Source organism: Hyposmocoma kahamanoa, unplaced genomic scaffold, assembly GCF_003589595.1.
Source record: "Hyposmocoma kahamanoa isolate Upper Pololo Valley unplaced genomic scaffold, ASM358959v1 99879, whole genome shotgun sequence".
NCBI classification, from domain to species: domain Eukaryota; kingdom Metazoa; phylum Arthropoda; class Insecta; order Lepidoptera; family Cosmopterigidae; genus Hyposmocoma; species Hyposmocoma kahamanoa.
In genome coordinates, this window is record NW_020656077.1 from 3,875,454 (window position 1) to 4,019,632 (window position 144,179).

At 35.4% G+C, this 144,179-nt stretch overlaps 2 protein-coding genes across 4 annotated transcripts; both read right to left on the reverse strand.

The window, feature by feature from the left end:
• Positions 1-2,382: 2,382 nt before the first annotated feature.
• LOC113239422 (putative mediator of RNA polymerase II transcription subunit 12) lies at positions 2,383-79,153 on the reverse strand. 2 transcript variants are annotated; one of them, XM_026476426.1, is made up of 6 exons: positions 78,973-79,153; positions 18,381-18,517; positions 5,578-5,630; positions 5,309-5,504; positions 4,154-4,429; positions 2,383-3,543 (listed from the first exon to the last, which is right to left on the reverse strand). In XM_026476426.1, the coding sequence occupies exons 1-6, from the start codon at positions 78,998-79,000 to the stop codon at positions 2,452-2,454; spliced, it is 1,782 nt and encodes a 593-aa protein (XP_026332211.1). In that variant the 5' UTR covers positions 79,001-79,153; the 3' UTR covers positions 2,383-2,451. The 2 variants fall into 2 exon arrangements, with proteins under 2 accessions (XP_026332211.1, XP_026332210.1); XM_026476425.1 differs by having other exon boundaries at positions 4,154-4,432.
• Positions 79,154-112,014: 32,861 nt separating this feature from the next.
• Positions 112,015-142,614, reverse strand: LOC113239506. 2 transcript variants are annotated; one of them, XM_026476542.1, is made up of 3 exons: positions 142,428-142,614; positions 123,624-123,819; positions 112,015-112,288 (listed from the first exon to the last, which is right to left on the reverse strand). In XM_026476542.1, exons 1-3 carry the CDS (start codon positions 142,612-142,614, stop codon positions 112,147-112,149), a joined length of 525 nt encoding a protein of 174 aa, XP_026332327.1. In that variant the 3' UTR covers positions 112,015-112,146. The 2 variants fall into 2 exon arrangements, with proteins under 2 accessions (XP_026332327.1, XP_026332328.1); XM_026476543.1 differs by lacking the exon at positions 142,428-142,614 and adding an exon at positions 139,450-139,739.
• Between the last annotated feature and the right edge of the window lie 1,565 nt (positions 142,615-144,179).

A 144,179-nucleotide genomic window follows, 5' to 3' on the forward strand; every position in this document is an offset into this window, starting at 1 on the left:
TCTTTTGATTGATTTTAACCACATCCACGGATCGAAACCAAGTAAATATTGGAATTATTTTTTTCTCAGGTTTTTGGCTGGGTTTAACTATATTTACGTATCGAAATCAAGTGAATGCTGTATTGTGATGAGCACCTATTTCGTCTTCTTCTGTCTGCTTGAACTTTTTATAATTGATTATGTAATGTATGCTTATTAGGATTAATTTGAAGTTTTAAATTGGAGAGGCGATATTCCCCTTCAATAGCACAGTCGGTCGGGGTTAGGTACATAGATTCAAGAGTCGGTGAACAATGCGTGTCGCATCGAGCAGGATCGCTTTCTACATTGCTATCCATAAGGATAGGCGTGTCGCTTACCACTAGGCGCACGACTTGTCTGTTCCGTCGTTTGCTATTCAAAAAAAAAAAAAAGAAAAAAATTGTGCAGGAAGCGACATACCACATAAATCCAACCGTCTCAAGTTGTTAGCAAGGCTGACTTGGAATGATTATTATTATTATAGTTTCTCTTTTTTCAGCCCTTTTGGCTGATTTTAACTTCATTGACAGACGGAAATCAAGTTAATACAGCCCAACTGTTACAGTCAAATTATTAATAGATTACATTACTTTGTAATATGTTATCATCGAGTATGTAACCAGAAAAAGAGACGAAATGCCATTTAATTTGTTTGAAACCTTGTGACGCGTCGCACTTCAACCCCCGTAAACCTACCCTTTAGCTCACCGCCGTCACTTGATTAGTTAGGGTAGTAACCCCTTGTGGTTCATGTAATTCTAATATACTTAAAAGGTGAATTTATCATTACTGTAAACCGATCAATAAATGATCAACGTTAAAACTTGGTGTTGGTTTCCTTCGTTAGTATTAGAACCTTGGATAAATTCCTGTAGGTAAATAACAGTGTGCTTGTCCCGATCGCACCCCGGGAATATGCTATATTACAACTTATTCTGCCAAATCATTACCGTGACAACTGTGCATCGATTGGCCCGAATTCGAAACAATGACGGGCGTCGTCAAAGTCAATTGTTTCACTACAAATCAACCAGCTTAACTTGAGCTTTGCTATAATAGACGAAAATTGCAAAATTACATATTTCATTACCGATGAAATCTGTTTGTTTGTTTTCTTGTTTTTCCCACACCACCGAATGGACCAGCACCCATTGTTAGAGATATTATCTTTATTACAATAAATACAGAATATTTTTGGAATATACGGAGACGTACACACAGGTCAGTTGTTGGCGCTGTACTATTTCAGCTTTCTAATTTGTGGTTTCAGCGCAAACGAGAGTTGATATTTAAATGTGATATAAGGTCCCTTTGCCTGATAAGTTGCCAGGGATTTAAGGCACATATTTCGGCTCTATTTCTGGCTATAGACTCGATGTATCTTATAAATAAGAAATAAGTGAATAATTAATAAAGAAGAAACACCCGTGAAAGGTTTAACTTTTCCAATAAAAATACGAGTAGTACAGAAAAATTATAGACAGAATTTCAATAAATTATATGACAACCAAAATAATTCACTTATGTAAATAAGAATATTACATTTTGTTGTTCTCGGTATTTTCTGTATTTTATTATAGTCTTATCGGTTCAAAAGACCATGCGGTTTGTGCCACTTTTTTTATCATATTGTTTATTTATAGGCTTTGATGATTATTGAACATGTCATTTCGCATTTTAAAAATTGGTGCAATAGTTTTTGACAGTATTGTAAAGGTTTGTATCGTTTGGCATTATTATGATGATATACGATAAATTTATGAATCACCATTTCCGGGCATTTTTCATAAATTATAATCTACACATTTTCCCGTCTATTCGTTTGGTAGGTGCTAGGCGCATTCAAAATGCGAGCTAAAATATTATTTTAAAAATGATCATAGACAATATGATATTTGAAAAGACTGCCGTACTTTTTTGTTTAAAACTATTGGTAAAAATGGCACAGACCTTTGGGCCAACCCATTATTTTTATTATACATACATGATTTCATTGATGATGAAGCTTATAGGATGGAAACCAAGAGATAGCTACTAAGTGTCTATTTTTTTTCAGGTGGAGGCAAAAATAAGGGAAAGTCAGTTTCACAATCCTGCCAGTATTTTTGGAATGAAAGCGGTTTGACAGATATTAATTAGTACACGTTACTCGAGAAATTGAAATTGCTAGCGCTCCTCAAACGTTTTTGAAACATATATTGTTTTATCCATTGTATGGTTTTATCAGACTATCTTATGTATCTTATTTTACACTCGTAGATAGTAATTATATCCTTTGAACAGTTTTCTGGTTATGCTAACTCGTTTTTTGATAACTTCCCAACAAAGACCACTGTGAAAAACTGAAAGTTATAAACGAAACACAGTTTTGTTTTATCACTATCTTTATTTTACAAATTTATTACTAAAATATGTACATGGTCCAGTTATTCAAGGCGCGTCGTCTCCTCTGAGTGGCAAGTAGGGATTGCGTCTGCTGTAGAGTGGTCGACGCTGTGGCGGCGCGGGCGCCGGCTCTACAGACGTTCTCGACTGGGCTACGGCTCCAAGAGGAGCTACTGGAATTGGAGTCACCGCATATCCAGCCGCCACTAAAGCAGCGAACTCTTCAGGCGTGTATGCCCTGTTATTTTTGGGTGGAGGCAACTGTGATCTCTGCTCGTCAAGGCTTTGGCCATGTTGCTCAATGTTGATTTGTTCAACACTGCTTGGCTGATCTGCTTTTCCTGACTGTTCTCTAGATTTATCAATTTTCACAGCTTGCTCTAATCGAGCGGGCTGCGGTCTAATGACCTTCTTGGGTGCTACTTTTTGGTTTACGTAAATAGACGAATGAGGCGATTTCGCAGATTCTACGGCACGAGGTTGCTCGGCTGTTCGGATTCCTAGGGGTGTAAGTTCGTATCTGCCACGCTGTTCGTTCGATCTGTATAGAGGTCGTAAGTAATACTGCTCTCCAATTAATTGCGTTGGCTGTTGAGGAACCAGTGCTTCCTGTGGTACAGGGTCGTATATTTTAACGGCTCGCATTTTCTCAGGCTCAGGGAAACGTTTTAAGAAAGTGACGGGACGTTCAATGCTGGACGCCGGTATTCTTTGTTGTTGAGCAGCTTGTGGTCTTGGGGCCTCTACGATTCGGTATTGCTTTGGAGCTGCTTCTTGTTGTTGGTACTGAGGTATGATTCTGTAGGCGAGAGCCGGTCGAGCTTGATGGAGATTTGGTGCCGCCACTACTTTAAGACCTTGAGCTTCTGGACGCTCATAAAGAGCTTGTTGAAGAAAAGCTTGCGCAGTAGGCATTTGCACGTAACGGAGAGCTTGAGTTGGACGCGGTTGCGACTGCGGCGCGGGGCGGTACTGCGGCACTTGCTGCGGCTGCTGTGGCACTTGCTGCTGGACATTCGTCGTTTCAATTAAGTATTGCTGCGGTGCTGCCAATGACTGGGGAGGTGACACGACAGAGTGAACTTTAGGGCGATGTTTGGAGGGTTTCTTGTTTGGTTTAGTAATATATCTGTCGACCTGGAAAAAGGACAGCATTATTGGTTTTATGCAACTACGATCACATGAACAAGCCCTATTTGTGAATGTGAATGATTGAATTGTGTAATATGCAATTTAATTGATAACAAATGTGATAAAATGAGCCAAGTATCTAGTACAAAAAAATCATCAAAATGAATAATTAATTCCGATCCTTCACACAAACTTTACAGTCTATATAAAACTGGTAGTAAAAGAGAAGTAAACGCTTAATAAGATGATGTACGTCTAGGAAGTAGTAACTAGTAATCAGACGCACTCAACGGGGACACATATACCTACGTTCCAATGTTGTAAGAATGTGGATATGGGCAAGACACGTTTTCTCATGATTGTATAGAATCTCTTCGCAAAAAAGAATTATATAGTCCGGCCGCCGATGGGCGAAAGGGTGACCTTCTTGGTGAGTAGGTAACACTTGTCGGAAGAAATTAGACGTGAAAAGTTCAAGATCACATATCACATCTTGTGATGTGAGGTACTGCTGAATACTTACAATCAGCATTGAGTAGCAACGGGTTGAAGAAGAGAAGTTGTGATAAAATAAAATGGGTTTGTCTCACAGATAGCATTAATGTATTAGTCTTACCTGTTGATACTGAGGCGCGACACTCTGTACTGATATTTGTTGATATTGAGGTGCAACGCTTTGTGTTGAGGCCTGAACTTGCTGCTGGTAGAGCTGAGGTGCTACTTGCTGACGAACAGGGGCTTGACCGAGCAACGCCAGTAGCTCTTGATCGAATGAGTCAGATGCGCCAACTCCTGTGTCGCTCACTGATAAGGCAGCGCCTACGGAGGCCTCGCCACCATTTGACGAGTAATGAGGACGCGCGATCACTGCATGCGATGGCTGTAGAGATACCTGCTAAAAGACCATCCATCAGAAATTGCACAATCTTATTTCTCCAGTCGGGAGCGCCTTAGCAATTATTCGTACAGTGTTTTCAAAGAAAGGCATGGAGCTCGAAATTGAAAGCAGATTTACGTTATTGGCATACTTGTACGTTTGTTAATTCCCATATTTAACAAATGCCTAAAATTGTTTGGCTAAATATTAATAAATTAATTTTCTACGTAGGTATATATTTTAATTTTAGTTGGTATTAGTAAATAGTAGTGTTATGCTTTGTCATGATTTTTGAGAGACTTAAGATTTAGTTCAAGTTAACTTGTCGTTAAATTTTATTAAGCGAAATATTTAACTAAAGCAAGGTACCTGGGCTGTGTTTGATGGCTTTTCTCTCTCAGAAATGAACGGACTGAATGGTTTAGGGTCTAACTTGGTGGTCTGTTGCAAATGTGGAGAATTATTGACACCCAGAGCTAGCGGTGGTGCTATTGCAACTGGTTCTAATGACGTTGTTGCCACTACCTTGGATGGCAATGTCACAGATGTAGGTGGTGCGGTCGTTGACACGGTTGGTGTGGTCTTCCAAGCTGGTACTATCTCAAATAATCCCTCAAGCCTGTCTAATGCCAAAGTTCCGTTTCTCGGTTTGATATAATATAACTGCTGTAACTGGTGGCGGATGTCAGCGTGGAGTTTGTGCAAAACTCGAATGGAATTGGGATCGGATTGTGCTGTTTTGTTAAGCTGCGGAATTTGGGACCGATTAAGCAGTGCATTTGGAGTGTTTGGCTGTGCAGTACTGTACATTTGGTGCGATTGAGCGTTATTGGTGGGCAGAGCATTATGTGCAGGTGAGGTTACTTGAACTACCCCACCGGGCATTTCTCCCACCTGTCGTGCTCCATGGGGTTCAAGGAAGTAGATCTGTTGCACGTTTTGACGAGAATCGGGCTGTGGGTTGCTGTAGAGTTGCTGGAGTTGGGATGTACTCGGCAGCGGAGCTTTCCTTTCCGGCTGAAGTTCCAATAGCTCTTGAGGGTTGAGAGAGAACACCTGTCCGGGCCGGTATTCTTCGTTATCGACACGGCTGTACAAACGAAAAAAATAAGATTAGAATAAGTAAAAAACTATAAAGGTTATTGTTGTTTCTTTTTGTGTACCTGACGGAATCTTTGTCGTCTTCTTGAGGTTCTTCTACTGGAGCAACTTGTTCCTTTAAAAAAAAAATATTTTTAAAACTACGTAGAAACACAAAACACAAAGAAACGTAGAATACAATAACTCCAGTGGTCAAGAAAAATTTAAGGAAGTGCCTGTCACTAGGTTAACACCCACTGACAGGCACTTCTGAGTGCACTACTGAGTGGCTTTTACATATGTAAGATATAAAAAACACTGAGGAAAGTAAGACCGGAAGACGAGTCCCACTCAAACGAACAAACAAAAAGGTTATTCCCACACAGAAATAAAAAAGTAACAATCCGCTTAGATGGTCTAGACAAATTAACGGTGTGACAACAGTGCATGTCATAACACATCGCAGTCCGCAATTATGTATTACATTAGATGCGCGTGCGCCGGTGAAAGTCGAGGAAAAACGAAACAATGCGACATGATTATCGGCCGTTTTCGAAACCGGGTGCTTGCGGTTACTTGCGAAATGGGGTTGTTCAATCATGCTCAAGTAGATAGGTAGTAGGTGCTTAAAAAATAGAAGAAAGCTGAATTATTGTGATTGAGTTTAGGCTGAAGTGATACTGAGATTTTTTATTGTAAATCTTAATAAGTAGATTTCGCTTATATAATTTAGTCTGAAGTAAGGTTTAACATATCATATCTTAATATCATGGCATGATACTAAGAGACGGGACGAACAAGTCGTGCACCTACCACTTTGAAGTTGCAATGCCCCTCCGTAAATGGCCAAGTCCCATGTGCCTGTAATTTCACCAGCACTCTTATCCTTCAACACCGGAACACAGTCATGTTCACAATACCGCTTGGCGGCAGAAATTGGTGTGGTGGCAGTATTTCCCCGGATGAACCCTTTCATAAGGAGCTCTGCAGCTACTAAAGTAGATGGTTCTAAAACTGAGCCTAGCACACTCAGTAAAAACTTTGTAGGCTGAGAGGTAACAGGTGATTAGTTAAATAAGTCTAATTATCATAGAACAATAAAGTGCAAATCATTTTGTAGTTCCATGACAATAAAACTTTTTTATGAGTAATAAATTTACAGTTCCATCAGAATAAAAACTTTGTTATGGGAACTAAACACCTTTGTCGGCTCTAAGCCAACAAAGTATTTTTATGAGTGCATAAACCATTTTTTTTATTATATTTCATAAGCCTCTTCTGTCCCACTTCTGGGCAAAAGTCTCCCTCTTTTTGGTTCATTGATCCTAGCCTTAGGCAACGTCTCGTCAGTTCTTTGTACAGGATTCACATTCCATCATCATCGCCGACGTGGCTTACCGCGTCTCCTATTTGAGTTGTGGGCTTCCACTCCGTTATTTCGGCCCACAACTCGCTTGGTATGCGGTAGACGTGACCAGCCCAGTCTCATCTTAACTTGGCCGCCTTCCGAGTTACATCGATAATTTGGGTTTTTGAGCGCAGCGTGGTGTTCCTGACACTATCTTATTGGTTTTACACCTAGTATGCGCTCCCTAGCTCGCTGACATACCCCGAGTTTGAGCTTCTGGGCTTCTGTCAAAGCAGAATTGTTATATACCAAAAATCTATCATACATTTGACGACCTATGTGGATCAACCGTTTTATACTGTGGGTGCTGGATGATGTCAGTGAACTGGTCCCGGGTTTTATTCTAAAACTAACGGGAACTGTTCTAAACTGGTTCTGGTCGGGGTGTTGCGCTGTATCGCGGGTGCCATGGAAGCACAAATAGGCAACCACAAATTGCACCCAAACTCACGAGAAAGATAAATGTAAGTAGAAATGTAAGCCATAGAAATATTTCTCTCGGCCCGAGAATCGAACCTGGGCAGACCAGCATGATAACCGATCGGTCACTGAGGCAGTTTGAGATCAGGCATTTGGTTGTCTAGAGCATAACATTGCTTTAAAATTTTTAAGTGACTGTTATATTACCTAAAAAATATATAATAAAAGATTGCACTTTGTATTATCATTATTACAAAACAAAACTGTTTCGAAAACGACATCATAAAATCCTGAAGCAACTGCTTATTAATTTCGTTGTATAAATCAGAAAATGAAAAGATTATGTTACCACATTATATACATATACGATACGTAAGTGCCTAGTAGTAATACGTTGTTGGGATATCTCGAGCACTAAGCTGACGGCCCTATTAATAAGTGTGTTTATTATGTCTCAAATTACATAAGATTATTTTAATAATTTGAGTGTTTTTTGTTACTGTTTATTGATTAATATAATAGAGTTCAGCTAGACTAATTGGAAATGGAGTTATGGTGAATTGGTAATCCATTGTCCGTGCAATATCAAAGCGCTCTCGGCAAAATTCAATAGTGCAAAATCTAATGACAATATTTCAGGAAGATTTACAAAATAGCGCTAATCTATTTCGAAACGACTAACGTTTGATCTTTATAATAAACAAAGATCTCAATCACAGTGTGCGGTACTTATTTTATAGGGACTAACTAATTGCCAATAAAAGTCTTATTTCAAGCAAATGCATTGGAAGAATCGAGTGTTTAGAAAGACGATATTTTAATAAAATAACGTCTTAGAAGAATTGAAATCATATTTTCTATTGATCCATGCCAACGCTCTTTTCAATTTTTCTATGTACTTGTTGCGGATCTTTGTTTTTAGTTTTTAACTACTTTTTTGCCGTAACGCCATCTGTGAGAAGTCTATTCTCATTTCTTCACACAGCCAAGTACCTTTACGTCTAATAGCGGCTGACTAGAGATGTCGCTTTAAGAACTGTAAAATTTTAGTTTAATTTCTTTACTTTATACTCTACTTACGCTTTTAATAATAATAACGCACACACTCATAGCCCTGCACTAGAGAAACCTTGTATCGCGGGTACCATGGACACACAGATAGACAACCACAAATTACACCCAAACTCACGAGAGAAATAAATCTAGGCCATACACATATTTCTCCCGGCCCGGGAATCGATCCCGGGACCTCTGCGTGGCAGTCAAGCATGGTAATCGTTCGGCCACAGAGGCAGTTTATAAGGACAAGCTTCTAAACTTTGGATTTTAGGATGACTTTGTATGGTCCACGGGCTTTTATAGTTATGATAGCTGTTTCGAGATGCAAATGTCGGAAAGAAAGGCTGTTTGTAAAGAATAAAGCAAAACAGACGAATTGACAGATTCGTTGAAAACAAATCCAAACTCAAGCGCAAATAATCTTAGGAGAAGCAAAGCTCCTTATGGAAGAGTTCGTTCAGGGAGACTCGTACTACAAGTCTGCACCAAATGCAAAGGGCCACTGACAGAAATCCAACGACAGCCGAACCACGAAGGTTGCCGAGAGATGTAAATAAATAGTTGTACTTGCAATTACGTTTAATGCACTATGTCAATTGTATAAGGTGTATAGTGAAGACCCAAGTCGTTTACATAAGAAATTCTATGAAATCCTTTGGCGGTGTTACTAAGTATGATGAGTCGTGTGTTATAGGCCTGTTAAGCAATACGGATAAAGATTGTATCGCAATTTTTGCAACTGTCATACCAGCCGACATGCTATTATTAGACGTTGCATTGCACCTGCATTGTACCATATTTAGTGTTGAAATGGTGATTAAAACTGTTACAAAAGTTCCTGTCTTGTAATTTAGAAAAGATTGTCGGCTAGCCCAAACCATTTGGTTATATAGGAATAGGCCCTTTCCGCTTCTATTCTCGGCATGAGTGTGAGTTTAAATCTTGAGTGGAATATGAACTGATAAATGGTTCTGTTATGTAGGAGCAGGGTTCTTGAAAGTAAATTGTTGCCGATTCCACAATTATCAGAACGTCGTTGTAGCACTGTAGCGGACTGTATCAATGGATGAAAGGTTGGGTGCTAACAACGAGTGAGCAAGGCCAAGACAATGTACTTACAGTTTATTAATAATTTAATAGAAAACACGTTGTCGTTATCAAAGCAAAAACTAAGCTAAAGTCAAAAGCAAACACATTTAAACTAAAACAAACTAAGCTTAAAAAAGACAGATACAAAGAGATTTGTAGCGATTCTCTACAAGCACGGTGAAACAACTGGTGCTCTTCACTCCCCGCATTCTTGAATTATAGTCCCTCTACAATTAGGTACACAACTACGCAATTTCCCTCTAGCGGCAGTATGGCTACTTAAAAGTCGATGTCGCACACGAAATTTCAAGTTTTTAAGTCGTTTCCTATTATTACGTTACTTTTCGAAATTTTTGCACTTACGTCATTGTCGTTCTATAGGTGCGAAAATGGTGTACAGTTGTGTGGGAAGACTCCTTGAAAGTTAAGAGTTGCCGGTTCCATTCTCAGCATGAGTGTGAATTTAAATCTAGAGTAGAATATGCTTCTTTGAATAACATCAAGTAATGGGACGTACAAGTTGTGCGCCTGATGGCAAGCTACACGCCTGACACGGGGCACGGCTACTGCGCCTGACACCCTGGGACCTAAGTTGACAAGTCCCATGTGCCTGTTATTTCACCAGCATCTTTATCCTTTCCAACCGAAACTGAATAATGATCACATTGCTACTTGGCGGCAGAAATAGGTAAGTGGCAGTACTTCCCTGGACGAACACTTAACGCTCTTCTGCTACTAACTACAACGAATATGAACTGATATCTTGTTTTAATGGTGATTGGAATGACACGGTGAAGGAAATTTTTTGAAAAATTTTCTGTAAGTGAAGACGCAATTATTATAACTTTTTTTACAAAAAAAATTTTTTCGCTGTGTTCGTTACCGTGGTCTCTTCAACGAGAACTGAAACGCATTATATGGAAGTCCTCGTCAAAACGAATAATACGAGCCCAAACAAATTGTAGCTGCTGCACTATGTTAATGTACATATGTGTTTAATTGTAAATTGAATAATAAATTTAAAAAAAAAACTGTTAAGGAGTAACTCTTACCTGCCTGCCATTTCCCTCATCGGATCAACTCTAGCTATAATATTTCACTTTCATTGAAATAATATCTATCTGCCAAGTTTCAATATTTCGTTATTCGCTCGATGTACAGCTGAGGTAAAAGTGTAGAAGAATAAGTATGGAACCGCTACTAAGGTACCCCCTTTCCAACAAAAAAAAAGAATCATCGAAATCAGTTGACAAATGTCTGATTATAAAAGTATAGTCGAATTAAGAACTTCCTCCTTTTTTGGTCGGTTAAAAATGGATTTGGTAACCAATACTACTTTATTTTGAAATCTCTGTGTGTTAAATATAACGAATTATATCAGTTGCTTAAGCTCATCGCTTTAGACGAATAAGATTACTGTGGAGTGTTAAGGCCAATACCATTCTGCCCTCAGGGGTCTATGCCACGACACAATTAATTGCAATACATTTCCATTTACAGCAACACAGCAATAAACCTACTAACTTATGATATAGCCGCGCAAGAATCGTATTCACGTAAGTGTTACGTACTCCGTTATAAGAATCCTAAACCTCTCACATAATATGGTCTCCTGGTATGAAAATAAACTATGATAAACATAAGAATTATATCCATCTGATTTTATAGTACAAATCATAGCCAGTTAGGTATACATAGAGTAGATAACACCTTCGTCAGAAATTCCGGAATGATTAAAAAAAAAAATCAAAACATGGCCGTTATATTTTTACTTACAACTACAAAACTTTTCTTCTATGTAATTACTGTTTAGCAAATCAAAAATATATAACAATTACATTATTTAAAAGAGAGGTTTTGTCAACTATATGTGTGCTATTTCCTTGAAGTTTTAGTAAATACATTCTGTATATTCTGAGCTCTGATCATGGGTGATCGTCTGCATGGAAAAACATATGGCTTTCGCATAGGAGAGTGAAAGTTTGAGTCCCTGGACGAATCCAGTTGTTCAAGTCTTGTGCAATTTAGTACGCCCAATTGCACAAATGTCCATTAACTGTAATGTTCCATGATTACTTTTTGTTTTAACCCGAATGTCGGAGCATGAAATTCAAATTCCTCTATGAAATTAAAATTATGTTTCGCCAATGAAATAAAGTCCCTGATTTTCTAAACATTTGCATGTTAATATAATAATAATAATGTGCCACATAAATTACCTGAGACTCAGGTTACGGGTATTGTAAGTACCAGAGATTTGAATTTAACCGGGGCACTACCTAAAACACAAATCAGAATCAATTTAGAAAAGATCGAAAGAGTCCTAGCGGGAATCGAACAAGAGAGTTCCCTGTGAAAGAATTCGTTCAGGTAAGATTTTTTTCATAACATCAAGCTACACGCCTGTCCATAACAGTTGCAGTGCCACTCAAAGCTTTAAATTTGGAAAAATCAGAGAGATCACTTTGAGACAAGTTGATAAGTCCCATGTGCCTGTAATTTCACCAGCACCCTTACCCTTCAAAACCGGAACGTGCAGTACAGTTCCCTGGACGAACTCTTTCACAAGGAGCATTGCTGTTACTACAGGTTGTTATTATAGTACTGTATTTGCGATTTAAAGCGGTACTGCAACTGTTATGGACAGGGATGTCGCATATCACGAGGCGTACGACTTGTTCGTCCCAGCACTTGGTTATACAACGCTAAGTGCTGAGTTATCGAGTTCATCGTGTTAACTTTCAATGTTATTATTTAAATATTAATTTCAGTAATATAGTAATATAGTAAGTAGTATTATTTTATTTTGCTTATTATGACAAACTTTCTGAAATTATTTTAAGAACAGGTACCATAATACAACACAAATATTCTTCAAGTTTACATGACTAGCAACATATTTTATTAAGTGTTTTATTGAATATTAGGATGTTTTACCAGCATGATATTCAATTATTTTTTGTGAAATTACTCCACTAGTTTGTTATAATTATTAATACAAAGATTTACGATACGAACACTTAGAAAAAAATCCTTTGATCCGGCCGAATTCAAACAGATGTATTCTAGCAAACCGTGGCAGACGCTATGCCAACTAAGCCACGGAACGAACCAACGGACCTCACGAATTTTTCTATGTCGGATCTTTGTATCTGGTTTTTAAAGACTTTTTAGCCGTAGACAAAAAGCACATAGAAAAATTCCGTGGCTTAGTTCGCATAGCGTCTGGCACGATTTGCTAGAAGACGGCACTTCGAATCCGGCCGGATCGAAGGAGTTCGAAGTATAAAATTGATTTGTTACACAGGAAAAAGCACAGATTGCATTTAATAAAAGGAAAACACGATCAAAAGGTACTTGTTTCTACAAGAAATATCTTACACAAATAAGATGAATAAGACTGATTGAAGAATTGACAAAATAACTAAAATAACGGGCTTACGTGCACAAAAAACAAAATTTACGTACAACTATAACTTATTTAGTACTCTGTAGTTCAGAATTGGAGCTTTGGTTGTTATAGTAATTTAAAACAACAACAACAAAAATTATTAGACAAAATAACGAAATACAATTACGAATTACCACGAATTATAATTAATTCTTAGAAGAGTTCAGATACTCCATCTACGGCATGTAAAATTAAAATTATTGCAATAATTTTGTTTCATTACTTCACTGCAAAAGGTTCACTAATTTACAAAGAGAATTAAACAAAGCAGGTACAGCCAGCATTATCATAGGTACACAAAAAAACAGAAATTTAAAATATTTTGAAAAATTGTTTCACAAATTTTTGTTAAATAAATTAGTAATTATTTCATTTAAGAACTTTTAACCATACTTAAGTGTCAATTTATTACCTTACGCGTGATTGAGACTCTTTTAGATACGAAGTTAAACTGTATATACACACATAAAAACCTGCAAACTTACTACTTGTCTATGCACACAAAGCCTTAATTGTTTTATCAACGATATCACCAGCAATTTTGAATTCTTTGTTATCCTAACATCATTTTTATCTAATTGTTCCTTATCCATACGATTATCAGTGAAATTATAGGCGGACCTTTCTGTTATACCCTGAATACAGGCATTTTTTATAGAGGCTTGATCTTTGTATAATTTAACTGTTTGAAAAAATACACACGTACGTCATGCATTAATTTTTAAATACAAACACAATTAATTAATATGTTAAGAATTTGTTACTATGAATTCAGCAAACAAAATTATTTCAAAACCTTTCTAAGTGTGTTCTAAGTTCTAGTACTGTGTACAATTCAATTATAATAAAAATCTGATAAAAAATACGTGGGCACACGCTTCGTTACCATCTTGGAATGATTCGAGGGAGATGGCTGCAGCCAGCAGTGCCAGAGTTTCTTGCGTTAACACACACACACACCAACACGCACGCGCACACATACTTTCCCAAGTACATAAACAGTCCCTCGCAATAAGTACCATCTTACTTACTATAATCATATAATTTTAAATCATTTTAAGTAAAATCAATTGTACTAGATATCTGTGTTGTAATATAGTAAAGTGGGACCTCTGGCACAAGTATATTATTTACTTAAAGGAGTTTCGAAACCTGAATTGTGAAGTAAATAAACATTTTTTATTTATTAATTTTATTGAGACAGTTTATGTATATTTGTTTATTTAAATAATCTGCTACCACCACGAGTTTATTTTTTCCGACTTCGTTTATTCTCAGTACGGTTCGATGTTTTTCATTAGTGCGCTGACTGTTTTCAGTATGAATTTGTAACAAAGAATCCGAATAACTACTACAAAAATAATTATAACACAGTCTGAACATTCGTTTTAACGAAATTACATTTTTAGATAAAATATTACATTATACCTAAGTAAATTAATCCAAACCTACAACCTCTGGGCCGGGGCAAACCTGGTTATAAAAAACGAAAGGTTTGGGAGAAACGAAATTCTGTAAATCGTGTTTCTAGCTTGTGATAGGTAACCAGTTATATATAGACATAACGTAAGATAAAGACCGTCAGGTCTAGTATTATTAACCAGAACAAAACCCCTGCAGCGGGGTGCTCCAAAAGCTGGCAGCATTCCCCCTACGAGTCACAACAGATCTCAAACACAGGATATCATTTTGTAAATACAAACAAAATATTTCCTTACGTATTTCTAGTTCAAATTCCATACTTGCGTGTAAATAAAGCAAAAAAAAGTTTTACGTCCATCCCCTGCACATTGCGTTGCAGCAGTGCACAATAAACATTTTACTTTCTACGAGATAATAACTACTTGCTATCTTTCTAATCTAGAAGAAATTCTAATTAAGCGAAGTGTGTCTGTTCACGTCTCGACTATCTACATATGTTGACGATGCAATGTGCGTTAACAAACATACATACACACAACAAAAATAATGATAACAATGTTCACATGAACCTCTGTACCAAAATGTTTTGTTTGAAAAAAATATTTTTCAATTGCCTTTAGAAATCGCTTAAGGCGAGGTATTTCAACGCGAGCCTAGATTTTAGGAGATGAGAAATTTGACAGAGATCCGAAGTCGACAAAAGCCCGATGGCGACTGAAGGGGCAGCAGGCGACGTGGCGTGACGTTAAGCCACTGGACAATTTGAAAATTTTTCAATAAGTGTGAATTTAATAACTATAGTACTTCGGTTGAAAAACGAAATTTGGCAGGTTCTCTGTGGTACTTAAAGAGAAACATCTACATATAAAAATTCGTTATAGACTTTTTTAGCCGTTAGCCTATTTCCAAGATTTTGTATGATCGGATCAACAAGTATATAACCAGATATAGAGACGAAATAAGGGCTTTCCATCCTTGGCAACTCATCAGGTAAATTTAAATAGCAACTCTCGTTTGCGCTGAAGTCACAAATTAGAAAGCTGAAAAAGTACAGCGCCTACAACTGACCTGTGTGTATGTCTCCGTATATTCCAAAAATATTCTATATTTATTGTATTAACGATAATATCTCTAACAATGAGGCGCTGTTCCATTCGGTGGTGTGGGAAAAACAGCAAAACATCGAATTGCAAAACAATCGGAATCACATTTCATCGGTTAATTAAATTTTAAACATGTAATTTTTCAATTTTCGTCCATTATAGCAACGCTCAAGTTAAACTGGTCGATTTGAAGTGAAACAATTGACAACACCCGTCAATTGTTCTGAATTCAGGCTGGCCAATCGGAGCGCAGTTGTCACCATAATGATATGGTAGAATAGTTTTCAAACAAATTAAATGACATTTCGTCTCTATTTCCGGTTATACTCGATGAATCAACTAACATACACCGTGTAAGAAATTAGTACATTGTTTAGACAATATTCTAAGGTACTATTGCTATTTTTTTGTAAGACTATTATTTAATAGTAAATACCTAAACCATTTGATCTAGCAATACAGTTTTCCTATTCCTCCTCCGCTGACGCCAATATTTTGTTGTTCGTATGAACGTTATTATCATAAATCAACCCTTTTATGCGTTCCTCTGAATAATATTTATTATTATTTATTTATACATTTTAGGTAAATTCACATACAAATCATATAATTGTAGTATACTGAAATATGAATAATCCAATGCCATTTACGAATTTCCACCAATATAAAAGAATATAAAGTGCTTAGTAAGCCAAATAGAGATTTTAAGAAAAAATAAATGTTACGTGAAAGATGTAGATAACTAAGTATGAAGTTATATCGAGTTCTTAGGTTTTCGCGATTGTTACACATAGGAAATGAAACTATTTTTTTCGGATCTAAATGGTTTGTTTGAAAAAACAAATATACACGGTTTAGATCCAAAAAAATAATTTCATTTCCTATATGAAAAGGCATAGAAAAACTTACCGGGAAAACGTGTGTGTTGAAATAGGATTAAATGCTGAATGGACTAGAATATTTATGAGTTTTGTTATCTTATAATTTCAGCGACACCAGTCCAAGTGATGCTAAAGCCATATTGTCTGTATGCTGTATTATAGCGACTGGCGTCAGCGCGGGAGAGTCGCCTAACCACAATAAATTTTAATTTACTAAGATTCGTAATACTGTGATATAAACACGAAAACACTGCCTGTGCTTGCTTTATTTATTTCAATCTTGATAATTATTTCTACCGATAGAGGATAAAGGATATTCATTTGAGATTAAAAGAATATGAACAGGTTCTGATATATTGTCCTTGGCAGTGACAGAGCAAATATTGTCATCGACCCATTTATGCCTCCCACTACTGGGCACATGTCTCCTCTCTGTCGAGGGCTAAGCCAAATATAAACACAACTCGCAGAAGCACACTTCCGCAACTTCTCTTTTACCTAACTGCACAAACAAATTTATTTAGTTTTATTTTTTTAGATTTGTTGTTTCCTTTTCTAAAATTGTATCGTAATTTATTTGAAAAAAAAAAATAAATATACGCGATTTTTCAATCCGGAAAAATAGTTTCATTTCCTAAGTAACTTAATTGTCATTCACGTCCTCTGTTTGAGAGGCGGTTGGTCACCACCACTAGGCTACCACGTCTTCGACAAAGCAAATAATAAAATTAAGCAAATAAAACAATTGCCTAACGATAATAAAATAACTAGCTCCATAGCCGAACCCGGGTTCGATTCCCGTGCCGGGATAAGTTTTTGTATGGCCTACATTTATTTCTCTCGAGAGTTTGGGTGTAATTTGTGGTTGTCTATGTATGTGTCCTTGATACCTGCGATACTGGATTTCCCTGGAGCGTGGATATGAGAGTTTAAAAAAAATCTGTTAGGGAGCCGCAGTTTTCTAGGTCATTTCATGTCATCATGTTGAGTGCAAATAGCCATGGGCGGTATGGTTAGGTGCAAATTATATAAAAAAGATACCTGATCCAATATACCTGTTGACCATTATGCTTAACTCGCTTGACTTTAACGAATTGCTCGATACTGTACGACGAATAAGCGCCCTAAACAAATCTGGGCCGCCTATTCATCGTGAAGAAACTGCGCCCCAGATAAATCTGGAGCGACTATTCATCAAGCAGTTTTAAATTAGGCCTCGTCACAGTAAGTAGGTTTCTAGGCAAGATCTGGATAAAACTGAACTGTTAGGAGTTGCGCTTTAGAGGAAGAAAATTGTATTTATCGCAAGTTTCAATGAATGAATGAAGTTATATGTATGCTCTATGGAAAATAGAGCAAAGTAGGTACGCCTTGTACCGGAAAATATAATATGCTGGAATGGTAATTAAGAGAAGAAACTACTAAACTATTTTGAATCAAGCAATTGAAACCAGTAATTTACATACATTTATAGAAATTGGTTGGATCACAATATATTGACGTACGTACGTGTTAGTACTATCGGCAAAATTCATGTATTCCCAGTGAACAGTTTTGTTTACTCTTTTTATGACCTAGCTCTTAATGCCATTTTTTTTAATAACGCACACTTTCATAGCCCGCACTAGGAAAACCCTGTATCGCGAGTGCCATGGACATACACATAGACAAACACAAATTACACCCAAACTCACGAGAGAAATAAACGTAGGCCACACCAATATTTCTCCCGGCCCGGGAATCGAACCCAGGACCTCTGCCTCCAGCGTGATAACCATTCGGCCATGGAGGTAGTAAACATTGGTTGACAAGAACGAGCAACCTGCGGGGTAACCGCACGCAAAAGGTATCCTTAAGGTGGCACGAGTTCACTTTGGTGACAGTATTTTAGATAATGTATATAGTACCTAAGCAGTGTCCAGTATGCAGATACGACTCGAGACTCCTCGTACAAATGAATATTCCAAGTATGCCCTTTCACTTACTGCCCCAGATTTCGTCACGAAGGTACTCTAAACGTTTTATATTGTATAGATAACTATGAATGTTGTACCTGTTTTCTCGTAGGTCTGTAAACGAAGTGTGAAGGTACGAAGCCATCTTGCGCCTGCCGTTTCTCCTTACTCTGCTCCGGTTCGGCTTCCTTTTCTTTCTCCTTAACTTCCGCAGCACATGCGCATAGTGAAACCGCTGCGAAATTAAAAATGTATTTCAGATGCGCTAGATCGCATATTTGCAGAATTTATTACACAAAAAGTACGTTTAGTTTGGGATTTCATTCGCATCGATGTTGCAAGACCGTTTCCATATTAAATGTGCTTTTAGATGAGTGTGTCTTAACCCTAAATCCGTTTAAAAATGTATAAGCGAAGCGTCCGACAGAATATTGCCTATAAGAAACTCCAAATGTATGTAGGTCGCCGCAGGCTGTAGTATAAATAATAATATATGTGCTTGTCCGTGGAATCCCAAAATTAGATTTTATTGTATTAGAACCGCTTGTTCCGGCAACTAGGTAATGGTTGTGTACATGAATATATTGGCATTTAGATACAACAAAAACAAAACCCCTCAAAACACACTATTTTACTTTTATCATCGCCTCAATGACTTAAAAAAGTAGTAGAATTAACACAACAAATGTCTTCAACATATAAAATGCTTCTAAAGATGTGATATAAGTCCCTTAAACTGCATAAGTTTCCTAAAGAAAACAAGGGACATTACAGGCACACACATTAGAACCGTGCCGATTGGTCACGGAGTAATAGTCGGACCCAGTCGTCCATTAACACCGATTCGCCTTTTCTCAAGCAAATTAGATGGCAATAGTACGCATGTAGGAGTGAAGTGTTCAGATACTCAATAGAAATAAAACAAAATAGAATCGGAATTATGGAGACAGGCCGTTTGTATGTGAAAACTTAAATGTTAATTAAACCGAAGAGGCATAAATCGGCTTATCTATAGATATTCATTCTAGAACACGTAAGTACAACGCATCGATCTCTTCGCTTGTCTTTCCCGTTAACTAACTTGGGTGTACGCCGGCCTTATTTTAGGGGATGTACACTTACAAGTCTGAGCTCTTTTGGGCGTCCTAGTCTCCACGTCTTAGTGCTCACTTCTTTCCTTTCTCAATCGTGACGATACGACATTAACCTCCCTAATACTACATAAATATCGTAGACGGTACCATAGACCAGTGGTCGGAGTAGTTAAAGCAATTTCGTATCAATGACCTCAAATATTAATTTAATATAGATGTGACATATGGCTCTGGTTTCCTGGATTTTGGAATAATGCTCGGTTTTGCCGGACCATTGCAAGAGAATGAAGTTCAATCACGCATTTTTTTAATGGAACAATGTGAATGACGGGAGTAAATAAATAAGTAGGTACTTGTCATTCACTTAAAAGTAAGTTTTATTTACACATGCGTTTCTTGCGGTGTTCGCTGTGTTATATTTGTGGAATTTTACTTTAGCTACTTTTTTTTGTTTGGTTTTATGGTATTTGAATCGTTGCGTTCTAACTGATGATATTTATATATAACATCATTCATTGTATGTGCGACGATTGTATGATGGACTTCTTATGTACGAATATTCAATATAACTAGAATGGTAGAGCGCGGTGAAGCCTTGTCTATGCACTGACAAACACACAGCAGTATAATATAAGTCTCGTATACCAAACCGGTGCGAAAAATAGCATTCAGAAATTTTGTAGCAGTTAGTGGAGCTCCTCGTAAAACAGTTCTTCCAGAGAAGTACTTTATCACCCATAAAAAAGTTTTATTGTCGTCGAACTACAAAATGATTTTTTGTTCTATGACAAAGCTTTTTAAGGTGAACTAACAATCACCTGTCAGCTCTCAGTCAACAAGTTTTTACTGAGTGTACTAGACTTACTTTTAAAGCCTCTTACTTTTAGTTTAGTAGCAATACTTATAAAAGGGTTCGTCCGGGGAAGTACTGCGACTTTACACATTTCTGCCGACAAATAGTAAAGTGTACTATTCTGCCGTCTACAAACTATAACGCAGCTAAGGAACAAATGGTCAAATAACCGTTTTAAATAGCAAAAGATAGAGCAAAAAATTCTTTTTTAAAAACAGTTGAAATTAGTTAACGCGTTCGACTTAACGGAACGACGCGTAGCTGAAATATCATTAAACAATTCCAATATTCTAAAATTGGGTTATGTTTTTTACGATATCTCAAAAAAATATTTTGTCACTTAACCGCGTTTTAGTTAAAGGACGGCAGTATTATTGCGTTCCGGTTTTGAAGGGTAAGGGTGTTGGTGAAATTACAGACACATGGGACTTGTCAACTTATGTCTCAATGCGAAGGGCGTAATGGTAGCGCCCCTCAGATCTCTGCGATTTAAAGCTCTCAGTGGCGTGTCGCTTATCACCACGCACGGAACAGGCACGACTTGTTCGTTCCGTCACTAGGTAAAGAAAAAAATCATTTTAATTCGTTATTTTGTTCAAGCGGTCGTGGAGAAGTCGGAACGACAAGCTACAACATGATCGATTAGTCAACGATTACCAGACAAGATAGTACTCAACGTGAAATAAAAATGAGAATTATTTAAAAATTGATTTATACATAAATATACAATTCAATCAACATGAATTAAAAAAGACACACTTTTTAATACACAATCTCGAAATATCTACCTATACAAATTATACAAATGAGAAATGTGCATTATACTATTAAATGTATAGTTTTAGTAGAAAATTACAAAGCGTCAGTGTGTGGATTATCTTTCGCCCACGAAAATATAACGGACTTTACTTGTGTTTTAATGGACAATCAAATGCGTATAATAAATCCACACAAACTTCGACCTAAAGATCCTCGCTTCTGTATTGTTAACGAGTCAAACAAATTCACAAATTCCAACGAGGTAACTGGAAAACCATTTAGTAATATCTGAGCAGGGATCGGAATTTACGCGTGTAGCTCTTAAATCTGGAGGCTCCCAAGAAGGCTCCTTAAATCGAGTCCAATGTCCTCACGCGTCCAAGGCCTTGCACTCTCACTTAAACTGACCAGTACTGACAGCAGAACAAAAGAAGCTACAGCAAAATAATTTTAGAACAGAAAATCTTATTGGTACATATTTATTTTTATTGAATATCATAATCACGACATTCAATAAAAATAAATATGTACAAGTACATAGTGATAACTGTGCTACCCCCTTATCGTAACTAAAGCAAACGACATTTTTGCGAAATTGAGTAATTTATAAATCTGGATCAGCAAAACGAGGTCTACAACACCTTAGGAGTGGTTTCTTGTATGTTATTTAGTTTTAATCTTATTATTAACCAAACTCAGCGTTAAACGACATTTTTACTGGAAAAAAAAACTTTCGTTTGCCAATACCTCCAAAGTTACCGTAATGCAAATACGTTAATTATAAGGAGGGCAGTGTGATATTTATCTATTTTTAGTGAAATATCCCACTAGCTTGTAATAATTATTAATACAAAGACCGAACAAAAACCAACAAAACCCCATCGATCCGACTTCACTCGAACCAGTGTCTGTTGCCTCGACGTGGCAAAAAACCTGGGTTAACACAATAGAAAAGTCCACATCACTCATAGAGAAATTTGTAAGATCTGCTGGCTCGATCCGTAGCTCAGGTTGATAAGAGCGGTAGCCACGTTGGGGCAACGAACACTGACTGGTTCGAGACCACTCCTATCGAAGGAATATTTATTTGTGTTTGTTCAATCTTTGTATAATAATAACAATCATGTTAGTTAAGTTTATATACTATAAATGAATTACATATTTAACATATTAGATAAGAGTTATCAATGTAATGGACTGTATGAACTTTTGTCTTTGGTATGAACTTAAGACCTTTGACAAATTGTAGTTATACGTTTTATTTTCACAAGTTCCACAATTAAATAATGCATGAAAACAATCGCAACAGCATAACAATAATAGAGTAACCAATTATGCAAAAAGAGCGCCAAAATCATTAATATATTTTCGTGATGTGTTCGACAACCACATTAATTACTTGTCTTTATGCTATAATATCAAGGTTTAGGTAACTAAAAGTAAACAAAGTTCAGCTGTCCCTTGATTAACCAGTCAAATACAATATTTAGTAGTGAGTTTCATACGTCGTATTACTGCTGTACTCTTTAATTTGGTCGCGTGTTATTAGCTAGCTATACGTTAAATCTGTTTAGAGGGTCCGTTTGTTGCAGGAAAGTTGATACACGTGTTAATAAATATCTTTATTTAAATATTATGTTTATATTATATATTGAGTACTATTTTAAACAGGTATTTCAAAATGTTGTCTATTACCTCAAAATATTATCATGCATTTAGAACCATTTTGCAATAAGTAAGTAACCAAGTAATCCCTCATTTAAAAATATCATTACGGTTTGTTTACATCTAGTAGTTTGTAGTTATCGGAAAGTCCCTGTACTTTGATTATTAAAAAATTCGGGGTTCTACCAAGAACACAGAGACCAAAAGTATGTTTACCAAACTCGTCCTACAGGAAATGGAACACGGAACCACGTCATCTAACGTCTATAGTATTAACCGCTTTGCCATTGAGGTCATAAACAAGTACATTTTGACTTTAGAATTTGTAACAAAAAGTGTAAAACTAATAAATTTTAGAACTTATTCAAATTTTTTTTTCCTCAAGTTCCCTCAACCAGTTCTCAGATCTGGAAACCATTACGAATTTTTATTGAACCGCGTAACAGTAGCGTTCATTATAAAATCATAATAAAAATTTAAAACTTCGGAAGTCTAAGTAGTTCGAAACAATCGAATAGCTGTAACAAAATTCGCATACACTTTCGTCGTTTCTCAGCAACGTAGATTGGTAGCAAATTGTTTTGTTGACGGTCCACTTTGACACGGCCTGGTTCCCACACTCAAGCATGCATAATGTCAACTGTAAGTAGTTTTAGTGGCTATGTAGAATAATAAACAGAGTATGTAACAAACATACTACGTTGAAGGCTAATGCTGATATATTTTAAGAATAAGATTGTCCAGCCCTATTTTTACTTTGCCTCTTTAGTGGTGAAGTGGTACTTGTGGTACCAGTTCATCCGTATCTAGAATTCAAAACTTAGAACGGAAGTAGAAATAGGTACGTGATTTATTTTATGCGGAGCTGAGACCCTACAGACAGCTGCATCATGAAAACTTTTGTAAATACTTTAATGGGCAAATTTTTAAAAAGGCCAAGTATCCACCGCCGTTTAAACTATTTATTAAAAACAAATTCTACATTTAAATATTCCGACGAAACGTTGTTAGGTACTATCCTCATAGTTAAATTGAGCGAATTTTTTTGCTCGATCTTGAGTGAGACTATTCCAGTTAAGTTATTGTAAAGATTACGACAGTAATGGCCACTAAACCACATACTATTACCACGTTTTCCTTCATACTCTAATTTTTCGCTGCATAAACACTTTAATAAATCTGTCTGGGTTATGCAATGTTTCCGTGATATTATCATTGACATCAGTACCGAAAGGGAAAGCTTATTTATTGTTGCTTGATATTTCTGGTGTAATACTGTAAAAGTACGAATAACAAGTAATGATCGCTTAGACTAGACTACGCATTGCGGGCGAGCTCCCTCTCCGCCAGGCATAGTAGCGCTTATGCTGATGGATCAACAGTCCCTTGAGGCAGTGGTCTCGTATTGTGAAGCGGCGATGCTCCAGAAGGAGGTCGCCGAGTAGGAGCGGACCTGTCTCGGTCCCGGCGGTGTGCCTTCGCGGCTGCGGTTGATCTGATCGGGAGCTCCGTTAGCCAGGAGAAGCTGCACTATCATTGATACTGACTTGAAGCTTGAGATATATTCTTTTTTCAACTGCACCAATCACTTGGTCACAAACTGGAAAATTCCCTAAACTAAAGCATCAAAATTAACTAAATGTCACTACCCAGAATACTCAGAATTAGACCAACTATTAAAGTTCTTATTACTAATACAAAGATCGAATACTTAGAAGAAATTCCTTCGATCCGGTCGGATTCGAATCGACGTCTTCTAGTTAACGGTGGCAGACACAATGCCAACTAAGCCACGGAACGAACCGCTTTACTTAATTACAATGAATAGCGACGACCGAATTTTTCTAAGTGTTCGATGTATTAATAATAATAACAAAGTAGTGGAGTCATTTCAGAAAAAGTAATAGAATATTATGGTGGTGAAAGATCCTGACATTCAATAACACTTGTGAAGTTCGTTTCCACAAATTAATCCTATCGGAAATCAAAACCGAATCATCCTTCGGAAAATATTATTGGGTTCCTGGTTTTCACGATTGCTATTGAAAATAAAATTACTTTTTCACGTACGTCGGTTTTTCGAATAAACCGGTTCGGTTTCACATCACAAGACTCAGGCAACCGTGACTTGCAAAGAGTCCATACCTTTGATAACTTCCGTAAAAAAACCGAAAAAAATAGTTTCGATTCCACAAATATTATTGTGAAAAATAGTCATTCAAAGGCAACCATAAAATGTCATGTCATGTCTATGTTACGACTGAAATTCTATATATTCTACGAAATATTATAATATGTGTTAAACCAACCTCCAATTGTCATAATTTATAAAAATAACTACTTGTATAGGATAAGGGTCCGGAGCAATTCACAGTTACATGGACGCAGAGCGTAAACAATAAGTCATTTGAAACATTAAAACTTGAGGTTATATTACTTTTATATAGAGTAGGCGTACCAAGCACAGATTTTTTAAAATTCAACCCATAAATGGGCGAAAAAGTGTAAACATGTTTTGAAATTACAAGATGACACTTTGCATAAATATTCTATAATCAAAATAAACAATAAACATCCAACTTAGCTCACAAAAAATATTTAAAATTGTGTCTATTATTTATTTTATTCTGAAGAAGACAATTCCAGCCATTCCTCTTTTGTCCTTAAGATGAATCGAATGATGAACAATCGCCAGTGTTTATAAATATCTCTTCTTGAGCTTCTATTAATTTGTCTTGCTCAATAAATTTGTCTTCAATTCCAAACAAATTGCGGCAGCATTTACTTAGGTACTAGTAAGTCTATTCACTCCTACTAACAGATTATGATATGGTTTATGGTTTATAGATTGTCACTCGGATGCATATCATATATGCAGTTCGTGTCTTATTTTACTGTAAATATTATAAATAATGTTTCTTGCTTGAGGTCGAAGCAGTTTTATCGAAATTATTGTAACAAAGTCGTTGCTTGTAAGTGAAAATAACAAGTCTACTCTCTCCCGTTTTGCTTATGGACGGTGCCCTTTCTAGGATATCGCCAGCGTCAAATATAGAAAAATAATGAATTAAATTATGGCGAATGTTGCCAATGTGAAGCTTTTTCTTTGTATCAGGAAAATAACTAAGACAGCCAATTTAAACAATTCAGATTTTGATTTGACAGGCGACTATCGTTCGCTTTTTTTGGCAAAACGTTATCTGAGGGCAAAAAAAAATGGACACGTTAACCATAGACTATGTTAATTTGAAATGCCATTACTGTAGAGACCAAATGTGATATTCCATTAATTTGCGCACCTACTTGTATTAAATGCACTATACACACATATCAGGTGGGATAAGAGGAAAATACATTTTTTTAGTCAAATGTTTTGAGCTCTAGGAAGAAAAGATAAAGTCTTAAAGAATTATGAAGTACATTGAAGTTGCCTTGGAATGAATGAATGAATGAATAAAATATTCTTTATTGCCATTGACTTACAAATAAATGGACGACGGGTCTAATATAAAAACCACGAAAAAAATGTCCCAAGTCAACCTATTTAAACGTGACATGTAAAGGAATATGAAAAAGCTAAAACGTTGAATTTAAATTGTAATTTCATCGCAGTACTGTTTAATTTTGCTTGCTTCGCTGTCAATCGAACAAACGAAGACTAAAGCGTGAATGACGCTCAGTATACGATTTTAACGCCCTATAAGTTCGGACACTTTTTAGCGCGGACCCGACGTCCATATAATTGTAAGTCAATGTTTATTGCACATAAAATTACAGTTAAAACATAATACAGTAACTTAAATATAATAGTAGTAACTTAATGTACAACAGGTGGCCTTATTGCTATCAGCGTTTACATTTTTATACAAACATTACTCTAAATTCAAAACTTACGTTGTGTTGCTGAAAACGTGCAAAAGATGTCAATAATTACAAAACTTGCAAGAGATGGAGTAATGTATAACCTCTCATTTTTAAGATTTCACAATTTTCAAATTTGTTTTTTCCGCCTTCTGGATTTGGAGCAAAATAGCCATATTACATTTAAAATTGTTTAAAGTGATTTATTTGCCTTTTTTATAGACCAAGAGACTATAATGCTAAACTCTAGGTTATGAGTTGAGGCTTCAAGTCCCTCTTCCCCCGGTTTCCTCACTAATTAAATTCTGTTCTATTACACATTTTGTTGCTTGAATCGATCTCATTACGTTAAGATAGTCACGTTCAGTGTTGAAACGTTAAGATGGACCTCCAATCGTTTTACAACTTACGATTTTTATAAATAAATACAAAAGTAAAATAATAAAGCAAACCCACTAGAACAACATCACCATTTTAGTAGCAGTAGAGCTCCTTATACGTTAAATAAATACTTTTGGAAAACAAAAAGACTGAGCTATGGCACATGAGGGATCGTCCGTGATTTAAACCCGGATTTCCAGCACAGTTGGCGAGTATCGTAGCCCCCAGATTAAGGAGCCGGTTACAGTGAACGGTGAAAGTAAGCCTTTCTAGACATTGATTTTTCCATGCGCCTTGGCCATTCCATGAATTTGACCGGCGTAAAATCAGTGTGACGAAAATTTGTTTCTTCTTGTAAGAGAAATACAGAAAATCAACAAACAAAGAAGATATAAACCTTCTTTGTTTGTTGATTTTCTGTATTTCCACACAATATTTCCGTTCAATTAAAATAAGTTAAGTTCTTTTTATATTAGGTTTCAATTAAGACTACCGGATTTTAAAACTATATTTATTAAGTGAAATAATGTCTACATGAAACAAAATATCTTGTCTATAATATCTAACGTACCTTCCCCCGTCCTCCGTGTCCCATAGCTATGAGGCGTCCTAGTAATGCATTTACATTCTGCTATCTAAATTATTCACTCTCGGCATTTGTGGTGATCTGTACAAATATGAATCGTACAGCGCAAATAGTAGTAGTAGAGCTTCTTATGAAAAAGTGCATCCACGGAAGTATTGCCGTCTCACCTATTTCTGATTTTGAAGGGTAAGCGAGCTGGTGAAATTCCACGTGGGACTTGTCAACACGTGTCTCAGGGTAACGAGCGCTGTGACAGTGCCCCTGAGATCTATGTGATTTAAAGCTCTGAGTGGCACTGCAACTGTTATGGACAGGCATGCCGCTTACCACTACTGGGCCTTGTTCGTCTCGTCAATTGGTATAACAAAACCACGGCTTTAGCCGGTCAGGAGAAACTTCTTCTTACAATAAGATTTAAAAAACCAATCAATAAGTAACTTCGGAAATAGTATTTATATTGCATATTATATTTTTAAAGTTTACTGCAAAAGACACCAAATTGGTGCACAGGTACAGCTTCCAAACAAGCATCCCATATAAGATAGGTAATAGCGTCGACGGCATCAAGAAAACGAAGACGTGTTTGGAGTAGATGACTTGCAGTACTCTCTTGGAATGTAGATAAATCAGCTTAATAAAATATTTAAATAAACAACGCTCTCACTCATAGCAATGTACTAGGGAAACCCTGTATTAATTTTGCCATCCACACACATAGACAATCATAAATTGCACCAATATTCACGAGTGAAATAAATAAAGAAAAAAAGAAAGAAACATTTATTCGGCTATTACAAATAAATATACAATAAATAGCAATAATATTAAATAATAAACAATTGAAAACTAAATAAATAAAAATAGCCGAAAAGGCTATCCAGCTCAGCTTAACGCTGGGCAGAGCTACATCGCTGATTATCAGTTGGAGCCTGAATAAATGTGCAATGTTTTATGGTGTTATTTATTCATTGATTTATTTTACCTTTGCTACATTTGATATCAATATATGATTTAATTAGGTACTACTTTGGTTTTACGTGTCAAGTAGATTCTTTGTTATATAAGACATAATAAAAGACTCTTTGTAAATAATACACTGGGCGGAATGTCGATTCTCAACCGAACAGTCTATCTTATTTGCCTTTTATTCATACTTTTTATTTTACTTTCATTTTTCACAGTTCTGTATATTTATTAACATGAATAAATAAACAAATATAATATAAATATCAGAAGTACGTTGTTCTGATCCCAAAGTGAGTAACTAAAGCTCTTGATCGGAAACAACGATGGTACCACAAACACCCAGAGACAATATAGAAAAGTTAATTTTTCGACCTCAGAGATGGCGACACTAAGAAAACGGGAATGCAAACCACTCGACCACAGAGGTCGTCTTAACATGAAAGTGACCTTTGACCACAATTATTTCAGGTCGAAATTCAACGTTTTTCAGAATTGTATTTGTTATGCTAGGTTTCAAATTTCGAGCAAATCATTTCAGAAACGGTTGAGTGTTAATTCCGTTCGCAATATTGTGCAATTTGAGTGGACGCCAAGAATACTTCTGCATCACTGTTAATACTTTACCTTCGTTTGCTTTAGATGCGAAAAGGAGAACTTTATTACATTAATATAATACCCTATTTCGAGGTCTTATAAGTGGTGTATTTAAGACTTTATATTCAAATATTTTACGCCGAGCTTTTCTGGTTCATAAGGTGTATAGATTCTCCAGACATGAGTAAAATTGTGGTGTATTTCTATGGTCTCACCAAAATATGCTTTGAGCTTAAATAAACTTTAATACGCTTGGTAAGGAGGAGAAGGCTTACAGCTTATATGCCGAGCGTCGAATACAACGCCAAAACTTGTGGAGCTTATTTTCAAGACGTACAACATACCATTTCATTGTACGCCTTTTGAGAAGACGCAATTATAAATTTTGCCTGTACATTCAGACAGAATTGGGTAAGTACCTGAGCAGCTTAATTTCACAGAGAAACAAATTTACTAAAACACGTTATGACTGCCTTGGGTTCTCGCATAAAGTGACAAAGGCATATGATGCGACTTAATTACGAACATAAACGAATCTTTAAACAGGGTGTAATCGCTAAGTGTGCCCAGGCGATTATTCCGTAAATACAAGAGATATCAAAAACCATTAAATGGATATCAAAATTACGGTACCAAACGAATAATAAGACAATAACTTTTTTTAAATAATACTAGAAATACTCAAAATTTTAACGTTAAACTCTGTGTTAATTTAATAAGGCATTCATAGAGAGATTTTAGTTTTTAATGTCGGTATGCTCATTAGGTAACATACTTCCGATATCAGTTTAAAGGTTTTTGATATATATTACATTTACGAAATAATCTGGCACACCTGGGCTCGCTTAATGATTACACCCTGTATAGGCATTTATTAAGCCGTTATTCTCCATTCGGTATAGTTCTGATTCCTATTTTATTACGACACGCGGTAGTTGTAAATGTCCTTGCTCGTAGAGACTCCGAATAAAATACGCAAGTAAGTAAGTACTCGAATAACAAAGTCAACCCTACAATAATTTAGTAATTAATTTACATATACATACATATTCATCATTTAGCCATTTTCTTAAAAATTCCCAAGGCTTTTACTAATTATCTTGGTTAACAATCGGCGTCAGCACAATTAGCGGTTCATATTTTTAAGAATATATGTGTTTATATATATTTAGTTATATATGTATATGTCGCAATACGTCCGTGTGCGTGTGTGTGTAATAAAACAACTTGTTGGGGCATTAACATTTACTATGTTACCCAAATATGAACATTTTGATTTGTTTCAATATTGAAATTATGAACTAGTTTTTAATATGCGATGCAATCTCCAATAAGTCGACAATGACTACAATGACGATTTAAATAAATAAATTACCAACAAATCAAACAGGCAGACATCATTCGCAGTACGCATAATGACTTCTAATAAATTGGCACTACATTATTGATTGTTCAAATGGATTCCACTAATGATAGCATTGTTATGAAACATTTATTTGTGAAAAATATAGCCGTACGTGGATAGCGCGACGTCGCAGCCGGTGCGGCGCGAGCGCAGGCCAAGCGCGCAGAAAGTCGAAAGTGATCGCGTGCGCAGTAGCGTTCCAACGGACACCAGTAAAAGTAAACTTCCTAATTGTACGTCCGATACAATAGACGATTATTCACCACGGTCACGCAACTATGCACGCGCATTCAGAACACTGTGTCACTTAGAAGGTCAAGTGTAAGCGTAATTTCACTAGCAAACATTAACGCCAATCACGTTTCTCGTTTAACACTACCAAACTTTATTTCAAAATTCATTAAAAAATATGAGTACTACAAAACTGTTTAGTCATGTGAGCAAGAATTACTGTTTCCACAACTGGAGATCACGTGGCAGGTTTTTCCCTCGCCGAATTGTTGAATTAAAAAGTTCTAATGAAAAATAAAGGAACTCTCGAATTTGGCAGGTAGGGCACGCTCCGTTTTTGATGATGTAGGGGTGGGAAATATGAGTTCCTCTATGGCGCTATGCATTAATTGTATTTGGCGGAAAAAGGGATTTTCGACGATAGTATCATTTAGGTGCAAATGTAATCACATTTTTCTTTTACTTTTAAAAGAGGAATATCAAACTGAACGCAGAATGCATCGATAAAATCCATTCATTTGCAGTTGACGTCCATGCGCGTAAGTGCTTTGGCGTATTTCAATATTATTTAATGATTATTTAGAGCGTATTCCGTTCACATGTGTTTCACACTCACCCTACAAAGGTCGCTATATAGACGAGCAATATGTGCCGATAGTCACAGGGCACCCGTCAGCGCACTTACATAAATCACGGCCTTTCTCATTGAGACGCATTCTGATCGGGGACGTGGGAGCTCGAGACCTTTGGCCTATAACTTGCATTACAATAGGTAGGTACAACTTTTAACCTGCACAGCACGAATAACAATGTGCTTGAGATATAAGCGTATTTTATTCCTCTTAAGAAAACGTGGCAGACATCTCGACATAATGCGTTTTCAAGGTTTTCTCCACAGGCTTATTGTTTTAGGCCTCTTTAAAACACTTCAGATTTATGTTAGAGTAAAGAGAGACAGAAAATTGTGAGGAATGTTGTATACACGTGTATGCTCTTGTCTCTGACAAATATTACTTTGCAGGTGGTCGAATAAACAAGTATTTTATTTTATTTTTCCAATAAGGTTTTCTCAGCAATTTACATACAACAACAAACAATGAGGTCGAAGTACACGAGACTCCTTGAAACAGTGCTAATGGCTACACCATAACATTCTTCATTATAACAGTGCCTTCTAAATCATCTGCATGAATTTCGTTACTTATTGCGTAACAATTGTTACAGTTTGTTAGTCTTACGTAAGTTACACACGAATTCGCTATTAATTCGTTGGCGCTGTATTTTACCGGCCTACTTAATGTTAATTTGACGAAATAAAACGATTCCAAATGCGAATATGAAAGACAATACGGAAAGAATAAATGAGAGAACATTATGTATGGGCTTTATGAGCGGGATATTAAGTGGCAGGTATATTAGTAAGTATGTGGGTGAGCCGTTGCAGGATTACGAAAGGTTCCTGCGGAAACGTGCGGTCGATAAGTATGAAGTGGTGTTTCCTTTAGTTTAACTAAACACCCTTATTAAAGAGATTGCTGTCAGTGCTGCTGTAATTTAGCGTGCTAACTGTTTTTTTATTTACTGTCAAAGCTGTTTTAAGATTATATCCGCATTCTTGAGGTCGTTTCCGCAGATTAAGTAATAACTTACAGAATAGATTGCTAAGGGTCAAGGTTTCTGTTAAACTATTGTGATCACTTCTACCAAGACCATAGCTAATTTAATAGAACCTCATTTTTAGTAACAAACTTTACGACGTTACCCTCTTTGGTTATTATGTCATCTCTTTATATACTTTCGATGTATGTTACACAAAATATACCTACATAAAATCAAAAGATATTTGTTTCCTTAACTTTCTGTTTCCCTACCTTTAAACAACTTGACATTGGCAAAAAGTTAAAGCTCTGTTACCATGACACAAAAAAGGGCAAACTTATAAGAAGACTTGACTTCGGCTTGGTGGAAAATCTATTCAGATTTCAGAAACAGGTGATTTGGTTTCTGCTATTTATATGGAATTAAGCCTAAAGACTAGACAGCTGCTATTGAGGAAAAAGAGCATAACATAACATCATCCTAATAAACTCAATCCCATATACAGATGAGAGTATATACTTTTTCAGCAACAGAGTGGTACATAATTGGAACATGCTAACGGAAGAGTGTAAAAAAAAGAGTCCATGGGGGCCAACTTTCAAAAAGTTAAACAAAATATTGTTCTGCTAAATATGCAAGTGCAAATACCATGTACACACCAAAATTATATGTTAAAATATACCTAAGTGGTACTTGTCAAGCTTCCTCAATTATGTTAGCTTTAATACTACAACTAGCCAATTTTTACATAAGTTTCAAAGCCTACGACAGGAAATATGACACCGCCTTGGCGAGCAACGTAACAGGCATACAACAACGGATCATAATAGAAAGGCAGACGATTGAATATTCCATTCACAGTCTATGAAGTAGCATCAGGTGTAAAGAAGTTAGCGTCGCCTCCAAACCGTCGAGTGTTGTTATACCATAAAGGAACACTTCACATGTGAATTTAATCAAGTCGATTATGGCAAAAGCAACGTGACCCCAGTGCAGAATATTGGCGGTTAGATTAGAACCCGTTCTGGCAATTTAGGCCTGGGGTGAAAAGCGGTAAACAATCATTAGTCGCAATAGAGCTTCTTCGTCCAGGAAAGTACTGCCACCTTTACTTATTTCTGCCGCCAAGCAATATTGTGAACATTAACGCGTCCGGTTTTGGTAGTAAAATTACAGGCACATGAGATTTGTCCCCTTATGTCAGTAGCAGCAGCGCCCCTCATTTGTTTGCAATTTGAAGGTGCTGAGTGACTCTACAACTGATACGGACAGGCGTGTAACTTACCATCATTTATCACTTACATCGCTTATATTTGGTATCATGTAGATTTCCAAATGACATTCGAATTTAGTTCAACTCTTTATTCTTATTTGCTTACAATTGTTTCAATCCCGTTACTCGAAAAATGAAGATGAGTTTATCAACGAAGTCACTAGACGTCATAGTCTTGTTTCGATAGAACCACAGCGCTTAATTTGATGTAAGAAAAGCTGCTCAGTACAATTTACTCGCCTCACGGTCGCGCAATCTACGTGTTTGTTTGTTGTAAAACAGACACACCGCCAAGTGTCGCTTATATCAGATTATAAAACAATAAGTAACGAAATATCAAAGGAAACTTTTGATATTATTACAACATCTTATTTGCGATTTGTATGTAATAATATGTAACAGCACATTATAACACGGAAATATACATTTAAATTAACTACCACACGCATAAAATGTTAATGCTAGAATTAATTTAAATAGAAATGCGTAATACCAGTGATGAAATACGTAATAATTATAAGACGGAATAAAAGTTTAGTGCAGTTGTGTCTTTGAACTGTTGTCTATTTTATTGATAGAGAACAAAAAGAAAAGTCCTGCTAATTTTATCTTATAACGTAAAGCACATGGGCTAGACACCCCAGACCACCACCCACTGCGGAAAGATTGATTTGCCTCATACTCTATCTCAGTCGACTTTAGCATCTAAGTAGTGAGGAATATAGCTCAGACAAATACTGATTTTATTTTTACTTACTTCTTTACTTTCACATATTTATTGTCATTTTCTCTCTTCACCGATGTGATGTAGCAAAAATTTAAGATGCGTATAGTCTAGACGTCGTCGGGTCACTGACTTGCAGTTCCATCACAACATCCCAAATTTATTGTTATATTAGCAACGCTTAATGTTTCTCATAATTTCCGTGCTCTTGCGTGATCTGGTTATTAATTGCGCAAGTCACCGTTCAAAGTAAATTCATTTAAACAAAGTTCTGAAGTCGTTAAAATATGGTGTTGTGGTCACAAATGTTAATTAGTTAATAAATTCAGGCGTAACCTTGCGGAAGTCTATGTTAATAAAAATGGAAGTAAATTAATTTACTACTCCGCCGACCCAGGTTAAATCGTGCAAAATAGCTGCGCTTGTGTTGAATATTTTTTCATGCATTTAATTTTCCCACACTCACTCCGCATAAAATTAATAAAATAAATAAACACAAGCGTAACTACAGTCACAGAGACCGCTACCAAAAATATACCCAAATACGCGGAATAGCTTATTAATTAGTTTCCTTGTTCATTTTTAAACAATTGGAAGCACTTCGTAATAATGCTTCATGAGTTGTAAATCGATTCAATATTCAACTTGAAGCAGCTTCTCTTGACGCCTGTGTCACGATTTGTTGGTTTCGCTCGGCGATTGCGCTTGAGAGCTGAGCATGAGATTACAAATTGATATATGTACGTATTAATACTGTCGCGTCTCTCGTTTGTTATTAGTAAGTCAATGAGCTGTTGCAAGTGGTATGATCGATCAAGCGCGTTATCGCTGCGCAATAATCCAATATATGTACGAAAAAGAAACCATCCACTCACAATTCTCTAAAAGACAGATCTAAACGATCGTTGGTACATAGAAAATTTACTGTTTAATCGGCCAGTTGCCTTAAACTTCTAGATCTTAACACGATATTCCTGTAAAAGCGATCGTAAGTACTCATAATATTTCATTTCCCATTTAAGCTGCCGCCATTCAACCTTTTCAAGAAGTAATATTACGGTCTGGTGCCGTTCATAAATATATTCTAATAAACTATTAAGGCTTTGATCAAAAAGCTTGCGAATATTTGCGGTTTGAAATATTGGAAAAATATAAACATAAAATATGAAATATAAACCTCTTTGAACATGTCGGAAGTGAACGGGAACTGTGAACTTACAATTTTCAAAAATAGCTCTTATTACTGTAACATGGTACCATCGATATGGTACCAAGCAATATATTACTTCAGAAAGACGAAAAAGTATTTTATGACAAATAAAAGAACCTCCTTATACAAAAGTGTAATTACGCAATACAAGATTTTATTAAAGATAAAGAACTCTGACCTCTCTTCAATAAGCTCTTTAATTATAATAATTGCTATATAGATTTTTGCGTTACTTTACTAAGATTTTCTATTACTTAAAATAATTTAATACCTTTGATAAGTACTTAATAAATTAATTTTTGTTTATTAAATTGCTTTTCTAAATATATTTTTAAGATTTATGTAGCTACGCTTTCAGGGCACATTTATAGTACATTATTGCAGAGGCCGGGAAGTAAGGGATTGCTGAATGAGTCCATTAAGGCATGTATAGAATTTTTCTCAAACAGTGTGACGAAATAATGAAGGACTAAAAACAGGAGGATGTATAAAAGAAAAAGTAAAAAAACATTAATTAATATTAAAAGTAACGTTAAAAGAAAATGTTATTGTTTTCCCAGACACATTAATAATAGTATTTTATTAATGTGCCCATAAACTGTATTTTCGTTACCGCTCTTCTCACTAGCACTCATTTTCGCGACCAAAATACAACAAAGACGAAAAAACAAAAGAATACCAATTATTATTTATTTGCTGAGCATTGGCTATAGAGCCATCAGCTTAAACAAGCAACAAAGGATTAAGAAACTTAAAACGTAATAATACGAGTACTTATTATAAAATTAAAAATAATTTGTGAAAAGACTGACTACAAAAACCCGCCAAAAAAAAAGGATACCAAAACACTTTAGTTTGAATATTTCGGCCATTTTCTTTTTTTTAAAGTAGTACAGGTAGGTATTTTTCATTCTCGCAATTATGAACACTGGGCAGTTGGATGTATGAGTTTTTCTTTTGCTTGTTTACATAGTAGACATTGTTCATAGGTAGATTTAAAAGTTTAGAGACGAGGACATTTATTGGATTATCATACTTACTTTGTAGGCTTGGCCGAGAAGAGGTCGCATGGTCCATAAATGATAAAACTCTACGTGTTCATTTTTTGAAAGTAATTCAAACATTTTTGAGCACTAAATGATTATCACTAGTATCAGGTTTCTTACCACGGTATGACTTCTTTTTATTTTCCCGATATTTCGGAACGGTTGCACGCTCCATGGAAAAATGTTAAGTTCACCAAAAGACCATCTTCCTTTACAAACACCGGGTCTCTATAAAGTGAACTGCAGTTGTGGGAGCTCGTATATCGGTCAGACTAAACGAACAATTGTCGATCGTATGAAGGAACACATCCGAGCAGTAAAAAACAATGATGCACAGAAGTCGGCTATAGCACAACTTCTCACACAGACTGACACTAACCACTGGATCGAGTTGCATAGCCCCCAGGTACTCTCGACAGTACGTCACTACATACCACGGTTGGTACGAGAAGCCATCGAGATCACGAAGTACAAAACATTTAACCGTGATGATGGTTTTAAACTGTCCAGTGCATGGAACCCGGTCCTTAGTGCGTGCAGTAATAAAAAAAAAATAAAAAAGTGTTTATTGAAGTTCAAGTGGCATAACAAAACGGATGTTGAGACCATCCTATTAAGTAATTAAATACTTGTGTCAGGAGGTCTCGCTCTTCCTTAACTAAAACATACATCATCAAAGAACTTAATACAATAAAACAAAAATGAAAAAGAAAAAAGATGCTAATTAGTATTATCTTACTACAAAAGGTGTGTTTGTGTTTGTGTGTGTGTGTGTATTTGTGTGTATGTGTGTGTGCGCGTGTGCATGAGAGTGTGTGTATTATATGATAACTGTGTGCATATGGCAATATTCAATTTTATGTATAAACGCAGCAATACCCTATTTGAAAGGTTTATTGTAAAAGCGCTTCTGTATCATTGTAATTTATTGTTATTAACCATTTTCAGTTTTTCCCTACATTTATGTGAATTTAATTGATATATTTGTAATTTTTTATTTAATTTGTTATATATATATATGCGGATTGTGAGGCGTATTGTCTTTGGGCGAATTTGGTTTGTGTTCTTGGTATTTTAACCACTCTGTCACTCCTCCTCCTAATCATTACGCTAGAGATAAACGGCAAAGACTTGTGCATACGAAGAACTGTTGACAATAAATATAGCTTTCTGACACTTAAGATCTCACAAAATTTGTAAAGTTCCTCCGTGGGAAACCTATAAGGTTTGAAGTGCATTATTTTCAGCAAACACCGCTGACTTCGTTCAATCTCAAGAAATTTTGTTTTAGTTGCACCTCCCCAAACAGTGATACAATATCCTATTACCGATTGAACCAGGGCGACATATGTATACTTGTTTAATTATTTTTTTACTAGCAACATGTCTTAACTTCCTAAATATCCACGTTAATTTTCTTATTTTATCGCATATTAATTCCACCTGAGAATGCCAACTTAAACGTCAATCCATGGCAACACCCAAGTATTTGGTACATGCAACTCTGTCAATAGCAGGACATGCACAGTTACTATGGTCACTATTACTGCATCGATGTATTTTCAGCAGGAGATCATTGCTTGGTTGTGTCATTCTATTGACAGTGAAACATATGTAATTAGATTTTGCAGTGTTCAGCGTGAGAAGATTATATTGGAGCCAATTTGCTACTTTTGCAAGAGCAGATTCAGCATCTCTAAAGACTGTATTCCACGTTGAGCCCGCAAATACGATTGCGGTATCATCAGCGTAGGATAAAATTCGGCCACCTTCTATGTGCAAGCTTGTCAAATCATTAATATAAATTAGGAATAGCGTAGGGCCCAGTACACTACCTTGAGGGACACCAAAAGAGACCCTTGTGTCTTTGCTAATATAGTTATCTATTTTTACTTTTTGTATTCGGTCACACAGGTAGTCCCTCAGTAAACTTAATGGTACCCCTCTTATACCAATTGATTGTAACTTTAAGGTGTTAAAGTAATAAAAACAAAAACACCTCTAGTTCAGTTTCGCGTGTGGATACAGTGAGTGTGGTTTGTGTGAAAAAAGTGAGTGACAATGGTAACGCCACAACAAATCGCGATGAAGGTAGTCGTCGACAGCGCAAGAGGGTAGACAATATGTCTGCCCTTAAAACTGTCATCTGCCGCCGTCCAGTCAACCCGTGACCATGAGGCGTGTAACCGTTCCGAAATATCGGGAAAATAAAAAGAAGTCATACCGTGGTAAGAAACCTGTAACTAGCGATAATCATTTAGTAAATAACTACGAAAGTCTTAAAATCTATATTTTTGAACACGTTTGAAAAAATGTAATTATAATGCATGTTTGCTAATAAATAAATACTGAAATACTAAGTAAATATTAAATATATTAAAGTAAGTATTATGGGTATATGCACTTTGGATATGAAATTGTGAATAATAATAATAATAATAACGCACACACTCAACATAGCCCCGCACTAGGGAAACCCTGTGTCGCGGGTGCCATGGACACACACATAGACAATCACAAATTACACCCAAACTCACGAGAGAAATAAATGTAGGCCATACAAATATTTCTCCCGGCCCGGGAATCGAACCCGGGGACCTCTGCGTGGCAGTCCGGTATGGTAACCGTTCGGCCACGGAGGCAGTTGAATGTAAAAAATACGTATTAAAATCAGGGCCTTTTCTGGGTTACAAGTGAACACAAATAAAACTGACACCTTAGTCTCCACAGTGGTAAAAGTTGACGGTTTAAATTCCCCACTAACATGTTATACTAAATGTTTATTTCAACTAGAAGATATAGAAAAGTTGATTTTAGATCACAAGTTAGTTAACTTTATACGTTTTTATATTTTTGTTTTTAGTAGCGGTATAGCTTCTTGTGAAAGAGTTCGTCCTGGGAAGTACTGCCACCTTACCTATTTCTGCCGCCAAGCAGTAATGAGGCCATGTGTTCGTGACATTACAGGCACGTGAGTTATCAAAGCACGGTATCAATTTATGTCTCAAGGTGGCGCAGTGGCAGTGCCCCTCAGATATTTATGATTAAAGCTCTGAGTAGCACTGCAACTGTAACGGACAGGCGCGCTTACTACCAGCTTAAGGACGATTTGTTCGTCGCACCACTCGGTATCTTAAAAAAAATATATAATATAGTCATCTTTTTTCTGTTATCAGAAATATCCTGAAGTGAAAAAATCGTTCTATATTCATGTAATAATATGTTTAAAACTAAAGTAAGAAAAGAAACCTTGTAAAAAGTTTTGTTATTAGGAGCACGAGGAATAATAATAATATGTCCCTACGTTCCTACCGGTAGGACTCAAAGCGCACCCCGGACACTCCATACAACAGTCGAAAGTTATTTACCTACTACTACTACATACAGCAAGGCGCTATCTGCACACGCGCAAATGTGTACTGAAGTGACAGGGTTACCCACCACTTTCTCGTACGTAGTCAGAGCGGCAGTATAGCGAAAATTCCGCGAATCTGTTATCTATAATAAAATAAAATTCTCTTAGTACAATCCTAATGATTACACAAGTTCATTAGGTATTTATATTAATTATATTTTTCATTAACTCACTACTAGAATAATCCTTACCTTTTATCTAAAAAAAATCTAAAAAGATAGGTGCTCTTAAATAAGGTAACCAAGGTATTTGAATTTGCGTGTCCAACCTTATCGTTACTTACTTAATAATTATATTCACTACTTAGATAGTTATCGGCAATACCATTTATAATATTTTTTTATTATGCAACTACACAACCTGAATGAGCTAAACAGGTCAATAACATGGATTTTTGTCATACAAATACCCACAGTTACTGGGTCCATAGCAATTTATGGCATTGACCTGTTTAGCTCATTTAGCTTGTGTGCCAAAGCGGGCAATCAGTAGGAACATGAGTAAACGGTCATATTAAGGTTGGAGTAGATTCTCCGTTTCATCGAATTTACCAGCTCTACTAAATAGTAACAAACATATATTGTGGAATAGTTTAAAATTGATCACGATTTTTATAGTTTTAAAATTTGACATTTACATTCGTTAATAAAGTTACACAATCATATGTAGGTCGACCAGAAAGACACCAGTTTTTAGCGTCTTCCGACGCGTCACTAGGGCAAGGTCGTATAATTTACTTTCTTCTCAAACAAATCCAGCACAAAGACGACATATTAGCCGCGGGCACCGAAATCTGCCCAAGCGCTTTTATTTATTTTTAAGTCGTGACGTAAAAAGATCGGACTTACAAGTTTGAAGCCTCGCATCTTTGGTTGCGACTTTTAGCGGCGATGTAAACGCGCGAGTGAATCAATCCAATCGCCTATCTATCCCAAGTGTAGAGATGCAATCGCGCGTTTGTATCGATGCTGTCACGCGCTTGCATCGCGTTTGTATCGCTAAAAGTAAAGGTAGACGATTAGCGACTGCATCGCAAATGCATCGCATTTGCATCGCTAAAATTGAAGACTAGGTGTTAGATAAAGATGCGAAAGGAAACGCCGGGAAAGGCGATATGGCTCTACATTCCACACAAATTGGATTCAAAGTGTATTTATTTCATAGCATTTAGGTTCATTTGAAAAGAACAAACCCTAGAATTTCTTGCACGTTCTTCTCGGAGACGTCAGCACAGTGAACGAGCATAGTAACTTAATAAATGACGTTTTCAAGTGTACACTTATATGTACTATATAGGATGTGTGGGTATTACAACGAAATGTGTTCTGATTGCGTTATTTTTAACTGCGGTGTCCCTATTTTTAAAAGGTCACTATTATTTGTTTTGTTTTCTTTTTTTGTATGATAATAATAATTAATTTAGCGTCCGTTTAAGTGTTTTTTTTATCTTGTTTGCGTATGACGTATGTTAATGGGCCATAAATAAAAAATGAAATAAAATATATTTATTTTACTTATGGAATAAACGATTATATTTATCTTTGACTTTTTTTCTTCTTTCTATAAAGGAAAAGGCAAAGGTTTTACACCATACAGCCAAGTCTTGGTAGATTATTCTTTTTTGGTGAAAAATAAAGGCATACGCCAAGTCTTCATTTCATTATACATTTTAAAGGCGATAAGCCTCGTCTTCGGTGGTCAAGTCAGGGTATAAAGTTCCAATTCCGGTTAAAATTTCAACTCCGAGTGTTCGTCAGGTCCAGTGATCGACAATTCCGATTAATGCAAAATCCATTCTAAAGATAAATATTTGACTTTGACATCAAAAATAAGTAGGCCAGTACTTTCCTGGACGAACCTTTTCATAAGAAGCTCTACGCGATTTGCTATTTAGTTAACTAATGATTACTTGCTTTAACAGTAAATGGGAACGTGACGAAAGCTGCATCTCGAAGGTTTATAAAACTACGTAGACGTGTAAAGTCCGTAATCCTCACGTGCCCTCGACGTGGATTTATCGCCTCGTAAGAAGAAAACCGTAGTTTGATGTATGAATATATATAACCCATATTAGTATGACACGGTATGCAGTACAATACTACTTGGTACTTGGTGCAACGGGCTGGTACAATACTAATCACAATTTTATTTATTATTATGATTCGTATTTTATTATTAACGGACTTCAATAAAGGAGGAGGTTCTCAATTCGTTAGTATTTATTTTTGTTCGTATACTAAGCGATTTCTCCATTCGTGGACATTTGATTTTGATATTTGTGACCCGAATTTCGATTATTCTTGATGATAGTGGTTGTATTCAAATTTGAAGAATATTCCACCTCTAAGAGAGGTAAATTAGATGATGAATCCGGTTTATTGGCAAATAGATGTACTTCGTATACGTTTGAGGTCGGATTTATTTTATAAAAACTGTATTTTTTTGTATTCAAATATGGAAAATAACAAACAAAGAAGATACAAAAGAAGAAACAAATCGATATCTCCAATCAACACTACGCCAACTTTATTTTCTGTTATTTTTGTAAACAGTCATATTTATTTACAAAATTTGTGCTCCCGAATTTTGTGAAAAAGAAATAAAGAAACAAAAAACAAATTAAAACAGGTACAAAAATTAAGTTGGCGTAGTGTTGTTCGTTAGAGGTATCGAAATTATCGCCATTGAATAATAAATGTCTAACAAAGTTTACTTTCACCATTCAATGTAAGCTACTTGTAACTAAAACTATAGGAGCTATTATATTCAAATCCCGGACGAGATCTAAAGCTTCATTGCACTTGTTAATTTCCAAAAGCATTTATTTAACTTTATATTTACTTACTTTTTCTGTTATATTATATTATTTGCCGTTGTGCGTTTTAACATCAAAAAAGTCAATATTTAATTTAATTAATTTAACCGCATTTGAAGACAATATTCCAACTCTAAACGCGTTTGCACATGGCTTGTGCTTCGTATTAGTTTTGAAACCGAGACTGTACAAATCTAGAAACCCTTGAAAAAATGTCGCTTGTGCTCTACTACTGAATGGAATCCGAAAAATATGAACATCGCTTGTATACCTTGAGGTAAAATGATCCCTGTGACATTTCGGACCGTCATTTCTCGGATTCGGAACTGATGCGAATCGCAACACGCTAAGCTCCAAAACATTTAACTCAAAATGAACTATGTTCTTCTTACCCACTTCACTGTATAGATCTACCGGCGTACTCACTTCACATTTTTTTGTTTTACTGACGTCTTATCGTCTTATGAATTACAAAATTTTTAATATTCATGGAAAAATAAATGATTTGGAAAAATAATTTGATATATAATTTTACAGTTTTTAAACTACGTTACAGCAAGTACTTGTTTGATTTTTAACAGACTTCAAAAAAACAGGAGGTTACTTTTTTTGTTTTCCGGTTTCTCCGTCAATTGTAGACCGACTTTAAAAATTATTTTTTTCGTTTAAAAGGGTGCACTCTCGTGGTGGTTCTCGAAATCGAAAAAATCCGATAGGCAAACTTTTGAAACGGTTTATTTTTTCAATGAAAGAGTTACAATTATAGTCATACGATACGTGGTTTATCCGGGAGTACCTGCGCACAGATTTTCTACTCGATATATTTCGGAGAGTTTACGCGTGCGGTGCTGATAGAGTATGTATCAGCACCGCTCTAAGTGTGGTAAATTAGTTGATAAATCCGGTTTATTGAATTTCACAAATTTTCCGTTAAAATGATTTCAATAAAATTCACATTTTAAATTTACAGGTGTAATTCCAATGAAAACTAGGAGTGCCAGAAGCCAATTTGCTTACGTTTCAAACATGTTTTCAGGTCAAATTATACTATAATAAATATAATATATACCAATGTAATCAACATTTCCTTAGTTTTAACTAATAAGTAAGTAATTTTATTTTTAATGCTCATTTGAATTAGTTTTGAGCCCCAACATAAAACTAACAACGTTAATTTATATAAATCAAACAGTTCTTTGAGAACGCATTAAAATATCCATTGATTTAATTTATTTTACGTCTCAAACTTTTGCCTGCTACTTTTGCAAATTTAAAATGATCATTTAAATACATGCTTTTTCTTGATACTGCTTGACAGGCTGTAATCTTAACGTAATAAAATACAAATCTCCAACCGCAATATAAATTACAACACAAGTATACAATTAATGTTTCCTTATTGCTCCGTATGTATATTATAAAAACAAATCGAACTTTAGCTTTCTTCTTCTTTGTCCTGGCCTTAAGTTCCATTTCTTTCAGGACCGGCACTCGTAGTCCACCTGCGCCACTCCGAGCGCCTTTGCGTAGGACTGTTTGGCGATTTCAGTTTCAGTCATAGGGCTACCAAAATTGATATAAAAACAAATAGATCACTTGGAATCTAAGATATAAGATCACTTGGAATAAGATTATTCGAATTAGCATAGAAATCTCCAGATCAATTGACCTTTGAAATGTAAACCATATTGATGCGAACATTTATCTTCGGATTACTTTAGAGAGCGTGTTTTATACATTCGCCTTGAGAATCGATGCATTATGAAATTCGGATTTCCGATTCACTCAAACTCAATATTTGCGACATATGAATGTATGAATTGCATCGAAATGATGTTGACACTGTATAACTAACTCCAAAATGTTACTTTAATCTGCTTGGCAAATCTTCGCCAATCCCATCTTTTTACCGCACATGAAACATACGTTAAATTTAAACATATGTCGCATTGAACATTACTTTCAGTAACTCGTGTTTGTATCGTTTGCGTTAAGATTTTTATTTAGATCATAATTGTATATTCATAAGGTTTAAATTAAAATTATTAAAACACAAACGCGGTAGTTAAGTTTGAAAACATATTTGAAAACTTACGTTTCCCAGACCTTTTGTCTCGTCGACCACCAGTTAATTTTTTTCTGCATAGACCGACCGCCTTTCTAATATTGAATTTTTCACAATATCATCAACTTGAAATGTGTGTTTGACAGCTGACACCACAGACCAATACTCTTATAGAGTATAGAGCTTATAGAGTGCTATTGAGAAACTTTACAAAAAAAAAAACAATTTGATGTTAAGTTTTACACATTTTTCTAAACGAATAACATCTTGTTTGTTGTGAAATGTTTAAGAACTTCATAAGCCATGTAAGTACTTGGTACTTAGTGTAACGGGCTGGTGTCCACAACTCGACGTCAAGGCGCCTATTTTGCGTGTATATAAGCCATGTATATGTTTATTTTAAAATGTCTGTGAATGTGGATTATTCCGTTCATAGAAAACCAAAGTTTTGGTCAGAACTTGTCTAAATGGGTTCTACTCTCGTGGTCCCCATTAACGTCTCGTACACCCCTTATTTTTGTTTCGCTGGAATGGATATTGTAGGCTGGAGTGGACTTCTACTACTTCGGTAAACACAGCAATCTCAATAATCTTTGAATAGAAATACTTATGAAACATGGTTTCATTTTATTGATTTTTCGAAATCGTTTTATTGCTCTGCACTGCTCTATTGATGCTTCGATGAATAAAAGAATACAATATAAATTTCTCTTTATTTGTTGAACAGAGCTGACTCACGTTGTATACGACAGGTTACATGCATATTTGCCAACTAGCGTAGATCTGCGATTCAACAATGAATCTTACGTCGTTTTGCATACGGCTATCTTGTCAGCCAGTAATAATTCACTTTTGGAAAATTTGAATATACATTATTAAAAATTTTAATTAGCAATTAGGTAATTTTGCTGGTAAAATTACAGGCACATGACTTGTCAAATTACGTCTCAGCGTGACGGGCGCAATGGCAGTGCCCCTCAGATCTTTGCAATTTAAAGGGTCTGTGTAACACTGCAACTGTTATGACCTGGCGAGTAGCTTCCTATCAGGCGCACGAATTGTTCGTCCCGTCACATGATATTAAAAAAAAAAGTAGTGCAGTAGAGGTCCATGTGAAAGAGTTCGTCCAGCGATGTACTGCCACCTTACCTATTCCTATCGCCCAGCAGAAATGTGAGGATCAAGGCAATGCGTTCCAGTTTTGAAGCATAAGGGTACTGGTGAAACTACAGGTATATGGGACTAGTCAACTTATACCTCAGGGTGACGGGGGCAGTGACAGTGACTCTCAGATCTTTGCGATTTAAAGCTCTGAATGGTACTGCAACTGCCATGGACAAGCGTGTCGCTTACTATCAGGCGCACGACTTATATACACGACGTATAATAAAAAAAAGTATATTTGTTTTTTCAAATAAACCAACGTTTCGAGCCCTTTATATTCTTGTCAACTTATGTCTCATGGTGAAGTGCGCAGTGGCAGTGCCCATCGGATATTAGCGAATTTAAGCGGTATTGCAACTGTCGCTTACCAACAGGCGCGAAATTTTACCGTCCCGTTACTCAGTATCATAAAAAAACTCGAACAAGCTACTATGCGATGCATTTCTGTCTGAGAAGCCCTCCTTCTAAGTGGGCAATCTAGGAATGAATATACCTATCAAACCCTCGTTAGTTCTAGATCGCTGTTCTTTGAAACGTATCGCAATCTTCAGATGCGTGTTTAATGAATCGAACCTTCTATTGTCACTCGCATAAGTTCTGTTGCCTTTTCCGTTAAAAATCCGACAAATTCGTCTTGCTGACGGAAAAATTTCAGCTTAATTGTAATCAGTTGAAAAATATTTCCTCTAATTTGCAGGAGTGGGAAGCGGTCGACACGCAACGGTTCTGTCATGCGAGTAACAATCCTCCACTATCAATTATTTTTTTCATGCAAACGCATATTTTTCTATTATACGCCCGCGTTTTTGTCTCTAGCGGAAAAAGAGATCTTTCTCGCGTGATTCACTAAATAATTGTTGGCGTTTTTGTTCTATTAACAACACATGGGAAGTTTTGTTACTTGGTTACTACTACAGATTATTTTTTAATATAGACGAATTGCGACAGAAGATTACTGACTACCCATACATTATGCCCCATTGCTGAACATAAATTTTCTTTAAGTAAAATACACACTAATTTAAAATTATTAACAAACAGTCCGTAGATAATTTGTGCTCGGCACTTTCCCTTGTTGCGTGCAACCGTATTCAAACAAATTTTGCTTACGTGAGGTCAATAATAAATAAGCTTTCATCACGCTTTAAATGTTTTCCTTTTTCTTAAAATTGGCTTATAACGCAAAAGTTATTTAATACTTCTAAGAGGATAGAAGCTGGAATCATTTTTTGTTTAACCTCCTAAGGCCCCGTGTACATCAAAATGTACATAATATGTGAAGTGATTCAGACCCAGACGGTATATTGTTTTGTAAAATGCCCAGTAACGAAAAATCTCATTCAAATTCAGCGCTACTGTTAACCACAGGGTATCATAAAAAATACGTAATACACTGAAGGATGTAATTATATTTAGTACATTTTAATATGTGGTTTGCTAGGTTAATTTCTATTGGCGATATATTAGTTTAATTATAAAGACGCATTAGACTATACAATATATACAAATATGATATATATTCCTCTCCTCTCCGTTACTGGATGTTGGCCGTCAATATGGCAAATTTGTACATGTCCATGGCCAAACGAAACTGTTGTTCTGCTCTCGTGACTCCGGTCCACTCCCTTCTGTTGCGTAACCATGACTTATTACATCTTCCCGCGCGTCTCTTGCCTTCAACTTTTCCCATCATTATAAGCTGAAGCAGTCGGTATCTACCGTGTCGAAACACGTGACCAACTTATGTGATTTTGCGCTTCTGGATAATATAGATACATGTCATACACTAACGCTATTAAATATCTGCCATTATTTAGCTTTAGAAAAGCAAAACCACAAACCTCAAACTCGTTGTATGAGGTCTAAGTTTTTGTACCGAAATCACAGTTTCATAGAATTTTTGTTCCAATGTAGTTTCACTTACTACGTGCCTTTATTTACACGTCGCCAAAAAGCTACGTAAAGGTGGGTTCACATTTGCGACATTTCAACGCATCGGACTTCGTGACCACTACAGATACGCGTGACAAAAACACAAGTGTGGACGATTTTTGTCACGCTGACAAATGGCACGACCTAATATCACAGCGATCTACGAGCCTTTGAGACGGCACGTACATTTTGCTGTGTCATACATTTATGGCGTGACAAAAACGTGCAACACCGCGTAACAATGTAGCAAGTGTGGATGGTGATTTTAGCTCCAATGTCACATGTCACGACTCGATCCGTGGGAAGGTGGGTTTACCGAAGCAGATATTTACTTACTTTATGAACAAGTACAATTAAGCAATAAAACCGTGATAGCCTATTGATTGACTTACCGCCTCACAAGCAGAGGCCGAAATCGAATCGAAATTCGAATCCTTAATTTGAAATTCGAATTTTGAAATTTACCTGCAGGTCGAAGTATGGTTTACAACCCTCGGAAAACTTGTGAAGTTACTACCTTCTTTGGGCCAGCACCGAGTAGCGGACTATGGCCAAAAATCCTCGCCTGAGAGGAGAGCCCTGCCCAGTAGTACATATAAATGGATTGATGAAAAGATTAGTATGTACAGTACCTGATTTGAAACACAAAAGCTTACAGAGTTCTGATTACGCCAAATAGGTCTACAGGAATCGCTGAATATGTAAATAATGGAATGTGAATTTCAACATGAATAAATATATCTTGATATGTACAGATATTATCTGTTTGTAGCGTATCGATTTTTCCCTCCATTCTGGAACAAATTGTACATAAATTCACTTTGTCAAAATTGACGTGCATTCATGCAGCTGGAATGGAATACTGGAATACTTTTACAATTAAGTAACTATTTCTGTTTCGAAATATTCTGCATAAAATACACACAGACACAAAGTCTATACAACAGTCACTTTTTTCACTGTTTATGTGAGTACACTTAAGGTACAAGGTAAAATTAATAGACTGTCTGGGAAACCCAAGGTTCGGCAGCTACCCTGCCCAACGCATTAGCATAGTTATACAAAGTGGGAACGCTGCCAGCATCTTGAGCACCTTGCCGCAGGGACCCAATTTTATTCATATAATTTAAAAATCCTAGCTTTGTTTTCTAGTATTTAAGCTGTCTTTTTTACCTTACCTATATATAATTAAAATTGAAAATACATCTCCACTCTTAAGTTAAGAAACTCTTTATTGTATGATAATTTCTTTGTTTCGGCCGGACTCAAACCAGCGACCTCGTCATATCGTGCATGACGCTCGATCCACTGAGCTACCAACCACCAACAGACCTTACGAATGTTATAGGTGCTTGATACAGACCTTTGTTTTTGGTTTTAACGACTTTTTTTATCGTAACATCATCTATAAAAAATCTATGAAAGTTTTTGTTTACCACGGAAGAATAGTATTTATGTGGTCTGTGTTCTTTACTCAGCCAGGTAACTTCACAGCTACCAGCGGCTGACTAGATATGTTGATTTAATATTAAGTTTTATTGAATATTGTTTTACTAACAGGATATTCAATAATTTTTGTAAAATTACTCCACTAGTTTGTTATAATAATTAATACGAAGATAGAACACAAAGAAAAATTGATTGTGTGACTTTAGACTGTTCATGACTCTGTCCACAATTTCAACGCAGATTTATTTCAAGAATAGAACAAAAAATCATCACCATCATCACCATCGTATCAGCCGGAGGACGTCCACCGCTGAACATAGGCCTCCCCCAAAGATTGCCAGACTAGCCGGTAACAAAATAGATCAAGGTAATGTTTTAATGGTACTTATATACTTGCTCACCTTAATTCAGGATAATTAAGAAATCGCAAAAGCGATGACGCCGATAATGTCAATCACATTTTTGTAATGGATCACGAAGGCGGAGGATTTTCAAAGCGATTATGGATTTCAAATTAGTAGCATTACCGCAAAGCAGTAATATCAGCGTGTTCCGTTTTAGAAAGGTAAGGGTGCTGGTGAAATTACAGGGACTTGTCAACTTATGTCTCAGGGTAACGGGCACAGTGACAGTGCCCCTCAGATCTTTGCGATTTAAAGCTTTGAATGGCACTGCAACTGTTATGGACAGGCGTGTAACTTACCATCCAGCACATGACTTGTTCGCCCCATCACTTGATATTAAAAAAAATCGCAGAACTAAACTAAATACCTAATTTCGACACAGTAATCATTATTACTGAACGATGTTGACCTAATGAGGTTAACTTTAATTTGATATATGTATACTCGTATTAAGCAAACACCGAAATTAATGAAGAAATATTTTGGATTACACAATGTACTCGTAATATAAGTAGGTACTGTCTCTGTTTAAAAAGTCGTGTTTTTTCGAAGAGAGTGATATACTCTTAGAAAATGTCAGTGATTTTGGCTTTGACCACCGAATAGAGACGAAATAAGGCCATCCATCCCTGGCAACTCATCAGGCCTTATATCACTTTTAAATATCAACTCTCCTTTGCGCTGAAATTACAAATTAGAAAACTGAAATAGTACAACGCCAACAACTGACCTGTGTGTTTGTGGGTCTCCGTATATTCCAAAAATATTCTGTATTTGTTGTAATAAAGCTAATATAACTAACAATGCGGGGCTGTCCCATTTGGTGGTGTGGGAAAAACAGCTAAACATCTAATTTCAAAACAAACGGAATCACATTCCATCAGTAATTAAATATAAAATATGTAATTTTTAAATTTTCGTCCATTATAGCAAAGCTCAAGTTAAACTGGTCGATTTGAAGTGAAATAATTGACGACTCCCATCAATTGTTTCGAATTCGGGCTGGCCAATCGGAGCGCAGTTGTCACCGTAATGATTTGCCAGAATAGTTTTCAAACAAATTAAATGACATTTCACCCCCTGAATCGAGAATCTGTCAAATTACATCGAAAGTTTGAAAACTACAAAAATTAATCATATCACATTTAGTGAATTGTGAAAGAATGTTTACGCTTCACGAGTTCTATACAATGATTGAAATAGTACCGTGAAATTTTCTATCAACACTTCGTTATTACGTGCACGCACGGTCGTCTGTCAAAGGCATTATTGACTATAATAATAACACCAAATATCATAGAAATAGTCTCATCAAGTGAAAGCTTATTATTGTCCAATTTTAAGGAAAGTTCCCTTAAATACTGTATACTCAACGAAACACGATGATTTCTTTTATTGCTCACAAAATAGTAATTTACTGGTTAGTTTATTTTTTGTTTTCGTGGAATATGGCAAATAGATTGACAATTCACTTGATGATGGCTTTACGCTACGATATTGAAGAAACAGAGAGCGGTAGATCTCTTGTTTTCAAGTGCAATCAGCTACTTATTGCTTTACTTACTTTACAGAACCTAATTACTTAAAGGGTAACTGTAAAAAAATGAATCACAAACCAAACCAGCCATATACCCGTGGCTATGATATTATAGATATATTATTGCTAAATCTTTGACCGGTCAATGTGACGAAATGTTATAGTATGAATACTAATAGTACTATTTAGCAAAGACAGTTTTAATTCAGAGAATTAACTTGTATTTAATGTAACTTAATTATGTTAATAAACTAGAATGGATATGCATATATTTAAAAAGAGCGTTGTCTTGCCAAAAACCTGATGTCCAGATTAGTAATCTTTAGAATAAGTATTGTATATCTCTAGAAATAAAGAAGTAAATAAAATATCACGGACATAAAGTATTCAACCGCAAATCCGTTTAATACGATTATAGTGTACCTATACCATCATTAGACGAAAAAAAACAGTAAATTCAGAAAAATATATTACTTTGTGTAAAAAAATTTCGGTCAAAAATGTGCTGTAATTAGAGACCACTAATTAGTAGAACTGAAAGGCTTTTCAGAAATATGAAATTTTGCCTTTGCATTTCGGTGCATGGATGAATACGTAGGGGAAAATGGGCGGGACTGGTGCGCGGCTTCGGGTGGTCATTTTTTAATTAGTAATTATAAATGTGAAAAGTGTGTGGTCGTCGGCTGTCCTCCTTAAGAGCGTGATTTTTGTCGTCGTCATTTTCATAAGTAGTTGAAGATGTCCTGACATTACTACTATAACTTGCGCGTTATATTCTATTTTCTTTAAGTATAAAGAGAATAAATAATCACAGTGAAACCTATTGTTAGCCAACTTTATTATGTTTACCGCAATTTGATTTCTGTTTTCAATCTCATTTATGTGTCAGACAACTACATCAATTAACTAGGGTTTTCCTTCGAGCGCTAGCGCAACGATATTTTCTCCGGGGAACTGCGCAGAATATACAGATCTGGAGCAATTTAGAAAAGTTCGCTTAGCGTTGTGGTTCCACTGGAATCGCACCTGGGATATCTTCATCGAACACCTATTGTAATAATAGCTGTGCCACCGAAGTGAAATTTCTATGGAATTGTGTATGTAGTTTGTAAACAATAATGGTTTTGTGTTTGAGGTTTCTAATACTTTTGATGGAAAGCGATACGATAGTATATATACATATTATAGGTAACAAGCTACTGCAACCAATCTCAATGTTATATTTATATACGTAGCTAGGTATCTACTTTTTTAACCCTTTTTATATCTCCGTTCAGCAAACTAACTTGTTTTTCTTCTTTAAAACCTCGATATAATATAATAATGTCAATATGAAAATAAAATAAGGTCAGCAAACAACTCTGCTCATGTTGAAATTTGGCGGTATTTTATTTTTAACGTAACTCTAGTCAAAATGAACAAGTGAATATCGTAAAAATATTATAACCAACACACCTGCCTCCGTGACCGGACGGTTACCGTGCCGGACTGCCACGCAAAGGACCAAGGGTGGATTCACGAACCGGGAGAAATATTTGTACGGTCTACATTTATTTATCTTTTGAGTTTGGGTGTAATTTGTGGTTGCCTATGTGGGTGTCCATGACACCCTCGACACAGGGTTTCCCTAGTGCGGGGCTATGTTGAGTGTGTGCGTTATTGTTATTATTATTATTATTATAATACAATACTACTTAGGATATCCATAAATACGGCACCCATTACTTACTCGCAAAAAAAAAACTTGTGTATTATATATACACAGTAAAATATGCCCTTTTTTCATTTTTCTTTAAAATGCGATTTCAACGGTATTAACATTTATATCGCTGCTTTTTAAAAGTAGTGCCTTATACCTTAATACTAAATAAATAAATTACGCACACATTTATAGCCCCGCACTAGGGAAACTCTGTGCCGCGGGTGCCATAGACACACTGATAGACAACCACAAATAACATACAAACTCACGAGAAAAATAAATGTAGACCATAAAAATATTACTCCCGGTCCGGGAATCGAGCCCAGGCCTTTGCGTGGCAAAACAGTATAGTTCGGCCATGAAGGCAGTACTATCATAACTAACGTAATCGACATTTAAGCGAAATTGAGTTTATAACACATCTGGCCTTAATGAATCGAGATCTACAAGCCCATATAAGCGGTTTTTTGTATCATATTTAGTTTTAGTTAAGCAAAATCAGCGTAATTGATATTCTTCAAAGAAAAAAAACTGAGTTCTAATATCTCGAAAGATACCAAAATACAAATGCATTAGTTTTGACAGGTAAGGTAGAATAGTTCATATTTGTCTTTTTTGTGAAAAAGAACACTGAGCCATTTGTTGGTTAAAATAAACACGTGACGACATGAACCGGTGTATGATTCTTTGACGTTATACGTGCCACACGATGCGTTGCGTCGATATTGCGACGCATGAGCGATGACGCTGCGTTGCAATATATATAAATACGAACCACATGCCACACAGGCGTCGCGTCGTCGGAACACGTGCGCATCGGACAATGGGCCAAGAGACGAAGCGGGGAGTGGTACTGCAATGCGAAAGCGAGGGAGTTACATTGCGACACCGCAGCACTCGTGTGGCACTCGATGCATCAGCATGCATCATTGAAATCATAGTGTTGCGACGATGTATCGGCGACGCAACGTCGGTGTGGCTTCGCTCTTAGATAGGTTCAGTTCTTAAACCATATTCCCGATGAATTAGGTTGATTTTGAGATAGGCCACTGTTCCAGAAAGCCATCGATATGTGGTTTGTATTTGATAAAAGGTTGAAATATAATGCTTGTTACGATAAAAAAATATACGTCGTTATTTTATATTGCGCAGAATATGAGAATACACGGCTCAATAAAATATAACTTTCATTGAATATTGTTTATTGCAAACACATACAGAGGATGAATAACATAAATGTAACTATGCTTAGCAAGCCCCAACCCAAACCAAAACCGCAGCCTTTGGGTGAACGAAAATAGAAAAACGGAGGTATTTAAAAAGGATGTATAAAACTTGACTAAATCGGATTATCTTCTTTGGAGGCAACTATTAAACGACTAAGTCTATATTAAACCGTTGGCAAACGTTGCTAAAGCAGATTACACATAGCGTAGCTGCGGCATTTTTTACAGTTACGGTGGCGCAGAAGTTGCGGGGCCAGACCGCATCATCAGTGGTCAGTGACCAACTCGTAAATTAGTTGAGAATTGCGGCAGCAGAGACGCTGCTGTAGTGTCAAGTAACAACGCCGCTGCTGAGCGTGTATAAAAGTGTGTATACAAATGCAAGGGCTACTACATCTGCGGCATCGCAGCGGCAGCGGTGTCGTGTTGTTACGGCGCCGTGTACAATCAGCATAAGCCACTTTATTTTTTTTACCTTTCTTTAGATGGCAAGTTATTTGTTTTTATTTGATTATGTAATCCTACTAAAACTTCCAAGTGGAAATAGTTTTGCTGAATGTAAGCCATTTGTTATTTACACTATCGATTATAGCCAAGACCCGCAAAAGGGCAGCCTGGAGGCGTGTCTAATTGATGACCAAGCTCAAGCCCAAATGAAATCGATTTACCGCTAAATTACACTTTATTTGTTAGCTAAAAATATCCTATGTTGCACTGCAGGGAGGCGTTTTAGTATGATCAAGTAACTGTCGAGTTCTTAGGTTTTCGCGATTGTTACACATAGGAAATGAAACTTTGGTCACGGTTGACTCTCAGCCGCGACCATGGGACCTGTAAAGGGCCCGAAACGTCGATTTAAATCCGGAAAAATAGTTTCATTTCCTATCAAGTAATTGATTATAAAAAACAATTATGTACGTAGATGAAAGGAACTTTAGTGCTCAAATAATTTCAGTACTGAGTACTAAAGAACCGACCTCAAAAGTACGTGGAATTACGTCTATTTGCTAAGTTTCATTGAAATATCCTTAAATACGCCACTATTCAGGACTTGACACTGGAGATAATAAAAATCGGTTCTCACTACTCAAAGTATATTGAGAGAAAAACACCTTGAATTGGAGAAATAGCAAAATCAACCATTAAAATAATTGCTCCTTAAGTAAAATTTAGGCGCTATTTATAAAAACGAATCTTCATGCATGAACAGCCACCCTTAGAGGTGGATGATTTTCTTCAAAATAAAATGGGAAAGTACACCCTTTCCAACAAAAAAAAGAATCATGAATATCGGTTCACAAATACCGGAGTTATCGCGTAACATAGATACAAAAAATAATCTCAGTACAGAGTACTAAAAAAAACTGACCTCAAAAGTACTAGGAATTACGTCTATTTGCTAAGTTTTATTGAAATATCCCCTAGTTCGCCACTATACAGGAGTTGACTCTGGAGATAATAATAATCGGTTCTCACATTTCTCACTACTCAAAGTATATTGAGAGAAAAACGCCTTCAATTGGACAAATAGCAAAATCAACCATTAAAGTAATTGCACCTAAATTAATGTTAGGCGCTATTTATGAAAATGAATCTTCATGCGTGAACAGCCACCCTTCGAGGTGGATGATTTTCTTCAAAATGAAATGGGACCACTATGGAAGTACCCCCTTTCCAACAAAAAAAGAATCGTGAAAATCGGTTCACAAATACCGGAGTTATCGAGTAACATACATACAGAAAAAAAAAACAGAACATACAGTCGAATTGAGAACCTCCTCCTTTTTGAAGTCGGTTAAAAAATATACTTAATATGGAAATTATCATATCATTTGATGCATCATAATATGGTGGACAAATTCATATAAAAGTGACAATGAATTAGAATTCTTGATTGTATCAATATGAATAACGTGTGATGAACTGTTCCATACAAAATATTCAACTAAATTGACGGCCCAACGTTACTCAACGGTTTGCACTATAGGCGCTAGATAGGGAGGTCCCGGGTTAGATTTCCAGTATGACCAATATGAGAAGTGAGCTTTTCTACGAAAGGAACATAATAAAATGTCGCCCTAATTACATTAAATCCACATTTGAGCCATACAAATGCATTTCTTTAAAGTGAACTGAAGTAATTAAATGAAAACAAAAAATGCAAATCTATATTAAATGATTATAATAACAGCCTGTTCCTAAACAGGAATATGTATATGTGTCTTAAAATACGTACCTAATCATGTGTGTCAATTACGTAAAAATGCAGTGATTTAGAAATAACGAAACTTCTATATATTGAAATTAGGTTCCATTCAAAAAAACCACTTAAAAAACTACTTTTATTTAAGATCTAATGATTTGAACTTGTTTCACCACTACGAATAAACTTCCTTGCTCCATGTAATTAATCACGCGTAGCTGACCTAGTTACCACGGGATTAAAATATCTAATCTCAACTACAACACGCTAAATATGGCGTAATTTGATTAAATCGACGTTGCGCCAGAAATCAACTGACATTTCAAAAACGTTAAAAGTTTTCTGAAAAATAATATTTGAAACGAAGAATGCATAGGAACGTTGGCTGATTGGACGAATTGGATACAGGTTTTTTGGTGTAATTTCGAAGCGGTGCTGCGGTCTAGTTAAAAAAGGCCTGCCAAAAAGCAAAATTCTTGCACGTCAACACCGTCGTCAACCTAATACACGTTCCACCGTTGAGCACGTATCCAAAAAGAGGATTTAGGCTTATTCTTACACAACTGTGACAATCTCTGTTGATTGAAAACTTAAATAAGACCCGCAGTATTAAAAGCTACATGAAATTATACATAAAAATGCTTTCATCACATAAAAATAAATACACGAAACAAATTGTGAATAAAAAAAATTACACTTATATTTTCTAGCTCTCTATTTAAGAGTCTATACTATCTCAGCAGGAATTCTAATTTTTCCCGTACTAATACGATTCATTTTGCTTGGGTCGAGAGGCATGGGCACTGGCTTTATTTCAGAATGTATTTTTTTACAAACGAAATCAAGGCGATTTCAAAAATGTATACACGGTATAGTTAAATACGTTGTTCTATTTAGTTCAACTGATATTAAAAAAATCATTATTGAATACAGCGGTTTTCTTGTAATATTTCGAGGTAATTTTGCTTTTTTTTTCTATCGTAAAAATGTTTAGGAATCGCGTTTTCACACCGCATAATTATCAGTATATATCCTCGATTTTACTATATATTTTTTCCAATTCAACACTTGAAAGTGTTATGTTGAATAACCAAAGCCATTTGAGGTAGTATGGATTCTTAAGCATGAAAAAGTCGTCGACTAATTTCATTCCTTATTGCAAATTGCATGCGCTCTAATTTGACCTTTTTTATATTTTGTAAGGTCAATAACTACAACGTTACTTGTAAGAGTAATGATTCGAAAATCCGTTGAAAGTATATCGCGTAATTACACATGAAGGAGATAACGAAAACAAAAGATATTTGCAGGTAGATATTATGAATTCCGCCGAGGTTGCGAACTAGATATGATTGTGAGCACAATCCCACATTCATTAGCCTACTTTTGAAGGTCGACCCGAATGATCTGTAATTAATCTACTTATTATTTTAATAAAACTTTTGGACTCAGTCCTCTATGTGAGATTGTTTATTCATTATAACGTTGGTGTTCTATATCGAAAAATTTTCCAGTAAGCATGTTTTTGTTAAAATTCAATTTTTTGTAATTTGTATTTAAAACAGGACATAGATATTTAACAGTCGTGAAAAACCAAAATATGCTCAACTGAAATTGACGCTTCTGCCCTTTCTAAAAAACACCGACGGTATATCGTCTTATACCTGAAACTTCTGACATTTTGAAAGTTTCAAATTGAACTAATCCTGACATACGAGTAAGGCGGATTTCGAAGGAAAATTATTTCCTGTAAGGAAATGTACACATCTGGCTTCAACGTGTTATTTACTCAAATAGTGCAATTTCCAGTTTATCGCAAATAACTGCTGTCGACATTTTCATGGAACGAAGTCTTTGAAATGTCCAGTGCAATTTCGTTTAGCACAAAAATAAATCTAGTATTACATACTTATAAAACTGCACATATTCATACAATATGTGCAGTTTTTTTTATATATTCGAATGCTGTATATAGGACATTAACATATAATCATATAATCCAGTAACAGAATATATAACACTTCCGTTAGAACTAACTGAGATGAGCCCGTTAACTAACTGCAGTATTGCGATTACACGTTTGACTTACTTACAAATTTTGACAAATTTATCAATCCTCAAGAGGTCTTCATTTAGCGCCATATTTTTTTTAACACCAAGTGACGAGTGAAGTAGTGCACCTGATAGTACGCGACACGCCTGTTCATAACAGTTGCAGTGCCACTAAGAGGTTTAAATCGCAAAGATCTAAGTGGCAAGGCCACTGCTCCCGTCACCCTGAGACATAAGTTGAAAAGTCCCACGTGTCTGTAATTTCACCAGCACCCGTACTTACCCTTCAAAACCGGAATGCAGTAATGCTCACGTTATTGCCTGGCGGCAGAAGTAGGTTAGGTGCCTGGACGAACTCTTTGACAAGGATTTCTACTGCTACTAAATATGAATAGTATAGGTTGTTGCTGGCGAAGTATGGTCGACTAAACAAGACAAACAAGACTGAAATATGCGTATCCCTTGAAAGTAATGAATAAAACACAAGCGATTTGAAACACTTAATGCCTGTAAAACACACCGCTGTTTGTCCTTACCCAATTACTATAACATGATCGCTGCAGGGCAATCATTCTTGTACTTAGAGGGTTAAATTTAATGTTAATAGATGTAATGTAATAAACCTTACTAAGTTTGATAACTGTATAAGAATTTTGGGGTTATCTGCTTTTAGATGCTTTAATTAAGACTGAAAGCTTGTCAAAGCTCAATTCAATACAGATTATGTGAATATATAGTAACTAGCCTATATAATTATGTACAGAATTGTTGGAACATCTATTCTACTTATGGAGAGCAATAATATATCTATAGGTGTATTAATCGATCAGACACGCTGAGTCTATTGAGTCTTTCAAAACTTTACTTAAAGTTTGCTTGATTTAACTTTCTAAAATGTATTTTTAACGTAATAAGAGGATATATCATTTACTCTCCTCTATTGGGTCATATTCCTTTTTTTATCCCGCCCATATCACGTTACGTCCATGGTCAGCGCAAATATCCTCTGTTCAACTTTCATTTAACCCGCAAAATGATACTAAGCCAGGCACCATTCGTCGCCGGGCGGCGTCGTGGTGAATGTTCACTGATCCCACGGCGCCCGCCGACTCAACCGGCGAGAGGGAAACCCGGGGGGGTTTTAGTGGGGTAGGCCTTCCAGTGTGGAGGGAGAGTCCCCACATAACCCCTGAGTATCCCTGGGCTCAGGGGTATAAAAAAAGATTTCCCCACCGCAAAAAAAAAAAAAAAAAAAAAAGGCACCATTCTTCGAAGCCCTAGCCGTAATTGAACCCTTAAGCAGAACAAATAATTTTGACGTGTTCAGCAACACTGAATCAAAATTTCTGACATCCGCTGGTTATTATTTGGACGCGGTCACCACTCAAAGCTCTGTGGTCCAAATTCTGTATCCTACCTTTGGCCGGTGACAGACTCAACCATTTTTGTGACTATGACTTACATATATAACTATAAGTACTGTAAGTGTAAGTTGTACAAAGTAAATAAACTTAAGCTTACCTTACACTTTAATTATTCTTTACTCCTATTCTTACCTGTTTTTATTTTTTTATTATTTTCATTATGTTTATATAATCCTACTTTCATTTAAGTATATGTACTTTTAATATTTATTTTAATATTTTTTTAACTTGTGTACGTGCAATATGTTTATTAAATGCGTATTCTGTTGCAGCCTCAATGAATTATTATCTTAACGTTTAACCTGTAACCCGAAAGTTGCCTAGAAGGGATTGATATCTAACAATAAAGCTGCCTGTTGTACCTGTCGTCTTTTGTATTATTACGTATATTTCCCAGTGAGTCGAAATTTTGCGTTGAGCATTGAAAAAAAATGTAACTTAATTTCCCAGCGTCCTTCTCTATAAAGCTGCATTGTTTCCCAATTTGCACGGTGTGCATATCATCTACAACAAACTTTTTGTTTTACTTTTTGTATTTGCATGCGAAAAACGAGATGGCTCGCACTGACACGGACCGTCAGAACAACCAACACCGGATTAAAAGCATTTACAATTTTTGACATTGGATTTCCTCTACTCGTCTTTGTTTTAACCCTTCGATAACCAAACACATGGCTATTGTCACTGGTCCAAAAAGAATCGCCAATGGCGAAACCATGTGAGCAAAGTAGCCTTCTCTGCACTTAACCCGTAGCCTACTTAAACGTAAGACTTCCGCTCCAAGGTTGATTTCATCACGTTCTAGCAATATGCTCGTAAACTATTGTTGGGAGCCGACATCCGGACAGATTATCGATCGATAAAGTCATTATGGTCGTAACAGCGGAGTAATTTTGATATTAAATGTTCTGTTGTGGAATTCACACTCGGAATGTTAATTGTATGCAATGAAATCTGGCGCTGTAAAATAAAGGAAAAGAAATGTGTAAAAAATTGCTGGCTCAAAAAAACCAGTGTCATTCATATAACTTTAAATTTGTTTTGAATCACCATTAAAGAGTTACGGTAAAAATATAGTTACTTTTTTTTGCACGCACACACTCATAGCAATACACTAGAGAAACCCTGTATCGCGGGTGCCATGAGCACACTAATAGACAACCACAAAATACACTCAAACTCACGAGAGAAGTAAATGTAGACCATACAAATGTTTCTCTTAGCCAGGGAATCGAACCCGGGACCTCTGCGTGGAAGTTCAGCGTGGTAACCGTGCGGCCACGGAGGCATTTTCAGTGGCAGTTTCACCCGTGAGCATTAGATACCAAAGATTGATTTTTGTATCTATTTGACAAATTATAAGACGGCGGTCTGACTGGCATATTACACATAAAAGAGACATGGTATATGTAATGTCTGGGCACCGTTTTTAAAGATAACGATAACTTTATAACTTAATTTATAATTCACATCATATGAATCAGCCCTTACACAACTTTCAAGTCACAAAGTTAAACCACAAAGTCAGATACTGAAGGTGTACCTTTTGTACCAAATTTTAAGACCGTAAAAGTGGCACCAAGTCTAATAGTACATTATAACCAACTTTGCATGAGACTATTTTCGAGAATAGTGATGGGCAAGTTGTTGTTTGAACTCCAATTTACACATTGCACAAATGTTCGATTCGTGCCGCCCGGGGCCAACCTTACATTTGCTACCCCCTCTATTTACATGATTACAAAAGTAGTTCGTTCGGGCACCTTTGCGTTCTTCAGGATATCGTTTTCGCAAATAGTAGAATTTATTTTCTAATTTTAACTCAAAAAAATAATTTTCACTAGTTACGGTCGCGCTCGCCGCTGCCCCACTGTGCCGCCCGGGGCCATGGCCCCCTTTGCACCCCCACGCTACGCCACTGAGTTCAATCTCCTAACTAATAACCACTTAATACTTTGAATAGTTTGAATAGTCAACAGCAGGCTGGCCTACACTTCTGTTTTAGATTCAAATTTATGCCAATTGCGACTAGAACTATCCATATATCAAAGTGGAAAACTCAGCTTGTTATAAAGTATACTATAACTATGTGTGTGGTTAGCAGTATTTTTACTGCTACTATTGGAAAAGCTTTACCTATAAGTGTTACATAAAATGGCGAACGAGGCATCATCTTATTAAAAATATAACCAATTAAATCAATCTTTTGCATTATAATGTTGGTCACTGGTTGTGTATCAAGAAATGTTTTTTTTTGCTTGTCAACAACGCGTTTTTAACCGACTTTAAAAAGGAGGAGATTCACAATTTGACTGTATTTTTTTTGTGAGTGTATGTTACGTAATTTGTGAACCGATTTTGATGATTCTTTTTTGTTGGAAAGAGGATACCTCGGTATTGGTCCCATTAAATTTGAAGGAAATATTGTACATCTGAAGGTAGCAAACTTGGGGATGAATCTAGTGTCGCGCACTTTCCGATAACCATACTCAAAGAAAACATACTCTTGATTGGAAACCAGTTGCATTGAAAGAAAAAAAATCTTCATCCACAATTGGTTACGAACTACATTAGTGATGGCGTCCAGAGGGTGCAAAAGTTATCGCCAAACATTATTAAGTTATAGGTATTTAAAAAAGCTCGAAGACAATTTTAAATAGGGTCACGAGATATCTTAAAAAAAACTTGTTCCATTAAAACGTCAAGTTCGTTACGCTACGTTCAGAAAATCGTGACGCAAATGTTTAACGTCGATTTTTCACAATCGAATATGCAATTTCACAAATAATAGTCGTCGAGAAAGGGTCTCATCACCATGATTGGTTCGTGACGTGTAATTTCGCGTAACCTATTGCAGTACTCAATCCGTTGGTAGTAATAAGCTGAATTATTACGTTTACATCGTAAAGAACGGTTACTTGTGATTGGAACAATTTAGTTTATATTTTACATATTTGAAATTAAACTATTTTTCCGGATTTAAATCGCGTTTATTTGTTTTTCCAAACAAACCAACGTTTCTTAGCCTTCACAGGTCCCATGGTCACGGTTGACTGAGTTGGTAAAAACATCAACCACCCTATTTTTTCACTATAGTTACAAAAGTTAATAATTAAATACCTTATTTTTAATTTTACAAAGAACATTCCAATTTACGCTACACACGTTTTACAAATTATTTTATTTTAACAATATGAATTTTTATTAAATTAAATTTATAATTAATTAATAATGGAAAATATAATTAATTAAAACACATTAATAATAATCACTGCAGTCTCAGTCATGTCTGTTTGGGATTTTTCATCAGAGGAAATATTATTTATTTAGTAAGAAACCTACGGCGTTACATAATATATTTTACAATAGCATATAGGCTAAGAATATGGCTAATGACAGTTTTGTCTTGTTTGTATATCATTATATTATATTAAATAAAATGTTATCGGTAAGAAGGTAAATTTTAAAACTAGTAAAGAGTAAACAAAATACCACTAGTTTTAGATGCCGAAAAACACACGAAGTCTCGTCTGTTGTTTAATAATAAAGTGCCGCGCACAAAAATGCCAGTACTTTCTTGCCGCTGTGCTCATATTGATTCAATATAAAATGTTCAATGTATGTAAATCATTGAATTATATCTGTACGTTCTTGATACTTCTCTATGGAAAAGCAGTAAGCGTCAACTACACAGAAAGTACTGAAAATCGCACAGTAAAGCCTGTAGTTGGTATTCTGAGATCCTTAAAGCCGAACGGGTTACCGAACTGTACTAGGACACAGTAACCTGATATACGTGTTTCTAGGGTCTATACAATGAGTTAAAATAGCTGGTAACAGCTATTGACCGCGTTTTTTCTGCTGTGGAGCTGTTCATTTCGAGCATTTCGTAAACAAAATTAGCTTGTACTTACGTGAAGTTAGGCCATCATACTCGATAGCCTATTACCATATACCTATCATGATACTTGGTCGATATTCCCTTCAGGCATTTTTCGTCATCTTTTACTATGCGCAAAACCCAGGAATAGAATTCCCGGCCTGCGACGTTTCCAAGCACTTACAACCTGAGAATCTTTCAAGTGCGATTGAATAGGCATTTACTGTAGTTCCCCCAGGGCTAGGTAATCAAAAGGAAGTCCATTTACTTAAAAACGAAACTTAGTTGATAAACCAACTATCTAAATATACATTACTAGCAGTAGAGCTCCTTGTGAATGAGTTCGTCAAGGGAAGTACTGTCATCTTACCTATTTCTGCTGCCAACCAGTAAAACCTGTTGAAATTACAGGCACATTGAACTTGTCAACTTATGTATCAGGGTGACGGGCGCAGTGGCAGTGCTCATAAGATCTTTGCGATCTAAAGCTCTGAGTGGCACTGCAACTGTTATGGTTAGGCGTGTCGCTTCCCACCAGACGCACGACATGTTCATCCCGTCACTTGGTATTATAAAAAACACATATAGGATGACGATATTAATACAATTTGACGACCTCGGTACACTGAGGGCGCTAGATGTGAAGGTCACGAATTCGAATCCCGGTAAGTCCAATTTGGTAAACAAATTTCTCTAAATTGATCTCGGTCTGGATGTTCTGGATAGTAATGCGGGCTAATTTTATTGCTCTCTTCTCGTACTACGATAATGATTATTAAAATAAACAATAAAAAAGGAACCTTCATTATACAGTCTTTAAAGTAAAGCTATACATATTAGGCATCTTCTTTGTGCGTTTTTTTCATATTACAACTTAAAAACAGATTTTATACAGAGGGCGTCCTATGGCTATGCCACACAGGGAAAGTACCTTAAATACCGCAGATAGAAAATTTTACAGAAAGAAGACTTCGTTTTGATATTAAAAACAATTCGAAGATTCGAATTCAACTCGAATTCTTCCGACAGAAATTTATTTAAAAATCTTTGAATGCTGTTTGAATTGTTTTTAAAATCAAAGTTAAGTCTTCTTTCGGTAAAATTTTCTATCTACGGTAGTTAAGGTACTTTCCTTCCGTGTGGCAGGGCCGGGAGACGCCCTGTATATTCTCTAATTTCTAATTGAAGACCAAATAATTGGTATGATTTTCTAATACAATTATTATTATTGTTAATCTCACTATCTAGAGTGGGCTAATCCTCTCACGACTACATTGAAAAAAATATTTACGATACTTTTAACACGTCATCGTCTTTAATTTACAAGCGATGGTAACCTAGTGGACGAACGGTTGACTCTCAATTAGGAAAGCGACGATTCAAATCTTGAAGTTGAATTTGAAGTGACTCCAATTTGTAAGTTGTATACATCTGTGGTTCAAGTACAGTACAAAACAAAAAAATATGAAGTCTCCATGGACCATGGGAATCCTCTCTTTAGAAAGCCCCATACCCATTAGTGCGATTGGTAAATTGCAATCACAGAAGTTGATTTAAACTGTCTCTGTGGCCGAACGGTTACCATGCTGATCTGCCACGCAGAGGTTTCGGGTGCAATGCCCGGGCCGGGAGAAATATTTATTTGGCCTACATTTATTTTTATCGAGAATTTGGGTGTAATTTGTAGTTGTCTATATATGTTCATGGCACCCGCGATACAGGGTTTCCCTGGTGCGAGCCTCTAAAATAAAATTAACTTTAAGACAGGATAAAACCGGGACAGATGCCGCAGTGGTATAGGTGCCTCTTTTTCAAAAAACCTAACTTCCTCAAATCGCAACAAAGAATAATTAGTTTAAATAAGGAGTATAGACACCACTCATCAAATATCCTGCAGGGCTACGTGTGGAATAGACGCGTTTGGATTGTGCATGCATTTTTTTCCGCGACGAACACGATAAACGGTTTAAAATTTCAGATAGAAGTATTTACTGTCGCATAATTTTTATTATATAACCATACACTGATTCATTAACTGCGCACAGTATATACTGTATACACAGTATACACACATAGTACACTGTATATAGAGTATATTAAAGATTACAAATAAAACATTTTATTACGAATTTTACTATTATATTCTGAAGGGAATCTATCCTTCTTAGTATTTTCATTATGTGGCGTCTAGCCATATAAGTAGGCATCTATAAAAAAATAGGTTTGCAAAAAGTCAATTTCTTCAAAATTAGTAAATGTTAGATCAATAAAATCAACTATTAATGTGATGTAAAAGATTAAACCAGTTATTATCCATAGGAATTATTCATGATAAACTAATAATTTTTAAATTAGGAGGCCCTTTCAAAAAGTGAAAAAATCTACTCCGGTTTTACCCTAATTTCGAGTTAATAACCTTTCAAATGCAATATTTTTTCTATTTTTTACGATAACAAGTAACGAACGAGTCGTGCGTCACCGTAAGTGACAAGCCTGTCTATAACAGTTGCAATGCCCCAAGAAGCTTTAATGTCCTGTAACTAAACTTAAGTACGTCTTAAACCAATCTTTGCAATGCAAAATACACTCTTAGTAAATTGTATTAAGAGTGTCGTAGCAATTTAAGTATTGGCTTATTTGTACTTAACTTTAGAGCAAGGGGACTTTAATCGCAAAGATCTGAGAGGCACTGCCACTGCGCCTGTCGCTCTGAAACATAAGTTGGCAAGTCCCATGTGCCTGTAATTTTTAGCCGACTTCCAAATAGGAGGAGGTTCTCAATTGGAATGTATTTTTTGTATGTATGTATGTTAGGCGATAGTTCCCGCATTTGTGAACCGATTTTAATTAGATACTTTTTTTGTTGGAAAGAGGGCAACGCGGACTCCGGCCTTCGACCGCGCGGCTGCCGCGCGGCTGCCGCGCGGGGTGAGTGCGGTCAAATTCGTGTCGAAAAAATGTGCCGATGAATTTACAGGCCTCAGATCTTTGTGATTTAAGGCACTGAGTGGCACTGCGACTAGTACGGACTGCTTTTATTATAATACCGCGTAAAAAGATGTTTCATGAAATTTTAATAAAGCCATAGCTAAATACACTATTTGTAATATGTACCTACAATAATCTTAAGGCTTTAGTAAATAGGGTTGGAATTAGTTTAATTTATTCAGATTTTTGTCATTTGCTGTGCCCGTACAGGGTCCATAATGAACTTAATTTATATTACCTACCACCTTGTATATAACATTATGGTATGCAATAAAGTATTGAGTATTAAGTCGTCTTCGGAATCGAGGAGCTAAAAAAACTATTGCGTTAAAACTATGAATTTTTATTACACTATACTGAGATTATATAAGTTCAGTTCACCGAACGTACTCAGGCTGCCAAAATAATAAAAACGAATTTCGAGTTCTGGAATATTTGCGATTGCAAACGGCGACGTTAGCAGCGATACAAACGCGGGTTTGTGAAACGCGCGATTGCATCGCAACACTTGCTATTTATAATGCAAACGCGCAACTGCAATGGTGCAGTCGTTTGTGTTGAATCATTAAAAAGGTGTATCACGTTTGCATCGTGATTACATCGCGTTTGCGTCGCAATTGTATCTCGATTGTCGCTCGTGTAACAGTTGCAATGGCACTAAGAGCTTTAAATCACAAAGACCTGAGGCGCACTGCCATTGCGCCCGACACCCTGAGACAAAATTTGACAAGTCCCATGTGTCCGTAATTTCACCAGCAAGCGTCTGGCAATGTTTTTTGTTGGATACAAGCAACCGGCAATTAGGAGCGAATATTCTATTTTGATACAATGGTGCTATTTTCTTACGCTATTTTGATTTGTAAGAAATTGTAAATTAATAAATTTATATATTATTACTACGTTATTATGTACAGTTAACAGCACATCACATCAAGTGTACATCAAGTTGTACATTTTTATTCGTATATTTATCGCCTTCATTGCAAAATATCGAAGAGTGCTGACTCGGGGTCCTGATTCCGGGACCCCGAGTCAGCACTTGGGCGCTTTCCGAGCAATTCAGAACATTTCGAGTTAAACTTTCGATTCGGATTCGGATACGATATCGTTATCTAACAGCGTTTACGAAGTTAGTCGGTGAAACAGATGACACGAAAAATGAAAATCCTTTTTTAAAATAGGAATACATTAGTCTTGCATTAAAATAAATTGATAAAATTTAACAAAATCCACTATATTTAAAATAATATGAGATTTCCATATTACATTCTTGCTTTGTAAGCAATAAGGTGTTCGATAACTTTCATTGAGAGAAGTTCGGTTTCGGTTCGAAGTTCGTTTGACGTTCGATACATGATGACAAAAATGAAAAGATATCAAATCGAATCGATCGACTATTGAGTTATCGTAAGGTTCAGAATCGATCCCCATCCATCAATGTGTAGCTTGATGGGCTGCTGTCTTTATTTTACTATCGTTTAAAGTAATATTTTATTATACTTTTGCGCTGATAGCCTTAATTGAGGCTACATATAATATGTTATTGATACTTTGATATTCCGAAATATAACTAAGATTATTTTTTACACACTGTATCATTCATGTAAAAAAGATACAGGGTAATAGATTCTTTTACGAAAATTGTTTTTGTTCTTCGTCTACGCTAGGTCACAGAAGAATTAAACTGCTTAAATGTCTTTAGTCAAAGGATTACATTTGTAAAGTTTTATACTGTGACAATCTGTGAATTCCTAAGGCAAAAATAATACAATCCCGGACACACGGAAATAATAAATGTTTGCATTTGAAAAGAATTCCGTAATTATTGTCAACCATGATTATTACTCAACACGGGACAGTGAAAATAATCAACATTGCATGCGAACTGCATAGGCAAAAAATCAATGTCCGGGAAGATCGAACTTAATGCAGGCAGGAATGATTGATAGTCACGCGCGCACTTACGCGTGCCTATGCGCCCACGCATGTTTTCAAGTTTCTTGACATTTCGTGAGGGATATGATTATACCTATCGGTGACGTGAAACTTCATTGTGTCACATACGCAGTCTGGAAATTTAATGTATTTGCTATATGCTCTACTATGGACTTGTCGCTTAACACCAGGCGCCCGATTTGTTCGCCCTGTCACTTGATATAATAAAAAAAATGGATGTGTAATAGAAGAAATAACCACAAATAATCTATTTTCACTTTGTATAACAACATTTGGTATCATTTCTAAGGATATAATCACTCACTTTATATAATCAACAAAAGGCATAATTTCAACGTGTATAATGAACCTTCAGTATAATAAATATTAAATATAATGATTAAGTGATTACTACCAGTATAATGTATTAAATAACACAATATTTCGTTTTACGAATAGTTGAAGAGGATAGAAATTTATTAGGGGTTTCTTTTTATATTCATGTATTTTTTTATTGTGTAATTTTTCTGTCGTCGTCTTTCAGATCACCAATATAAATATTATATATAGAAATATTTGTCCTTTACCAATGAAATAGATGCTTCCATACACGTATAGATACTGGAAAGCTGGAGCGTAAAGTAAATCATGAGAGATGTGCGAGTGTGTGCGTGTGTGTGTGTGTGTGTGTGTGTGTGTGTGTGTGTGTGTGCGTGCGTGTGTGTGTGTGTGTGTGTGTGTGTGGGTGTGTGTGTGTGTGTGTGTGTGTGTGTGTGTGTGTGTGTGTGTGTGTGTGTGTGTGTTTAAAATGGTATTCCAATAAATTTTTTCAGGATTTTCATACTTTAGTGTTTGTAAGTATAATATATAAATTAATTTCCTTTTCGACCCATATTTTGATACATTTATTGTATTTAGTTTTTTGTTAAATAAATTATACACTCTGCCTGATTCTAACGGAAACCGAGGCACAGATGGAGTAATGTCTTCTTTTTTAGTTCACAACACTACGGTTTTGGAGAAGTATTTCGGAGTGTTGATGTAGTGTAATCGATAACAAATAAAGCTGTCTAACACTTAGCAAATTCACTTCCTTGTTCAAATTTTCCGTCGGGAATAATTTAGGTTTAAAAAGGCAAATTTTTAAGAGTATCCTTTGAGCTTTATCAAATTCCATCAGTATTGAAACATATGTATGTCTATGTCACTAAATATCGTCGAAAGAAAACTCTATAAAGCGTTGTTTACCTTCATCTCTCTATTTCTATATCCGCTAGTACAACACTCGGAACAATGCTGTAAGAGGGATCAGACACAATCGTAAGATAAGTATCTTAGTTCTCACGAGATTTACAGTGTTACGAGGACATTGTTATCAGTTACTTGTATTTAAATATCTGCAATTGTTGTTTTTCTTTAACGCTTGTTCATAGCTACATTGGCTTGAGTTATAAACCTCGAAAATAAAGCAACTTAGCAGATTATTAAGTAGTTAATAAAGTGATTAAGTTATTAAGCTTCGTTAATTTTGAGGACCCTGTAATTATTATTACTCCTTTGTCAATATAAGACAACATCACATTCGTTGCAATAATCCTAAAGTAAACTATAGCACCTGTATTATGAAAATCGGAAACAACGACGGTATCACAAACACCCAGATTCGAGACAATATATAAAAGTTAAAGGCTGAGTGAAGAAAAGCTTTCACAGATTTCTCACAGATGGCGCTACGGTAAAAACATCATTAAAACCAAAAACAAATGTCTTCAACAAACACCATAGGAAAATTCCTAAGGTCCGCTAGTTCGTACCGTAGCGTAACTGGCATTGCGTCTATCACGATTTTCTGGAAGACGTTGGTTCGAATAGAAGGATTTTTTTCTAAATGTTCGATCTTTGTATTAATAATTATTACAAACTAGTGGAGTAATTTCACAAAAATAATAGATTATCATTGTGTTCAAACATTCAATAAACTTAAGATTTAAAAAGTTCGTTTCTAAACTGACCCGGCCGGGAATCGAACCCGGTACCTCAGAGATGGTGACACCATGTAAACCGGTGTTAAAACCAATAGACCTCGGAGATCGTCAAATAATGTTATAACCAAATTAAAACTATTATTGCATAGGGCCCAAGGTATTAAAAAATATGTTTAAAAAAAGTGGTGTTCGTTAAAGTATATAGTTCGTTATAGTTATTTCATCATTAAAATTGATATAAAAAATCGAAGAAACTCAAAGAACAAAAACCTTCGAGGCAGTTGAACTCCTCGCATCCTCATTTGATGCATATCAGTAAGAAATCTGATAAAAAGTTAAATGAGACTAAATCTGGTGAATATGGAAAGTGTGGCTATATATAGTTCGTATCATAATTTGACAAGTTTTGATGTTCTGATACTCGAAATTCCGTTTTCACCAATGATGTTATATGCATATAAGATCATCATCAGAAATCAGATCAGAAAACGGAATTTCTTCTTCTCTTCCTTCTTCTCCATCTTCAAAAAATATATCAACCTCACATAACTATTCTATTATTTATTATAAAATAGAAATCCCAGTTGCTTAGTAACCAGTTCTGAATTAAGAAATAAAAGTAAATTCCGAAGAATGTTTTTATTAAAACTCAAAGCCACATATTTATCAAATCGTACAAAGAAATTAAATTGATGCTTCAAGATTGGTTACGTTAAGTAGCCATTCGTTAGGTCTCCATAATCAATGTATGGGAAATTGTAAAGGCAATTACTCTTACGTATGCAATTTTATCAGCTGACATCGGAATTTTGAGATCAATATTATATATTTCAAAGAGTATTTATTTATTGCGATACTAAACAACCCTCCCAAACCCAAACCAAACATTTCACTCCGCCATCTAAGACCCTGACTAGACGCAGACGACATGCCAATTAATATTCTTTAAATTTCAGGTTTACTAGCATAGCACTACACTACAGCTTCAGTAAGCTAATTGGACCAGGGGAAGCAGAATCACGACAAAGTCTGTCTGCACTTTACAGACTCCGTCCGTACTACCTGTTGTGGTGAACTAGTCATTATTAATTGATAACTTTATGTTGCCGGATGCAAAGTCGGTAAAGGATGACAAGCAATAATCTCAAACCTCGCACTTGGTTTGGAATTTAAAAATTATATGTTTTCATAAACCTTCTGAATTCTAGGGGAACGCCATATCACAAGAGTTTTTCCCACAGTCCGTAATTTTACAAATATCCTCACACGGCCGCTTACCACCGACAGCCACACACCGGCCACATCCTATCTTATTAACAATTGGCCAATTACTTTATGACAACCGATTTTTTGCTGTGCATTGATCTATTTTCTTAGTGCACAGGTGAAGTCACGGAGCAAAGAAAGCTGCCTTCGGATATCTTTACAGTATTAGATACGACATGCAAAGCTTAAAATATTCAGGGCAAGTCTTTCTTGGAGCCTATATATTATTACCAAAAGCGCTATTATTTTAAAAATTTTTGGAATCCTTCTAGAACTTTTGTTTTACTACTCTTGCCAAGTTGCAAGTGAAGATTATTCTTTACTAAAAAATAGAACAAAATGAGAACAAAATAAATAATTTGATCAAAGATTTCTAATTTTAGGTTCGTCTTTCGTGCGTTCTGTACGCGTTATAGATAGGATTGATACCTTCTTCCGAAACCTCGTAATAATTAAAAATAAAATGCGTTAAATCAAAATAAAGCTGTCATATTTTCATTTACCGTCTTTCTTTTACATACACGAGAATAAAATATAATTGATAGGTGCACATAAAAATCTAGAACAAAATAAAATAATCCCAGGATTTCCGAAGGACTTGTTATACACTTCATGTATTCTTGACGTTTAGGTAACTATACGTCGCCTATTCCGATCTCTTTTAATTAAAGATATTTCTTCGAAAATAATCTGAACAAAGCAAATATATTTATAGAGTATACCTACTAATTATATAAACAATATTAATCAACAAAGTAATTACTTATTTAATTAAAACAAACATTTTTAGAAATAAAAACTTCTCGGAAAAAACAAGTCTCATTACGTATTATTTTGTTAATAAAAATAAAACAAAGGTTCTAAAATAGGCATAATAAATGAAAATGTAATTATTTTACTCCTAATTAACTTAAAAAACGATGAATTTTTGCGAGCTACCAAATAATATCCTGATAAGGCCCCGAGTTGATAGACGCGGTGGCAGAATATTGCTTATTATAAGCAAACCCCGAAGGCGCATCTAGCATTTGCCGGTATTTCATAAACATAGCTAAACGTCCAATGAACACTACGCCAACTGAAGTTTTGGTCATTTTCTAATTTTAATCTAAATAGCCTTATTTACTCAGTAATAAGTATCATACTCCCAGAATTTCGTTAAAAAAAAAGAAATAAACAAAATTCGGAGAGCATAATATTAGTAAAAATTATTTATATTTGTGAAAAAAAAATTAAGAAAGAAAATTCTTTACTAATATTGTGGCCACGGAATTTTGTTTTTAGTTTCTTAAATTTTTTTCACAAATATAAATATTTTTTACTAAATTATGCTCTCTTTCTTAATAAAGTTTTTTCATGTTTTTATGTTAGAACCAATCAGAAGATGATATTGATGATCTAGAAGCAAAAATCGTATATTTCTATATACATTTAATTTAGAATAAGAATACTTTATTGCGTAAGCACCGAGACACACATGGTCTTAAAATTAAAATACAATATTGTAAACTTTAAACTAAAATACAGTACTTACAACAAAAGTTAAAATATAATTATAAAAAATAAAAAAAATGAACGAAGTACGCAAGCGGGATTTGCTCAAGTATTAGCTACAGGCTGATAGATTTTCAGCCTGTAGCGCTGGTTTTCAGCAAGCCCGATGTGAGTGAAGCACGGACTCGAGCGCAAATAAAACAAATATATGTGCGTGAAACTTGGTTATACTAAAATGTTTGCACTAAATATATAATACGAATACATAGATAAATAAAACAGCAAAAGTGTAAGCTAATTTAATTACTTAATTAATAGATTTATACATATGTTATATGAAGATGTTATATTAATATTGTGTGCTGTAAGTAATAAATAATGTGTGAGAAATAAATAAACATTTCGAATGTTACTTGAAGACGTCGATCCTTCTTCTATTTACCGCTAGATATTTTATTTGAGAGACAGAGAAATTTACCATAATTTACAAAAACGTCTGTTACGAAAAGTACAACGTCGGTTCAAATATGTTTCATTAAAATATGAAGTACGCTCTCGTTGTGACCTCCGTTAGAATGCAATTTCCATTACGTCTAAAGACTATACGACGGCGGGACGAAGCAACGTGAAATCAATAGTGGGCTTTGATTATGCGATTCTCACATCGCGATTGCGTCCCACATAAGGTAATGCACTTGAAAATTTGAATTCATAAATCGCATTAACATTTGCAGCTATCACAAACTTGTCAGTTTCGATAACACTGCAGTATCCAATCTTGTCAGCTTCTATAAATCGTATTTCTGACATTTAATTTATTTTAACCATTGACATTTTATTTTATTTTACTATTAATTGTGGCTATTACATATAATAAATAAACTATATAAATATTTATTAATTCTCCTTCCAGCGAATTCTATCGAACTTCACCTGTCAAATTTTTAGTAAAAAACGCGTGTCTTCCTAACGTGACATTGGCGGAATCATCGATTGGATCGATTGAGCTATAACACTATAAAGCTGAAGATGAAGGATATCTTTTAAAGATCATGATTGGAACACGTTGGTTGGCACGAAGACGTTGGTTCGAATCCACCCGGATCGATAGATTTTTTCCTAAGTGTTCGATATTTATATTAATAATTATAATCAGCGTTAAATTATCCACAACAGTAGAGCTTTTCGTGTTCGAAAAGTTCGTCCAGAGAAGTACTACCACCGTATTATTTTTGCCGCCAAACAGTAATGTGAGCATTACTGCGTTCCGGTTTTAAAGGATATAGGGGCTGGTGAAACGACAGGCACATGGAATGGGCGCTGTGGATAAGCATGTCGCTTACCACCAGACACACGAATTCTTCGACCCTTCAATTAATATAAAAAAAGAGATGAAAATGTACACTGGTCGGTACTACAACTATCGAATGTCAATACACTATGTCGAAACAATATAAAATTGCCATTAACCGGAAGAATAACCCTAATAACACGCGTCAATGGCACACGCTAAAGCCTAACTCAACCGAAGACAAAAAAGAGACATTGTTAACGCAATTCGCATTGAGAAACGAAGGAAAACAACAGGCATAAAGTGCTATGTAAAAAGACTACTGTCCCATCCATTGTTCTGTGGTTCCCAGAAACTTGATGCTTCCTATTCTGTTGTTATTCTCGTCGGTTTCAAAATTTATATGTATTTATTTGCTTGCTTCTAAACAGAGTGTAGTGTAAATGAAATGAAGTGCACAGATCACTTTAAACTATACTCTGTTTTACAAAACTCTTCACAATATTAAATCTAAATTACTTTTTACATCAGTCTGTATATGATGGGGAAACGATTGCTTCTCAATCGAGATGTCCACTGTTCGAATTCCTGTGGCGGTATTTTTTTTTTTTTTTTTTTTTTTTTTATGACTTTAAGTAACGGGACGAACAAGTCGTGTGCCTGATGGTAAGCTACACGCCTGCCCATAACAGTATGTATGTATGTATGTATGTATGTATCTATTACTTTGTGAATTTTTAATACCTCTCGCTAACAGTGAAAAAAACCTTCGTAATGTAAGGTTTACAACCCTTGAAAAACTTTTAACATCCCCAACCCTCATAGTGTAAGCCCTCTGCTAAAAGGACACCGTGCCCAGAAGTAGAACGTGTAAGGGATAGATGACTGTAGGGTACTGGTGTTAACCGGAAGAGTATTTCTTTTCATTTTGTTTATTTATTTATTAGTGACGGGACGAAAAAATCGTGTCTAGTGATAATCAACACGCCTGGCCATAATTGTTGCAGTGCCAGCCAGAGTTTTAAATCACAAAGATCTGACGGGCACTGCCACTGCCACACCCTGAGACATAAGTTGACAAGTCCCGTGTGCCTGTAATTTCACAATTCCAGGCACATGTATCAATCAAAACAGGTGCTGTCTGTACATGCTAGCAATCAAACCGAATTTGTTGAAATTTCAATTTTGTTCTGTTAGGTAATGAAGCAGTTCTAAAAAAAAGCGCACATAAGAAACAAATTGTTATAGTAATAGATCTTCTTCCACTATGCGTATAATAAACACTATGTCTGTACAAATATGTATAAAACAACACCATTACCTTCAAACATTGTCATGATTATTTCATGTTGGTATTATAAAATTATAGTTTAGAGAATTACCGCCCTTATAAATAATAAATGTGATGACCCCTACGGTCGGGTGGCTTTCACACGGTTTTCATGGTGTCGCTATCTCTGAGGTCCCGGGTTAGATCCCCGGCCGGGTCAGTATACGAACTAACTTTTCTATATTATATCTTGGGTGTTTGTGGTACCGTCATTGTTTCTTTTGTAAAACGATTTTTGATGATTGACGATCGCATTTAAAATTGAAGAAAACATTCCAGACTAACGGTGGCAAACTAGGGGATGTATCCGGTTTCGAGCATTTCCGGTAACCGATTTCAACAAAACTTGGCAATAGATGTAATTCCATGACATACGTTAAGAAGTCCTATATGCCTGTAATTTTACCAATATCTTTACAAAACCAGAACCCAGTAATACTCTCATTGCTGCTTGGTGGCAGAAATAGGTAACGTAGCGGTAATTTACTGGACGAACTACATATTTCATAAGAATACACCTGTCACGTGGTACTTGGCCACCTTCTTCGTACAACGCCCCTAGCGACGACAAGAAAGTAACATTTTGTACACAACCTCTTTTACTAGTTAATTTTAACTGTTACTCTAAATTAAATTTCGACCAGTATGTAGTAGTAGAGTACCGCTTTTCGGCAGAAATATGTAGTGGCAGTATTCCCCTGGACGAACTCTTTTATAAGGAGCTCTACGGCTTGTAAACTGCATAGGATACGTATGATGACGCAGAATATTATTTCAACATTTCGACTGAGATGCTCCAGATATATAAGTCATTATGGAAACTCAGTAACATGCACGATATTTGGTAATGTTGATTACACAATATAAGTTCCTTCTCATTAAATATATGACCGTGTGGTCTGAATTGTCGATGTAACGTGCGACCACTATTATGTGAAACATGACTACCACGAAATAAGTAAATGTTTGCTTACGCCAGATTTAAGTACGTCGTTTTTCAAGTCGAATTGTTTCCTGGTAGCAAGGCTTCTTTCCCCTTTGTCAGAAGTTTGCCTAAAATTGCCAAAGACCTATCATATAAAGTTTTTATTATTAATTACTAACTGGCGCTCGCGACGTCGACTATCATGAAAATGATTGCTTTTCCTTACATACGTTCATCCCCTGTTTTACTCCTTTAAGATTTATTTTTATGACAAAAAGTAGCCTATGTCCTTCTCCTAGGTCCCATCTATATCTATACCAAAATTCATCACATTTGGTGTAGCGACTTAGACGTGTAAACGTAACAAACAGAGTTACTCTCGCATTTAAAATATTAATTGGCCGAAATGGCACTAATAGTATATTTTTTATCGAAGGACTAAAACGAGCCAATACATACCCGAGGCGGTTAGACACCCGACCCTTAGCGAGGGTGTCTATTACTCCGAAGGTTTATATTGGCGGCTTTGAGTCTCGAGATGAAAACTTTGCTTTTCGCTTCGATTGCGAGAAAAAAATTCAATCGTTTTCGGTCTATATCAAAATTACGAAGTAACATTTTGAATTATTCGCGGTATATTTTTTTTTTTCAATCAGACACAGATATAACAAACGCGGGAAAATAATATGGCGCCACCATCTATGCAGAAAAGGCACGGAACTAAAACCGTGCGTACTACTGGCTGTTTGAGTTAAATCACTCGAAGTAAATTACAAAATTTGGCACTTTTTGCTCCCTAGCTATTGAAGGATGCACTTTACCCCCGCTACGTAAGGCTAATTGACATACCTATTTTTAAAGCATAAGAAGTGAATAACTAATTTCGTACGGTTTGTACTTCAATTGCAACATATCTCTAATAACTTAGTATTTAATTAAGATAAAGCTGTCCAAATGAAAATGAACTTAAGAAAAGACTTTCATTCAAATGCAGTCGGTTAAAAAAAATCTTTTCAAAATAGTAACTCAGCTACGTCTGTTGGAATTTAATTTCAGTTCCTAAAACTACCATTCTGTTTGTTTTTAATAGCGTCCGATTCGACGTTGCGCCTGGTTTCAACGAATTTTTCAGTTGAGAGTTCTTAAATTGAATTGCATTAAAAGCATCACTAATACACTCTATGGTACCTAACTTCTCTGTCTACTTTTGTTACCTGACTGACACTGCCAGATCCCTTTAGAAACATTTACCTTAAAAAAGCATTCGCTAACGCAATATGTTTCGCCTTCGCTTTAACTTCGCTTCGCTCATTTATACCTTTTGTTTCATATGATTCACTATTTTTATTGTTGATCAAACCTACTTCTAATTGACGTCGAAAAGTCAGAAATTCGCGACCTAATTGTTTGAGTCTTTACTTTATATGGGTTCAATACAAATTGATTTCAAGACAGTTTAAAATATTTGTTTTCAATAAGATTTGTCAGGCGTTGTCGTAGCATTAAATTGATACTTATAGCCAATGTTCTTAGTCAAATACAATGTAATCGGATGGACGCGCGTTTCCCTTGCAAGTTTACGACAACAATGTCTCGTCGAGGGAACAGTTTCACCATATTTACATAAACTTGTCGATTTAGCTTAGTCGGCGGTTTCCTTGCCAAAGGTTAATTTGCTTGCACTAGGATGAAGAATACCGAATTACGTGCGCTAAAGGTACGCGACGTCACTCGACCCATGCGGTTTTACACGCATCCACCGCAAAAATATTAAATTTCCGTTTTCTATTGCTCCCCATAAATCTTAACTCAAAAGTACTTACTGATAATTTTAATGTCTAGATGTGATTTTGTTAGTACAAACTTTTAACTTCGTTGCATTATAGCAACTTATAGTAATCCAGTAAAATAATTTAGAGTAATAATGCAATTAACAAATAAAATTAACATTTAGAACTTACCTAGAATCAGGAATACCTTAGTGTTCATTATTGTAGCAGAGTTAATACTGGCACAAAGAATAAAGAGTTTTAGACTTGCAGAATACGTTATTGTAATTAGTTTTACAATATTAGAGGGCGGCGTACAACGCGCGTCACCGTCGGGCCGCGTGTGTTGGTGGTGCGCACGCGACGCATCGACGGCGGCAGCACGTTCACTTTCTACGTGGTGGGGGCCGCTGGTCACCGGCCGCCCTACCGCACCGGGAAACCAAGGGTTTGTTGACACTACACTGCACGCCCGTAAATAATCGGACGATTAGCAATTAGCGCAATATCTACCGTGCAGGCCGTTATCTTGCTAACCGCAAAAGCATACCAGATGTAAACAGCACGCTGTGCAGATAAAAGCTTCAATATCCGGTCCCTCGGCGAACTATGGGAATGCGGATGTAGTCTTATCCGCTATTTCCTCTTATACCAAGAAAGCTGATTCCGGTAGGACACAAAAGCATTAATAATTTAATTAATTCATAGATTTCAAGCGAATAAAATTAATTGAAAAGGGTGTGCAATAAGGATCACTCGATGTTGTATCGAATTTAGGCAATAATAATAGATTAGTGGAAGACTACCTGCGGAATCGATTGTGATTCTTTATAAGTCAAGGAACTTCTAACTATAGGTGTCTGAGGGTCGTATCCCAGAACTCTACTCAATACTCAAGTCAGGTAGAGTTCTAGAATACGACCCTTAGTTTCTATTTTTCAAGCGCTATTTAGATAATTCCTATAGCAATAGGCAGTATCTCAGTGTTGATCCCATTTAAATTTAAAGAAAATATTCCACCTCTAAGGGTGGCAAACTAGGGGGTGAATCCGGTTTCACGCATTTTAACTTAGTAATTACTGCTTGGCGGCAGAAATATGTAAGGTTGCTGTACTCCCCGGGACGAACTCTTTCACGATAAGCTCTACTGCTACCAAATAACAGCGTAGTCGCATGAGGTGCGATGTGGTCGGAATGTTGTTTACAGTGGCAGTTGTCTCTAGCCAGTTAAAGAGGTTGTATAGAAAGTGTAATAACATTTTGTATACAACCTCTTTTACTCGAGAGCATGACAAGAGGTCATCGCTAGGGGCGCTGTACAAAAAAGGCGGCAGCTGCCTGAGTGGCACTGCAATTGCTATGGCTGGTCCTGTGTCGCTTACCACCAGATGCACGATTTGCTCGTTCCGTCCTAGGTATCAAAAAAAAAATACACAAAGTAAAGGCCACACGATGCGTTGCATCGGCGACGCTCGCGCTTTGACGCAGCGTCGTACTATATATGAATTAGAACAACATGCCAGGAGGCATGTTGCGGCGGAACGCGTGCGTATCGGACAAGTGACCAGTGCCTCTACCATGAGATTGCGGTGATAGTTATCGCCAGCGACCGCGTAAAATGTTTGTATACAAAATATTGTTTCTTCTTGCAAACCGCTAGGGGCGCTGTTTAATTTGCAATTGTGTAGTAATTTACACGGTCGCTAGTGACATCAGTTACGGCGAGCTCGTCGTCGGTAGAGACACTGGAGACGAAGCGGTGAGGGGTGAAGCGGTGAATAAGTAAGTAGCGTTAGATTGCGAGAACACGTTGCTCGTCTGGCACTCGGTGCGTTGAAATAAGAATTGCGACTACGCAACGCACCGGCAGCCCCCGCTTTAAGGGATATTTCGAAGTTCAATCTCAAAGGGAATGAAAAGTATAGGAAACTCTAAACCGCTTAAATAAAAGATATGAAAACTCTTAAGGGGATGAAACTAGAGATCTACCGGGTTGTAAGGAATAAATGCTTTAACATTTTTTTATATCAAAAACGTGTACATCTAAAGGTTACAGTAGAAGTGTTTTTTGTAAGAAAATATGATGAATATGAGACTTCAATAATGATCCGTATAAATATCTCTTTAAAATACGGCGGAATTTTCGATACATTACTCAGAATCTAATAAAATTACGTGCTTGGTAATAGGTCAAGTGGCAACTTAGAAGTATTTTCGAAGTAAGCACGTGTGCTATTTTTTGAGAGTAGATTATTTTTTGACTTGTTGAAATTTATATAAACAAAAGTATTTTTCTCAAACATGCTCGGAAACGTTTGCATTACTTTTAAAAAACAAACACGGAAGTTTGTAATTTAGGGACCATGTATCTTACCGGCCAAGGCCTGCAAAGTAAAACTAAGTATGAAAATTCAGTATTGTCCGCTGCTCTAAGCTTGTAACAATTAACTTTGTAAACAGGCAAAAGGAAAACCTACCAACTGTCCAGTGTTCTTAATTGCGAGAATTAAAATGCCTTCTTGAAAAAAAAAGAAAATGGTGGTAAATAAACTAAAGACTTTGGTACTCTTTTGTTTCTTCGGTTTTGTTTTGGACTTTCATCGCGAAAATTAGTTTCTCGTGAGAAGAACGATAACAAAAATATACCAATGGATACATATTCAACCATATCCTCGGAAGATCAGCAGACTATTATTAATGTGCCTGGAAAAATAATAAGATTTTCTTATAGCAATATAATAGCCCGAACATGTCAAATATCACATTTACTTTTTCCCACAGACCACATTTCTTCCGTGCCTTTTCCATTTAAGTAGTCTTTTATTATTTCCTAAACAAAAAAGCACTATATAAGCCTCGGCGGGAACGGACATTACTTGACTCGTATTTAATACAAGGCCTTGCTGGCGCTCAGCCTAGTAACTCATGCTCGTCCAGCAGTCCCTGACATTACTACTGCGGAAATCTTAGACATCAACGTCGGTTTTGCCCTGCCGCTAACAGTACGTGTTTAAAGTGTGGGAAACGCGGGCACTTCGCTAAATCATGTCGGAGTCAAACTTCAGCATCTACTGCAAATGCAGAAGAAGGAGATTCGATCTCGTCTAGTTTATTTGTAGCTACAGTTGGCTTGAATAGATGTGTATTCCCCATAAAGCTAAATGGGATAAATGTCAAAGCCCTAATCGACACTGGGAGTACAGCTAGTTTTGTTGACGAAAAACTTGTACAAAGGTACAATATTCCAACACGTACATGGAAACAAAACGTATCAATGGCTTCTCAAGTACTAAAATCTCAGATAACATCCGCCTGTTATGCGGATATACAGTTAAATGGAAGTGTATATCCAGATACGCTACTTCGCGTCATGGAGAATCTATGTTCTGATGTTATAATAGGACACGATATCATGGCGCAATGCTCATCATTAGAGATTAAATTTGATGGACCCAAACCCTCTTTGACTTTTAAAGAAGCGAATATAGAACCAGTAAACCTCTTTCCAGACCTAAGCCCTAATTGTACACCTATAGCTGTAAAATCAAGAAGGCATGCCAGTGATAATTTAGTGTTCATAGAATCCGAAATTCATAGTCTCCTCTCTGAAGGAATACTAGAAGAAAGTACTTCACCATGGCGGGCCCAAACTCTGCTAACCTCTGGAACACACCACAAGAAGCGTATGTGTATAGATTATTCGCAAACAATCAATAAATTCACATACCTAGATGCATACCCTCTCCCTAATATGGAAGATGTCGTAGCTAAGGTCGCGAAATGGAAAGTATTTTCAAAAATTGACTTAAAATCAGCTTATCACCAAATACCAATCCTGGACTCAAACAAGCAGTTCACCGCCTTCGAAGCTTGCGGGAATCTCTATCAGTTTACTCGTATACCTTTCGGCGTCACAAACGGAGTAGCGTGTTTTCAAAGGTCAATCGATACTATAATCAGAAAGACTAATCTAAGCGGAGTGTATCCATACTTAGATGATATCACTGTATGCGGTATGGATGAAGCTGATCACGATGAGAGACTTAAGAAATTTTTGGAGGTTGCTGATCATTATTCGCTTACAACAAACAAAAAAAAAATGTGAATTTTCCACTCGAGAGATAAATATTCTTGGCTATAGAATAGCAAACGGTATAGTTAAACCGGATCCTCAAAGGTTAAGTGCTCTACTTGATATGCCTAAAGATTCACCATCGCTTAGACGAGCTATTAGCCTATTTACTTATTTCAAGGCGCTCTCTCATTTTATTGCTGCACCCCTCTTCTCGGTCTCTGCAATAATGCACTATTCTCCATAACTATGTATATTTGGCATTCAAGAGTTCTACTTTAACGTTTTAAAACGTTACATATATAGGTTATTGGAATAAAAAGCCCATTTCCGAAAAAAATCCTAAAGCATTGTGTGGGGTTGCCGTAAAATGATAAAACTCACTAGACATTTATTTTATTTTCCTACGAAACAGTCGAGTGGTCCGAAGTTCAGTTTGCGTAGCCCAGCAGTCATGTGAGCATTACTGTGTTCCGATTTTAAAGGGCATATGGGACTTGTCAACTTATGTCTCCGTGTGACGAACGCAGTGGCAGTACTCCTCAGACCTTTGCTTTCTAACGCTCTGAGTGGAACTACAGCTGCTATGGACAGGCGTGTCGCTTTCTACGACTCTTTCGTCCCGCCACAGTATCATAAAAAGAATACCTAATGTCAATTGAAATAACATAAAATATATATCGATAAATTTGTGTCCGTAATGTCCTCTGCCTTCCCTTCCGCTGGTTTGTGTTGGCTCTAAATCGCTCACTATGCCCTTGATTTGAGAAAGGCACTAAGCATCACCGTTTGACGAAGTCCTCCGCTTCAAATACTGAATGTATCTATTTGTTGGGACTTCAAAATAGTTACTAAACGTGTTTCAACCAATCTCCATACGTGCTTACCAATCCTTTCTAAGTAACAATTATTCTAGTATTTAGATCTCAATTTTGGCATGCATTCCAATTTATTTCGTAATATTAGCGACCGATTTGGTTGAACCATAAAAATATCAGTTACATAGTAAAATGCATATTGCGAAGCCACATCGATGCTATAATTTATGTAATTGTCTATGTAAGATATTTTTTGAAAATGCTTACTTGGTACCAGAAGCGACACATCATCATCTTATTCAAAGTGAATGACCGGAGAAGCGAGAAAAACTATTTTGCTCTATGAAATGGTTCGATACAATTTAACATTAAACAACGGCTTTACAAAAAATGTACGCCACGTCTAAAGAATGTGCTAATTTGTTACACGATAGGATGTACTTTATCCGATCACATAAAATCCTGAAAACAGACTAAAATAAAAGTTTGAAATGAATTATTTAAGAATACAATTTCTAACTTTGTACGTAATTTTTATATGGGGATATTTCTCTTTAAAAACTACAAAGAACAACGCCGGATTTGTATCAAATTCTCTCCGCCTATTCTTATTTTATTTATATTAATTTAGGGCGCGAGAGGCGAACCCCTACCCCTACTCCTCATCTCCCATAATCTAGGCTCGCCATGAAATATCTCGCCTTACGAGGAAGGGTCTTGTTGGCGTGGCCTCCTCAACTCCTCATGGTTCATAGAGAACTCCTTGACCGCTCTATAGCTGCTCACTTTGATCTTCATCTTTATTTGTTTACTATACGCCATTCCTGGTCTTTCTCCCTTTATTTTCCCTTCTATCTTGCCCTCATTTATCACTCTCACATATTCATCATTACGTAAGATATGTCCAAACATTTCCCCCTTCTGTTCTATACTGTATACAAAAGATTAATTTTTTCCCTAACCCTTTTCAAACTTCTAGTTCAGAAGCGACACACTTGGATAAAAAATCAATTGCAGTAACCCGTTTAGCTCTTGCAAGTCGTATAGGTCTTGATCTATCATATTTGTAAAAAATATTGTAATTGATAAGTATATACAATTTTTTGTTTAAGTTTGTTTAAGATCAACAACCCTAAAGTTTCTTAAATTCATTTAATAATAATAATAATAAAAATATATTCTCAGACAATATGATCCATAATATTTGTTAGTAAAAGGAATACTTAAGCTAGTGTTAGCGTGAACTTAAAAAAATAAAAACATTAAAAACAAAAAGAATTTTGTATAAAAATGGGAGGACAGCGTATCCAGCCATTGCGGGCTATGAATGGCTAGCGCTGTGCAAACGCATCCATCACCCCGGCATTGGGGACTCCCACTTATCTGCCAATGTGTTCAGGATGCCGTTCGTGCTGTGACGCATACGACGGAGTAGCGACGCGCTTCGCTTTCGTATGATAGCGTAAAAATCGTCAACACGTTTTTCAGCGCACATGGTTGACGCGCTACGAAAAGGTATAAGTCGAAAAAGCATCCTGAACGCATTGTTATATTGGACACGCAGTGCACCATATGCTCGCGCGTATACGCAGCTGCACTGTTTACCCACAGGCTGCGCGTGTAAAAGAACTGGTAGTATGCATTGATAAGCGTTATCTTCACTTCATCTACAACCAAGCCAACACATTACAATAGACTGCCAATGCCCTGCTCTCTCTCTCTCTCTCTCTCTCTCTATACATGCGTTATCACATAGGTATAAAAGGCGATTTATATGCTTCTTTGATAAGATTTGGGCTGTCATTCAAAATTTGCCACATAAACGTAAAACGTAAAATATGAACGTTAAGGTTATGATTACGGTTACGATTTCAAGTTATTCAAGCTGCTTTTGACAGTCGTCTTCACAAAATCACAAATACATTTAAGGGTTGATGAAACAAAAACTTTATATTCAAGTTTAATATAGCTTTTGCGTACTTGGATCTCTTAAATCCGTGGTAGTGACCCGTTTGTCTCTTGCAGGTTGTCTCGATCTATGAAGTGTAAAATGTTGTAAATGAAAAATGTATACAAATGTTTATTTACAAAAAGCAACCTGTAGAGTTTCTTGCTCATTCGTCTCAGGGGAATCTGTGTTACGAATGAATGGTAGAGTTTAATCATTGCGACTACTTTGAGAGTAATTTGCTTGTCTATGAAATAAAAAGGTTATTTGACTTTGAATTTGACATATTTTCATTCGCGTATGTAAGTAAAATAAGAAAACAATTTACCACTAATTACTATTATTCCATTGAGACTTCATTGGAATTATATTGCAGTTATGATAGTATTTATTATTCAAGTTGCAATGGCTGCTTTGTCTAAAGAGAGTATCAGTGGAACGGCAGTGATGGCATTCGTTCATTCAATTACTAATGAATGATATTGCCTTCCTAAAACTACAACGGAAATTACTATGCATATCATAATTAGTAATTTAGTCTTCAAATAATAAAATGTATTTTTAATAAACTAAATCTTCGATAATCGATATAAGCAATAATTGTAAGTAATAATCTCAGTACAGAGTACTAAAAAAACCGACCTCAAAAGTACGTGGAATTACATATAATTACCAAGTTTTATTGAAATCGGTTACCGGAAAGTGTGCAAACCGGATTCATCTAGTTCGCCACTACACGGAACTTGACACAGGAGATAATACAAATCGGTTCTCACAACTCAAAGTATATTGAGAGAAAAACGCCTTGAATTAAAGAATAACAAAATCGACCATTAAAATAATTGCTTACTAAAATTTAGGCGCTATTAATAAAAATTATTCTTTATGCGTGAACGGCCACCCTTAAAGGTGGATGATTTCTTCAAAATTAAATGGGACCACTATGGAGGTACCCTCTTTCCAATAAAAAAAGAAACATGAAAATTGGTTGACAAATACCGGAGTTATCGCGTAACATACATACAAAAAAACATACAGTCGAATTGAGAACCTCCTCCTTTTTTTGAAGTCGGTTAAATACGAATCGTAACAAACGTGAAATAATTTAGTAGACTACGAATCGACACTGAACAGCAGAATATCAAAAAATTGCTATGGCAGTTGAATAGTAGCTCGATCGACAAACGACTGAGATGATTTAAAATTAGCAGACTTGGGTCCAAGTAGTTTGGTTTTTTTTTATAATGTCAAGTGACGGGACGAACAAGACGTGCGCCTGATGGTATATCGATGCGACTCAGAACTTTAAATCGCAAAGATCTGAGTGGCAATGCCACTAAGCCCGTCAATCTAGAGACATAAGTTGACAAGTCCCATGTGCCTGTAATTTTACCAGCCCTACCCTTCAAAACCGAAACACAACATTAGTGCTTGGCGGCAGAAATAGGTAAGGTGGCAGTACTTCCCTGGTCGAACTCTTTTACAAGGCGCTCTACAGCCAGTAATAATAAGGTTATAGTTAGGTTGGTGTTTTCACTGTTCAATTCAGTTCAGTTCCTTTCTGTTCAGTACAGTTCAGTTCCCATTAGATCAGTTCATATCAGTTCAGGTCAGTTCAGTTCAGTTCCGTTCAGTTCAGTTCAATTAAATTCTATTTACTTATTCATTCGTTAATACAGGTATCTGATACAGATCATAATAATAATTCTATGGAATCTCAGCAATGAGCCATATGAAGTCAATTAAACAAAAACAAAAGTAAATTAATAATAGTAGGTACAATGTAAAAAAAATTCATAAAGTCTAATAATATTAATAACTAATTGGTACCCAACTCTCAGCATTTGCCTATTTTAAAGAAATGTCATTTAAATATTCTTCTATGCAACACTTGTCAGTTAACAGTTGTTTTAACACATGCTAGAATCGAATTTTTGATTGCGTCTAGGAATTTATTGAACATTTTGAGTGCCACATCGACAACGCAATTTTTGAATAAGGCCGTTTCACAAATACTTCTTTTCAACATATATTTCTTGGTACGAAATAAATGCACTTATAAGTTTAACATCTCTAGAAATTCGCTCGAGTTCGTCTTAACAAACAATGATGCCTCCAGGATGTACAGACATGGAACGGTCAACAATCTCAGCTCATGGAAAAAGGTCGGCAACTGTCAGTGTACCGTAAGGTTGCGTAAGGCTCTGACACATCGCTGCTGAGCTAATATAGTATTTATTTGACCTGAAAACATGTTCGGAAATGCACAAAAAGAATGGCTTCTGGCACTCTCCGGCCGCTGGCGGAACACGCTCGCTTCGCTCGCGGGACTCGTGTACTCACGTATCCTGTTTTATTAGAACATCAACATCAAAAGATATACTGGTTGTAAATATCACGAATCGTTAAAAGAAAATACCAATAATAAAAAAGAGGATCAAAAAATAGTTTAGTATGCTTAAACATAATAGTGTTACCTTGAATACAGTTCATTTATAATTTATCCGTAGATCAACTAATATTAATAAGGAACAATTAACATATAAATATTAAACATAAAAACAATGTCGTTTATTTAAAAAAGCGCACATTTACAATAGATCAATTATATCTTTGAGGATCAAATAATATTATGCTCTTACTGTGGTCATTGTTGTTGGAGGCTATTAATTGGTCTAAGAAATAGTTGTTGAATTCATTGGACATTTCCTGAAGTTCTGAATAACATTGGTTATTGTTATAACTAATTTTATCAATAAGTTCTGTGGGGTAACAACACTTACTACGATTAATAAAATAACTGTAAAATAGCTGTTTTCTTTTGTGTACACAACTCTTTTTTATGCCAAGTGAAATCCATTTTGGCCTTGCTCGAGCTCAATTTTTCGATGCATTCCTCCAATTTAATCAGGTTTGCCTTCGACAAATCCCGGGTGACTCGCTAGGTTTTAAGTGTGCAGAATTTTTTAACAAGACATACTAATAGTTGAACTGTGTGATCAAATAGAGCTATACCGATGACTTTAGCCTTAGGTCCTCGTAAGCAGGAAAGCAAAATTATGACATTACTATTATTACTAGTAAGGAGGGTTTTGAAGTCTCTACTTTTTGAATTATCTTACATAGTGTCAATATCAACACACCACAAACGACTTATTTTTCTGATCACATATTTTTGTTAAATTTCTATCTAGTCTTTCATAACAGGTTTTAACTGGAATTAGATACGCTGTACACACATAATAATAATTTTATAATCTAATAATTCAATTGTACAACATTCAATTAAACGGATCATTGATAACATATTTACAAGATTCAAAACACGGTATTGGAGTCTATTATTAACTACACGTGCCACTTATTCTTTTTTCTATAGTAAAGCTTACATTTGAGTTTTGTTCTTTTATATTATTTTGTGGGTATAAGACAATAAACGTGTTTTTAATTTATGTATCTACTATCTATAATTATTGTTGAAAAGGATATCCATGCCTACGCATTAGACACGTGAGCAGCGGGCCGGGAAGAGTGGAATGCGAGTATGCGAAATTTCAAACACTACTTTCTACTATCAAATTTAATATTGCCTTTGTTCATTTTGACGATATGTTAAAGGATAGCGGGTGAAATTCAATAAACCGGTTTCGTCGTCTGATTTGCCACCCTTAGAGCGGTTACAGGGTGTTAACGGCGACTTTAGCACCGATGCAGCAGCGATACAGTGGCTAATCGCCTACCTTTACACACCCGCGCAATTTTAAGCAACGATGCAAACGCGATGTAAGCGCGTGACTGCATCGATAGAAACGCGCGATCTCATCACTACACTTGGGGTTTATAGGCGACTGCATCCATGCAGTCGCGCGTTTGCATCGATATAATCGCGTATAAATCGCAAATGTAGCGATGCAATAATGCGTTTCACGGACGCGCGTTTGCAGCGATGCTAATAGTAGCCATGTGTAACCACTCTTAGAAGTAGAATATATTCTTCATATTTGAATGGACCCACTGCTGAAGTACCCCCTCTTCAACAAAAAAAAAAGAAATTGGTTTACGAATATCCGAATAATCGCGAGAGAACCTCCACTTTTTTGAAGTCGACTAAAACGAAGTTTCGGGTTCAACTTAATATTGTTTCGACATAAGGAAAGATTTTTTAATTATTTATTTTAATAGTCTGGTAATTTTAAACTTTACGTCAAGTAAACGTTGTGATATTCATCAATATACCTACTAGTATTTATGTGGTCTGTGAATATACGTAACATTCAATGGTTTCACAAACAACTTCTGATTTCACAATCAAAACCAGATCAAGATTGAACTCCTATCTTCATTATTAAACTTAACTATATATAGAAAACATATTTATTTAATGAATCGCCATTTTACCAGGGTCACAACACACGTAATCGGACAACGCAGCGTTTAATAACGTGCACTTTAATTTCTCAATAATGTGGAAAGTCACAACATACACACAGAATTTACAATTATTAAACGCAATATTTACGATTTTAATTACATTAAGTACGACATAATTATTTTAAAAAGAATGTTGCGTGTTCGGCGTGGATGTGCCGTTTTTAATATATCTAGTTAATTAATTGCGCAATATTTCTGGTTTTACAATTATCTGCCACGACTCAGAGAAAAGTGTATTAAGATTCTTGTAAACAGATAACACAGACGATAATCAAGACTATATCAAATAGAATTGATTCAGTTAATGGCTCTTCAGCCCACAGTCAAAGTCAGACTTATAGATTTGGATTGTTCAAGGTTCACGCCTACATAGAAAGATGTTTCGAAGGTCTGCTCTCATATCGTACCGCCTCATAACTCACAAAGAAGCTAATTCATGTTAACGGAGGCATTGGCGGTTGTTAATCGGAACAAATTTAAGTAATTAAATAATTCAGAGACTCGTGGTTACTGATTTATTCACGTGATCATGGTGTTTAAAAAGAATTAACTCTTGATTTTAAGTTTAACACAGCTCGATTAAGCATCTAGTATTCCTTGAATATACCTTTACAACCTCGATTTTGGTTGCATAATCTATGTGATAATATAACTCCTTAACTTACGTAATATTAGTTTCTGTCGGCTGTTTTTACTTATAAGCACAGTGAACACTAAACACAACTCACAAAGAGGTTAGATTTATGTACAAACTCAGAATATTCTATAATTAGAATTAGGATTGCATTCAAAAATAATTTAAGAGTCTACTTTGAATTAATTGCCGTTGATTAGGTGTTAGCTATTATATAAATAAATATAACAGAATTATATATATATAATTAATGTGTTTCTTTATTTAGGTATACACCCATTAATAAATTTAACATTACTTATTACATTACATTACATAGCAATTAAATTGAATTTTATTAACCGAAAATTATTATTGTTAATGAAGTAAATAATTAAGAATTAAATTAAATTGAATTTACATTACAAATAATAGCATAATTACAATTCATTTATTTATATTTTTAAAATGGAGTGTTTGCTTACATAGTAGCACGTATTGCATACTGTCCTTACAATTACATTGGCCGAATCACTCACTCTCATATGGAAAGACTAATGTCTCTTTCGTATTATGGCTATAGTGAGTTTATAGTGAACTAAATATATAATTATTTTACTTATATATTTAGTTAGTATAATTATTTAACTGTCTCCGTGACCGAACGGTTACCATACCGGACTGCCACGCAGAGGTCCCCGGGTTCGATTCCCGGGCCGGGAGAAATATTTGTATGGCCTACATTTATTTCTCTCGTGAGTTTGGGTGTAATTTGTGGTTGTCTATGTGTGTGTCCATGGCACCCGCGACACAGGGTTTCCCTACTGCGGGGCTATGTTGAGTGTGTGCGTTATTATTATTTATTATTATTTATTTATTTAATTTGGTTTGTTGAACGATTGTGGATGTAATAATATATTATATACTCAATGCCGCATATCGATTAAAAATAACATTTTTTGTATTGGCTTTGGACGATTCACTTTTGATTTTGAATTTTTAATGGCCAGTAAGATTATTACGAAATACGAAAGTCAAGACCTAGTGTTAGCTATTATATTTATTGTAAATTAAACACATAATATGATTTGGTTTAAAAAACGATTCACTCGATGTAGAAACATTGTTTTAAATCAATTATATTTGATTCCGCATGGCGATTAAATCAACATTTTACAACAAGAGATCTCTCTCGGCCAACCCTAGCTGTGGTGAATAAACGAAGTCTGCGGGACATTATTATACAATACATTTATTAAAATTCTAATGTAAATTTAACTGTCAGTGACGAGAATATAAATATGGCTGTAATATAAACCTACACTAACTTTACATACATTACAACAACAATATTTTTTGTATTGTCTGTGGTACGACTCACTTTTGACATAGGCTTTGACGCACAGAACAGGCGAAAGTTGCACCTGCAAATTTACTATACTGTAATAGAAATGGAAAAAAACCATTACAGCCCTAGAGTAGTATGATAAAAGTACCGCCTAGTTTTGCTGCACATTAACTACTACTTACTGAAATATTGATTGTTCCTAGCGTGTACAAAATGCATATTAATTACGCACATTTGAATTATCATGTATTTGAAATAGTGACTTTCGTAACGTTTGAAAGTAAATTTCTAATGTAACACACGTAATGCTCGTAAGTGCAGTGTTGACGAACGAATTTTATTCAAGGCAACACAATCACTTTTTTAATATTATATTTTAATAAACACTTATTGTCTCTCTTGCTTCAAACTCCAGGAAGTCTTCAATGCCAACAAAGCATTAACAATTACTTTAGTGAATAGATAGGTACTCAATACAAATCCTTCTAATTCAAAATACCGCTCGATGCTATTGTTCGTTGCCGTACATACATACTAGGGATGTAGTCGTCATGTCTACACGACTAAATATTTTTAAATATTTGCTTTTGCATTAATCGATGCATAGTTTTTGCGGATACAGATGTTGTGCAGATCACGACAAGATCATAGGGAGCAAGCCCTACTCAAACCGCGTGTTAAGTATTAGTGCTAACTAGCCAATCAGAGATTGAAATTTCGGCGGCGTGTAGTGCAGGGAACGACCTGTTTGTTTTGTAAACAAAAAATATTAAGTTTACATTGATTTATGAACTTTTTTACTTAAGATAGCTCAGCTCTGTTCATATAAAGGACGGCCCACGACATCTTTAGGAAGTTAAAGTATTAGGAAATGAAACTATTTTTCCGGATTTAAATCGCGTATATTTGTTTTTTATTTTTTCAAACAAACCAACGTTTCAGGCCATTTACAGGTTCCTATTCCATGGGACCTAAAAACAAATATACCCGATTTAAATCCGGAAAAAAGTTTTGTTTCCTGTGTGTAACAAATGTAGTAATAGCGAAAACCTAAGAACTCAAGGTATTAATAAATGTCATAATATTTCTATGACTTCTATCTTTCGTCTTTTTTGTAATATATATTAATAACGCACACACTCATAGCCCTGCACTAGGGAAACCCCGTACCCCGTATGGACATACACATAGACAACTGCAAGTTACGCACAAACTCTGGATAGAAATAAATGTAGGACAAATATTTCTCCCGACCCGGGAATCGAATCCGTACTCCGTACCGAATCGGTACCTCTGCGTGGCAGACCAGCGTGTAACCAAATCTACAAAAAATCCCATTCACTTTGAAAAAAAAAAATTTTTTTTCACACATCCCGAATGCTCACTGCACATCCCCTTTTGCATCCGCATCTCCAGAGTTCAACGATGAAAAACTCGCATACGTGTCTGCAACTACCGATGTCGTCATAGCATATTGTGAATATAATTCGACAGATGTCAAAATCAACGACACGCGCTCTAGGCGCCGCCGTTTCGTTCGTGGGCGGTGTCTATTACCTACTTGTAGAGCTTCACGAGAATCCGAATGAAATGTGCCTCTACCACGAGTTTTTTCTTTTTTTTTTATAACTTTTATAACTATTTTTTTTTATTTAGTTTACTGTGACGGTTGTCGCTTACGACCGCGTAAATTACTTCACATTTTTGTATGGCAAATTTTGCAGCACCCCTAGCGGTCACAAGAAGAAACAACATTTTGTATACAAACTTTTACGCGGTCGCTGGCGATAACTGCCACTGTAATCTCATGGTAGAGGCACTATCCCTCATTCCCTTCAAGTTGGGGGTCCGATTTTTCTTGAAAGTACGTTAAACAGATTACTGTTTGGGATGCATCAAAAGAGAAACAAAAATAAAAACAAGTGCACTCAAAATTTGCCCTTGAAGTCTCTAGTAATATTAAACAAACGTTAGAACTTTTATGAAATAATACCGTTTATAATATAGCATAATAATCTCTATCTCGGAAACGCGTCCATTTCTTAACGAACTAGGATTTAACCAGTGCTTCGGGTTCTGTCTAACAATGTTTACCTACGTTATTACTCCGGCAAGATTCCAGCATAATAGGGTGGGCTGCAAAGTTTAGAATTGAGGAATATTGGACAAATTGGATACCTACAGTACAGTTGTTACGAAGACTAAATTAATGAAACAATAATACATTCCACTTCCTTTGTATTTCTGTATTAATTTATTCTGTTATACTGACACTAGTTTATATACAAGTATTCACTTTGTTACATATGAAGCATTAGAATGATTAATTATTATTGTATTATAACAATTGATACAAAAAATATATTGATGACTATCTGTGCTGTGTTGTAATATAAAAAAAGGAATCTTATAGTGAGATATATTTATGTATACGTATATAAAAACTTTCTGCCTTATCTATGAAATATAGACAGACATATATATACAGATAGTATTACAAAAACTTTACAGTTAGTTTTTAGTAAATTTATTATATTTTGTACAAAGTCATGACACAAAGGCTGTTGTTTATGATTATAAAGATATTAGTATTATAGTCCTGGAACGTTGTTTTTATTTTTCAAATAACCAATTTATATATCACATCTAATTGCATAAAAATGAAAATGTACATATCGTTTTTATTTTACACGTTTTTATTGTATATCTTCGTTCAAGTCCTTACAAGAAGATGATGTAAAAAAAAATTCATCATGCTAAATCCAAAATGATTAGAACTGATTCAAGAACGTGTCTATTCAGTTCTATTTTACTCATATTACAAGAAACAAAAACAAACTTCCTAACACGTATATTAAAAATCCTGATTATAGGTACTGCATTTATATTTGAAGACAAAAACTTTAAATATTTGTAATTTATAAATATATAATAATATAAATAAATCACATACTCCTAACCCCGCACTACGGAAATCCTGTATCGCGGGTGCCATGGACCTAAACTCACGAGAGAAATAAATGTACTTAAGCCATACAAATATATTCAAATATATTATAATATTTCTCTCGGCCCGGGAATCGAACCCGAGACCTGGCGCCACGCAGATGTCCCGGCATGATAACCTTTCGGCCACGGAGGCATTAATACGAATTATTTAAGATTTTTCAGTTTATAATTCAAACAAACCAATTTTATTAAAATTAATAGAATAAAATTTGATATATAACAGAATCAAGTCTCCACTACTCAATCACCATATGTTCACATATGTTCTTAACTTACCTCCTCCATGTGTATCAATTTTTCAAAGAACTAATAATTATAATTAGTACTTTTTATCTAATATTTATTTACTAATATTTCGGTCTAATTAAATGAACTAATTTATTTTTATACATTTTTGTACGTAATAAATATACTCCATTTGTTCAGAAACATAAAAAAAAATTCTGCTGGTTTGTCTTCTAAGCTATATCTTCGTACACCCGAAATAAATGTAAGTTCTATTATGGTTTGATGGAAGTAACGTCGAACTTTATTTCTTGAATTGCTTTATTAAATAAAGGGTTTTTCAACAAGAACTTTCTTTTGTAAATCAAAATGTAACAATAAATTTAGATGACAATGATTCAATTTTTTATTGTATTAAAAAAGTAAGGTTTGGCAATTATGAATGAAAAGTGATATCTGATAAATGTCCACTACGACCACAGTCACAGACGTCGATTCTTTCATCAAAGTTTTTAATCACTTTTTGACAAAATGGTGAGTCTATTTCATTCTTTTATTTTGATTTACAAAGCAAAGTTCTTGTTGAAAAACCCTTTATAGACAAATCTCTGCTTTCAAAAATAGTTCATTTTTGATCCTATTACTTACACATTTGTGTAAGTAATATGCACTCGGCATATATTTATGCACTCAGAATGAGATAATATTTTTTTGCTAAAAACGCGACATTTTTTTGTTTAAAATATTCACGTGAGTACATAAGCCTGTGTACAGTTTGTCTGCTTTGTATTTTAGATATTCTGCAATTGTTTTTAAACCATCTTCCTCATGATTTACATTTTGAGTTTAACCACTATTCTAGAAAGTCATCGAAGTTTTCCTACTTGACTAACGGTAGAAATACATATAACTTCAAGAGGTACTTTCTTGATCATCATAAACGTCTTCTAGGTTTGTAGCATCTGAACCCGGGATCGGTTTAAAGTTAACCCAAATGCGAGTACAGTGTGATCCCGGGCCTGGTTGCTTGTCAATCGAAAGAGGTTTCTTTCTACTTTATAATGACACGTAATCAACCCTTTCATATGTTATGCTATTATCTTATTGTTTTCAATATAATAGCCTAGGGCCTATTAATGCTGAACCCGGGATAGGTTTAAAGTAGCAACGGAATCCGAATGAACCCAAATACGAGTGCAGTGTGATTCCGGAGCTGGTTGCTTATCAATCGGACGAGGTTCCTTACTACTTTATAATGATACGTAATCAACCCTTTCAAATGTTATGCTATTATGTTGTTGTATTCACTACAATAGACTAGAGCCTATTAATGCTTATACAAAACAAAGGTTAATCTACTAACAATTGTCGCCGTGACTCAAATAATATAAAGACCTTGTTTTGTGTCCCAACAGCCACATGCATTATAGGCGCCTGGACGTCAAGTTGCGGATACCAGCCCGTTACACCAAGTGTCCCGACAATATCACTTTGTACATTTTTTGACATGACAAATTACAGGTACATTAATTTCACCAGCACCCTTCGAGCGGTTACACACGGTGACTTTTGGAGCGATGCAAACGCGATGCTGTAGCTAATCCTTATGCCTTTACACACGCGCGCGATTTTAAGCAGCGGTACAATCGCCTATAAATCCAAAGTGTAGCGATGCCATCGCACGTTTCAAGAGCGCGCATTTGTATCCACTCTTACCTTTCAAAAACAAAACGCATTTAATGCTCATATTACTGCTTGGCGGCAAAAATAGATTAAAATATTATAATTGAAGTTTATTTTTAATTACGCCATCAAAAAGCGATAGTAGTCAGTATTATGTTCTCCATTGTAACTATGATGTGTTAATCTCCTGTGCGATATATTTCACGAAGAGGCAAACCACACAGCGAAACTTGCGTGTAATAATCCGTGACCAACTTGTTTTATGGAGCGCCTTTGAAGCATGTTAATTACATATTTATGTGAGCAATCTATTAGGAAGACAATGAAAATTGATATTTACTAACATTTGCGGCCTCGACGATCACTACATTATTAATGGCTAATGAAAACGGAACATTGTAACTTTATAAGTAAGCAATTAAAACATCTCCAATTTCATAGCAGGATCACAAGTATTTATCAGCACAAGGTTGGCTCGTTAGTCGCACTCAAAGATAAGTCTAGTCCACTACATGTGACCTTCAAACTGAAAACCCACCCGATTATCCCCACACTCATTTTGAGTAGGGATATAAAATATGAGGAATAACAGGAAATCGATGTTGTCATTTTATTTTTCAAAATTATATTTAAGCCAATAGTATAAATGAATGAATTTCAACTTAACAAATAATTACTTTAACCGACTTTAACAAAAGGAGGAGGTTCTCAATTCGACTATACTTTTTTATTTTTGTATGTATGTTACGCGATAACTCCGGAAAAAATTGTGAACCGATTTTCATGATTCTTTTTTTGTTGGAAAGAGGATACCTCAGTAGTGGTCCCATTTAAATTTGATAAAAAATATTCCACCGCTAAGGTAAACTAGGGGATGAATGTCTTTTGAGGTCGGTTTTTTTAGTACTGAGAATATTATGTGAAATTACACCATTAGTTTGTTATAGTTGTTGCTACAAATATCGAACAAACACAAAGAAAAATGAAGCTGAGTGAAGAAAAACTTTCACAGATTTCTCACAGATGGCGCTACGGCAAAAAATCGTTAAAGTCAAAAATAAAAATCTGCATTTAGAGAAATTAGTACGGCCTGCTGATTCCTTCCGTAACTCAATTGGGAGATCGTCAACCACGGCATGGCGAGGTCGCTGCTTCGAGTCCAGCCGGATCGAAGAAAGTTTTCTTTGTGTTCGATCTTATATTTCGACTCATCCGAAGAACAGAGTCCGATGTGTATAAGTTTACTTACATAAATTGGAACATCTCATTCCTCTAGTAATAACTAGAGGAACGAGAATACGAATACGGATACGAATACGGAGTTGGGTGTTAATAGCTGCCACACAATCTTATTGGCTACTGTAGTCATTATCGAACTTATTCTTGACATGTAAATCTTGTTTTTATTCCAAATAAACGAATTTAATTGATTTTTATTATTATTTTTTTCTTATTAACAATTATAAGAAGACTGACATACAAAATAGTAAATATATAATTTTATGTCCATTAATATAAGTTATGTTTGCCTTATTATATTTATTTTTTACTGGAACAGATTATTATAAATATACTTATATTAATTTATTAAACTATTTATTATTAAATTATTTATCTAGCGAAATGTTATCTTGGATAGAATAAATGCGCAAAACCGGCACATTTAGTGGAACAGTAGTAAATTTCCCAAAATAATGCAGAGTTTTTAAAACAGCAGCCGATTCTTTAACTTTTTTTTAAATTTTAGGTCCAATGTTAACATAAAAAATGTCGAGTGGTTCGAAGTTGATTTTGCTTCTAAACTTCGTAAACTTTTGTGGATAACGTTTTTTGTATTTATTTTGTATATTTATTTTGTACTTTGATTTTATCAATGTTAAACTGTCACAATATATAAATTACCGTTTACTTGTTAAAAAATCTAAAAAGGAAAACATTAACAGTACAATTCTAATTTTTTACAAAAAAGTTTGAGTCTAATTTTATTTGTTTTAATGGAAAACCTGAAACTTTCTAGATTTCCCTATCACAAATAAAATTAGAATTATGAACTTTCTTTCATAAAAAAATTACTTTAAGCCGCTCTAGAGTAATATTTTGCAAATGCACGTTTTACATTTCCAGAGTCGAATTTAATTGCCACTTATGTCTAATTCTTATTAATTTACATAAAAACGTTACAATTTTATATTCTCATTTTTATGTGTTTTTTTATGATATTAAGTGATGGGACGATCAAGTCGTGTGCATGATGGTAAACGAGACGCCTGTCCATAACAGTTGCAGTGCCACTCAGAGCTTCAAGTCACAAAGATCTGAGGCGCACTGCCACTGCGCCCGTCACCCTGAGATATAAGTTGAAAGTCTCATGTGCCTGTAATATCACCAGCACCCTTACCCTTCAAAAGCGGAACGCAATAATGCTGATATTACTGCTTGGCGGCAGAAATAGATAAGGTGGCAGTACTACCCTGGACCAACTCTTTCACAAGAAGCTCTAATGCTACTAAATCTATCTTTACCCACTACATATTTCATAATTTTTAAATAAAGTCGTCTGAAAAGAGGACAAAAGCAATTCCAAATATCTTAGGTATTATTAAAGTCAAAAGAAGGCGGGTAACGTATAACAAATGGCTCAGTCATTTCTGTAGACGGTGACGAGGTATGTAATTAGAACGAGCAAGAAACCAGGACACAAAACAAGGTCTTTGTACTATTTGAGTCACGGCGACAATTGTTAGAAAATTAGCCTTTGTTTTGTATAAGCATTAATAGACCCTATTCTATTATAGTGAAAACAAAAGGTAATAGCATAAAATTTGAAAGGGTTAATTACGATTCATTTTAAAGTAGTAATGGAATCTAGTTCGATTCCCTTTAATAGGATTTTAAGGTACGTGAAAACTCTTACAATTTTGGTAACCGCCAGGATGACTGGACGAAACGAGATATACAAATCTAAAATAAAGTATTTGCTACCTTTGCGCTAATTAATATATTATAGAAATTAAGTGGCCAGCCATTCTGACGTCAGGATGGCTGGACCACTTTTATGTTCTCGTAGTTTTAGCAGTATATCATGTACATCTTTGATATTACTTTAATACTACCTATTTGCTGCCTAATAATATTTTATTTTAGCTATTCTATAATAGAAGCTTCCTATGAAGCTTCTTAAGTAACTTAAAACGCCTATGTAAAAGTTTATGGCAATCGTCTTCTCTGTATAGTTGTTAATAATTTCGCAGGCGTATTACTTTTTTACATCAAACAGCTCGATTACGGGTAGGCACTTCCTTCCCCTCCCAAAATCTTACAAACAAAAAACTATTCTTCAACAACAGTAACACTTAGCGGCGCAATTAGTAACCACAACATTAAAATGTCTATGAAATAATTTTCAATACAAGTACTACTTTAATACTTGTAATTACAACTTACAACTACAGTACTTATATAACATTGCATATCATCAGTAATTAATAAAATTGACTAATTAAACAACTATAATTGAATATTATAGCCATTTTATTAAGCATATGTGATTAAACTTCCGGTTGGTACAACTCGCGGTCTCTAGCGACATACGTGACAACCATGGAGTTAAACCAGTAGTATGGGTAAACCAACAATAACTATTAAAATTATGACCTAGGGCACAACCGTTTGATCATTACATAAATTAACATTCCAGCCATCCTGACGGACACAACCCGTTATTATTATTTTTTTATAATATCAAGTGACGGGACGAACAAGTCGTGCGCATGATGGTAAGCTACACGCCTGTCCATAACAGTTCCAGTGCCATTATGCTCTTAAATCGCAAAGATCTGAGGGGCAATGCCACTGCGCCCGTCATCCTGAGACATGAGTTGACAAGTATCGTGTTGAATTTTATTTTATGGACATTTGTATCGTAATATATTTCATATACCAATTCATACAATAAATAATGTTTGCGATTTCTGCTTTCTCGGCAAAATTTGAAAAACCATCCGGTAATAATTAATGAAAGGTACGTTAGGGCGCGTTCCCATTACATCGTGATGACAGATAGTCGTGCAGTTTAAAATGTCGTGACTTGTATATTTAAATGAAGTTGTTCACATAACACGATTAACTGTCTCACACGACTTTTTCTTCTTCGACTGCACGACGACAGACTGTTGTGACAATGGAAAGTACCAGAACGACAGTCGTTCGACGATAAATAACACGTCACTATAATAAATATGTGAAGACAGATAATAGTAAATTTAAACGTTTCTGTCGTGCAAACGACAAGGCGGCTGCCGTGAACCGACAAATTGTATAACGACTACTTATGCAAACAATAGGAGTAGGTTTCAGTACTCGTATTATAAAGTTCGTAAAGTTTTCTTGTTTTTGAAACTTTCCGTTATAATGTCGGGACAATGTTCGCGACAGTCTGAGATGGTTTAGAATACACGTCGTTATTTAGATACGTCCCACTCATGGTCAAGGGTCTTCTGTCAGGCGAGGATTTAGGATAGTCCGCCACTCTGGCCCAGTGCTGGTTGGGGACTTAACACTTTTTCCGCGGGTTGTAAACTTTCTTCGATGTGCAGGTTTCATTACAATGTTTTCCTTCGCTGAAAAGCTTAAATTTAAACGCTTAAAAAGCTGCCAAATTTCGCACGTAAATCTGAAAACTCAAAGGTGCGAGCCAGATTCCACGAGCATATTATATTTACGTCTCTATTTATAGGGATTTATTCTATGTATTTACTTATACATCTATATAGCCTCCTAAAACCCAGCAAACTTTTTTTTATAACATCAAGTGACGGGACGAACCAGTCGTGCGCCTGATGGTAAGTAACACGCCTGTCTATAACAGTTACAGTGCCACTCAGAGCTTTAAATTGCTAAGTTCGGAGGGGCACTACCACTGCGCCCGTCACCCTGAGACATAAGTTGACAAGTCCCATATGCCTGTAATTTAAACTGCAATGGGAAAAGCGCTAAATGCCCAGTATACATTAGCGGGCTTTACACAGACACTCTATCGCGCGTGATAAAGCAATCGTGCACAATTGAGCGCTCTTGTGAAGATGTTGGAAGGAAAAGGGAAAGACAAAACACGCGCCAGTTTCACGCGGTCTATCATGCGCGATTAGCCTTTTTTACACGGACGCTCTTTCCGTTGTAACAAAAACGAACACGAGCAATCTCGCGCGTTAGAACGTTAGCTTGAAAAAACTTCAAACATTCGCAATTCTGTATGCTCTTGATCACGCGCGATAGAGAGACTGTATAAAAGGGGCTATTAAGATACCTATACTAAATAACTAATACAGGGTCAAACAGTATAACCTCAGTTTGTATGGAAAACGTAATATATAAACATAATCTATATAGAACTTATAGACCTAAACAACAATGCCCAAGTTCCATATAGTCCTGGATCAACTAAGCTCAGAAACGCAAACAAATTTATTTCGGACTCTTGCAGCTTTTTCATACAGTAACCTAACCTGTTTTTTTTTGTACGGTTGGAAATCTTTATAGATACCAACCTAAACCCAGACGAGGAGTAGAACCAGCTCGGAAACACAAACAGATTTGATTCTGGCACTCACCGGCTGCAACCGCATCATGTTCGTGTTGATAATATCGATATTTTAGTGTACAAGCGATGCTAGTTCCAAAACCATGTAATTTATTAATTTCTGGCCTGATTATTTTGCCTTTCATTTAATACTTTGCCGAATTTATCTCTGGCATTCTATAATAATACCTAGACTTATACACTATTTAGGTAATGTGTATAACAGTTAAATCAGTATGCACTATTTTATACATTGCCTATAGGAGTCCGGTATTATATAGAACGACGAGAACTTTTTTTGACGATATCAAGTGACGGAACAAACAAGTCGTGCGCCTGATGGTAAGCGGCACGCCTGTCTACAACAGGTATTCTACACAATCACTGTATTATATACATTGCCGGTAACATATACAGAAGACTGACAAAGGCTGTATATAATCCAAATTAAATTAATAATTTGTGTCATCCCCGAATAAATGTAGCTATTTTTAGGCGTTTTTCGTTGTGCGATTTTGATTGAATTATTTATTAAAAATATGAGAAAATAAACCGTTCATACTTACAAACTTGAGGTGCAGGCCAAAGAAAAACTGCATAAAAACAGTAACTACTAGCGCCATCTAGTAGGGAGGGATAATATTGAAACGTGAACATGGTGCCGATATTAGGTGAAATTTACGCAAGAGGTTGCAATTCAGTCTGTTATTACGACGAAACGGGCCTGTACCTAACTGTTACCTAAATGATGAATAAAACGCCAGGGAACCTTTTCTTTTTGCCTGTCCTATCGGAAAACCTGTCGGATATCCTTTCGATTATACAACTTGAATAAAGTTCCCAGAGACGCATTATAACGAATGACACCGTCCCTATATTGACATAGACTACAAGAAGTGAGATGTATGCACATTTGTATTATGGACGTAGAATGTAGGTACTAATTTAATATTTTAAAAATATCTTTTTCTGCGGTCCTAAGTGTAACCAGTACGTATCGTAATTTCGTTTTCTTGTAATTGTTTATAATATATGAAATCCGCACGAAGTAAATTAATTAATTATTTACTCCGATAAGTATTGGCGTTTCGTACGCACAGGTACACTGTAAGAAAAGCTAATAATAGCATCACTAGCACTATCCACAAGTGAATTACTTTTGCCTGTAAAATTGACTCATAAAAAATATTATAGCAATAAAATATCTATGATAAAAACTTTGTATATTATTATAAATATATTTTTAACGTTTGGCGCCATCTACACAAATGTGCTTGAATGTACTCTTAAAATGAACCAGAAAAATGTAAGCAACAAACTAACGCCATCTCCACAAGAGCGTGGGAAACACGTGTCTGTTTAGCAAGCCTTTCGAAGAAGTATTAGCTGCCCAATGTTACCACTAGATGACTCTGTTTATTAACCTGATGTGTGCGAAATTTAATTTGAAATTCACTATGAGAAGCAAAGCAATTTAAAGATATGTGCGACGTTCCCAACCCGCATTGGGTCCGCGAGGGAAGTTAAGCCTGTGAGCGCGCTGCTGGCGCTGGTGGATTGTAATGTAGCCAGGACAGTAGTAGTCTCGGAGGGAGAGTCCCCACATAACCCCTGAGTCTCCCTGGGCTCAGGGGTATCCATAAAGATTTCCCACCCGTCAAAAAAAAAAAAAAAAAAAAAGGACAGTAGTAGTCTCCGCAGCCAGCGCGCCACTTAGTAAGTTTAGTTCAGAATTCAAAAGGGTAAAAATCTAGTGGTAATAAATCCAGTTTTATAAATATTTATTCCAGTTTTAACAATATTTATGATCTTTAAAATGTTTATCAAAAATATAAGAAGAGAAGACATGTTCGCTGCCGCGATCGGGCAGGGAGTGACGGTGGAACGAAACAAAATCAGAATGCGAGGCAAAAGAACTATGGAAATTCAAAATTTAAATTTAAATACGTGTGTCCAGGAACCGGAGAAAGGCGATAAATAGGTGGGATGACGATGTAAGGAGGCCACACCGTCACTACCCTAAGCCTTCCCATTGAAAGAGGAATTCATATAAGCTGACTGTTATTATTATATATTATTTAAAGTAATACGTACCTCGTAATTAGTCTTACCACCGGCCGCACTACTTGTTCGTCCCGTTACTCGGTATCATAAAAAAAATATCAAATTCATTTACCTCCAATCTGCAGCCTGATCCGGAAAAATGCCAATTATAAAATAGTTACTACTTAAATTGTCTCTACTACATTGTCTCGAGTCTGGGTGTTTGTGGTACCGTCGTTGTTTCCAATTTTCATAACACAAATGTTTTAGTTACCTACTTTGGGATTAGAGCAACGTACCTATATGTGGTGTTGTCTAATATTTATTTATAATTTTGTAATGATGCTATTGGTGATGTGGACTATTGAGCTGTGATGAGTCCTCTTGTCTGTGGACGTAAATATAGAATAGTTTTTTTACCGCGTACACCAAACACTATTGTCGAATTTTCAAGACGACCTAAATACGATTTGCAACCGGAAGTTCCGCCATGTTGGGCTCGCCAGGAAATAGTCGATCTTTCCGGTACACTTGCAGGAATGTTGCAGTACCTACCTTGTATTGATATTTTTTGATAACATCCAAATTCTTGGACTCATTTTCATTAGTCGAAACGATATTACTGTTATGTGCTAAAGTGTTTTTATACCGAATACTCGTACGTAAGGAATATTCCACATGCGGTGTCGAAACATCTGTGGAAAACGGGAGATTGGTAGACTTTAAAAATCTTTTACTGTCTGTCTAAAAGACCGCAAACATACCTAGAGAAATTTTACTTTGACTGATTTATCGTATAAAACATGTACTTACATATTTGTACATGTCATAATACATAGTTATTAACTGGTTAAAATTAGAAGACTATTATATGTATATAACTCAAAGCTATTCTACTGTGCTCAATGCAGGCAACGAAACAAAATTTTAAAGATTCAATGAAATAATGTTATACATATACTAACAAGTACGACCTACATTTGATAATATGCACACACACCAAATTTTCTACATAATACACTCAAAGTTAATTGTACATCATTAAATATTTGCCTACGTTAACTGGCTATGCTTATTATAATATGGTTATTTAAGTAAGTCGAACTTGCATTGACGTTTCGATATTTATACTTAGTACTTGTTCCATGAGATGGAGGTCAAATACGCACTTACACTTTATATTAAAAAAAGTCACCTTTACGTCTCTGGTTGCATTTTCGATATCCCTTTATGCTAGAGGCTTGGTTACAGACCGGTGTTAGGTAGTTTTAAGAATAAAATGGCATCAAAGTAAAGTCGTGAAATATTCATTCTGCCATCGTGTAATGGCGCCCACACGCGAATTTTACAATGTTTTTCGTTGTTATATTGGTACGAGGTAAGCACTAACTAACTTAATAAGTATTGTTCGAGTTGCCAACAATATATTTCTGTTTGAAACGTATGGAAAAAATGTGCAAGACGTTACACAGACGACAGAAACTTCGTCTGGAAAGTATAAGAATAAGAATAAGAATACTTTATTGCGTAAGCACCGAGACACACATGATCTTAAAACTAAAATACAGTACTTACAACAAAAGTGAAACATAATTGTAATGAATAAAAAAAATTTAATAATAAATGTGTGTCGCGGCACACGCAAACGGGATTTGCTCAGCTATCAGCTACAGGCTAATAGATTTTCAGCCTGCAGCGCTGCTTTTCAGCAAGTTCGATGTGAGTGAAGCACGGACTCAAGCGCAAACATAACAAATACATGCATAACATGTAACGGATTATTTGTTAGAATTAAAGCTCCATCACACTGAAAGTATCTTTTGTGCGCCGCCGCCGTTTCGAACCTTTATAATCAACATCGTCATCTACATAGTAAATATGTAAAGTGTTACATAGTTTTAAAAATTCATTTAAGCAGACTTTTGTTAAGTATCAGGAATTAAAAGATTTTCTTAACAGAAAAGCAGCTGCGTGTTCCAATATAATTGTAGCGTCACAACAATAGTCTACCAAGTGTGACGTGACAGCATTCAGCAAAAGGGACATTGTCTTGCAAATGGAACGAAGAATAGCTGTATTGCATCAACAAATTTTCATTATTTTTACAATATCACGTCATTTTCAATATAACGAAATATTACTTTTTCGCTGGATAATGGAAATTTTCACCAGCTCTACCAAAAACAGTCGGTAGAGTACAAAGGGTTTTTAATTTATTTTAGGGGTACAAATGGACACAGTTTAAAAGATAAATATTCACTGATACAGCGACTAAATTGCTTTTTGCGCAACACAGAATTGAACAAATACGAATTCTGAGAACACACACGTACGTGAAAATGTACTCGTATTTACGTTTCGTGCGGAAACAACAGAAGGTGTAAAAAAGGGCGCGATAGTGGTAATCTAATTCCAACCAAACCGGAAATAATTTGATTATGTTTCTATTTAGACATAAAATCAAATTGTCATTCGACAAAATCGTACCTGTGGCGGAAAATGTTGCCTGCATTAAAAAGTTCGCGATAAAGCTGAGATTTATAAAACGAACTTGGGCTAAGTTTATGCTAGAAATTAAATTCAACTTTGAGTTTATTTGTAATTTCTTACTTAAACTTAGGCAAAATTCTCTGTTTTTGCTTAGTAGAAGTTAAAGTTTGTTTTTTGTTGACTTTGAACTCTTAGGCTGAGATTTATAAAACGAACTTTGCCTACGCTTAAGCAAAAAATTGCGAAGTAAACTCAAGGTTCAATTTCATTTCTTGCTTAAACTTAGCCCAAGCTCATTTCATAAAAATGAAACTCACTATTTTTGCTCAGGCAAAGTCAAAGTTCGTTTAACTTAGCCTTTGTTAACTTTATGCAAGAAATTACGGAGTGATTTCAAAGTTTAATTCACTTTCTTGCAAAAAAGGTTGGCAAAATTCGTTTTGTAAATTTGAAAAATTCGGTTAACCCACCATTTTTGTTTAGGCGAAGTCAAGGTCTGTTTTATAAATTTCAGCCTTAGACTAGGATTAGCTGGACGGGTTACAGGGTGAAATAAAACACACGACACATTACTTTACGTTTTAATAAAATTATTTTACGTGACTAGTTCTACTTTCTCTATGCACTTCCTACCGTAATTATACACTTGAAATAAATATTTCTCTTGATATGAATTGACGTTTGGAATGAAATACATAAAGTCCAAATTGCATTTTTTTACAATCAATGTTTGTCGATACGTACAAAAATTTAGTTCTCTATGTATATTTATTCAGAGGCATCTTACTTGAATAAATATAAACGTTTATTGACAGGCAATTAATAAATATGAATAAAAATTTTGGTAATAGCTGTTGTTTACATAACGATGTGTAATACGCTTGTGTTATTAATATTGTTAGCGAGAAATAGAACTACGGCTTAAATATAAAAGCTACCAATTATACCGTAATAATACCGATACCTACCAGATCTACCAGAGCAGTGCGAAGACATACTTGATACTTAAAATTTAAATTCAATTCTATGTCGTTAACGATAAGAACAATCCACAGTCTAGTTGTAAGATCTTATATAATGAGTCATGTGGCAACCGATTGAAAGAATTCACGGTATCATTTTATTTAACACTATGCCAGACCGTAGTTGCTTATGCTTTTCACAGATAGGACATACGTAACTTATACAGCATTTCAGGTACCTTAGTAACGCTAAAGAATATAGAAGTACACCGTCGCATTTGCCTGTTCTGTCGCGTTTGTAATGTTCAATCATGTCGACTTATACATTGTCATATGAGTTTTAATAACAGTTGTCGGCTAACGATTCAACAAAATATTTCTTTATGGTAAATTGTACAGTGCCCCGAGCGATGATAAGAGAGTAAGTGCATTTGCACACTACGCCCGATTCATATCTATTAGAAATGACGGTCCGAAGTGTCGCAGGCATCATTTTATCTCTGCCTGTAACTTTTTAACGAACAAGTCGTATGCCTGATGATAAGCTACACGCCTATCCATAACAGTTGCAGTGCCACTCAGAGCTTCAAATCGCAAAGATCTAAGGGGCACTGCTACTGCCCGTCACCCTGAGACATAAGTTTTCAAGTCCCATGTGCCTGTAATTTCACCAGCACCCTTAATGTTAACATTACTGCTTGGTGGCAGAAATAGGTAAGGTGTCAGTACTTCCCTAGACACAAGGAGCTTTACTGCTTACAAAATAACTAGATTAAAAAACTTCCTCTGTGGACGGAAGGTTACCATGCTAGACTGCCACGCAGAGGTTTGGGTTCGATGCCTTGGCCGAGAGGAATATTTGTATGGCCTACATCTGTTTCTGTCGTGACTTTTAGTGTAGTTTATTGTTGTCTTAGTGTGTATCCATGGCACCCGCAATACACGGTTTCCAAAGTGCGGTGCTATGAGTGTGTGCTAAAAAAAATCTCTAGGTTTACAAGCGATATTCGTATTACCTCGGATTAAAAGTGGGTTCGAGTTTTCTTGATTTGTATCGTCTTGGATTCGAACGAATATGAATTGGATACAGAGCATAAACGCGCTAACGTTTTATAAAACCACCTATTTTACTAGCCAGTAACTGTCACTGTAAACTGTGATCCGAACGCGTCGCACCTTTGCGTTTACGCACTTAGGTGAAGATAACCTCTCGTCATTGTGTTTTGTAGAAAAGGCGCAAGCGACATTTCGTAGATAATTTTAGGTGAGCATGTCTTATAACTTAAACTTATTTAAAAGCAAAATTGAATTTTAGAACAGGACGTGAAAACTTCAAAACAATCATTGGAACCTGAAACATGCTACCCTGAAAAACATTACGAAACGTCGCGTACGTCCTTTTTACAAAACACCGATGATTTCTCAATGCCACCACAGCCACAGGTTGAGATATACAAACTGTCGCGTTTATAAACTGATTTTTAACAGTGTGTAAAGCTTTCTGATTTAAAATTATATACTGCATATCAAAAATAAACAAAAAACAAATTGAACGGTCATTTTCTGTATTTTTTTAAGTTCTTCGAAGTTTATTGGTACCGAGATCCGTAAAAAATGTTGTACCTGCTTAGTTTAAATTATTTAATATTTTTTGTAAATTAGAAAAAATACTTTTAGCCTCAGCTTATTTTGACCAGGTTTTATGTCGTTACCAAAAGTCAGATCATTTTATTTTAACTTACTTATAAGCTCCATAATATAGTTTAATCGTAAGAGCAGCAACACTTATTTACCAAACCCTGAACAAATTAAACCCACCTTATAATAATAATACAATTTGTAAAATATAAGAATATGTATCCATTTCTTAACATACACTTAAAATTTATAAACTTTTTAAAATTTATTTACACTAATTTTATTTTCGAGTTCCTTAATTATATCACTAATTTTGATGTGGTTTAAAACCATAATAGTTAAAATATTGGGTAGAATAAAAATAAAAGCACTTACAACACTTAATAAAGAGACAGTTCATATAAGTTTAAATAACAAGTTGTATAACTATAAGTATATGAGTTTGTAAGAACTGATAAAATTTAAAAAAAAAAACAAATAGTCACCTAATAAAAAATAAATCTGAAACAACCTTAAGTTCTTACACTTTCTATGGTTGAAGGTTATACAGAATGAAGAGCAAGTCGTGTTTGACACTTAAGATTTAAATTCAACTCAATTAGCACTTGCGTTAAGAACGTCCAAATTCCAAAGCATCAAGCTTGATCTGCTCACGAACTGTACGTCACGTTCATATTTTCATACAAAAATTTTCCGAATGTATGTGGTCAGATGACATTGTTTTTTTTAGTAAATATTAATGTGATGTAATCAATCAAAGAACAATTAAGTACAGTAAAACATTATTTTATATAATTACAATTAAGCTCAATAAAAAAATTACTCATTATGTCAAATGCGCAATTATTTTATGTAAGAAAAAACTAAATTATATATTAGCGCAGATGTAACGTTATAATTGCTCACACTACATTAATAATTAATTATACAGGGTAACGTTTGGATATTTCATGTATAAACTTACCGAAATTTGTCTCAATACAAAAGACAATACACCACTAACAACTCACACTGGCGCAGTGTCGAAGTCCGAGTCGTCATGTTTTTCGCCTATAGCATATTCATCTCTATTTTGCCATTATTAAGGCACAAATTTGTGTTTTGTAAATATGGAATCGCGAGTCGCTTGGGCGCCGTGAGGCGTCAAACGCCGACCACACGCTGATCCCGGCGCACTAATGCGAAGTCGCCAGGCGGTGTAGTTGAAAAACTAGACGCGACGTGACGCTTCGACTCAGCGCCAGTGTGAGTTAAGCCTAATAGAGATGGAAAAACTGCTTATAAATGTTGGACGTTAAAATGTTGTACTTATTTAGAAAAGCGTGTTTAATAAATAATTTTTCACTTAAGCGCTTTTATGAGCCTTAAATTAACTGTGAATAGATTGGTTTTGATACAACTTTCGGGTATTTCTGTTTTATATTTTTATTAATGAGAAATTTTAAAATGTTATATTGATTGTTAGTACTCATTACATTATGATGTTTTACTACTATGATAATCATATATTTTTTGAGAAAATACTCCACGAATGTGTTATAATAATTAATAAGAAAGGTCGAACACAAAGAAAAATAGCTGCGATCTGACGGGACACGAACCCGTGTCTATTTTGCCAATCCAAGGCAACCGCTCTACCAACTGAGCTACAAATGACTCGGTCAAGACTCAAAAGTCTCGACTGACCATAGCTCAGGTACAGTCTTATGAGTGTCGACTGCCTTATTAATAATTTTAAAATGTTTTCCAAAGAGTCCATGCGATTTTTACCACCAGAAAATTTTAAACAAAACTACTTTTTCTTTTTAAATGTTATATTGTCTATGGTCGTGTAAGAAATAATATTTTACCGCGCATTTTAAGAATAGGCGGGAAAGTTTTAAACGTCAAATGAATCGTAAAGATGTCGAGTTTCATCAAGATAATGCCACACTACACACATCTTTGCAACGCCGTCAAAATAAGATAAGTGCAAAAAAACTTTTGCACTTATCTTGAGATATATTACCTCACACACGGTCTTTGCCCGATCTAGCCCCTTCATATTTTCACTTGTTTCGGTCTTTGCAAAATTCTTTGAATGAAATGACTTTGATAACGAAGAAATCTTATTGTTTTCTTTGATCATAGCTTTTATGGTGCATTTTTAATTAAATTCAAATATGATACTTTGCCTTATTCTTTCTTACTTCTCTGTTTGAAAATTACAATTATTCACCGTGCGGTATTTCTTAATAATAATACGGGCTACACATTCAGAAATACACCCAATATTACAACTAAGACAGAAAAGTGATATTTAAATTTAAAAAGAATGTAATAAAAAAAATTAAAAATCTATTTTTTTCTAATATTTTACAAATGTTTTAACATAATCCTAGAGTAAATGTGGTATATAATGACCCTTCGATTTTTAATTAAAGATACTTCTTAACCTGTATCCGGTAACCTGCCTGGCACCAATTTTAATTGTATTGTGTTGAATCCTTGATTGTAATATGATTGATTCTAAATGGCTTCCAGAGATAAGGTGTCACAGCTTCTCCTTTTTCCGAGCTGGTGACAGAGCTGCGGGGAACCGACGATGTCGCCTAAGAATACGCTAAGTAGGTAATACTCCTTGGCTTGATCGGGAGATCTCTTGTATTGGCTGTGGACAAGGAAAATATTGGTTATTTTCATTGACACTTTTTCCATTAACTTTTTGTATATCCGTGGTATATGATTCGGATGGACCCTTCCATTGAAAATCAGCATTATAGCCTATACTCTTACTTAAGTGAGACTCTTTTGCGTACATCACAGCCGCACACATGTCAGTATAGTAGTATAAGTTGTGTAGTAAAAATTGTTGTTCAAATGTTTACTACGTTGTTTTATGTGTTATGTTTATTTTTATTTATATTACTTTAAGTTCCTTTGTTTCTATCCTATTCTATATTTAGTACCGTTATAACCGATATCGCAGTATCGAAATTTCACTTTGTAAGTCAAGCGCTATTGACACATACCAATGATCGCTGGCATACACGCAACTCGACGGGTGGTTTATAGACGTCAACGTTTATTGACGTTAGTATAATTATTTTATTACATTCAATTAATAGCTTGTAGAAGAAACGTTTATAAACGTTTGCATTAATATATGAGAAAAATATTTGCAATAGCGCATGTTAATTGTGTTAAAGAGCATAACTGACTTCATAAATCAGATTTATTACTATAAAAAGTCATATGTGACGTTTTTTACGTCAAAAACAGGATTTCTCTTAGTAATGTACGGAACTGTGCCCTTATTACATAGTTCAACAAAATAATATAATAACACAAAAAAACAACTGAATACAATTGTGCCCTTTAGTTCAATTCATGAGTCAAGTATTAAATCACATTAAAATTAGTTACACTATGAAGGCTATAACTAATTTTAATGTGACTTTTAATAATGTAACTGCTTTTATAAAAATAAATAATCTAATAAAAATAATAAAACCGTTATATTTTTTTTCTACTAAGTTCAAAGAACAAATTAAATATTTTTAAAAACTGCTGATTAAAACACAATGAAAGTTTCTGTATAACATGTGGTAAGTATTTATAACACAAATAAACTACGTAATATCAAATGTATATTTTAACTATTCTTTTTATCAGAAAAGCCTAAAAAATATTTAAACACATTTATCTACGAATTTAGAATTTGCTGCTTGTGCCTTTCTTTCTTTCGAAAAGATACGATTATATATAAGATTTCGAGAAGGAGGTTTGTCAGGAGCGTAGCAGGTGGAGTTCCATAGTCTCTGTCCACCCCCATAGGACACGCGTGAAAATATGCATGCTTGTATATATATAATATCTAATATTTTTGAGTAGCAGTAGAGCTCCTAGTCAAAGAATTCGTCCAGGGAAGCACTGCCGCTCTTGGTCTGATCTTTGCTATTTAAAGCTCTGAGTGGCACTGCCACTGTTATGGACAGGCGTGTAGATTACCATCAGGCACACGACTTGTTCGTTCCGTCACTTGATATTATAAAAATATATATAAATAGTCGATCTAAACATAACGATGACTGAAGGCTTTAGCCGGTCGTACTTAACATTAAAATAAACGTGTTTTCATTCGGAAATACATACATGCACAATAACAATTTTTTTTATTATCACCAAATAGCTTGTAACGTAGTTATTAAGATGTACATTTAGAAGTACTAACGGCTTTAGCCGGTTGTACTTATCATTAACTTAAACGTATTTATATTTGGAAATACAATAATAATATTTTTTACTGTCACCAAATAGCTTGTAATATGTTATTAAGCTGTAAATTTAGTAGTACTAACGGCTTTAACCGGTCTTTCATTTCATAATAACGTTTTTTACTTTTGCCAAATAGCTTACAACATATATGTAGCAACTATGAGCCTGTAAATTTAAAGATGCTAATAGTTTAAGCCGATCGTACTTATCGTTAACATAAATGTTTTTACAATTGGACATACATGCATAATAATAATATTTTTATTGTCGCAAATAGCTTATAGCATTCGTTTGTATAACATGTGTTAAGTAACCATTGCTTTGTGTCAAATTTTAACCACAATTATGGTCTTTTTTCAATTAAATATACGTATTATTTACTCCGCACAGGTTATGTAGGTCATGGTATGTATGTACTAGAATAATTATTGAGAATTATTTGTCCGGACTTATGAGTGAAATGAGCGTATAAATTAAGCATTACATGACTACTATGTGTATAAGAAAGAGATACAATAAGAATTGCATCCCAACAACAATCGTGTAATACAAACCCACTAACAAGTAATGCGATGATATACATACCATTGAAACAAAAACCTTATTACCTATTAACATAGCGATAAATATTATTATAACACTGCACCGGCTGAATCATATACACAAAGCAAGAGGAAATATAATGCAAAGTCGACTGAAAACCGTTGGGTTAAGGCATAATTTTGATTGGCAATGTTAGAACAGTGAAAGTACTGGCGGTTATTGCATAATACCGGTTCACCTCGGACGTTGAACGTGGTGCAGTTTTAATTCACCATCCATTGAAAACATTCAGCCATACTTTTATATATATTATAAAACAGATTAAAAATTTTACAAGTGACAAAAATGTATAAAGGACTTTTTAACCAAAATATAATCTTCCACAGACAAAACGCCGAATTTTTTTTTATAACTTTTATATTGCATTGAACTCTAAATATATTTTGCAATAAAAAATCGATTATGTAATCTTTGGAGTTACTTACGAACACTTTCATTTTCCAGATTGCGCAATAATTTTGTACATGTACTAAATACCGTTTCCCCTTCCCCTTCAATATTAATTTGCATTAAGCAAATAGTACCTACGTACCAAATTGAGATGTAATTGTCCATAGCCTAAATTTCTTGGCACAGCGATGACCTTGCTGAATGCGATTTCACATTTTAATGATGATTATGGCAACGGTAATGACTAACTTGATCAGCGATTGCTAAATTCCTGTCATTATAAACAAATTTCGACAGTTTAAGAATTTTGTAAGTTATTTTTTATATAAAATGGACAGTGTAAGTATTGTGTGTCTAGTAGTATTTTTATTCATTCACAGTGCCACAATTGCAATGCATAGAAAACATTCGCAAATTGCAATTGCAATAAAAATCGCTACGTTATGGTATAACACCGTGTCACACGTAAATGTACTACAATATCTTCGCAGTTGCTGGACGAGTATGTAAAGCTGAGATGACCCAGCTAGTTGCGTGACTATTACATCGGTGGCCTACTTGCGAATTTGACGACCGACTGACGAGCTGTACTACGTTGTACGAACGCACGAACATACGAACTTCTGCTGTCAAAGGCCTGCGCAGTCTACTATCTAACTACGACAATCACTTCCACTAATTTGGTAAATTTAGCATTCGACCTCCATCTCACCTGATGATAAGTGACGAGATCTGCAATGGAGCATGTACACGTGTACAAGGTTATTTGTAAAATACTAACAACACGACAATATTACTATCATCAGCAATAAATTTGTTCCATGATTTTGAATAAATCTAATAGCGGCAGTAGAGCTCCTTGTGAAAGAGTTCGTCTAGGGAAGTACTGCCACCTTGTCTACTACAGCCGCCAAGCAGTAATGTTAACATTACTTTGTTCAAAGGTTTTGATGAAATTACAGGCACATGGGATTTGTCAACTTATGTCTCAGAGTGACGAACGCAATGGCAGTGAGCCTCAGAACTTTGTGATTTAAAGAGCTGTGTGGCACTGCAACTGTTATGGGCAGGCGTATAGCTTACCAGGCGCGCGACTTGTTCGTCCCGTCACTTGATATTATAAAAAAAATTTCGTCACATTTTACACACATACGTATGCTCACGCCCTAGTCCCACAGGAGGGGTAAGCAAAGACCACTTTCCTCTATCCTGACACATTTTACTTTTGTAAATATTTCAATAGATAACGATCTAAACGGTGACAACTCTACGCATATGTTTTGTAAAAAGACGTGGAACAAAAGTTGTTGCTTATGAAGTTAGCAATATAGTCCTGCGAGGTTGTCAGTGTTTTACAAATCAGCCTGTATAATGCCTATTCACTCTCGTCCTGAGACATTTTAATATTAAGCTGTTATAGAAGATATAACACAGTCCCATTACAAAGCTCCTACTTTAAGTAGCAACAGTATACCAATTACTAACCATAATTTAAACTGAAAAACACGACAACAGTAAAGTCTAATCGTTTCCATGTAGTACATCAGAATATTCAAGCCTTTTCTAGCAAAACATTAGAAATAAGTGTTTTTTGCACGATATTTCCGTTGACGTGTTTTGTGTTACAGAACATTGGCTGAAAAACTACGAAGCAATTAACAACTTAGAAAATCATGGAATAGTCAGTTCGTTCATAAGAAAGAACTTAAGTAGAGGCGGATCTATGATTATTATTAACTTAAAATTTAAAGAGCGTAAGGATATCACAGATCTTTCTACTGAACGAACTATTGAGATTTCATGTGCGGAATTGGATCAGTTTGTCGTCTTACGTGTATACAGGCCCCCCTCTGCTAATTTTAACGAGTTTGAATTAATTATGGAAGATAGTTTAAATAGGATTTCTCCAACCAAAAGAAACGTAGTCATATGTGGAGATTTCAATGTAAACCTGTTGGAAAACTGTTCTACTTCTGTAAGAGTCTATATAAGCCATATAGTAAAATGAGCAAGAAAGTAGACCAATTTCTCTGCAGACCGATTACCACAGAACCAATCGTTACATTTCAAAATAATATCGGCAATACTTTAAATTCCCTACCCCATATACCGGAGGTTCCACATACTTTATATAGCACGATATTTGGTTTAATTAGAAATGAATTTGATAATATTTAAATTTAAAAAAGTATTTAAGTAATGTATTTCAATCGAAAACAATAACTTTCCATAGACAGACTAAATTCAACGACTGGGCAACAGTAGCTATTCATAAGAGTAGGTCTCGTTTGTATGAGCTATATGCTATGAAAACTTATAATATTAGGGGTTAAAGTATGAAATTGCCGTTTTATTGCAATAGGTTCTTTGAATTTTCATAGAATCTTCATGGTTTGAGGTTTTCGAATGAAACTTTTTTCAAATGGTTTCTGTGTTTTTTTTTTTTTTTTAATTTGAAACATTTGAATATCGACTTTCAATTGTTTTTGTTATTCAATTTAGACAAGAAAGATGGATACTGCGAAAATTCGAGTGATTTTTGAATACGAGTTCCGACGCGGAACTAACGCGGCAGAAACAGCCCGCAATATCAATGCTGCGTTTGGAGAGGGGTCTACTAATGAACGCACCGTGCGATCTTGGTTTAAACGCTTTCGTGATGGAAATTTCGACTTAAAGAACGAGTCACGAGGAAGACCGCCCACACAGGTGAATAACGATGAATTAAGAGAGATAGTGGAAGCCGATCCTAGTCAAACTACCCAGGCATGGTTTAACGTTACCTTACCCACAATATTGACTCACTTGCGTCAAATCAATAAAATAAAAAAATACGAAAAATGGGTGCCTCATGATTTGACTGATCTGCAGAAAGAAACGCGTGTTGAAACTTGTGTTGCCTTGTTGAACCGGTACAGAAATGAAGGAATATTGGATCGAATTGTAACATGTGATGAAAAGTGGATTCTTTATGATAACCGGAAAAGAAAAATGCAATGCCTGACCCCAGGTCAAATGCCACAACAGTGTCCTAAAGCAAAACTTACCAATAAAAAGGTAATGGTAACTGTTTGGTGGTCTCAGCATGGTGTTATTCACTATAGTTTTCTCCGATCTGGTCAAGTAATAACGGCAGATGTCTATTGTGCCGAACTCCGAACCATGTTGACAAAACTAGCAGTAAAACAGCCCCGACTCATGAATCGATCTTCACCATTATTGCTCCACGACAACGCGAGACCTCACACAGCACGAGAAACCATTTTGACCCTTCAGGAACTGCAGTTAGAAACCATTCGTCATCCTCCGTATTCACCAGACCTTGCTCCAACGGACTACCATTTTTTTCGTGATTTGGACAATTATCTACGTGACAAGAAGTTTTCTTCCCAGGAGGCAGTACAAAATGCTTTTACACAGTTTGTGCAGTCTAGATCGTCGGAGTTCTATCGCAAAGGCATTAATAACCTTCCCATTAGATGGCAGCAATGTATAAATAATAATGGCAACTATTTTGATTAAAAAAATTTATTAAAAATTTAAAAAATAAACAATTTTGATTTTCAGTACAAATCGGCAAATTCATACTTTAACCCCTATTACTAATTCCAATTTTATAGAATATGTTAGAAATTATTCAAATATGTTTAAAACAGTATGTGTAGCTGCAAAGATTAACTTTCACAGCGACAAAATTAGAGAAACGATAAATAAATCTAAAACTACTTGGAGCATAATAAATAAAGAGTCAGGCTGGGTTGAACAACACGATAGAGACATAGTTTTAGAATTAGACAGCAAACTTATACAATCTAAAAACAAGGAAGCCCAAGCATTAGAATCGTTATTTTCGGAAATTACTGTGAACACTACAGAATCATTACATTCCTCCCCTTCTCTTGCCATTGATCTCTTAAAGGAAAATGTTAACGTTTGTGGCAGTTTATTTAATTTTCGTCATATTAACCCACAAGACGTCATAAAAGCTTTTAAATCAATACATGTTAAAAAATCTAAAGATCTCTGAGGCATATCAACCAAAGTTATAGACTCAGTTATTGATCTAATTTCCCCACATTTAACTGTAGCTTTCAATATGTTCAATAGGTAGTTCGTTGACGAAGGTGTATTTCCCTGTGTAGGTGAAAAGAGCAATCCCTAGAGTTTCTTGCTCGTTCTTCTCAGGGAAGTCAGCGTAGTGAACGAGCAGTAGCTTAATGTAGTGTAAATGTGACGTTTTCAAGTGTAAATTTATTTTACCTATGGAATAAATGATCTTTGACTTTCACTTCCTGAAAATCCCAAGTTATAGTGTTTAATGGACAAATCTGCAGACAGGGAATTTCACTCCAGTCCCGTACACCATATAAATGTGGAAATATAACGTTTCATACGAATCTAGCATATGTCTTTATTTGTGAGGTCTCAAACTGGGGAATTGCTTTTCTATTGCTTTTCTATTCACAACGCGCAGACCAGAACCAATTTAGAAAAGTTTATTCCCCAAAAACGGTCCCATTGGGAATTCGAAACATAGCTAACCACTGGGCCAACGGGATTGTCAAATTTACCAAAACCTTCATTCAATGTTATGTCAAGATCAAAAAAATGTAACGCGCACATTTCTAAAATTGCGTCCTTATTTTTTTTTGTTATAGTTGTAATAATATTTTGGGAATTTTGAAGAAAAATTTCTGTTGAAATGGTAATGGAATACCGCGTTAAAAGGTTTCACGCTTTTTATGTAAATGTATCCCTGAAGTAAAATGAACTAAAGTAAAGTAGAGGTAGAGAGAGAGAGAGAGAGAGAGAGAGCTGTTCAATCAGATTGTAATCTAGTACGTCATCATACTACATCATGGTTTTTAACTGCCTCTGTGGTCGAACGGTTACCATGCTGGTCTACCACGCAGAGGTCCCGGGTTCGATTCCTAGGCTGGGAGACATATTTGATAGGCCTACGATTTTTCTCTTGCGAGTTTGGGTGTAATTTGTGACTGTCTATATACATAGAATAGCCATGGTCATACCCATGGCACCCGTGATACAGGGTTTCCCTAGTGCGGGGCTGTGAGTGTGGAAAAAAATTATGGGTTAGCTTAGATGGGACGTGATATAAAGGTGGACAGAGCAGATTAATTCACCATCTTAAATATATTCAGACATAACCGATAAAAGAATTAGTTGGAATTAATTTGAAGGGTATATAGTCAGCCGGCGGTCATAAGACGCGTCGCTAATCATGACATGTCTTCCTCCCGTGCGTCTGGTTTGCAACGGTGAGCTCCAAATACAAGTTGCTAACAAATTAAGCACAGACAATTTTACTGTTGACAGTTTGCTTCAAAAGAATCAATATAAAATACACACGAAAACACTTTCTATGCGATTTTAAAATTATACTCTCTCGTACAGAAAGATAAATTTATAATATAAACTGTGCATTTAGCAACAAATGATGAAATACAGTGTGTGGCATTGACATTCTTTTTCAATATAATAGTGATAGATTGACTAAATTGACTGAAGAGGTTTTAATCACTTAAGGGGGTGTATTAAGTAATTAGCTTGTATTCTATATTAACAATATAGGCTAATTGCGATTATAATGAGGTGGAGTATTTATGTGGTCTGTGCAGGTAACTAATTGCCACATACCCATTGCTTACCTACCAAATGCACAAACATAATTTCTTAGCACCTGTATAATGGAGGCTTTGGCATATTGTCTACAATTCTTATTCCCTTCTTACAAAGGGATATTTGTAAGATTTTGCAATCTTGGATACTAAATACTGTTTTGATTTGTAACCCAAACAAAGAACAGTCACATATCAAAGCTTCCTAATTTGTTAAAACATAATATTTACAAAAACTACAATATCCAACTCGTTTCCAATATTGTACAGTCTGTTATACGATAAGGAATGCATCTGCATCATGCAAAGATGTAAAATTCATACAAATTTCCTTAAATTCGAGAAATCTTATAAGTATCTTTTTCTAAATGAAATTATTTTCATTAGAACAAGTTATATCTAATATTAATGCATACTACCATTAAAATAAAATTTCGCTTCTGCCATAATGATAACAACACTACAAATAGGTTATAAAATACATATTACTGCAATTTCGCTTTTGCAAGAAAATGTTGTTTATGAATAAAATACCTTGGACTAGCAATGATAACCTGGTTGCGAGACATTTGCTCGAGTTTGACTCGACGCACCACTAGATACCGAATAATTTCTAATTTATTATATTAACGTGCATTAAACGTAAAGGAAAACGTCGTTACGAGACATACAAACTACGGCAAAGGTATATATCATATCTTTGAAAATGTATTCGAGTTACTTACACCACGATGTATTACTAGCTATTGCTACCATTTATAGCTACCTATTTCTCCCGTTCCGATTTTGCAGGATAAGGTGTTGGTCAACTTATATTTCAGTACTGACAGGCGTAGTGGCAGTACCCCTCAAGACTTTTGCGATTTAAAGCTCTGAGCAGCATTGTATCTGCTATGGACAGGCGTGTCGCTTACCACCAAGCGTACGACTGTTCGTCCTGTCACTTGATATTATAAAAAAAAATTATTAGGCTAGGCCCTACTTTAAACAAAGGCGAACATATCATCTGACTGACCTGACGTAACGAACAATCAATCAACAGACCGAACGGCCTCTAAACACTCTCTCTCTCCAAACTCTCTTGTCCATTGTGTATTATTATATACCGCGCCTTTGTAAATTACCTTAGAACTAATTTAATTAACATGTAGGACACGAGATGTAAGAAGCACAAACTTTAGATGTAGCATATTACAGCAAGACATACCTATTTTGTGTCGTGAGATTGGTCACTTTAACGCAACTCCCAGCACCTCTAACGGGGTGTACGAAAGAAGCTTCCCCGCACAACGTACCTACCAATTCCTTTCTTGTACCTTTGGTGTACCTTAGACAACGGGTATTAACCGGCTATTATCGACACTAAACTCATAGTAGAAAAATAGATTTCTTGAAACGTAGCTTCAACTAAAAATGAATTTAGACAATCGATATGAAATTATATTGCCGTGTTACTCGGAGTTTCCTCAAGGTATCTCGACTGAAGATAGCTTGGAACTGTGATTATGTCATTTTAATCTAAACCTTAACGTACCGTACGTAACGTACGTAAACATATACTAAATTGTACATATCAACCTATATGAGTCCTACTGGTGGGCGTCATTCGCCGTTACACTTGACATTTAAATGTGCCTTAAGTGTAATCTTACGGGAAAGGCTCTTAAGGTTGCTTTGGTACGACTTAGCGCGCGTTCCCATTATTATAGTCGTGCAATTTAAAGTATTATGACTTGTATTTTTAAATGAAGTTGTTCAGACATTGAACAACACAATTTACTGTCGTTCACGACTTTTTTGGCGTTACGACGACAGACTGTCGTGATAATGTGAAGAGCTAGAACGACAGTCGTCCTACGATAAACAAAACGACACGATAAAAATGTGACAACTGGTGATCGCTACTTCGAACGAATCTGTCGTGCAAACGACAAGGCGGCTGCCATGAACCGATAAAATGTCGTCACGATCTAGTGGGAACAGCTAAACACGACAGTCGTTCAATGATAAAATAAACATCCACGACACAGTCACGACAGATAATCGTGATACGGGAACAGGCTCGATGCGACTGTCGTCCAACGATAAATAAAATGTTACGACATAATGGGAACGCACCCTGACGAAAACTGTGGAAAAATCAACGGGATATGAACTACTTGAAATGCTTAAGATAGCTAATTTCACTTAAAGGATTGGTCACATTTGAAGTTTATTTGTAACCGACTTCAAAAAAGGAGGAGGTTCTCAATTCGACTGTATGTTTTTTTATATCTATGTTACGCGATAACTCTGGTATTTGTGAACCGATTTTGATGATTCTTTTTTATTGTTGGAAAGAGGGTACCACCATAGTAGTCCCATTTAAATTTGACGAAAATCATCCACCTCTAAAGGTGGCTGTTCACGCATGAAGATTAATTTATATAAATAGCGCCTAAATTTTATTATAAGAAGCAATTATTTTAATGGTTGATTTTACTATTCTCCAATTCAAGGTGTTGTTCTCTCTCAGTGTATATTGAGTAATCGCAAAGATCTATATATGAACTGGTCCTATATGATTATAGTAATATAGAACAAGTAGCCAAATTCATTTTATACATAGATATAAAATGAATTTGGCTATACGTTTTATATGCATATATATATATATATATATATATAGCTCCTTAGGTATTCGCGATTGCTACACATAGGAAATCAAACTTTCTACAATATTTCTTTAAATGATACTACATTACATAATAATTTTATATTTGGACGCTGTTTTCTTGTATAAAACCATATATGTGGACCTGTAAAGGGCGCAAAACATTGGTTTGTTAGAAAAAACAAATAAACTCGATTTAAATCCGAAAAAATTTCATTTCCACAATTGTACATGAAAATAGCATCCAAATATAAAATAGATAAGGAGGTACTTCAGTATCATTTAAAGAATTATTGTGGACAAAAAAAATGTGGAATACATTTTTGCGCTGACAGCATCATTATAATTAATAAACATACCTGTGCAATGCGCAAAACATAAAAAGTAACCGTAATGTAACCATAAATCACTTAAGTGTCACCAGGCAGTAAATAAGTTCTTACCTAAACACGTCATGCCAGTCAAGTTGTGGTCTCGGGTGCGTTTGCGCTCTGACGGCATAATGAGCACACACGCGCTCGAAAATACATGCGCGTGCGCCAAATTCGCCCACGATGTACTTCTCCACATCCTGCACGTCGAATGGCTCGGCTGACTCGGCAAGCGTTAGCTCACGCCGATTTCGAGCACGGTAGGTCGCTATAACAAGCAAAAGAGAATAAATTATAAATTTAATACCAAAAATTAGTACGAAAGGCTATGTGAATGTGTTTATCAGATAACAAAAAAATACTACACAAAACTAGGTAACACCCTATACTATTAGTACCAGAGCACCGGAATTCACTCTGGGGCACTACCCAGAACACCCAGACAAAAAGATCGATTTAGAAAAGTTAATTTCCCATGTTGGTTCTAAAGAAAATCGAACGCAAATCCTGCGCCTACAGCGCAAACCGTTACGTTTACTTTAACAAAATATTTCTTATTGTAGCTATTGTGTACTTTCAATTTATTACAGTATGTTTCTTACAGTCTTTTCTACTTATATGTAAGTCGAAAGTAAAAAAGGGGTTCTTTTTATAATATCAAGTGACGGAACGAACAAGTCGTGCGCCTGATGGTAAGCTACACACCTGTCCATAACAGTTGCAGTGCCACGCAGAGCTTTAAGTCGCAAAGATCTGAGGGCTCTGCCACTACGCCCGACACCCTGAGACATAAGTTGACAAATCCCATGTCCCAATCACCAGCACCCTTACCCATCAAAACCGGAACACAGTAATGTTAATATTACTACTTGGCGGTAGAAATAGGTAAGGTGGCAGTACTTTCCAAACTCTTTCAGAAGGAACTCTACTACTACTAAATAGAGCTCCTTGTGATGAAGGATTAAGTTATATAACTAAGTATCTGTACATACAAAGAAATTGAAAAAAACGTTTGCCAGTTTTATGATGCGAATGTGGATGGAAGGGTTTTAAGAGTACGTCCCAGTAAGATTTACATTGACCAGATCAGTGGCTGAAATTGCAAAGGATTTTTGAACACTGTCACTGCACCAAGTTGACAAGTTCCATGGACTTGAAATTTCACCAGCACCCTAACACTTCGTAAATCCGAAACGCGGTAATGCTCATTACTTCTTGGCGGCATAAATTGGTAAGATGGCAGTACTACCCTATACGAACTCTTTCACAAGAAGCTCTATTGTTCCAAAAATTAATAAGGTTGTATGCTTAACATAAAATTACAAGTGCCAAATCACACCGAACAGACCACTATATATTTTTTTCAATTAATATGTCCTGAAATTGTAGCATCTATACAAGTGTAATCCCAATAATCTATTATATTAATAGTTGTACCCACTTGCAAACAATAATGGAATACGCAGCATAAAATCGGGACATTATCCAAATAATGGTAAAGCAAGAGTATAAGGGTCCGGCTGTACCGTCGCGTCGTTGACTAGCTGTACATACCCCTGTGTATTGAGCATACTTGAATATGCGTATAGGTCAGTAAAACCACTAACTGGTAATTCTAACTATGCTCTATTGTAATATACATAAAAATTCATTAACTGTTGAAATTTAAATGAAATTGAAAGTAAGTTTTTTTTAATAAGGGCGCATTTGACCTCCATTTCACATGATGGAAAATGACGATGAGACCGACTATGAATCATACACACCTAAATATTACCTATTCACTCTCGCCTTGTCACTCTCAGACTCAAGTTATAGCATTCAGGCAATAAGAACCAGACAATGAATTCAACTCTTCCCACATAAATGTGGAAGCGTAATGCTTCGTGCAAATCCCCGTAATCTACAATGTAGGGGTGGAACCCCAGCCTACGTCTAGAGCCTGATCTAAGAAGACGCACTTAAAGTTTGATCCGATGTAGAATGAAAACAAAAAGTGTTAGAAAATCAACAATTGTTTTATTTTATTAGTTTACTAATCTGACTCACATAGTGACGGGCAAAATAATTATAATTAATAATGAAGTTGTAATGGGATTTGCATACTCTTACACTGTACTATTGGTAAGAGTACATATATGCACCGGCAAGAGTACACAACCCCTTTTTTGATAGATTTCGTTTAACAGTCGCACAAATCACACACAAACGCTCCCAATCTATATAGATTAGAGTATTGAGAGGATTTTGTCCATTTTCACGAGTACATATAGGCTCTTTGTAAATCTCTTGACACTCGTACCTCCATATCTTTCTGGTAATGACATTTTTTGTCTCGTTTTAGGTCTTACTTTTACGTAATAAGTAACTATTACAAAAAATAGTGAAAGAGTACGCGCGAACTGTTGCAACACATCTAGTTGCGAACTCTTACACACTTTACATTCCAGAACAAAAGTACTACTAACCCCATTTGTTGCAAGTGACCAGAATCCTCTGCAGTTTGGGCTCTAGACAAGTTTTTGAGCGATTTGGTACAAAGCCGATTCTCAAAGCATGTATGTTTAATTTAGTCTCGGTGACTATTTGAAAATATCAAAAAAGTTTTAAGCAAGTGCTTAAAAATGTTCAGACTTACGCAGAAGAATTTCAGTTTGAAATATTTTTTTAATATTTTTCTGCACAACAATATCCATTTCTACGTTAGTTGTATAACTTCACCTCAATCGACTTTGCGTACCCTTATCGGATGTGTCTTCTTAGAACAGGCTACCTTATATTTGCTACTCCTTCATTTACTACACACAAAGTACCTAACTAGCAGAGACTCGAGAAAAAATAATATTGTCAAGCAAGACTTGTATTTTTAGTATTACATTTTATTCAAAGCTACCGTAAACGAGAGATTGTCTTGACTTTTTGGCATTTCTTTACTTTTATGTCGTGTAATCATATCGAATAAACATTTTTATTGCACTTTTATGTTATAACTGGCTTCCAAAATTATATTTGTAGCACATTTCAGCTCTATAATAAATCGTGGCAGTAAAATTTGCATATTCTTTGTCTAACACGACATTTAATATATCTAAATATGTTAAGGTTCTTTGTATACAAACCCTTTTTAACACATTCCTTTCTAAATTTTACAAAAGATAGAATAAGGGATGCTAAACTCGTGTAAATAATATAAGCATCGTGAACAAGTAATGCCAACACAATGTTTCGAGTTATGATTGTACGTGTGGTACTTAAGGATAGGTGTTTCATCGCGAACCTAGATTTTAGGAAGTGAGGTGTCCCCACACCTCACTTCTCGCGGTCTCACCTCGCGTCCCGTAATCCGTGCGCTCTAAATTAGTATGAATAACATAAGAAGATGCTGAGAAATTTGACAAAAATCCGATTTGCTAATTTTGAGATAAATATAAATTTAATAATTTATAAGCTTTCGGTTGAAAACCAAAATTTAGTAGATTATTACGTAGGTAGTACTTAAGGGAAATATCTCCGCTTAAAAGTTATGTACAAGGTTAGATATTTTATTCTTAAATAATTTGTTTTAGACTTTCATTGACACACACACAAATAAATAATCATGCATTGCAATGGAACGCTTTATGAATTTTACAAAATTTATATAATAATTATGTTGTTCCGCGAAAGTTTTTCTTCAACAAACAACAAACGTCTTATTACGAAAAAAAATAAGTGCTTATCTTAAAAAACTTAGGATAAAACATGGTGATATACCAAAATAGACAGGAGTCGTAAAATCAATCATCGTTAAGAAATAAAACCTGTATTAGTATAATACAGAGTAAAAATGATAATTTATGCAAAGAAAAAGATCTAAAATTGTTTCGTCTAATCAGAAAGCAAGTAAGTGGGGTATACTATTCTAATTATTATTTGTAGAATTCTCACCAACGTGAATTTGGAGTGCTTGTAGGGTGAGGGTGGTAGTGATACGGTGGTGTCTCAGGACTTGTCAACTTATGTCTCAGCAATGCCCCTCAGATCTTAGCGATTTAAAGCTCTGAGTGGCACTGCAACCGTCATGGACAGACGTGAAGCTTACCATCAGGCGCACGACTCATTCATCCCGTCACTTAATATTCTAAAAAAAAATTATTTCCTAAAGATGACAAGCATTCTACGATAAAAACACCAACTTGAATCTTTAAAGTAAAATGGAAAGTAATATAGAATCCAAAATAATATTATAAATGGGAAAGAAATTTTATTTTCACGCCTAAACCGCTGGCCCAATTTAACGTATTTTGGTGTTAAAATAGATGGGACCTAAGATGTACTTCTCCTACTACCTACTACGACTACATATGCTACTTTTTGTCACAAAAATAAATCTTAAAAGGGGTGAAAGTTTGCCTGCAGAGCCAATCATTTTTAAATAAGTATTCCAATTGGCTACTCAAAGCACTTATTCCACGATGACGAAGTTGCGGACACGAGCTAGTTTACTACAAGGAATTTGGATTTGGTGTGCTCAGGAATGTTATCTTTGACAGGACGGCCTTGGCTCAAACTTAGCTGCATTTACTAATTACCTATCTCGTTTGCTGCGAAACTGTATTACTGTCTGCGTTTTCATTCCAATGCCTGTCAAATTTGTACATAACAAGTATAACTTGTAGTACAGTTTAGTAAAAGTATGTTAGATGTAAAATACGAAAATCGTTTTGCCTTAAGAAGAATCCTGGTAACGAAAAGAGACTGACTGTTCTAAGACTAACATCACTTTATAGAGCATATCGACTGAGAACTGGCAAACGGAACTATCTCAATTTGGATAACTTTACAAAAAAATTGTTTGCGTCATTTAAATAGCATCTGGTATATTAAATAAAATACGTAGTGTACATACGTACATGTGTACGTAATAAAAATATTTAACAACTTCATAATTTTATTTAATAATCCAGATGCTACATAAAGATGCAAACATTTTTTTCTTCATCCTGTAAAGATGTCAAAATTGAGATATTGCCGATTGCCAGTTTACAGTCGATTTGTGAAAATTGTATAAAAAGATTCACTTCTTCATTCATACTTCACGAAGGCCCTGTGAAACTATAACAACTTCATAATTGTGTAAGCAATTTTGAACCTGAGTCCGTTACCCCGGCCTACGTGCAATGGCCTGGGAATACCGCCTCTCCCATTTAAAAATTCAAATAAATGTTTTAGGCCATGGGCGAGGCGAATTTAAGAAAACATACCCCCAATAATAATAAAAATAACAGTCTTGCTAAAAATAATAGCAATAACAGTTTATTGAAAAAGGAAGTACCAGATATTTACAGCAATTAAAAATAGAAAAAGACTGTTAGGAATGGTCTCTGTTAACCTCAGCGTGAAACATGTGCAACGATACGCGTGTATATATCACAAATATTTCTAATAGTTTGTACGAATACCGTCCGGCAAGCGAGTACGATACAAAAGGTCTATTATAGGAAATATTAATGCATTAACTATTCAAATACAACTACTCAAAGAGACCCAGCTCGGAGCCTAATGTCGAGGGTCGTGTATTGTCATTCTCTCGTAAAGTTCTATAGTTTCCAAATTACGTAAGCCCAATAGGCGTAAATTTTTATTCAAAAGGGAACAGTTTTATAAAGAAGCTACTTATATTACTTATATACAAATAGCATCACAGGAAAAAAGAAACAAAAAACGAATAAGTAATTGGAGACATTGCTAAAGAAAACAACAATAAAATTTACATAAACAAAGACAATATATACTAAGATATTTTGCATGATAACAAAAACACGATGATATAGCATTAGCTGGAAGCACATTGCGTTCCCACTTTTAATTTTTATGTTACAAAGGCAATCCAGAATGTACAGATTCCAAACAACTGTAATATTAGGTCCTTACATATGAAATTGGCGTTTTAACGTACTGGCCACTTTGATCTAAAATATCTCCTCTTTGGTTAAGAATGCCAAATTAAAATTTATAAATCCATTTAGCTGGTACATTTGAATTTCGAAAATAGTCGTTCATTTGTTTTTTCCTGATTAGTTTTTCTTTGGCGTCGCTCACATCGCACAATGGCAAACATGAAATATTCCTATATTTACGAGTACGGGTTCTAGCACCCGTACCATAGCACCTGTGCTGCAGAAGCAGGTCGAATCATTAACGATATATATGGCGCTAGTGTCGCAAAAGAAAACACGGTACGCTTGTGGTTCCAACGTTTTCGTTCTGGAAATTTCGTTCTCCAGAATAAGCCCCGTGAACGGCCGGAGACCAAAGTGCATAATGAAGAATTAAAGGCTGTAGTGGAAGTGGAGCCATCGCAAACACTTCAGAGTTAGCCGCAGACTTCGGTGTGAGTGATAAAACTGTTTTAATCCACTTGGAGCAAATCGGGAAAGTAAATAAGCTTGAAAGGTGGGTACCTCATGAATCAAACCAGCAAACACGCGTCGACTGCTGCGTTACATTGCTTAACGGACACAATAATGAAGGGATTTTAAATCGAATCATTACCTGTGATGAATAGTGGATCCTGTACGATAATCGGAAGCGCTCGTCGCAATATCTGAACCCTGGAGAACCAACGAAATCCTGCCTCAAGCGAAAATTCTGACTCAGAAAAAGTTACTTGTGAGTGTTTGGTGGACTAGAGCCGGTGTCGTTCACTACAGCTTTCTAAAATCTGGTCAAATATCTATTGTCAGCAACTGCAAACCATGATGGAAGAACTAGCTGCTAAACAACCAAGCCTGGTCAGTCGCTCTAGGCCACTGCTGCTTCAGGACAACGCTAGACCACACACTGCACAACAGACGGCCGCTAAACTAGAGGAACTGCAACTGGAATGTCTGCGACATCTACCGTACTTCCCGGACCTTCCTCCAACAGATTACCATTTTTTCCGGAATTTGGATAACTTCTTACAAGGAAAAAAATTCAACTCCGATGTGGTAGTCCAAACCGCCTTCAGTTTATTGATTCTCGCCCCCATGGTTTCTTTAGTAAAGGGATCAATGAACTACCTATGAGATGACAAAAGTACATTGATAACAATGATGCATACTTTGATTAATTAAATATATTTTACAAAAAAAAATCGACTTTATATTCCTCCCATACAAAACGCCAATTTCATACGTAAGGACCTAATTGTATGAATTATTTATTGTAATGAAAAGATAAAACGGAAATTGGTAGGTCAATGACGCAAATATTAAAAATTGCTCCTGGTATCTAAGAAGCTGTTAGGTTTGCAGTGTGGACGCTGGGTGAGGAGATGATCGATGATCGATTCTCGTTAGGTCTAATTTGGAAAATTTACTGATATATATTCCGTACTTTAATTGGTGCAGTTACCTGGCACCAACAGATACATTTTTACGTTTACTGCTTTAGGAGTTGAAAGTATGAACTACATTTTTAGTAAAAAAGAAAACCGGCCTCTTATGTTTGTTTATCGGCTTTTTAATTGGAACTACATCTATTTGCCAAATTTTATTATAATCCGTTAACAGAAGAGGTGGAATATTTTCTCCAAATTTAAATGGGACCAATAAGAAGGTACCCCTTTACAAAAAAAAAGTATCATCAAAATCGGTTCACGAATGTCGAAGTAATCGCGTAATATATACACAAAAAATGAAGAAAATACAGTCGAATTGACAACCTTCTACTTTTTAAGTCGGTTAAAATATCATCAAGGACATTAGTAACAAAACCCACTAAATTTGTCGCATTGTGTCGAGATCCGTGTATTTAAAAGCATACTTTTCAAGATAATTAAACGTTCATTGATCAAGTTAAATATATGTATTATTCGTAGAAACGTATAAAAACTGCCGAAAGGCATTAAGGTAACATAAAAGTCAAAATGTGACTTAGCAATGTTTGTTCCGACGGTCTTATTCTAATTTAACTTTCAATCAGTAAGAAAGACTCCAATTTTACGCCAAACCAATAGAACATTTTCTATAATATTTTAAAAAACAATATGGCCAACAAACGTTATCAATTCCTCATATTAAAATTTTATAGGTATCACATATCTACTAAATGATTTAGAACGACTGTCGTCAGACGATAAACAAAATGTCACGATAAAAATATCGTGCAAATGACAAGGCCGCCTTGTACCGATAAATTGTCGTGACGACCTAGTGGGAACAGCAGTTCCGAGACATGACAGTCGTTCAACGATAAAATAAATGTCCACGACACAGTTACGACAGATAGTTGTGATATGGGAACAGGCTAGACGCGACAGTCGTCCAACGATAAATAAAACGTTACGACATAATGGGAACGCGCCCTAAGTCGTTCTAATTCGGGACCCTAACGCTCTAACTCTTATTACAAATCCCTAATATAGAGTACGGCCCCTTGAAATAAGCTAGTGTAATAGACGTTTACGATACCGAGGCCCAATAACAATGACAGGCGATTGGTGACGTAAATGCTACAAACCCTATTGTAATATCGTCTGCTTAAAGGTAAAATCACATAAGTGTCATTTTCCACAAAAAATATCTAAATGTACCTATTGTAAGGAAATCACCATCTTTCTGCAGATTAAACTCTTACTAAGTTTATAGCTTTTTTGTTACTGAGTTTCACGTGCAGAAAGATAGTGATTTTCTTACCATAACTATATAAATTAAAGACTTTTTGTTTAAAATGTCACTTATGTGGTTTTACTTTAAACAGACGATATTCAACCTATTACGACAATCAAAACATGTCACAATTTTGCTATTATTACGATTGTCAAATAACAACATCGTCGTTACAGTCACCAATCAAACTGTCATGCTGTCTATAACTCAGCCGTATTTTGTAAGTATAAAAATATAATCATTCACACATCGCATACATATACTTACATTTCAACAATACGTAAAAGACGTACAACCGTATATTTATAACGAAGAATTTTAAAATTGCTGTAATCCATTGGACTTCTAAGAGCCTTTTCAGAGGCATTTCTTAGGTTGCAGAATAAGTATTTTTGAGAAACCACAGTGCGTTTGAGAAGCACGTTATTCCATCTTAGTCACAAGTCTTTGGGGACGATGTGGGAACGATCATTCATATTGTAAAGGATGGATGGGGCCGTATTTTAAAATGTAGGTGAACCGATGGAAATCGATGATAAAGATGCTTTAACATGAACAATTTCATTAAATGGATTATTAGCAGAATTGATTGTTAGATTGTTTAGTTGGTTCGGGCGCGCCTCACTTGTGTGAAAATTAAAAAACAGATGTAAGGCTCATTTAATAAAATTATCTTAACTTTAATTAAATGCACTAACTATAACTTAATTATATATAATACTCGTTTGTAAACAAAATTCACATTTAATAAGAATTTTTTTATATTATAGAGCTCTTTTTATATAACAATCATTGTAATGTGTTGCCCTCTTTCAGTAGGTTAGGTTAGGTTTCGTATTCCATATTCTTGCTCGTTCTTCTCAGGGAGGTCAGCGTAGTGACGAGTAGTAGCTTAAAAAATGACGTTTTCAAGTGTTAAAATTTTACCTATGGAATAAACATTGAGTATACAACCAGAAATAGAGATGAAATAAGGGTCATCCACCCCTGGCAACTCATCTAGTAACGGGCCTTATATTACTTGTCAACTCTCTATGGCGCTGAAATCATAAATTAGAAAACTGAAATAGTGCAACGCCAACGACTGACCTGTGTGTACGTCTCCGTATATTCCAAAAAGATAATATCTCTAACAATGAGGGCTGTTCCATTCGGTGGTGTTGGAAAAATAGCAAAACATCTAATTACAAAATAAAAGGAATTACATTTCATCGGTAATTAAACATCAAACATGTAATTTTGCAATTTTCGCCCAACATCGAAGCTCTAGTTAAAGTGGTCGATTTGAAGTGAAATAATTGACACCCGTCAATTGTTTCGAATTCGGGGTGAATAGTTTTTAAACAAGTTAAATGACATTGCGTATTTCTGGTTATTTACTCGATGGGAATAAATTATTATTTGACTTTGACATAAACTTTGCAAAAGCAGAACCGAATTTGTTTGGGTTTCCGTTTGTTTTAGGTCAATTTATTTCAGTTTAATTTATTTAGTTATTCAAACAGAGCTGAACTTATAATTGTTATTTAAAATGAGTGTTGTTCATTAACAAATGATTGTTATCAAAAATTAAATTGTAGAATGTAAGTTTATATTAAACGTTGGTTATATTAAGTATGTTGTTATATTTACATATTAAATGAGCGTTTATAAATATTTACAAGACATATTACACGCCCAGTATAGGTTCGCCATTACAAAAGTTCTGATCGCAGGGCGTAGGCATAAGTACAAAATTGAATAAATAATTTTGATAAAATTCTTTGTTTTCATCAGATCGACGAATGTGATATCCGCCGTGTTACATCTCCATAGAGCATAGCGAGTTAGTGGCCTTGTGTGCTAGTCATTCTTAGTTAGTAATTTCCTACATTAATTATGTTTCGTACTCATCAAAACTAAAGTTATTTACACCAAGGTTCAGCGACAACTGATGTATAGAAAAAAATGTAATTGTTACTTTCTATTTCCAGAGTATGCATCTTAGATAATCTTTTCATAGGGTCTGAATTACAGTAATTATTTGTCATAAAAATTACTATTATAAGTTTGACATTATTATTACTACACACACTTTTACTACACACATATTTAATGGAACATTAGTAAATAACCTCAAAATAAATCAGTACTTCTTCAAGAGGTTATTAGGTATAATTTGAATATAAAAAAAATAGTCAATTGTCATTTATTTTCATAACTTAATTTGTTTTCAATACTATACTATATTATATTGTTTACTAGTAGGAACTAGTACAGATTTGTCGAGCGGTTCGAGGTTGACTATGCGTTCTTGTACATTTTTAGAAGAAAATTTTATTTTTTAAACTTTGATTTACTTAATCAATATTAAACTGCTACAAATTATAGATTTAGAACCGTTTCCGTTTTGTCACAAAATGGAAAAAAAACCATTTTTTTAATTGATTTTTTTTCAATAAAGGTTGAGTAAAACTTTAGCGATGTTAGAAGATTTAATAAATTCGTGTTTAAGTTTATATTTAAGCTTTATATCTAATTGTTATTTATTTAAATACAAGCGTTACTATTTCATGTAAACTTGTTTCTGTTCCGCAAAAATTTGCCTTTGCGATTTTTACATAAAAAAAAAATAAAATATTTGTAATAACTGTATATTTACCTAAATGTATATATATATATATATATATATATATATATACACAATTCACAACTCTCAAATAATATATCAAATTTATAATCACCATTCACTGCTATTCAAAATCTATTTTGAAAATGACTCTTATACTCAAGATTAATTTAATAACGAATTATGGTTCTCCAGCGAACTTTCATATTGATACCAGGGGGCCTACCATAACCTTTCCAAAAACAATCCTATTTCACGAACCTGTCAACCATGTAATGTATTATTGCAAAAGTGATTGAAAGAACGAATGATTTCCCAATATTGTCTATTCCTTACTAAAAATAGGAAAGAGATAACGCTATGTGAACTATATAATGCCATCTCTTTCTTTTTTGATGGTCTGAATCCTCTTATCATAGTATAATGCTTAATGTACTTAATGTTATTTATGTTCAGAGAATTTTGACTGTTAAGAAAAGAAAGGTATGTAATAGTAAAATCTATTAAAATTACGTTGTTTTCAATAATTATTCCCCATTTGCATGAAGAAAAATATAAAAAACAATCTGAGTCTTGATAGTCACGTTGTGAGATCGGAACTACAGTCTAGTGTCAACTGTTAGTTTCGCCAAGAAAACATATAGATGGCGCTGTTATAATTTTACGAAATAAACAAAATATTGAAGAGAGGGAGATATATGTAAATAAATAAGTTCAACTTAACTTTTAATCATCACAAATCAATATTAAGTCAATAAAACTAAAAATAATATTGTTTCCATTGCATCCATGTATCTATTTTAAAAATGTTAAATTTGACATAAGAGCAATATTACTTTAATGTTAAAGTCGCGTCATAGTACGAACTGAGTGAATGAATAGCCACAAAGTTGCCAATAAAACATCATAGGTTAAAATAATTTCCCCTTATTATAAAATTAGGCGCTATTCATAAAAATGAAGCTTCATGCTTGCATGAACAGCCGGGTGACTGATTTTCTTAGAGCTGGATGATTTTCTTCAAAATTAAATTGGGATCACTATGGAGGTACCCCCTTTCCAACAAAAAAATAATCATGTAAATCGGTTCACAAATACCGGAGTTATCGCGTAACATACATGCAAAAAAACATACAGTTGAATTGAGAACCTCTTCCTTTTTTTGAAGTCGGGTAAAAATGAAAACGCACGTTTCTAAAATAAGCAAAATGTTCGCGTCTTGGACCTACTTTTGTGACCTCATAGACGCTATAAATGATTTTAACGATAATACATAATATAAAAGTCAAACAGTATTAATAATTGCAATTTAACTGGTCTTGATATTTTTGACGTCAATGTAAACATATAGGTAAATTACGTGTCCTTATTGCTTAACTTACAGAGTACTAAAAAAACCCATCTCAAAAGTTCGTGGAATTGCATCTACTGTAATACCCCGCTTTGAGCGAAACCGGTTGCGCAACTTTTCAAAATTTGCGCTAAATTACCCCGCTTTACGCGGACGCATTGATTTAAACAATTTGAGCCCGTAGCTTCTCAGTTACTAAAAATGAATTTTCGGAGGTAGTTCTGTCCCTTAATTTGTAATCTCATTAATACTGTCTGTTATTCAGTGAATTGTAGAAATAATATTTTTTACGTGCAATAACGCCACCGGCTAAGAAAAAAGAGCGTAAGGGCTTGAATTTGGAGACGAAGATAAAAGTTTTGGAAAAGGTAGGTTCGTTCGAATAGCACGTTCGTTAGAATATTTAGCTTTTTATTCGATTATACTCCGTTCTATCCCTGGTAGCAGTCGTTCGGTGAAGTTAGAGATCCCAGGGCGACCGAAAAACTATAGCACCAGGCGGGCCACACAAAAATATAACAACCCTGTTTTACGCGAATTTCGCTTAACGTGATTTTTTCCGGAAAGCATCTCTCGCGTAAAGCGGGGTGTTAATGTATTTGCTAAGGTTTATCGTTTGAAATCGGTTACCGAAAAGTGCGCGAAACCAGATTCATCCCCTAGTTTGCCACACTTAGGGATGCAATATTTTCTTCAAATTTAAATGGGACCGGTACAGAGATACTCTCTTTCAAAGTCTCTTTCAAAAAAAGACTTTTCATTAATATCATTTTACGAATTGTAAAACTAAAAGTAGTAGTAGTAGTTGTGTAATAAAAAATACAGTCGAATTGAGAACCTCTTCCTTTTTTTGAAGTCGGTTAAAAATTATTTTCATATCGAGTTTATAGATTTTCGCAATTGTTGCACATTTATGTGGTCTGTGGTTACACATAGGAAATTAAACTACTTTTTCGAATCTAAATAATACCTAAAATAATCAGCCGTAACTACGAGACATGTAATGAGCCCTTACGTTGATTTGAAAACAATATTCTTTAAATGAAATTTTGGTTTCAAAACAAATTTGCGCGAATTAGACTTACGTCATTTTATATCTTCGTAATTACAAAATGTTTTATTAATACTGTCATACTTGCGTCAATTCACTAAATTAATGTTCTTCCTGTCTAAGGACAGCAAGAAGACTCCAGAGCGTGGGATAAGTCCCACGCCGGGAGGTCGACATAACATTATCAATTAACTAAATAAATAAATATTAGACAACAACACGTACGTTGCTCCGATTTGAAAGTTACTTAAAGCACTTGTGTTAAATCGGAAACTTCGACGGTACCATAAATACCCAGACTCGAGATAATATACAAAAGTTAGTTTCTACATTGAACCGCCCGGAAATCGAACCCGGGATCACTGAATAGCGACGTCATGAAAACCGGTGTGCCAGCCACTCGACGACGAGGTCGTTATTACTAGATAACTATTTATTAATTATTTTAATTATATTGCAGTACCTTGAATTAATAATTTGGAATTATTATTGTTTTACATTTCATTTTTATGGTTTTTAAATGTGAATTGAGTGTGTGCCTTACTAAATATTGGTTTTGTTTTCTTAAATTTATTTGTGTATAGTCTGATGGCAATGGATAATCATAATGCGGGTTGGGATTTAATAATATTTATAATACGATATAATATATATATATGTATGCATATACGATATATACATATATATATTATATGTATATATCGCTGCATGAAACACAAATTATAAGAACTTGTCTGCGAATGATACCCGTGGACAGCTGAATGGTCGTATTATTATAATTACAGTTTTCTATCATGAATAGGGATGAATTCAAATCTGATATTGGGGCAACTAGGTCAAACGAGGCATTATATCATATGAAAAGGCTTGTTATATTACATATAAATGGGAAACCTAAAATTAATAGTGCTGGTATAAATTGTTATGGTTCGAAGTTTAAACCGTCACGCGTCCTAGAAACACGGTGTCTCGAACCATTTTATATATTTTTTTAATTTTATATATTTTAGTAACTTTTTTGACCGTTGTGGTGGATGACATTACAGTTTCGCGATAGAGACACCGCGTGGGTCAAGGACGCTACAGCACCAAAATTATTAGAGACACCTGGACGCCTTGTGTTATAAAAATAAAGGTGGAATTCGGTTTTGCACTGCCATTTATACATTCTAGAGTAGAGCGATCGTAGCTTTGTGTGTCTAGTCATCGTTAGTTAGCAATTTTCAACATTAATTAATGTTTCGTACTACTCAAAACTAAACTTTACACCTAGGTTCAGCGACAAATGTAATGTATAGAAAAAATGTAAGTGTTAGTTTCTATTTCCAGAATATACAACTTCGGTAATCCTTCCATAGGGTCTGAATTACTGTAATTATTTGCCATAAAAATTACTATTATAAGTTTCAAAGTCAAACTTTGACATTATTATTACTACACACACCGGCACATGTAGGGGAACACTAGATATTAACAAAGTTGTTGCTTTATGTGTAATTCTTATTTATTTAAATATAAGCGTTAATATTTCATGTAAACTTGTTTTTGTTCTGCTAAATGTGCCGTCTGTGTATTTGTTATAAACGTAACGTCAAAGACAGTCAATACGAAACCCGCTATAAACTATTTACATCACTTATAAAACAAGAGTGGTTCTGATTTTACATATCCTGCCACTTATTAATTCTTGAATCCGAAACTTTATATGCACAAGAAACAACAAATTTGAACGTTGTGTAAATAACAATTTTTTGATGTATAACTGTGTCCACCATACCATTCAAGCGCTCCAAAACTTAATTTTGGTGCGAATTGAAAGTAAAGAGCAAGAAGTATAAAATAACTATTTTTTCTGTAACTTACGTAAAATTCCTTGCAAAATGAAACAACATTAATTAAGGTCGATTTCTCCCCTTTAGCACAAAATATTCGAAACTTGCAATTTTGACTGGGAAATGTAATTAGAATTACACAATTCAGAATTTCATAATCTATGTTGTAACGCAAATAGTCATTTTCGTCAAAATTATTAGTTACGTTACTGTTGAACGTAAAGAAATTTCATCAGTTTCAATTATAGTGTATTGCGCATGCAAAATGCAATTCATTCGTAGAGTCGATAGCAATGAATTAACGTCGCAAAAAGTACGAGATTTGTTTTATCAAAAGCAACACGACTGCTTTTTTTTTTAATTTCCAAATGTTATACAATCTGCCTTTATGGACGGCACGTAAAAAATTAAAAAATGACCCACCTGGACTTACGGAGTATGACAATTTCTTCAAGAAGTTGGTCAATCTGACACTCAATACTATAAACGGGAACCCTACTAACTGCACCGGCAATTCAAAGCTAGTTTGCTCACTGTCCACATCTTTACAATTCACTAGTAACAACAATACAACGACAAACGTATACATACATTTAATCCACTCCATTCTTAATAGAGAAGCCACAAAGTCAAGACGCAACTAACAGCCCAAGGCAAAAGACTTGCATCAAATAGTCAAAACTGACGCAACAGTTCAAGATGCCTATTGTTAAACGATTCCCCGCGCGTAATCGCGAATGAGTCAAATTATGTAACTGTTAGTTACCGAACGAACCTTGACCTGATTAATATTTTTTTTAAACTTTACCAAAGAATGTCACTGCTACTATGATAAGATCGAGTTTTGAATTTAATTTTTTTTCGAATTTCATATGTGCCTTCTATTCTTCGAATCAGTCAATAAAGCGAACCGAACTAACTGGTCGAGTAGCAAAGATCATACTGGAAAAACGTATACGTGACAGGGATCGTAACACCTCCCCAGCTGCTTTGTTGGTCAATCGGCGGTTATGTCATGGCTCTCGTACAGTATGAAGGCGCAAGTCTACTCCACTAATCTAGAGAATTCTTTTATGCTCTCTCTGATGCATTATTGTACATACATTTAGACGGTATCTCGTGTAATTCGCATTTGAAACGAACGAGATAATATTCGAAAGAGAATAGTTAAAAGCTGTAATGGTTGTTGAGGGAAAATTAATATATTTTGTGTAATAATTCTTTTCTGCTTTCCATTTGTCTTCGAGTAAATGGTATATTATAGAAGACCGTAGAGCAAAGACTACACTAGTTTCGTAATAGCAACGAAATGTTGTGACATTCTTGAAAGGTTGCTAATAAGTATTTATCTTTCGTAACTTACACAGTCAAAGATCGCGACATCGCCTTCACTTTAAAAAATGTAAAAAATTAAAAGTATTACTATTATATTTCAAGTTTCTATATTGTCCTAAATCCCTTATTCATAAATAGCAAGTTAACAAATTATCCGTTACAATAACTGGTATTTAATTTTAAAGCCGTGGTAGCCTATGACGTACCGCCTCGTACCTTTGAGTTTCTTAAAATTCATGTGCGAGCACCTTAGAATTTATGTGCGAAATTTCATTTGAAATTTAATATGAGCTTTACGGTGAAGAAAGACATTGTGAAAACGTGTGAAATTCCCGATCCGCACTGAGCCAACGTGGTGGACCTTCAGGTCCTTCAGGCTATGAAGATCCGTACCCTAAGTCCCGTGCCGAGTATTGGGAAGTATAAATGCGTTGTTGATCACGAATGATCAATGTTTGTAAAAACATTTTTTATTCAATGTAATTCGCATTAACACGTACTAAACATTTGATCAATATGAGACTTGTAAAGGATCCGAAACGTTCGTTCGTTTCAAAACAAAAGCGATTTAGACCGGAAACCACGAAAGCTTGACTCAATGTAACTATTTTTTACTATGAATACCTATTTCTGCCGCCAAGCAGTAATGTCAGCATTACTGTATTCCAGTTTTGAAGGGTAAGGGTGCTGGTGAAATGACAGGCACAAGAGACTTGTCAACTTATGTCTCAGGGTGACGGGCACAGTGGTAGTGCCCCTCAGATCTTTGTGATTAAAAGCTCTGTGTGGCACTGTAACTGTTGTGGACAGGCGTGTGTAGCTCAGGCGCACGACTTGTTCGTTCCGTCACTTGATATTATTTAAAAAAAGAAGACACAGGTAGTGTCTTTAATAGGCCAATTACACTTACATTATTTATACAAATTAGACGTTCATAGTAAGCCCACGGCCAAATTCTGTTTTCAAAGATATAGGATCCTCTAGTTTAGAAGGCAGGATAATATTTTTGATTGTATAACTTCGACTTATAACAAATATTGCAACCAATTTATTAGTTGTGATTTTAAGTAAGTAAAAATTATTATTAATTTACAAGTACAAATGACAAAAGCCTATCAATGAAAGCTGATTAATTTAGTAGGTAGTGGGTGACATTCAAAATTGTAGCTTATTATAGCCTATGTACATCCCACAACTGGCCTACTCTCCCTTGTGAAAGTAAAGGTTATTTGTTAATGAGAACATGTGCCCCTAGACGGCAGTCCTACAACGCTGGAGCTTGCTACAAAGAAAGCGTTATACAACTTCAAAGTGAAGTAAAATTGAATCATAAATCCAACAAAAGCCTATGTTTGATATTGTTACATAAGTTCATAATAGTTCATAGTGAGTGTGATATTATATTTATTTGACGGCATCCACCGTAATGTATCCTCGGACCGTAATTCCAAACACGTTAGTCATTAAAGCAATAAAAAAGTTCAAAGTTTAAATACGTATTTTTTTAATCCAACGGGCCTTTATAGGTTCCATGGACACTCTGACACATACAAGGCCCGAAATGTTGGTTTGTTTGAAAAATCAAATATAGCTTACGATCCGAAAAAATTGTCTCATCCCGAAAACCTAAAAACTCAATAAAATAAAAGCTATAATTATATGGAATGCCGCAATGAAGTTAAAATCTACCTATTCCACAAATAGGTATAGAATAAGTGTAAAATTTTGAAATTGATATCGATTTGATTCAATTTTTGTAACAGTAGAGGTCCTTGTGAAAGAGTTCGTCCAGGAAAGTACTTACCTATTTCTGCCACCAAGGTTCCGGTTTTGAAGGGTATTGAAATTACAGACATATGAGATTTGTCAACTTATGTGTCAGGGCGACGGGTGCGGTGACAGTGCCACTCAGCTCTTTGCGACTTTTAAAGCTCTGAGTGGCACTGCAACTAATAAGGTTAGGCTTGTCGCTTACCACCAGACACAACGTTTGTTCGTGTCGTCACTTGGTTTCATAAAAAAATAAAAAACAATTACTGTAACGCCTTAGGGTTATTTATAATTACCTGGATTCAAAGCGTATGATAACTTTTTCACGAAGTTTGTAAGCCTCACAGCCATAATGATGAAAGGAAACCCAAATAACTGTATCGGCAGTTCGAACCCTGTCTCCTGTCCAGTACTCTCCATTAGACATTGGAATAAAAGGAACGTCACTAAAGTCCAAATGTAGCACACTTTAATTAGTTCCATTTTTAAAATATACAACTGACGATGACGTCCAAAATTTTTAAATTTCAACGACTTTTTATTGAATTTCGAATTACTATTCTCATTTCAAAATTATTGCAAGTGAAATATTTAATTAAAAAAAGAAGTAATCGAGACCTAATTTCACTCCAAATTAACACACTCTATGCATAATTGTATTGTATAACACAACGACTTTAGTTGTAGATCCACGTATAACTGGCCATACCCAGTAGACCGCAATCCACGTACTTAGGGTAGTTTCGTAATCTAAATACAATCATTTGAGTCACAGCCCATTACTAAACTTGATTCTAATTATGACCGGTCGTGACATATTTATAATTTTTAAACGAAATAATAAAGCCCAATACAAAACGTGTAACACGTTTAGCTGAATGTATAACTGGGGCCTTACCATGACCTCTTATTACAGTTCAATATAGGTTCGTAACGAGAAAAAAGCGGGATGGTGATATACATTTCATGTAGCGCCGTCTCTCAACGATTCATTTTAGGTCCTAAACTGAATCGTAATAGGAGTTCATGGTAAGGCCCCAGATGAATATTTTTTTATATTATATATTAAATAAGTAAATAAAAAAAATTTGCTTTCTCTTTGTAAAATATAAAAATATCTTAATTTTTTATTGAATTGATATTCAATTATTTTTTGTGAAATTACTCCGCTAGTTTGTTATAATTATTAATACAAAGATCGAACATTCAGAAAATATTCTTTCCGGTCTGGCCGGATCGAAGGAATTTTTTCTGAGTGTTCTGAAGTTTCTGAATCTTTGTATTAATAATTATAAACATATCATTTATGGACCAGTTTTATAAATGAGGCTTTTATATTTTTTACTTAATTAATTATTGGTCAATAAAAATAGCAGTAGAGTTTTTTGTGAAAGAGTTCGTCCAAGTTCGTACTGCCACCTTACCTATTTCTGCCGCCAAGCAGTAATGTGAGAATTACAGTGTTTCGGTTTTGAAGGTTTAGGGGTAGTGATAAAATTACAAGAACGTGAGATTTATCAACTTATGCCTCAGCTTGACGGACGCAGTGGTAGTACCCCTCATAACTTTGTGATCTAGGCTCTGCGTGGTGGACAGGCATGTCGCCTATCGCGTGCGACTTATTCGTCCAGTCACATGGTATAATAAAAAAAACAAATAACCAAGTAGATAGTGCCGTGTGGTGTGATTTTGTAGCCAGGAACTGATGTGGATTTAAAAGTCTATGGTTTCGATATATAAATAACGCAATGGAAAGTGTGAGCAAGGTTGCACACGCAGTTCCTGCGTCTACACACGTGATTATGTAAATCACGTTGCCAAGCAACTTTGTACTAACCGAGTAGAAAATAAGAGTCTAAGAATCCTTATCTCCCTAAACGTATAGAGCAACTGTAAACCAATAAACTGCAATATCAAAAATTGCATTATGAGAATAAGCCGCAAAAATAAATCTTGTTTTTTTTTTGTAATTTTTGAGAACAGTATCGTAAAAGATACATTAAATTTTGTACATTAGATATTAAAGAAATCTCTCGGTCTCTATAATT

Coding starts and splice junctions, on each gene's coding strand:
- LOC113239422 (XM_026476425.1), bottom strand. CDS start 79,000: ATGAACACTAAGGTATTCCTGATTCTAG. Junction 18,518..78,972: donor TAAGGTATTCCTGATTCTAG/GTAAGTTCTAAA, acceptor TTAATTTCGCAG/CGGTTTCACTATGCGCATGT. Junction 4,433..5,308: donor AACCCCATGGAGCACGACAG/GTGGGAGAAATG, acceptor ATGGTCTTTTAG/CAGGTATCTCTACAGCCATC.
- LOC113239506 (XM_026476542.1), bottom strand. CDS start 142,614: ATGGAACTAATTAAAGTGTGCTACATTTGGACTTTAGTGACGTTCCTT. Junction 123,820..142,427: donor ATCATACGCTTTGAATCCAG/GTAATTATAAAT, acceptor TGCTTGTTATAG/CGACCTACCGTGCTCGAAAT. Junction 112,289..123,623: donor GACTGGCATGACGTGTTTAG/GTAAGAACTTAT, acceptor CCTTGTCCACAG/CCAATACAAGAGATCTCCCG.